At 42.1% G+C, this 122,703-nt stretch overlaps 7 protein-coding genes, 1 long non-coding RNA gene and 1 pseudogene across 10 annotated transcripts; 4 read left to right on the top strand and 5 right to left on the bottom strand.

The window, feature by feature from the left end:
• The first annotated feature begins 1,154 nt into the window (after positions 1 to 1,154).
• On the top strand, positions 1,155 to 15,461 carry dap (death-associated protein). The gene is made up of 4 exons (XM_061093648.1): positions 1,155 to 1,363; positions 2,995 to 3,106; positions 10,546 to 10,588; positions 13,891 to 15,461. The coding sequence occupies exons 1-4, from the start codon at positions 1,303 to 1,305 to the stop codon at positions 14,008 to 14,010; spliced, it is 336 nt and encodes a 111-aa protein (XP_060949631.1). The 5' UTR covers positions 1,155 to 1,302; the 3' UTR covers positions 14,011 to 15,461.
• Positions 15,462 to 20,936: 5,475 nt separating this feature from the next.
• ankrd33ba (ankyrin repeat domain 33ba) lies at positions 20,937 to 34,659 on the bottom strand. Its single transcript, XM_061094097.1, has 6 exons — positions 34,231 to 34,659; positions 24,672 to 24,801; positions 24,252 to 24,392; positions 23,425 to 23,566; positions 23,117 to 23,315; positions 20,937 to 22,443 (listed from the first exon to the last, which is right to left on the bottom strand). Exons 1-6 carry the CDS (start codon positions 34,657 to 34,659, stop codon positions 21,898 to 21,900), a joined length of 1,587 nt encoding a protein of 528 aa, XP_060950080.1. The 3' UTR covers positions 20,937 to 21,897.
• A 6,533-nt stretch (positions 34,660 to 41,192) lies between these two features.
• LOC133027280 (ropporin-1-like protein) lies at positions 41,193 to 44,605 on the bottom strand (annotated as a pseudogene).
• Positions 44,606 to 47,025: 2,420 nt separating this feature from the next.
• LOC133027190 (ropporin-1-like protein) lies at positions 47,026 to 52,707 on the bottom strand. The gene is made up of 6 exons (XM_061094223.1): positions 52,695 to 52,707; positions 51,901 to 52,033; positions 51,152 to 51,272; positions 50,627 to 50,788; positions 49,892 to 50,067; positions 47,026 to 47,086 (listed from the first exon to the last, which is right to left on the bottom strand). Exons 2-6 carry the CDS (start codon positions 52,029 to 52,031, stop codon positions 47,026 to 47,028), a joined length of 651 nt encoding a protein of 216 aa, XP_060950206.1. The 5' UTR covers positions 52,032 to 52,033; positions 52,695 to 52,707.
• Positions 52,708 to 54,495: 1,788 nt separating this feature from the next.
• nup58 (nucleoporin 58) lies at positions 54,496 to 66,855 on the bottom strand. Of its 3 annotated transcripts, XM_061093489.1 has the most exons (14): positions 66,485 to 66,855; positions 65,903 to 66,099; positions 64,866 to 64,898; positions 64,498 to 64,773; positions 64,221 to 64,383; positions 64,026 to 64,091; positions 63,622 to 63,796; positions 63,387 to 63,466; positions 63,114 to 63,232; positions 62,794 to 62,876; positions 62,342 to 62,543; positions 56,702 to 56,785; positions 55,955 to 56,053; positions 54,496 to 55,507 (listed from the first exon to the last, which is right to left on the bottom strand). In XM_061093489.1, the coding sequence occupies exons 1-14, from the start codon at positions 66,562 to 66,564 to the stop codon at positions 55,338 to 55,340; spliced, it is 1,827 nt and encodes a 608-aa protein (XP_060949472.1). In that variant the 5' UTR covers positions 66,565 to 66,855; the 3' UTR covers positions 54,496 to 55,337. The 3 variants fall into 3 exon arrangements, with proteins under 3 accessions (XP_060949472.1, XP_060949473.1, XP_060949474.1); XM_061093490.1 differs by lacking the exon at positions 56,702 to 56,785; XM_061093491.1 differs by lacking the exons at positions 55,955 to 56,053; positions 56,702 to 56,785.
• An 834-nt stretch (positions 66,856 to 67,689) lies between these two features.
• On the top strand, positions 67,690 to 78,297 carry mtmr6 (myotubularin related protein 6). The gene is made up of 15 exons (XM_061093488.1): positions 67,690 to 67,870; positions 70,711 to 70,842; positions 71,656 to 71,818; positions 71,953 to 72,110; positions 72,806 to 72,934; positions 73,584 to 73,718; positions 73,913 to 74,045; positions 74,127 to 74,236; positions 74,369 to 74,494; positions 75,182 to 75,231; positions 75,551 to 75,644; positions 75,759 to 75,865; positions 76,524 to 76,658; positions 76,781 to 76,907; positions 77,644 to 78,297. The coding sequence occupies exons 1-15, from the start codon at positions 67,847 to 67,849 to the stop codon at positions 78,001 to 78,003; spliced, it is 1,983 nt and encodes a 660-aa protein (XP_060949471.1). The 5' UTR covers positions 67,690 to 67,846; the 3' UTR covers positions 78,004 to 78,297.
• Positions 78,298 to 84,861: 6,564 nt separating this feature from the next.
• Positions 84,862 to 86,940, top strand: amer2 (APC membrane recruitment protein 2). Its single transcript, XM_061094234.1, has one exon. The coding sequence runs from the start codon at positions 84,862 to 84,864 to the stop codon at positions 86,938 to 86,940; it is 2,079 nt and encodes a 692-aa protein (XP_060950217.1).
• A 4,160-nt stretch (positions 86,941 to 91,100) lies between these two features.
• On the bottom strand, positions 91,101 to 96,581 carry LOC133026808 (beta-1,4-galactosyltransferase 1-like). The gene is made up of 2 exons (XM_061093776.1): positions 96,124 to 96,581; positions 91,101 to 94,726 (listed from the first exon to the last, which is right to left on the bottom strand). The coding sequence occupies exons 1-2, from the start codon at positions 96,577 to 96,579 to the stop codon at positions 94,058 to 94,060; spliced, it is 1,125 nt and encodes a 374-aa protein (XP_060949759.1). The 5' UTR covers positions 96,580 to 96,581; the 3' UTR covers positions 91,101 to 94,057.
• LOC133026809 (uncharacterized) lies at positions 96,102 to 102,080 on the top strand. Its single transcript, XR_009683231.1, has 2 exons — positions 96,102 to 96,496; positions 100,856 to 102,080. It is a non-coding gene; the product is annotated as an uncharacterized LOC133026809 (long non-coding RNA).
• The last annotated feature ends 20,623 nt before the right edge of the window (positions 102,081 to 122,703 follow it).

Here is a 122,703-nt window from a genome sequence, read left to right as displayed (position 1 = left end):
ACTAGTTTCTCTTTCTCTGTGTTTGAATGTTGCATTTTGGTGTTCTTCCTGTTTCTGCTGCTGTTAAAGCACAGGAGCTGGCTCCCACACAGCAGGTGAGGGGTGGAAACAGGCTTCTTCATTAGAAGAGCTCTCCTCTTGATAAATGCTTCAGGTTCAGAGGCTGTGTAGCTGGACAGCCACTTAAATGTGTTGTGCCACGTCTGCAGAGGGTGATCTCAGTGATATTTAAATGGTTTATGGAATGGATGACACCTTACATAATAATTTAGTTTGACATTTTAGCATAAGCTCAGTGAGAGCTTTAAATTGTTCTTTTTCTGTCATTAAACACTTAAGGTGATGCATCGATACTTAACTCATCCGTCGCTGCAGATCCTTTGGGGACACAGTCACATTTCTTGCATTCATGATTTAGTGTAAAGTGATTTCAATGGTATGGGAACCACTGGGAGAATTCAAATGGCAAGAAAATCAGACAAGAATAGCATTCAAAATAATGTCATAAATATTGGCAATACACTCAATAATAATTGAATGTCAGATTTATTTCTAAGAAACTGTGCATGCTGCTGTATCTTTATGTTCCCCTTAATGCTTGATGTGTGTGTGTGTGTGTGTGTGTGTGTACATTGTATTTGCCTTTTGCTTTGCTGTCAAAGCCCTTTGTAAACTCTGTTTTTAAAGGTGCTTTATATTTATATATACAAACACACTATAATATAATAATAATAATAATAACAATAATTTTTATTATATTCATGTATGTAAAACTTCTTAAAACAAAGTTACTTAATAAAAGTGCTTCTTAAATATAGACGTAAAAATACATGAAAATAACATTAAAAACAAATAAAAACCGTCATAAAAGACAAAAAACTAATATTCTGGCAAAACCTCCCATTACAAAAATAAACCTCTAATTTGGTGAAAAACAGTGGATGCAATATAACAACAGTTCATTTAAAGCTTTGATTCAAAGGAAGCGGACTCAGTCTGCACATCATGTTTACATGTATATAATAGTTCGATATATGCGCGTTGAAATATTAAACTCATAGCAACTCCCTTATTGTGACATCACCTCGGACATCACGCATATGAGAACCAACGTCAGCGCGCTCCCTGCGTCCCGACGGGTGGCGCCTGACGTCATCACGCACCGTTTCCAAACAATGCTGGAGGAAAAGCCACGTTGACGGTCCAGATTGAAGTGAGCTCCAGAAGAACACTGCAACAAGGTTCGAGTCCCCACGCTCCGGCTCCATCGCACCTCGCCTCAGAGTCCCGCTCGCAGCAGACATGTCCTCCCCGCCGAAGGACAAGGACAAGGTGGAGACCAAGGGAGGACACCCTCCCGCAGGTAGAGATCCACTGCTGCTCACAGCCTCGCTCCCACTCGAAGGCCTTTTCTTTCTGCAGGAGCTCGCTGCTAAAAAACCACACATCACATGACGGTGACTAACACTGAGCTGCTGACAACGTGGCTGCGCATGCACGTACGCGCACACTGGGATCTGCTTCGGTCGTGCATTTCGTGCATTTCGTGCATTTCCTCACTTCCTGATCCAAAGGGAGCTAGAGCTCTGCAGCGCCAGTAAAAAAACACGGTGTTCCTGTGCTCTTATATAAGGGTTTTATATGTGTAATGGTCTCTGCATGCTGCATGACGTGGAGGTCATGGCGAAGGGGGGGGGTCCTAAGGTGTACGTGGACATGAGCAGTGTGGCACTGGGCCCCAGCTGCTGCAGGCCTGATAGTGAGATAACCAGTGGGACCTCGCTCCCAGTCTGTGATTCCAGAGGAGGCCCGGAGCAGCAGTCTAACCGGAGCAGCTGTCTAACCAGGCCTGCAGGTGTGCTGCTGTGTGTGTGTGGCCACTGACATTATTACTGCTATTAACTGTGGAGACGACAGAAGTCCTGCAGCTGCTCAGAGTTCTGTCTCCTGCTCAAGGGCACAAGTCTTCTAGATGAGGGACTCGCTTCAAACTAGCTTGGCCTCCCTGTTGTACTATTTACCATGAAATTATATCTGGATAACACAACAAGAAATAAATCACTGCTTGCCTCATAGTATGATATCCTCTTTCTTTAACCCTCAATAAGAGAATAAGCCTCAGACAGAGCCTCTAGTGAGGGATCCCTCTCCCTTGAAGGAGGCGCCTCGTGTAACAGACCACACCAACAAAATACCTGTCTTTACATGATTCTCTGTGAAGACGGAGTCCAACATGCATGGAGAGATGTCTTTAATTCATCAGTCGTAATCATAATCCAGGATCAGCTGCCACCACGATCCACAAAATATGGATTATATTTAAGTAAGAATAAATGGTAATCTTATGTTACTTATCAAGTTCTAATGTTCCCTTGACAAGGAAAGTACAAAATGCTATGTTCTGTTTTCATCTCCAAACTCAACATGGTTTAAGTAGAAACCTATGGAATCACAAATGTTATAGTCTTGTATCTTTATAAAAGGAGATTTGGACAAACAAACTGTTTTGCGTGGCGGGGGGGCTCAGTGACTTTGATTGGTCATATCTTCTTTGATGTAGGTCACAGAGAAATGGTTAGCTGATTTGGTCATATGAGAAACCTCTCACAATGTTGTAATGTTTAATATTGTGGAGAGCATATAATGTTCAGATGAATATGCAGCTGGACGAGATTATTATTGTTTTTTTCAGATCCATTTATCTGTGACCTACATTAAGGGAGATATGACCGGTCAAAGTCCCAGAGTCCCTCCAGAGAGTTTCTTAGCCCATGTCTCCATTGATTAGGATCACTGACTCATGACCTGTTGCTTCCATAGGTTTCTCATGTGACCAAATCAACAAGTCAAATGTCATTAAGATCCATGTGTCTGTTTAATATCAATATCTTTGTATTTCCTAATTTGTCTACATTTCAAATGAATTACACTTATGAGCTCTTGAGGTACTGGCCTTTCTTGATGGTATTTCCCTTCTTTGCTGGTGTGTTGCAGTGAAGGCAGGAGGGATGAGGATAGTGCAGAAGCACCAGCCAACTGCCATCCCAGAACCACCGCCCAAAGTAGAAGAAGAAGATGACGACGATGAGGAGTACGTCAGCACCAGGTAACAAACCCACGCCGTCCTGCAGAATGACCACGTTACACGACCAAACACAAAACCAACCACTAAGAGCTAAAGCTACTATAAGAGATGTCAAACAATCCGAGAAGAGACTTGAAATGGCCACAATGATTTGGAACAATTGCCAAAAGAGAGAAATGACCACAGATAGACACAAAATAACCATAGAGAGATGTAAACCAGTTTGACTTATCACAAAGACTTAAAACGATGGCAAAGAGACACAAAACAGCTGCAGATATTTGCAAAATGTTTCCAAAAAGACCACAAATAGACTCTGTGACTACATAGGGAAAGATACTAGAAACGCACAATGACTGTGAAGAGACAAGAAAAACAACTGCAGGAAGACGCTTAATGACCACAAATCACGGCCATGTCACCGTCAAGTTTGAGTGTCTCGATCTCAGGAGACGTGTCCACATTGAGCACATTGTGTCCCTATCCCCACAAGTAAAACTGAGAGACCATCGAGTGCAAGACTTTACGATTCCATGGGTTGTTAGTAAGATAGAACTCCCACACATATAATAAACAACACACCACGGCTGCTCTCACGTTTCAGTAGAGCTGCACTGTGTGGCATCCTGCTGCAGACCCCTTGTGTGCTGTTGCCACAGCATAGACGTCTAATTGAGTACACAACATAATTGGTGCATAATTAGAGCACTAACGTCTACAACCCATTTAGCAGTTGCTATTGTTTCCTACAAGCAGCCTCGCTTTGCAGATTTTGTTCCGTTTCCATATTAGCATGTTAGCTCGAATCCATTGTTTGTAACGTGGTAGAACCACTGTGCGATTTGGGTGGAGCACGTTCATGCTTATTTTCAGTGTGTGTGGGTGTTTTTCCTCTCGTAACAGATATGAAGAAGAAAACGCAAGTCTTTTTGTTTTTTAAGATGAAGAATTCATATTTTATATAACACATAATATTGGAAGACAGAAATGGAAAAAGGGGTCACATATTTATATTCTAATTCAAGTGTCCGTCAAGTAGGGCTGCAACTCACGACTATTCTGATAGTCGATTAGTCACCGATTATTGAAACGATTAATCGACTAATCGGATTATGAATGACACAAATTCTCAATTGCTCTTATTTAGCAAACAGCTTTTAAATTTTGCTTGAGGTTGTTCGAGGCATGTGATGACTAAAAAAACAGGCAATAAAGATTGTTACTTCATTAAAAAAAATGTCTTTTAATAAACTTTGCTGCATATAAGGGTACTGTGACACAAAAGCAAAGACAAATCAAGTTTTTGACCATTTAAAACCAAGGACAGGCAAAGTTCTAATAAAAAAGATAAATTAAAAATCAAGTATCCATTTTTCCTGTTAACAAAAATAACAGGGAAAGTAACAGCAATAAAAACATCAACAAACGAAATTACAGTCTTCTTCTGACTAAATAATTGTGATTAAAAAAAGACGTTTGTCAGGCAATAGGATAACTTTTCGCTTTTAAACTCGTTAATAAAAAGTTTAAACCATATTTTTGTAATGGATGCTAGAATCCTGCGCGCAGGTATATACGTTTATATATAACATCTGACAGAGGCGAGTCCGCATCGTCTCCGTTACGATGTCACACGTGCCTCTTCCTAACATGCGCGTGTCCTGCTTCCATGGAGAACAGGTCCGCTGTGCAGATACTGCAGGTAGTTTTTTTCGGGCTGTTACGGGTGAAGTTCTCCCGAACTTTTTACTTTCTGGTGCGCGATGCTGCTGCAGCGGAAGCCGGCAATGCTCCGTGTTTTGACGCTATTGCACATGCGCGACTTTCAGAGATAGGAAGGAAGCGAGATGGCTCACTCCTCAGCTGCTTTCATCAGCACCTCCGGTAAAACGCCGTTTAGTTCCGCTGCGCGGCACGAAAAACACGTGCTGTGACGTAACCAACGAATCATCGACGAGTAAATTCGTCAGCGACTATTCTTGTCATCGATTTGTCGACGACGTCGATTAATCGTTGCACCCCTACCGTCAAGTAGAAACTTCTGGAAATTGTAATGACTTTTAATTTTCTATTTAATTCAATGCCTTTATCATCATTGCACAGTGGAATGGGAAATTACGTGTCCCAATAGTACAGATGGCAACATAACTCACAGACAGTTTGTAGTCTAATAAATCAATATGAAAACAAACAATTAACAGTATAAAAACTTGCACCACAAACAACACCTAGTAAACTACTTCAGGAAGAGCAAAGCGGCGGCATCTGGTCACACCATTACTTTTTGTATTAAATTATTAAGTCATTTAAAATGTTTATTTATGGAGCTTATCGTTTGAGGCTTTATGACAATCCAAGCTCACAGTCTAAAGCACATGGAGCATTTAGGACGTGTGCAAATTCAATTTTGCTACTTTAACCGTGGAAACGTCTTTTGACTCTAAAAAGGAAAAACACCCTTTTATGTTAATTCACATATTTGTCATTTTAAATGAAAATCAAATAACCAATGTGTTTTTTATAGAATGGTGATTACGCCCACATACGTCTACTCAATATTCATGAAGGCCCGTCGGCCGTGTGCATATTGGTACAGGTGGCATGTTCACACCACATATCAGTTGGTGTGTGTATTAATGAGAGGTGATAAACGGGAACTGACAAGCAGTGCAGCCAGCAGGGTTCAAGAACATTGCCAACTGTCAAGAATTTTCCTGTGCATGTACTTCATGCGTGCAACCTCACACACAGATTAGATTATTTATTGTATGTTATGCTCCCCTTCTCTTTGGCCCAAGATGATCGACACACATATAAATAGCATTTACAAGTACCAGTTGAAAGTTTGAGGAGGAACTTGTTTTGTCCCAGTAACAGTCCAAAAACCCAAAAATATTCAGTTAACAGTGAAATAAAGCAAAGCAAGGCAGCAAATACTCACATTTAAGAAGCTGGAAAACACTAAATCAGTCATTAAAGTTAAATTAAATATAACTTTATTATTTGTGAGTAGGAAGACATTCCAAAGGGCAGAAACTTCATGAATCAGTATTCAGATTTCAAAGAAATGGCTCCCTACTGTTTTTATAATTGTATTATCTCCTTTATTCCTTGCTTTGCTTCTCACTTAAAGATGCAACGATAGAGCAGCCAGCGAAATGCCTGATGTAAAAAATCAATATAGAATATTGTGGGTGGAAAAAAACGGTTCTGTAAACTGGCTACAGAGCCGTACAGTGTTTAATAGCAGCCTGACTATTTATTCTGCCAAACATTTCCTCTTTATAAGTTGCAGTCAGAGAAGAGGAATCATGACTGAGGCTGTGAAAATAAATTATATAAATATTGCGTTTTAATCACGGAGGAACCCCATTTAAAATCGGCCTTCACCTTGATTAACTCCCTTTGGCCCGGCTAGTTTACCTTTTCCCCGTGAAATGCTCATCTTGAGCTAAAAATTATGTCTTGGCCCCTCCAAAATAATATGCAGAGCACCTGCACCGCATTAATAAATGCAGTCGGTGAAACTCTCACACACACACACACTCTCTGTCTCTCTCTGTGTCACAGTGATGGACGTCTAGCAGGTGGCTGCTGGGTAAATTTCACATTAGTAGCAGCCAGTGAAGCGTTGTAGTCAGGGGAAAACCTGCCGCACCCAATCTAGCTGAGATGGACAGATGGGGCAAAGAGGGAGAGATAGGTGGCTGGATATGCCAAGGAGGAGAGGGAAGGATTATTTTGGTATGGGGGCCGTGGAGATTGAGATGCAAAGAGGCATTCCTCAGTAAGAGAGGGGGTAATAGAAGAAGGGAACGGTTGGCTGGGGGGGGCTTGAGATAAGGGCAAGAAAGCACATATGGAAGCAAGGTGGTGCCCCAGCAGATGCTTCTTGCTCACCAAGCCCCCTTTTCCATTGGTCGAAAAAACCTACTGAAACGCACTATCAATAGGAATAGATTAAATCAGCATTCCCAACCTGGTCACATGACAGGTGTAAATGGGATCCAGTTCCGATCGGCAGGGATGGAAACATGACACCCAGGTGAACATGCTAATTGGCGTTCATGACAACGGAAATTACAAATCAGGGGAAAGAACAGAAACTCTCCTACTGGCAATAGGAAAGAAGACAATTGGCTTTTTTTGTGGTTTTTACCTGGATTTGTGTTACATAGTGTTGTTACAGTGAGTGTTTGAGAAGGAGATGGTAAAGGAGCTAAATAGATTGAATGTGCTCGTTTCATCACTTCAGTGTGTGATGAGACTATCTGTGCAATGTGTAAAGACAACATGATCATGGGCCACATGATCTGTTTGCGCTGTCACCTCTCCTACATGTTTGGTCGGGAGGTGAATGTGTCCCGACGCTCAGAAAAAGACAGGCTGGTGCCGCGTGTGTACGCTTTTCACAATTACTAACCGTAGTCGAGTGTGCAGGAAGCAGACGGCTCATGGTTAAAAAAGAAAGTTGAGAGGAGACAGGCAACAGGCGTAAGTTTCTATGGCAACCACCACCTCGCCCACGACGGCAAGATTCCTGCTCTGCTGAGGCGGACAGAGAGAGACGGGTGGGGCAGTGTTGGTGGTGAAGCTAAATATAGACACAGTGAAACCTGGAAAAAAAAGCATTCATGTACATTTTATTCTTTTTGAGTTATTTGTTCCGATTTGCATCTTGTGCTGTATCTCCCTCGCTCTTTCTTTTTCTCCCTCGTTGGCCTCCTTTCCTCCAACTCTTCTCCTCCTTTGGCACAAAGCAAACTCCTCACCAGGATTCCCCACAGATCTCTACTGCCCCCTGCCGGCCCCCCTCTGTCTCCTGATGTAGCCACACAACCACAGCAGAGATCTGTCACTTTTGCTTTGTCTCGTGTTCCCTTTTCGAAGTAAGGCTTTCTTTTTCACCACAGAGGTAGAGAGGTGTTGGTTGCATATTTCTTATAGCAAATGCTTTTGTGTTGGGTCTAGATTCAGGTATTCAGACATTTTCTTAATCTGTGATTAAAAACTCTTCAAACTGATTGTCTGCTCTCTGTTTGATAAACATCAAACAGAAATATCTAATGTGTCTTAACAGTATCTCTATATATATTTAACCACCAGTCAAGTGTAAGAGTCTGTCTGACTTTAAATAAAGTGTTTCATACTTTTGACGGAGTCTCTCTGACAAGCTGACACATCACTCATGTTTTGTCTCTCGAGACACATCTGACTGCTCCATCTCTCAGGCCTTAAAAACACTCTGACAAAAAGCTAAGTTTGACACTAACAAGATTCAAATGCAGTCGTTTAACACCTCCCCTTCCTTTGCAGTCAGTATTGCAGGATTTATCCTCAGATTGATCATGGTGCCAGATCTTCATCTCAACAGAGACATGTGAAGGCCCAGCATGCAACCCATGTGAATGTCATACCTCACTTTAGATACTGCTACTGTACATATGTACAACACGATGTACAAGTTTTTTGTCATTCGTAGAAAAAAACAGCTGACTGGGCTGTTTTAATCGTTGAAGGAGCTGAATGTTTACAAGCTAGTTTACAGCTAGAAGAGCTTGTTGGATTAAATGAGGAAATCTGGGATCTCGTAATGCCAGCATGCCATTTTTCTCAACCACCATGGGTGTAATAAAAGCAGAAACTCCTATGCAGCAGAATCCTCCACCAGATGACAGTTTTTCTACATAAATGTACATGATGAATCTCTGTCTTCATCTGACTTCATCTATTCTCCAGCTCTGTAGCTCCTATATATTTTTTTAGATTTAAGATTTGACTTTGTAGCCAAATGTTCGCTAGATGCATCAGAATTCAAATGAATGAGAAGTACACTTGCTTATACAGTATTTGCTCTGGTTTAGTTAATTGAATTGCTAAGAGGAGGAAACCATAGTATACACACAGCACTTCTTAACAAATTAAGGGTGTGAAGATTCAACAGGTCTCTTTGACGTGCTCTCAGAGGATCCCACAATAAGATCCCACAACATGTTTTGAATTTACAACTTTTAAAAAAAAATGAATATACTGAGCCTTATAATGAATCTCAAGGCCAAGGGCCCCCATTGGCTTCAGGGTGAGGAGCCCGTGCCAACTTTGCCAATGTACTGATCCACCATTGGATGGGTTGATGAGATGATTCTGATTGCGATCTGTCAGAATCGATTTTACGCCCGTGATTTGATAGTAAGTAGATTTTGTAGATACCAAAGGTAACCGCTTATGTGTCCATGTGTTACTGTCTGTGCATCTTAGCTAAAAAGGTAGAAGCATTAGTTCGTCCAACTTAAAGGCCTTATACCAAACCATATGTTAAAGTGTGTGTGTGTGTGCAGGCAGCAATAAGACCTGTCGAAATTGATATCAGGCACTCGATTTGATAAGATGTGGTGTGTATATTTCTGTAAAACCCAAACCCCACACTTTACAAGTGGTTATTGAGGAATTCAACATATCCGAGCCTTAATCTAACAGCAAGGTAAATACTCTGATTGAGATAAGCAGCAGAGGAAACTCAGTGCCAAGATGTTGATTGAAGAAATCCATTTCTAAGTGATTCGCAGATGTTTTGGAACCCGAAGTTTTGTTGATTCTGACGGCTGAGGTTGCACTTTGTCGTCCGTGTCCGAAACTTTTAATCTTTTCACCATTTTTAGGTTGTTAATGGGGTAAGCTCGGAGCTGGACACGCTTGCTGTTATAACTAATGTCTTTGACTGGAGTTTTGAAGGTGGCTACCACAACTGTACTCTTTTGCCCGCAGGGGGGGGTGACGATGTCATAAATTTGGATGCCGCTCGTTTGTCATGTCAAGGTCGATACTTACCTCGGGTTCCACATTTCTCCTTCTCGAATTTTCCCTCCCTCCATCCCTTCTTCTACGTCTGAGTGAGCGCTCGCCTCCCTCTCTCCCCCCTATCGTTTCCCCCATCCTCTTTCTTTTTGCTCCCATGTCCCTGTGCCCTCTCGTCTCTCCTTGCCACTTTCCCCCCTCCTCTCTCCACCCTGACCTGCCTTCAGCCTTTATCTCCCTTCCTCTACTTTTCCCTTCTCCTTCCCAAATCCTTTCTTTGTCATCACCTCCGTCCTTTCCCTCTCCCCCCTACTCTCCTCCTGTCAAGCTTTCATCCAGAGGCAGTGAGCCCCGGTGTTTGGCCAGGATGATTTGGAGCTATTTAAGCTACTGGCAGGTCCATCCGAGGGTGTGTGTGTGTGTGTATGTGTGAGAAACACTGTGGGTGTTATTTGTGAGGACAGGTGTGGATGTTCGTGCTTTGGTGTTGGGCGACTTCTTGGGGTGGGGGGGGGGGGCTTGTCGTAGCCAGATGGGTAACCTTTCAAAAGCACACAATCACCAGAGAGAAAAAGCCCAAGATACACACTCTGCTCAATGTCCACCATGTTGTTATACTGATATGTAATTTTCATTCTCTCTCTTTATCTCTCTTTCTTCTTTAGTCCACCAAAGGTTCCTGTTATCGTGTCTGGAGTGGTTACAAAGGTAAGAGACACACACACACACCACCAGTAATGTTGAAGTAAGCAATATGAGCCGGTTTATATCTGGGGCATGAGCTCTACAGGGAGAGGTAGAGGCTCAGTGCTGTGATAATATGAGAGAACGGTAAAATAAAAAGGAAGAGAAGGGACCTTTTTTCTCTCCACTGACGTCAAGTGCATGATCACTGTGTGGGAACGGTTTGGTTTCACTCTATAACATTATCATAATAATAATGGCTATTTTATTATATGTAACAATAGCTGTTGTGGTCTGTAGTGTGTGTAGTCTCCTAAGACCTAACACCATACAAAGTTACCACCACCTCATTTTGCAACTTCAAAAATGATTTAACCGACACAGCGTTAACAAATTGTATATGTTACAATGGTACAGCCACACTTTGCAAAGTGGGTTAAAGTCTGTGGAGAGCTTCAGCCATTTTGCACAGTCACATATTGACGGCTTGTCGTCCTTATCGCAGCAAAAAGCTGTAAATCAATACGTATTTTAAGATCATGTTGGGGTTAAAACGCAGCACTCTGGAGGAGTGATATAAGGGGCATGTGCATGTTGATAAACACTTTGAAAATCCCTCATTAAAACCATAATTGATTGGTAAGAATCCCACCATTGAAAGAATAAATGAATAAAAGAAAGTTTTAAAGACCACAGACACAAGTCGGTCTAGAGAAAATAAATGTTGTTTTTATGACAATTTGTGATAAATAATAATAATAAAAGCAATATTAAATAATTGTCTTAATAGGAGAGATATATTGATATCAAACCAATTTAGTTTTACAGATTTTGTTCGTGTGGTGGAATTAATTTGATAAATTATCTTAAATACCCATCATTTGATTGATAAAATATATTTAGAACAGAGTTAATTGAGAATTTATTTCAGTTGACATGGTTCAATGTTTTAAGATGTAGGGTTGGGCAAGTAGGAGTCATGGTTAAAGTAGAACGAGGAAATCAAGGTAACGGCAATGTATTGTCTTTCCTCTGAAGTCACGTGCTTGTGTGTTTAGAAAAGTGTCTGACTGGCTGAATGGCCCTGTGTCCTGCCCTGTGTGTCTGTCTGAGTGTGTGTCTGTCTGTCTGTCCGTCTTTGTGTGTGTGTGTGTGACTGTGTGTGCTTGCAGAAGATAGCGTTGATATCAGCAAGGTGGCAGGCATCCCATTTATCCCCCTGATCCTCCTCTTGCCTTCCCATTTGCCCCCCTATCACTGCCATCAAACCCAGAGGCAAGCAGTGCACAAAGCCTCAGAAAAGCCTCGTAGGAGCTAAGTGAAACCCTTGTGTGTGTGTGTGTCCCCTGGGACTTTACAAAAATAAAAATATTAAACATTTCCTGGCTATGTATTGTCTGTTTTTCTGGTAGAGCGAGTCACTAGAGCTCTGGAGTCTAATAAACCTTATGGGATGAGTCTGGTCTAAGTTTAGACCTAGAAGCTGGTAGTGCTGCTGGGACCTAAAAATAGAATTTTCATTCTTTAATTTTTTTCCCATTTAATGATTTTAATGGACTTTAAGAAAATAGATTGTATAAAAAAAACAGCAAATATGCTATTACTTCTCCAGATAGATGGAAAAAGTGAAAATGAGGTATGACACCAGGAATCGTAGTGTGCCGCAGTAATGGAGTTAATTTGCTGCATTCCCTCCTGTACGTCTGCATCAGTGGGATGGAGATAAAGAGGAGGTTGAAGCTTCAGAAGAGAGAGGAGGGCCCTAATGGAGGTCAGATGCTTCCACGTCCCCATACAGTTAGCTGTGGAATTGGCTTTAAATCAAAGGAACACACATGTGCACACTGTGAAGGTTTTCTGCCCACCTACACATAATGTGCAGACATGCAGGGGGAAAAAACGAGCGCACAGCCGCCCATTGAGAACACAACCGTGCAGAGGGAGGATTAGGGTCAAGCAAGGATAGGGTGGGCGAGTAAAGTTCAGTGAAAGGCTTAGAGACGCAGCCGATGCACGTGTCTGTAAGTGGAGAGCATCGATTTAAATTGGCTATATAACTTTATCCAAGCGGAAATCCGAAGAACTCAGAATATGAAGGAACGGCGTGTCAGGTTATATTAATGCTGGAGTAGTGACCTTCACATATGGCAACATCTGTACAGATGAACTGTAGTCCAGTATTATAAATTATGGAATTAAAACCATCAATAATAATCTTAATTCTGTATGTAGCAAACAAATGTGTTTATTATGTGAGCATGCTGTGCCACAGCTGTAAACTATATCCACATAAAGGAATGTTTCTGAGAGGAGCAGATATAAGAAAGGGAAAATCCCAAAGAAAGCTGGTATGTAGAGATAAAAAAAAGAAGTAAGGATAACTAGGAAACAAGAGGAGCTGAGTCATAATCGTTGAAAGTCCCTGAATAAAAAAAAATGTAATGAATGAGCAAATTCCTGCTTTGAACTGTTTTCGAAGCAGAGCTGTTTACGAGCCTTTTTCTCTGAATGAGAGGTTGAGTTTGCAGAGCAGATGAGCAAGGCATTTCCTCATTGTTAATATGATTATCAGAGGAATAATATTTGTATTATATTACTTCATATTCATTTCACACGTAAGTTTTTACAGACAAAAGAAAACAAATGTATTAGGAAATTGGTGTTTCTTCCGTTTATCAAATCCCAGATGTTTTGCCTATGTTTGATGCTCTTAGTGTAACAACCACATCTCTACTCTACTGTTTAGTAGTAAAGTGGATGAATATTAATAGAGCCATATGTTGTTGCAGTGGCAGATTCTTAGCAGTCGAGTTGCAGCGAAGCTCGTGGGTGGTGTCAAGAGAAAGTTCAGCTGACAAATGTATGATCAACGGAAGTGAGGCGACTGTTTTCCCTCGAGGTTTGAGCGCCGAGTCGCACCACAATGAAAATAATCTAAAATATGAAGCTCTTCATGTGCAGTTAGTTTAGCCGTTGTTTCTTTACGCTTCATGTGATGGGAAACGGCTTCAAAACTGCAAAACTGATGTGGTCTTGTTTGACGTTTCAGCGTTATACTTCTGGTCATTTTGGGAGCAGCTTCATCTTGTTTAGTGAACACAATATGCTTGAACTAATAATAAGGCTAGGGCCTGGGAGGATTAGCGTCTAAGCCTTTTATACCTTGGCCCTGAGAGCTCAAATAAAACACAACACATTCACAAGGAGAAAATATCTGGAGGGCTTTGAGCTCTTAGTGCCCACCGTACCTTTTGTGTTGAAATTCAAAGCTTCAAACCCAGGTGATTCTCCTCTAATGCCCTGACAACTGACTTTATTCTGTGCAGGGTGACAAGGACTTCACCCCAGTTGCTGCCCAGGTGGCCCACCAGAAGCCCCAGCCTGGTGTCCCCAAGCTGCCCACTATCCAGCAATGTAACCAGCACATCCACCAGCCCCGCAAGTGAGCCAGGCACCAGGCTACAATGGCTCCGCTAACTCCACCAGCCGGCCTTCCCCAAGGGAACACAAAGGACGAAGAGGTTTCCCCACTTGGCACAGATCTCCCCCTAAATAATTGAAGAATAATGTTTTGCGAGCCTTTTGTCAGCAACAGGCGCCTGATGCTTATATAGCCATTTTAGAAGTCCCACTCTTTACACCCTTGCTGCAGTGGTGCAACTAAGTTCTGCAATTCTGGATCCACTCCTTAAGAGAGGTTGTTATAACAGTTGTACAGTCTTAATATGGTATAAATGGGCCATGGGTCTTCTAAAATGGCTATTTTACTTGTATTCAATTGCTGAGAAATTGGTCTTATATCTGAGTCTCTGGGGGCAACTCTCACTCCACCGATGTGCTGACAAATACCACGTCACCCCAACCAGCCAATTACAACAAATCTGTCAATCAGGCCAACTAACCAACCAATCACCTCTCACAGCTCAGGCTCCAGCCTTCTACCTACGAGCTTCACAGACCAAAAGAACCAATCGTCGTATCCAAGAATTGGAGAGAGGTCTTACACGATCGCCACAAACCAAAACCATAGAGAGCATCTATCTAAATTGCAAGAATCAGTTCGATGCGGGTGTATCACTGAGACCGTTGCCAAAGTGCATGTGCACAGCCTGGACCAGAGGAAGTAGAAGTAGAGCGTTGTATGAGAGCACTAACCCGTCATTAGCCCAAATGCTGAGGTTACCAGCGACTGACAAGCATTCCTTATGATACCTTCCCCCATATTCCCAACAGAAATATCCATCAAAATATAGATGTGACTCATCAGTAATCAGAGTTTAGAAATATATCCACACTAGAGAAGCACCTGATTTAATAAATGTCCAGTAAGAATAAAAGAGACGACCCATTTTTCTGTAATGATGGCCGTCATTACCCAAGTAGTTACCTGATGCATGTCCTTAATGTTGTGACTCAATATGGCTACTTACAATTATAGCAGAAGTAAACAATGCTACTCCCCTCTTGCTACATGTTCTTACCTTTAGCACAGGAGAGCCTCTCTCTCCTCTGATCCGCTCTCCTAGCAATGTCAAATAATATTAATGCAAACCTGCTTTGTCGCCAAAAATGTCCACGCTGTGCAGCGTACGCAAACACGCACCTTCCCTTTTCCTTAAGCACCCATCCCCTTACACTCAAGTGTCATTTGTTGCAACAACAAAAAATGTTCAGGTTTCCAAGAAGGAAAGAAAGAAAAGAAATTTACCTTACCAAGAATGAATGATTTCGTATGTTAATTTAATTCAGTTTAAAAGAGTTTTATTTTTGTTTTGTTTTCTGTTCTTTTTTTTAATTATGAGTAAATTGTTCAAATTGTATAAATCTTTAGTCGACGAGTGGACTTGGGTAGTAGGTGTGGTTGTCATAGTAAATAAAGATATTGACTATCTTGAAATGTCTTTTTAAGCTTGTCTTTGGTTGAAAGGGGCGACGACTGAACAGAAATCTTGTGTTGTCACATTAAAAAAATGTTTAATAGCTCACTACTAGATAAGGGAATTACAAAGCTGGGACATTTTAAAGAAAGAAATTGTTATTATAACTTTCAAACTCGTCCTCTTGAGAATTTGAGCGTCCTGTGGTGAATTAGCACCCTGCTCCAAGGGATGAGGGCTCAGCTGGTGTTTTCAAATGAAACGGGAGCATCTCTCCAAGAGCTGTGTGTTTCCTTTCAACACACACACACACACACTGTGCACCAGGTGTTAGCGCATGTAATCCATTTTTACGCGAGCATCTGTACCAAGGTGTTCTGTCAGCTTGTGTTAGCCCAATAAACCAGCCAGCGCTGGCTCAGTTGGTGCGAGTAGACACAATCTCCTTGACTCTCCGTGTTTGTATGTACTTCTCTCAATGTGGCAGACCTCTCATCCCCTGCCGTGCCCTATTAGACCGACTGGAGGAACACAACAAGAGTATTACTGCTAGAATATGTTGTACGGTCCTTGTGCAGAAATGTCTGGTTCTATGAATTCCACAACAAAGTAAAAAATTGGATCCACATGTCGTCTAAATTACCTGGCTTTCATAGCTAGTCTCGTCCATGACACTGAGAATTAGGATCACCCTTAATTTCAGTATCTGCCCATGAGCAAGGCACTGCCATGAAATGTAGGTATAATTGGGTACGTTTATCCAAATACTCCTTGTAACCATGACTCCGCAGGTAAAAGAGATTATCTATCCATGGCGTCAGTCTGACTCCAAAACAAGTTTTTTTTGCTGCTCGTCTTCCACCACCATAAAAACAATCATGGTTATATCACTTCACTCTCAGCACTGAGCCATTCTCCTTTAGCTGCACTTTATTACATTAGCCTTGAGTACACACCACTAGCTGCCGCCGGCCTTGTGGACCTCGGGAACATTAAAACCAGCTTTGACTAGTTGGGACTGAAGATCGTCCATCCATGCCTCGGTTTGCTCAGGCAACAGCAGCAGCAGGAGGAAGTGTTTCAGGCAGGTCAGGACCACCTGGGATGTGCACATATTTGTGTTGATAAGGCAGCAGGGCTTACATCACAAAGTTACTGTGACATTTCGGCTACAGTGTTACAAAAAACAAAAAATTCTCCTCCTACTTCTGAATATTTTTAAATCAATGTTCCAAGCATCACACAAAACCGTGGGTGGCACCCATCAAACAGCATATTTTATGTCACTCTAACCCATTTGCTGTCATGTTACTGTTTACAATATAGATGGGAGACGACTACTATTTTCATCCTGGGAGACGTTTTTATGTTTTTGCATAAGAAAAATATTCTCTAAGTTTTCCCAACTTTTTATCGATAAGGGCACCACCACTTTAATATCATTTTCAGTTTGTACGTTGCTGAGTTATGTTCAGGACGTGATCATTTATTCATACTTTTCAGCCTTGTCACAAATGGAATTCATTATTAAGGACCTACTTTATCCTTGATTGCATCAGAGTATAATTTCAATACTGACGGGGGGGAAAAATGTAATTATTTTGCACCCACATCTTGAAGAATGTGACGGATTACATTTGAGGTTTGATAAATCAGATAAAATACAGAGAAACTCATTGTGACTATAAGAATAAGAAGTCTGACTATAAGAAAATGGCTCGGGTCATTTATCCCACTTTCAACAAGCCAACTATTATACATCTACCATCTAATGTATGTATTGGACCTTATATGCTGTTTGTGCCAATCACGTTACTTGTTTCACACAAAGTCACATTACTTTTGTTCATTGGCGTTAGAGATCACATTCAATTGGAAATCTTACTATAGCCCTCTCATGTTTACCAGGATCTGTACTCCTGCTCATTCATGTAATCAACCAATCACAGGGCAGCAGTGCGGTGCAGAAACCAGTGCTGACACAGGTCAGGAGCTTTAGGCAATGATGTGATTGTCTGTGCCAAACAGGTTGTTCTGAGTATCTGAAACTGCTGATGTGGATTTGAGACTAGTCTAGAGCTGCGGTGACTCACATAACCACTCTTTACAACAGTGGGGGGGGGGGGGGGGGCAGAGCAGCCACTCAAGAATGCGCTACGTGTCCAACCTCGGGGCAGATGGGCCGCAACAGCAGCAGAGGATGTTGGGTTCCACTCGGCTGCCGGCCAAGAGCATGTGTCTGAGGCAGCCGTGTGGCCCTGGCTCTCCGACACCTACCGGACACTTCAAGACGTTTAGCCTGGTCTGCTGAGTCTTGATTCCTGCTGAGGCGCACAGATGGTGGGGGGGGGGGGAATGTGGTGTCGACAGCATGAATCGATAAACCTCACCCGCCTTGCATCTTAACTAAGTTGTATACTTGTTTTTTGGACCTATGTTTCAGCTGTTGTATATACTGTAGTATCCATGGATTACATATTCCTACTTGATATAATGCATATATCTCTGCGTACCACATGTATCTTATTACCTTTCACCAAGGAGGATACATGTGTTTCCGTCTGCGTTTGTTTCTCTGTCCGTCTGTCTGTCTTACAGTTAGCAGGTTTACGCAAAAACTACCACGAGTGGGCTGGTTCAGAAAAGAACGCATTAAATTTTGGCGGAGAACACCAAAATTGTATTTAGTGGGTGCAATTTTAGAAAGTTTTAATATGGCTTCTGAGTGTCATTCTAGTTTATATTTTATACTTCAATTAAGATCTCAATATATATTTCTATTTTTGGTGGGAGCAAGTGTAATGAAACCTGATTTCCCCTGATTATCGATAAAGCATTTCTGGTTTTGATTCTGTGAGTGGTGTCATGGTGCAGAAAATGTTTTCTTGGAAAATAATGAAATACAGTCCATTTACCAAGTGTTAGTATGGTGTTCCTAATAAAGTGGTCAGTAAGTGTGGTGTAGCCTCTGTATCTGCTGTAGTCTGTGATGCAGAAGTTAGACAGAGATTTTTTTCATGTGCACGATCTGGGCGGATCCAGGGGAGGGGCCAGGTGAAATCTGGTTGTGCCTAACCGAATATTGTCCTGTCAGTAACAATACTAATAGTGAATATGACAATTTTTTAAGAACTTTTATTTTCTAAGTTTTGGCATTACAGCATATTTTTTGACAAGAAACAATATCTAAGTAAATATTCGATGATGTGTTGCTCTGTTCAAAGCTATAGAGGGAACTGTAAACAAGTATTAACTTAAACATGCACATTACTGAATCAGGAATTGTGCATGGATGTCCTTTATAAGGATTATCATCAATACCACTTACATGTACTGAATGTAACATGCAGAAATCCTCATATGAAGTTCCAAAACCAAACCAGCAGGGGGCCCCTGCCAAGGATTCCCCTTCTCCAGGTTTGAGAGAAGCATCCAGTGCTGATATGTAGATTCAGGTCATCCTGTCTAAACGTCAGCCAGCAGCGTCACAGCACAATGACATAATAGACATTGTGTCAGTGGGTGGTGCCCTGCTCACTTGGCCACTTCTGGATTTCCTGTGAGGGGGGGATTGGGGTCAGGGCGGCGGGGAGGAGGAGGAGAGGTGGGTGGGAGGTGGAACTGCTGAGCAAGGCTGCGGCGCTTCATAATCTCAGGTTACAATCTGAGCCAACAGCTGTTTAGCTACAACGATGACCTAAATATCATCCAATGCATTCAGGGGTAATAGCTTTTCTCTCTCTCTCTCTCTCTCTCTCTCTCTCTCTCTCTCTCTCTCTCTCTCTCTCTCTCTCTCTCTCTCTTTCAATTAACATATTATGCACAAATAACATTATTCTAATAACTTTCCATAAATAAAACCATGGGATATTTCTTCAGGTAGTGCTTCAACTGCATTCTGAACTTAACCCGTTCACAGAAGTACCGTAGAAGCATTATGGAAATGCTGAAAACTCACTGACAAAACCTTTAACGAGTAAAACATTTTATATAAATAAAGCTCTTCGTGGTGAGAAAACCTAAGATGTTTGTCAACGTTAAATATGTTAATCCCGCAATCACTTGTTCAGTTCGACTTCAGCAAATGTGCCATTCCCTCATCTTCTGTCGTGTTCGAATGACTTCCTCTAAGCAGAGTGCCACTCTGAAGTCAATGAAGTTTATTTGAGGAAACAATTTTGGGGACACTATTGACCTTAAAACCCCTTAAGCAGCTCATCACCATTTATATTAGACGCACACTCTTGGATGGTACTTAAAGTGCAATCACCACAAGGAGTCAGGACCGTGAAATTGTGCTCTCGAAAAATCCAGACAATGTCACATCATCTGCTTTTCCCCCATTCTGGTTCCGTGTGTTTAAACTTACAGCTGCATTATTTTCACTCTTCTAATGTTGAAACAGGGAGACAAGCTCTATAATAGGTGGGCTGTTCTTATCAAAGGGTCCATGTGCTAGTGATTATTTCTTCAGCTCTACTGCCACACTGACTCTGGTTCAGCAGTTTCTCAAACTCTTAACTGGATTTTTCTCATTAATTAGTAAATGCTGACACAGCAGTCACAGCATCGTTTTACTCTTTCTTTATTATTCTGCAATTTTGGGGTTTTGGACGCCAGGGAGGGCTGCATGCTTCACCTGGTTTCAACCATCGTCCGTGTATAAAGATGGATGACACGACTCCACCATCCAGAAATGAAGCCATTAGAAGCCAGAGTCTGCACAGCAGAGATTCGAGGTAGAGCCGCGATAGACAGGTCCCGTCAATACATGTGCTCAACCAATCAGGAGTCAGTCTCAGCTGTCAATCATGATGTTTCACCTTGTTTTAATCCACTTTCAAATTAACATTTGATTAAAGTACCTAGAATAAAATAAATCATCTCTGACAAAAATGTATTTAACAAGGACTTTTACTTTTTAGTTTGGTCCATGTCCCATCTATTAATATGGAGGAGGTGGGATTTATAACGTAAAGTGCAGGCAGCCACTAGATGGATGTCGTCCATCTTTATATCCTGTTTATGATTCAGATATCGAACCGTTCTGGATATGGAGGCTCATTTTACAAATCTTTATTCTTTTTGAATTATTCGATTCTATACTTCTCCTAAAATGTTTGGTCTTTGATCCCCAACAACTATCGCAAACTTAAAAAAATATTGCATATTTAGGACATCAGTGCTTAAGTTTTCCTTTTTTCAACTCTTAAATACTGCAATTTCTGGATTTATAATGGCTGTCTACTAGAGTGGTGACATTACGCATGCACGTGGTGACATCACCACAGGCCTTCATGTCACATCGTGTGTTTCCATCTTGATTCAAGCAAAGTGTTTCAGTAACCCAGCATTCACACACACACATGCATTTTCAGCTGGATAAACATCATCTCGTCGTTTTCCAGGATTTTCTGAAGCATTTGAAATCATGATATTATTACAACACATCCAGAGTTACTGTCAGCAGAGGTGTTTTATTTCATTCACCTCCTCCTCATAAGTCTCTACACCGAATGCACACATCTTGGAGTCGTCGTTGCATGATGCTCGAAGAGTCACTGATATAACCAGTATTAATGTTGTTTTTGCAATGTAAACAGTTCATGGGAGAGAATTTTGAAACTTTCTTCCCACCTGGTGAGATGCAACATCACAGCAGTGCTCTACATGTCAGTCTTGGTCCAAAAAGTTAAGACTAGAAAACACAACTCTTTACACGTCAGTAGGTGAAAAAAGTTCATGTTGAATACAAAATAAAGTTCTCTAATCTCTAATATAAAATATCTATAGTATCAGTATCATTAAAATGTATCATAAAGCTAAACAAAAAATATTAAATATTGCTGTACAATTACATTACATTCAATAAAAGCTAAAGTTCCGCATTCGCAGCCTATATGAAATACCCCTGTCAGTATTCTCCACTGTATATTGTAAAGACATTATTCCATAACATCTTCAATGAATTGCTTCCATTCGTTTAAGAAGACAGATGAACACATTCCTGCTGTGGATACAGTCTGAGTGAGTGTGTTTGTGTATTGATCTTCTGCTTTACAAAAACACTGGTGTATCAAGCATCCAAAGAGTAACAAAAAATAGATTTGACCGTCCATTACAAAGCAATAAATATGAAAAATAAGTTACCTAAAACATTTCAAGTATCAAATCCCCTGGGTGTCACTGAGCTTAGTTTACAATCTAGTGTAAAATCCTTTTTGAAGAGGCCAACCTGCATCTCTGTGTAGAACATTTCAGGATGCAACACAGAGCAGACTACTGCCACCTTCAGTCTACCGGCCCCTTCAGGAACACTGCTGGTAATTCCAGTCTCCTCCTGAGCGTGTTGCAAACACCTTGAGACCAAACAGTTTAATTTCATGGCTTGTCCAGTATTAAACTCTATTAAGTTTAGGTTTACTGAACATCATCACATCGTTTGAGGCTATGATATTATTTCCTTTTCCCTGCAGCGAGGTGTCTCTTGGTTACGGCCTCCAGCCTCCTCCTCTCTGCCTCTTCTGCTCTCTTCCTCTCTTCTTTTAGCTCCTTGTACCTCCACTTCGGGATCTGCAGCAGGTGCCCGCTTCCATCTTTGGCGCTGCTCTTCCTCCGGACCTTTTCCGGTTCGTAAGTGGGTGCGGGGGCCTTGGAGACCCTCAGTTTGGGGATGCTGAAGCCGGGCCTGACGCTGCTCCTCCTCAGCACCATGTGCACAGGCAGAAGGCTGGTTCTCCGCAGCTCCAGGGCATCATTGTAAGCCCCAAAGCCCAGGCTGGAGCTCCTTTGTCGGGGCACCAGGCTCTGGGGTTGGAGGCTGGCTCGGCGGTCTGCAGAGTTCTTGGCCACGAGTGTGATCCGGGAGTTCTGGAAGAGTTTGAGGTGTCCATCTACCCTGTCAGGGTTGACGGAGCGGAGCTCTTTGGCGCGCTGCTGGCGAATGATCTCCGGAACTGCATAGTGCCGTTTTCCCACACTTGGGGGACTGTCAGGACACACCTGAAATAAAAATCAGTCGCTCAGTGGTTTGACTTACTCACTATAATCTGGTTGTATAATATCAATGGCACTGCAGCAGCAATAGCAGAATTCCTTTTTGATTAATGAAAAAAACAGAGGTAATCGCATAAATAACCTGCTTATCGGAAAAAGACTGCCGTTAATTATATCCTTTAATTAGTATCAACTAATCCCATGAAAGAGCTGATTTTTGGAATTAAACAAAATATTGATTAATGCCTTGTAATAGCTTTATTACCACAGTAGTATCAGTTAATTTGCACATCACTTCTCTGACACAGCCGTGACAGACCCACATTATCCTACATTTGCACATGAATGCTAAACACACAAACATAAACTGTCAAATTTCAAGCCTGTGGAAAGGGATTTTCATACCGTACAAGATTGTCTGGCTGCTTTATAAAGGCAAATGAGCATTTATAGGAAATGAGCAGGCATCTCCAACTGTGTATATCTGCAGATGCCACCATGAATAATGCAGAGGGAGACCTATTCTGCCTTATCCCACACAGTAGTGTTACTCATTGGTTCACTCTATCTCAGCCTTTGTTTCAAATGTGCTTGTTGTTGTGAGGCATTAAGCAACAAACATGTGGGATTCTGTCAACGCTGATAATTAAAGGAAGGGATCTGGTGCTCCGTAACTCACTGTATGGCACGCCACAGCTATGGCGGGGCTCCTCATTGCCGTCGTGATAGAAACCATGTGGTCGATGACGCCCTCCTCTTCAGGGTTGGTGAAATTGGCGATGCTGAAGACGCTCCGGAAGCTGTCGGACAGGCGCTGCAGACAGCCCCGGGGCTCCTGGGATTTGGTCACCAGTGACGTCAGCGGGGGCCACTCTAGACTGAGGGGGAGCAAGTTTAGACATAAATCCGCTGCACAGAGACACTGAGGGTAAGTGACTCTCGCATGCTTAGCTTATGCTGTTGCTCCCAGCTGACTAACCCTTTTACCTGTATGATTCACAGAATTGGTTGGGAAAAGGCCGCTCCATCAGACGTGTCATCACCCAGGCGGTTTCGTAACGGCCCGTAAATAAGGCCCAGTCCCTGGCAGTGAAGTGGCGGCCAAAGTCTTTGGCAGTCAGGGCTGCCCCTGGTGGACGCAACAAATACGATAGAAAATGTCAAGGAGAGCGAATGGCAGAGGGTGGATACACAAATATACAGGTTAAAAAGGATAACAAGGAAGACGTTGTGTTGGTTGTGCTTAGAAGTGATGACGAGGGGAAGAGATTGAAGATTCAAAGGTTTGTGTCCAAATATTCAGGAGAACTTGCACACACCATCATGCAAATCCCACAGGGCCAAAATACCCAAAATATTTGTGTTGCACATTTAATCTAATCTCAATCTTTATCTTGATGTCAACACTTGCAATTTAATATATTATGATGAATCCATGACAGCTGAAGAGACAAGTTAAAAGCCAAACTGAATAAAACTGATAAATGAATCTGAAGGTGTTGTGCCCATCGTCAGAGTTAAACTGAAATCCTGTTTATTAAACACCTTGGCCTCTTATTATGCCATTTGTTCGAAAGGAGAGTTCTCATCTTATAACTGCCAAAACATTTTCAAATTGTCAATCTGTCCATCTGAAAATCTGTTTACTGAGCTGCTGAGAATGATAAAGCAAATACTTCTCTCAAAATCTGGCCAGAGAATCTAGGCAATGGGTTAAATTTAGAATCTGACAGTGCAACAGATTAGATTCCGACACCCAGTTTGTTTTTGTGTTTATGAAATCCGACAGCTACAGTTTTGCTCATTTGCCTCACCTGCCATCATGAGCGAGCGCACACATTCCACTCTGCCCTGCATGGCAGCTTTCATCAGAGCGGTGAAGCCGTGGCAGTTCCTCCTCTCGATGTCCAACCCGGAGAAGTAGTTCAGCAAATAGTTGGTGATGGTTATGTGGCCTTGAAGAAGAACACGACAGAGAGAGATATTAACTGTGGGTCACATTTCCACATAGTCCACCATATTTTAGACAAAACCACATTCACAGCAGTACCAACGTGTTTTTTATGCTCGTCTGTGACTGTGAGTCATCACCTGTGTCAGCATTAGTCAGCATGTGGTGTGTATTTGTATCTGCGTGTGCATGTGTTCACGCAGTACTGTAAATGCCTGTGTGACTGTGTATCTAAGCCTGATATATTACTGTGTCCGTCTGTGTGCGTACGCGTGCAACTTACCTGCTTGAGCAGCAGTTATGAGAGCCGTGTTCCCCTCGCTGTCCTGCCAGTTGACATCCAGATACGGACACTGACACAGCGCTATGACAACATCCACGTAACCCTGGTAGCACGCGACCAATAGCCCTATCTGTGATGAATAGAAAAGTGACAGGACACAAAATAGAGATGCAGGAGTTAATATACAAGGCAAAGGGTGAAAGGCTTATATTAAGATTCAGCTAAAACAAATCGGAGACAAACAAAAAAAATTGCCATAGGAGATAAAGCCAAACTGCAGTAAAAATGCTGACGTATAGAAGTTACAGGAAATAAAATGTGATCAAGGCTGTGCATCTTTTAAAAGTATGACATCTGTTGTGTTTTCACTGAGAACCTGAACTCGGTGGAAAAATAAGCTGTCTCTGCTTCTGCTGCTGTCTTTTCAGTGAGCGTATGTATGTGTTTGTTTACCTGCGTGTGTTCCTACCAGAATAGGAACCCTTTCATGTGTTGTGTGTGGCAGGATGTGTAAATGTTAGTCCGTGAATGTGAGGGTGTTTGAGTCCTGGAAAATGTGTGTAAAAGTTGAGTACCTTCCAGAGGGTGCACACAGTTTCATCGGCCAAAACAAACAAGTTTACCACCAGAGAGTGAAGAGAGATGGGGGGGGGGCTGCATGTAGGATTTTGGAACACAGAGTTCTAAATAGATATGTCATGTAGAATGTATTTCTACATACACAGAAAGAAATGTCTTTCATTATAAATGGGTCATAGCATTAATGGAATCTGGAATACATGTTTTCATACAAGGAATCAGTTCCCAATTGATGAATATATGTCAATAATAAGAGTAAGAGAACAAGAATAGAGTATGAATAACTAGAGGGGGTCTTCAGAGAGAGCGTAGCTGCGCCAAGGATAATGCCCAATCTCGCCATGTCAAAGAATCAAATCCACTTCAAAAGTTATTGCTTGAAATAAGTTAAGTTTCTCCTTTTCTTCTTATGTGTGATTTTTTTTAATGTTTATAAATGTGGGTTTGTAAATGAGTGGTAGCGGCATTCACTTTTGGAATCAGTCCGGTATATCGCCTCTGCCAGAAGCCACGACGTGACACGGCAGTGGCTACAATGCATTCTCATGGGGCAAAACGTTCACTAAAAGTGCTTTTTTCACCAATAAAAATTGTTATTTTGGCTCTTTGCTAACAGTATGGAAACATTTCACATGTCTCGCTCAATGAGCAGTCTCACTTTCAAGTCTCCTGATGTTTGAGTTGATCCAGGTAGATGGTGGTGGAAAGGAGAGTGAAAGATAAAGAGAGGAGTTTGGATTTTATTCAGAGAAACTCAGAAAGTTTTTTTCTGATTCAATGAGCTTCTTGTTTGAGCTGGGGTACATGGACCAGGAGCTCTTACTAACTGAAAAGCAAACAAAAAGAGAGAGAGAGGCACCAAGCAGAACTTGCTGCTGCTTAGTGGCAAAGCTCAGAATCTCATACACTGTTTCCAGACTGTTAGCAACAACCTATACTAACAATTTGTATTTCTAGCTACTGTCTCACATTCCAAAAGTATTTTATCAGGGCCAACAAATCTCCACACCCACATTTATAAACACAGGGCCCAGGTTGAAAAATATGAGAATTCCCCTTTAAGAGGCAGCAGGTATACAGGAGCCTGCAGCCCTGCTCACTCATGTGTACACATCACCGCAAGCCACTGCAGTGGAGCACTGAACATATGTTACACAGCACTATGTGAATATGTGTGCGAAGAATATTTTACCATGACTAGTTAAAAACTTTTAATTTGTTCCACATTTAATGATCCTTCAACAGACTTGATTTGTGAACCTACTCCAGTCACACGATGTTCTCTTCATTAATTTGTAACCTCCTTCAAGAATTTGTATTCTTGGTGTCTTAGCAGCACACTGTGTATCTCCACTGAATTATTTTTCCAAATTCTGGTATGAATGTGATGAAACGTTCTGTCTCACTGAGAAGAATAAAAAAACAAATTAACAGGATCGGCACGGAGAGGGCCTGAAGGTGAAAACCAGTTTACAAAGTTTGTGCCAGCCTCTCCGTGTCTTACTACGACTCCTACACACACACACAAGTTTGCAGAGCTATCCTTATTAGGGCTTTGCATTCATGGTGAACGGCCAAACCAAAATCTCATCCCTAACCTAACCACTAACCAACATCTTACCACTCCCCTTAACTAGGATCTCAGAAATTAAATTTCTCCTGATTTGTACCAGGCTTCGGTCCCCATGAGGTCCACTGGTCCTGACAAGATCAATTATTATCATGGAGACCGTCCTGAGGGGGTAACAAGAACGAGTACACACGTAAACACTGAAAGTATGTGAAACAAGATTGTATGTCTGCATCATGTCACATCAACGTGTGACCAATCTAAAGCAAATTTTTTAAGACAATAAAATATCCCCATAACATGTGATGGTCTGATAAATCCTATTACCACAGCTTCTTGTCCTGTTGCTTCACCACTGTCTTTATTTGTTCTGTTAATCTGTATCATACTGAAAACAGTGTTTCTTATTACAAGCTTTTACTTTGCTCTGCGGCACAGGCTTAGTTAAATAAGATACAGGATAGAGCTGAATTCTGATAGGGCCCTGCAGTGGACCTGTCATGTCAATAGACGTAAAAGTAAAAGTCAGTAACTCATAATACGAACAAAAATTGTGTGTCACATTTTTGTTTTGCTTTTGTGAAGTCAAGTGTGTTGTTTCCCATTATTTTTTCCCATCATTTTTTTTACACTTCTCTTAGCGAGATCTCTAACTGTACCACATGCTTGTGGTCCGTAAAGTCTTCACCATACACGCAGACTGTCAGCTGCAGTTTTGGAACTCTCTTACGCAAGAGTTTGTATCACGCTCTTTTATCTGAATACCTGTCACTCGTAATCTGTTGAGCCTGAAGGTGGCATTCATGCTTGTGCATCCCAGTTATCGCAATAGATTGAATTAATTCTGTGGGTAATGCTGACAATGTGCTCGAACAAGGCACAATTTTCTAAATATATTAAATGATATTTTAATTTTGCTTATCTTAAAGCTATAAAGTTAACAGTACACAACTGAATCAGGAACTGTGCATTGGTTTCATGTACACATATAACATACAATTGGCCCCCTGTGTCACTTTTGCCGTATTTATGGTCCCTGATTTAGATAATCCTCAAACTATTTACCTGTAAAATAAAATTACAGATGTAAAACGTGCCTGGCTGTCATCCATCTCCTGATGCAGTCACGTTAAGTGTTTTCAGCCCTGAGAGTTTTAAGGTGGAGAGAGGTCCTGTGGAGTAACTGGCGGATTGTCTGGGAGAAATTCACTTACAGTGGCACCGCGCCAGAGAACTCTATCTGGTTGAACCTAGACAAACACATCAAGACCTCGTCTGTCTCTCGCTCACTGTCTCACATGCACGCACACACATACTTGGCAGCCCTCCAGCCTGGCAGTGTTCTTTAGAAACATGCCCTGCAGCTCGTCTGGAGCAATTTCATCGCACAACGTCCCATTTTCTCTGTGACACAAACATACACGCACACACAGGCCCTTTTCTGTAGTTTTTCACTTTGCACACCTTAATCACACAATAAACGCACAAACTACAACAGAATTGGTCATCATGTTTGGCTGCAGAGGGCGCTGTTCCTCAGTAAAAGTTACATAGTGTTGCTTTAAAGCTGCTGTAAAAAAAGTAGTTAAATATTTTGGAACACTATCCTGAACTCTCATTCAATCTGAACACAGATACATACACACACGAATTCTACACAACCTCTTATTATTAGACCATGTAGACACATTAACACAGGGAAAGACACTAACATACATACACAAACACACCCTCAGTAATCTGGGGATATCAGGGCTAAGAATAGAAAGGCTTAGCCTTATCGGTGAGCCAGACACAAAGAGAGGGGGAGGGACTGAGACATAACTGAGTATTTACTGTTAATGTGAGAAGGCTGTAATGATAATTGGCTTCAACAACAGTGACACACTGCATCCCATATATATTATAACTGATAATCAATTTAACGTTTCTTCTAATGGGTTTTAAATTGCAGATAATCACATACTTGCCCAGAAAAATAATTTTTTACGAACAATTTGCAGTATTATCCAAGACAGCATCTCGAACAGCGAGAAGCCTGTTCCATCTCCACAAAATGTCTAATATTGCTCTTTCACCATGTAACCAAGATGCTCCCATGTTTGTTTCCTGAACCAGGAAATAAAACAATCTAGCTTTCTTTTTGTTTCCTAAATAAAGACTGACTAACTTTTTCTTTTTCAAGTAAGTACTTGTCTAAGCAATAGACTATATAAAGATGGAAGATATCTCTATCGCCACCTGGTGGCTGGCTGCAGCATAGATAATGAGTCCTGCTTCCTCCATGTCAGTGGGTTGGACACGAACTGAACAAAGTAAATGGTTTCTGTCATTTAAGGTTGTTCTTAAGTCAATGGTCTCAGCTAACTCCTGCAAGTCATACGAGCGACCAACAAACTCTCCCTCTGTATAAACCGAATACAAACATTAGCATCCCTTTTACAATCTATAGCACATCTTTGTCTTCAAATACAGGCATCACACACACACACACACACACACACACACACACACCCTCTAGACCGCCCTCAATCACACACACACTAAAAGTGTCACAGACACACTAGGCCGTGTTTCTGTCAATAGCCTCCCTGTTATGTTGTCTTTCTGTCTGCAGCTGGGCGTTCACACGGCTGTATCAAATCAAATGTGTATGACTGGCGCTTTGATTTTTCCACTTATCTATATTGGCTAGCAGCACCATGCTCGCCACCCCTCTGTGGTGCCAAATTTCTTTCTTTCCCCCACGTGTCCCTTCATTCAGTCTGTCTGCCTGTTGACGTGATGGTCGATCCGAGCTGGTCGGCGCTCTCTTTGTGCATCAGACACTCTGTGGCCGACTCTGTCACATGCTGTCTTAACAGGCAGGGCTGCAGTGTACTGTATCTGTAATGGCTTGTCACTGTATGTCGGCCTATTTGGAGAATCTGGTTAGTGTGTGCACGTGTGATTCAGAGACAGAAAGAGAGAGAGAGAGAAAGAGAGAGAGAGAGAGAGAGAGAGAGGGTGGGGGGGAGGGAGAGAGAGAGAGAGAGAGAGAGGTATCAGCCCGGCAGGGTGGCCTCATTCAAGTTGATTGGATTCTGTGTGTGTCCCTGTGCCTGTGTGTGCGTGTGTGTTTATGTGTGTGTACGTTTATATTGAGTTTTGTGCTTATGCACTCTACGAGGGACACAAACTGTCCTGAACAGGGTCAGAGGTGCCAGTGGACACCAGTATTCATCTGATACGTCACATTTACTGTCAACTCACACACGCACACACAAACATGTTGCATAAAAGTCCTACTCTCATCAGGGATAACCCCTCATGTTGAGTGACTTGTTCTCTTTTTTAATTCTGACGAGACATTGCCAGTAGATGTTGAAATGCCATGCATCACGGCAGTCACAACACTGAGAATTCAGGGATTCTGAAGCAGAACTAAATTCCCATACCTCCATACGAATTCACATTATGTATATATTGTCAGGTTTCCTGTTAAATTTAGTATTAATGCTTCGCTTAGTGGAAACTTCCTGTCCTCTAATACTACAGGAGACATATTAGTAAATTAAAGTCTGGCTTGTTTGGTTGGCTTGTTTGGATCGGGATTCCAGTGAACACGGTTTCAACAGGTACTAAAAAGATTCTCAAATTAAGATTAGAATGACACTCAGAAGAGCACATATCCCTCTGCCAAGGCCCCAAGTTCCCTAAATATGCCAGATTTTTTTATTCAAGATCCATGAATTATTCCCTGTGAAAACCATGAAAATTATTTTAAAAAATCTTAAAGATTATTTTACTAAAGATTCAAGGCTGCATTTGTTTTAGCATAACCTTTGACCTCCCTGCTGGTATGGAACAGTGAACAGGGATTACACATAATTATGCATATCAGATATAATAGATTAGCCAGGCTATTACACTAAATATAATTTGACAAAAACTCATAGTTTCTTTCTCATGCAAGATTAACAGATCATTATACTGAAACACTCCCTATAAACTGCTGACCAGAGGAAAGGGAAATGGAGCACATGCTGTAAATGAGCGCCTCTCTTTGTCTTACACACATCACATTGTCGACCTGTCTGCTATATTAGGATGTTTCAGGATGTGAAACACACACACACACACACGCACGGACACTAATGAGCTCTGCAGATTCATATCGGTGTGTTTACAATAGATGTGTTGCTTAATCTTATTGTGTCTGTTTTTGTGTGCACACACCCTGAGGTCAGTAAGTGTAGAGTACACTATGGCAGACATCCTGGTTATCTGTGCAAACATGGAACCTTCTTGCTCCGCCTCTCAAACTGAGACACACATTGTATGCAACCATTTGTTGTGGGGGGGCTTGCCAAATTAATCCTCGTGCCTGTAGGACCCTTGACCTTTCTCTGTTGGGCTGTGCATTATGTGCATCGTTTATATTCTAAATAAACACTAATATATCTGCACACTGTCTGTACTACATACAATCGCTAGGAATGAAAATGATTAAGAATCAGGGGGATTTCAACAGGAGAGATTTTTGGGCATTCCAGTGATGTCATGCTACTCTATCCGCCCATGAGCTCATCGGTGATTACACCCAGTACAGTCAGGGAAGAGGTCAGTTTGTAGAGAAGAGGAGGTGAAATGGAAGAAGAGACAAAGACACATGGGGGGGGGGGGGTAGCCTCCAGGTTATAGGCTCAGATTAGTGCTGTAAGGTCAGGACTGTGAAAACAGCTCAGCTTCACTGAAGAGCTGATGTTCCGGTACCGACACAGCATTGGACAACTGCACCAAAACAGCATCAACACTGTACTGCCCCTCAAGATATTTCCAGTAGCATAGCTTTAGTCACAACTAGTTAAGATGTCAGCAGTTAATATTCCATGCGGAGTGTGCACTTTAACAGCTTTTAAAAGAAGTACTTGTTTAGTGTTCCTACATTTATTTATATGTGTTATTTTTCAGTTATGACTGTCAAACTAGATTTTACGAGAAGTTCCACGGCATTCATTCTTTGTGTATATTTGTTTTTCAAAGGGATTAACATAAGTTAGGTCAGACAACAATGAAAATAATTGTGACTTCCATACAGGGTTAGTAGCACACAGCTGTTACAATATAACAACATTGTATAAGTTCATATTTTTTAAATGCTCTGGTATTTTTTGATTTACTGGTATACATGCAAAGTGCAGGTATCTGAATCTGTAAGAGAATAAAAGTAGCAGGAAGCTAAGCTATGTAAAGTCAAGTGTGCACGTTGATGGTGAATCTTGCTCTCTCAGCTTTCCCTGGATAAATAGGAGCCCAACGCTATAGTATAATAACACAAATACACTGAGTCACAACAATGCACATTAATATGAGATTCAGCACAGGCCCCAGTGCCAACTAATTCAATTACTATTAGCAAAATGTCCAGATGAATGAAAGCTGGTCTGGCAGTCCATAATTATGGATTTATCTCTTCGCCCTGGGCTGCAGTTCTTTGGCTGGAGTGACCTTTTTCTACAAGGTGCAAATGGAAACATGCTTTACATATATTGATGTTTTTTAAGAAAGCAGTAATTAATAAATTGATGAATTACCTTCAGTGAAAAATATAAGATATTCAGTCATTGAGGGAAAAAAACAGCAGAGGCATAGGATTGTTGAAATCATGAAAAATGGCAGATTATCAAGATTATCCCCTTTTCCCAGACAGCGACTAAACTAATGTATGATATTGGGAAAATTGTAAATGGGAAAAAAATTCCCTCCGGGCTGTATACCTAAAGTTATTAGAGAAAAGTGCAATTATATTATTATAAACTTTTAAGTAATTGTCTTTAAACTGTAAACTCTCCTGTTCATGAACACAGACATATAGGCTACATTATGCACATACAGTATAATATATATAAATATAAATGTACTCTATATACACTATGAGCTATTTCTGCGGATATCATCAGCATGGATGATGGAATACACCTTTTTTTTCTTTCTTCTCTTTTTTGGAAGTGAGTGTGTTTCTTATCCACAACCATATATCCTAAATGTCCACATTCAGACTTTAGGGAATGTGGAAAATGTGAGCTGCTACTATTATTACTGTGGTTTGTGAATATGTAAGGTGGCAGCTGTGACCCAACTCTCATGTACTTTAACAAATAAAACAAAAAAATCCCTGGATAGCCCGAGATTAGTGTAACAGAAAATGCTTCATCCCTTTTGTGGAGTTCAAGCTTTTACAAAATGTTTTTATCCTGCTCTTAATGACATTTTGTTCGTATATTACACAAATTGAGTCCAAATATAGAATATGAAAATAAAGTCTTACAAACACACACACACACATATACACACACACAGAGAGTTAGAGTACGCACACTTTCACACACACAGAGGAGATTGTGTTCTCCTGACCTTCAGAGACTTCAGGTTGTTTTTTTAAGCGCTTGAGGTTTCTCGCTCTCTGAAAACCGAGGTGGGTCTTTGCAGAAACATACAAAGAAAACACTGATATTGAGCAGAAAATTATAAGCAAGCATGTACAAGTTGAAAAATGTAGCATTTTCAAGCCAACTGGCAGATGAGATATAGAATTATTAAGATGTAAATAACTTTAATTTGTCTTTGAGGCTGAGCATAATCACGACCTTAAACCTGTGACATACATTAGGGTTTTAAATAGAGGTCAAACCAGATCCTCTCCCAAGGCCTGGGAATAGGTGAGTAAGTCACTGCTGCAGGCTCAGGCTTAATTATTCCACTGCAGACTGACTGTGAAGCTTCTTGTCTGAACCTGTTGCACCGGGTGGCAGAGGCTTCAGTTTGATAAACAGATACAGTGTGACACATTTAGTGTCCAGCCGAGGAAGAACACTTTATAACCTCACATGCTCCATAGTCGATCAGTTATGAGATTAAATACGCTATGATATGTAACTGGAGCCAATTTAAATTTACCTTGTCCCTCACACTGTTCTTACAAGATAATAGATTCATGTAGTGAACAATTGTGGTGTGTGTCTGTGTTGTGTATGTGTATGTGTACTCGTTTTTGTTGCCTATTTAGGAGCTTTTCTGCTGTAAATACCGACCTTGTTCTGACCAGTAGACCATGGGGACCAAAGCCTGGTCATAATGAGGCCCAAAATGTATATCTGAGGTCAGGGTTAGTGGTGAGATGTGGAATTTGATTAGGTTAAGTTTAGTTATTGATTGGACATGGTTGAGATTAGGGATAAATTGTGAACTGGGGTGACGTTAAGGTTAGAGTTAGGTAGAAATTGGTGATGGTTGAACTTAGGGATGCCGTTTTGGTTAAGTAGTCCACAATGATTGGAAGTTAATGCCAACTTATAATAAGTGTATCTGCACCAACCTGTATCTGCACCAACCTGTCAAGATGTGTGTTATACATTAAGTTCCTCATACCCTGTTGTTCTTGTCCGCCTCCTTGACCTGCTCCTCCTTCACTCCGTGTCGGATCATGATCCGGACGATGGCCGGGTTGTTGGAGCAGCACGCCTGCAGGAGGGACAGGGGCTCCGGGCTCTCCGGGGACGGGGTCCGCTCCGAGTCCGCGAACGCATCGTCCGGCGGGTAGAAGGAGTCGTCGGACATGACGCTGCGACCATCATCCAAGTCCTCGAAGTCCACTTCTTCGAATTCATCCTCCTCTTCATCATAGTCCCCATCCTCGCTCGGGTAGTCCTCCTCCTCGGAGTTGGACGGCGGCTCTAACTCTATGGTCGGGTGGACCTGAGAGACGTTTCCCCCGACCTTCTGCTGCTGGTGCTGCTGGAGCTGGAGCTGCTTGACCCGGACGCCTCCTCCATCCCTGTCGTCGGTAATCAGAACCATCTAACCCCCGGGTCTAGGGCACCGTCCTCGGGGTGGAGCGCAGCCGGGCGCATGGGACGAGCTGCTCCTCCAAGACCAGACTCCGGTGAAACAATCACATCGTCTGCGGGAGCTTTAATCACACAAACCCCTTAATCTGCTGAACCATGTGCCGTCAGAGCGAGTTCCAGGTCATCCTCACAGAGCCGCTGTCACCTGAGATCTGAAGCTCCCGGAGAAGTGAGATCTTTGCGCCGGGCGGTGTTGTGTCCGGAGGAGACAGGCATGGAAGTGAAGCCTCTGGAAAGTGGAGCCAAAGCCGAAAATCAAGCGCAGGACACACGACCGTCCCAGGAGAGAGGCAGTTCTGTGTTAACCTAGAGTCGTGTAAGCCGATTAGATGCGCCTGGGACCTCTGTCTCTCTCCCACCCTCCCTCTCTCTCTCTCTCTCTCTCTCTCTCTCTCTCTCTCTCTCTCTCTCTCTCTCTCTCTCTCTCTCTCTCTCTCTCTCTCTCTCTCTCTCTCTCTCTCTCTCTCTCTCTCTCTCTCTCTCTCTCTCTCTCTCTATCTGTCTCTCTGATAAGGGATTACTCTCTCTAGAAGCACCAGTGAAACTTTAATATTTATATATGTGCCTGACTTACTTTAGTGTGTATTTATAAGTATGTCCTGAACATGTGCAGTATCAGAAGTTAAAACATACATGCTCTTTCTCAATAGTCATGCAAGTCTGTATAATGCATTTGGCCCATGACATAATTCATAAATACAAAAAAAACCTTAGCCTGTCCTCCAGGGAGATCTCTTCTGGCTGTATGCCTGTGAGGTCACAGTAAGGGTCAATGAAACTTTATCAAGTTATATCTTTCCTCCTGAACCCAACATGGAGCTGGTTCCACAGGAGTCAGGAGAGGAGCCCGGCTCGGTTCTATCTCCCATTCTACTCTTGTAGAAACGCCAAGCCCACATTCAGAGAGAGGAGTGCTCATTTGGGATGATATGGGGTCTAAAAAATATGATGGAGCTTGGTCATTAATGGCTTAGTATATGGAGAATAATTTTTTTTCTGGTTTTACTGGAGCCAGTGCCGAGAAGTTAACATAGCATTAATATAATAATTTTCTAATTTCTGTCACTGCGCTGATTTTTGGAACATCCATATAATAAGTCGTCCACTCTAGAGGTAACAAATACGTGGATTGTAACATACACAAAACATTTACAAGTGATGATACATTTTTTTCTCTCTGTAATTAATACATTCACTTTGCTGACATCAGCTGTTATGGAAAGAAAACAATTGCATAATAGTCCCAGTGTGTGTAGCCTTATTATAACTTCATCTACCCCCTGCTGAGAGCTCTACTCTCGTGTGACTGGTCCATCTCCATGGTATCGTTCTGCTGCCGTGTGGCTGACAGCCAGTTTCCAATCCTACAGATATATAATTATCCGTGGAAAGTTTCAACTGTCTGGTCGAGCCACACCACACACATAATCAACAGAGCAAAGATAAATTGTAAATCTCCAGTATTAGATTTAGTTGAAAGGTTCAATCCACAGTTTCACAAATACATCTCTCATTGACACTGCAAGTATGGAGATGTAATATTGTGTTTTACACTGTAATGCAGGGTGGGTCCTTAAAGCTGCACTGTAATGTTATCACAGAAAATGTGCTCATGCAAGTGAAATATTAATATCAGGAGAGACCATGAAGTAAAAGGGGCTCCACCTCTAGACTATGGACTGTATCTAAAGATGGATGACATGTCACCACTTCCTTCCACTATCCAGAAATGATTCTAAAAATATCTTGAATAGGAACGCTGACATCTTGAAATTAGCGATCAGGGGATGGAACCACAGTAGCGGTAAATGTGTTTGACATCAAAATAAGATAAAACCACAACTGTGTATAAATGGATAAAAGCATCAAAAGTGCAAGATGGCCGCAACTGTATCAAGACTATTTACGCTTCATTTATGAAAAACAGGAAGGAGTGAAGATGTTCCATCCATCTTTATAAAGACTCTAAAAAGAGTAGAATCAGCCTGTTTTCAAATAACAAATTACTAGGGATTACTGTTGGGCTTTTGAATTCGACTACATGTCTTTTAGCTAAACTACATATTGGAGACGGCGGACGAAGAGATCCTCCAATGACGTTGGAGATGGATAGGCCATACTCTCCGTAAACCAGCCACAAACACCACAAGACAGTCCCTCAAGTGGAATCCCCAAGGGAAAAGAAAGAGAGATCGGCCGCGAAACACCTGGCGTAGAGACCTGGAGGCAGACACCAAGAAAATGGGCTACACCTGGGGACAGCTTGAGATGTTGGCCCAGGACCGGGATGCATGGAGAACTCTTGTTTGCGGCCTAAGCCCCAGAAGGGGTAGTAGGCGATGATGATGATGATGATGACATATTGGAGAAACATTGGAGATCCACATGTGTCTAACATGTCCTAAGCAGTATGCAGTCCAGACAACGCCCTTCATTTTGAGCACTAATATTTTCTGCTACCAAAGCCGATCCGTGTTCCAGTTTCCAGCAGTGCTGCTCAGTGAAATGTTCAGTGGGATAAAGCTGCCGTGAAGCCAACAATTAGCTGTCTTAGTAAAAAGGAAATATGGCATTAACTGGTATTTTCGGAGGGAAACAAGGGAGTCACTAGAGTCAATTACATTGTAGAAATCCATCAACATTTTAATATAAAACCCTGCGAGCAGCCCGGAAAGCACTTAACAGTTTCCATAAAAGCCGAGCATGTTTGGCTTTCACGTTAGTCAGTCGTGTTTTTATTTTCTTTCTTGTTGAGGAGACGTGTGCAGACAGCTGTGTTGTGAAATAAAAATCAACCATTAGCGTTTGCAGTGGTTTATTTGACACCGTAAACTGGCATCAGTGGCTCCTATTTAGCCCCAGAAAAATTGGAGGAAATAATTAATACTTATTAAGGAGACAGGCGGTTGATTTTAAAATGAGAACTCCTCAGTTCAACAAGACCTCTCACATGTTCGCGTTTGCTCTGAGGTCTGTTCAGAAACACAGCTGCTGGGGTGTTTGTAGTTCATTCAAGGACTTCCAACGTGTAGATTTAATCCCCCCTCTCATATGTCCTAAACAAAATATCCCTCAATGCGCATGCTGTTGCATAACAATCTACTGTACATCATAGAGAAGTACAGCCAATTGAAAAAAAAAAACGATTTGTCCATTCACCTTGATGTAGGTGGATTCATATTCTGTGCTTTGAGTATGAATTCACGTGAGACTGAGACACAATGTAAATAGCAGAACATCTGCAACACCCTCACTTGCAGAGCCAATTGCATCAGCTCCACCCGGCACTCAGAACAAGATCTAAATTCCGTGGACAGATTACCACAGGGAGCTGACTGGAGCCCTTCTGTGAATGTGTGTCGCGCAAAAGTGATGAGATTTCTGTCATTTTATTCTATATTCACAGCTCTTTCAGACAACTATACTTACCGAGAGTATGCCACTCCAAACCGTAAGGACTATTTTTAACCCAAACCCTTTGTGGCTGATAGAGCAGCAAAAACAGGACTGTGTAATTTCTATGATTGTTGTCATCTTGTCTGTCTCATTTGGGCTGGGAAGAAGTATTGTTCAACAGTCATCACAGACATGATGATTTCTTACAAATCCAGCTGTCACCCAAGGCCACACAGGTTTAAGCCGAAAAAGCAGTCCGTTTGTTGTTGAAATGTCCACGCAGTCACTACAATAACCCTGAATTTATAGAGTGCTTTTACGGTTAAATCGACCAATCAAAAACGCTTTTACAGTACAAGTCACCAATTTCCCCGCTAACAAATGAACAATGCTTCTATACGTAGCACTTTTTCGATCAGGGGAAATTTGGGGTTTAGTCTCTTGCCCGAGGATTGTTCTTGTGGAGGAGCCAGGAATCAAACCAACGACCTTCTGGTGAGTGGACGACCCTCTCTACTTTCAGAGCTACAGCCCCCGTTACACTAGAAGAATTTCGAAGAACTTCTAAGACATTATCCTGGTTGTTGTAAATATGTCTTTGACCATAAGCATTAGCCGTTTTAGAAGAAAAAATGACTAGTTTGTGAAAGGTGGGGTTTTAAATTGAACTTCCTCAGGTCTTATTTAGGCCACATGTGCCTCACGAGCACAGCATGGTGGGTTTAGACCGGCTCCTGTATGGCTTCCCTCATTCAGTCATTCATGTATTTGCCCTAAAACCACAAACATCCACCACACTCCAACACACCATGGTCTCTTCTGTGGCATACCTGGAGCAGGGCGCTGCACAAAGATCTGTCTATGAGTCTCCTCTATGACACAAGCGCCAAACTGTTAGCAACTGAATAAGTGACCAAAATCAAGTGTTTATGTCTGGGTTCTGAGGGGTGTCTGTTTGTTTCTGAGAGGATTTGCTCGAAAATGTTCTCCTCTAATATCCCCTCTATTAATTTGAACTGATTAGAAAGTCTCCACATCACAACTTAATCAATTAAGACATCAAATTGGCCAATGCGCGAGTTAACGACGACAATTAAATTCAGGGACAGACAAATCATTAGCTCTCAAGTTAAATGTGAGAAATTGAATAATCCACAAGTGTTAATTAATCCATTTTCATCAGCCTGCAACGTCCCCTTAATTATGTGCCGTCTGAGATGCGTGCTCACGTATGAGCACAAGAACTTTATTTTTTGTTGGAATATTTTGTAAATGCTCATAGATAAAATAAGTATTAAATAATGTCACAAAATGTATTAGATAAGATTAAACAATATACTGTAAACTTTTACGCTAATGACACAAAACAATTGTGGTTTGAAGGCAAAGAATTTCATGAAACGATAAAAGTGTAAGGCACTTTGCAGAAGAACTAAAGTCCACACGCCCACACAACCTTGCTGGAACGCTGGTAAAGCCAGTGTGTAGGTGTCTTAAAATGTAACAGCTGCAGGATAGTGCCTTGGAATCCACAGACTTCTCTTGAAAACACACTTATTATCCTGTATATTCCTTTTCATAAGGAGTTAAGGACTCAATAATTCATTTCGAAATTTGGAATTACAAGGTTTATTTTTCCATTAAGAAGATGATGAGAATTAAAAGAAAAGCAAATGCTTTGGAGGTGATTGATTGATTGACAAGTGCCTGTCATGTTAGGCATTAGGGTGATACTGAGTGTTGAACATAAAATCCTCAGTTTAAAATGCATTTTGGACAAATATAGGTTGTGCCAATCGCAATACAATCCATACTTCGCTGTTCACTGTTAGACAAGCCACTTTAATTTTGAAATTCACTTTCACTGTTCTTGTTCAGGCCTCAATGTGGCTCTGGCGAGGTCTGATGAGTCAGGAGGTTTCGTCCATGTGGTCCTGATGGATGAAGTCCAGAGGTTTTATCATCCCAGTTTGGAGCTCCCTGGAACATTGACAACACAATATATATCATAAGTAAACAGATGAATAATTCAAGTAAAATTAGTCAACACAAACACCTCTCAATACAACATATGTGACGCATGAATAGTTAGAGAGAAAAGAGGCTCGTTAAGAGGCAAGGACACTAACAGTCCATCACGTCAACACATCTGTGTTCTGCAACTGCACAATACGCCATGAATCATGTTTCCCCTGGTCCTTCCCCTTGAATCTGTTACGCAACAGCTTCAGGGAGGAACGCTAAAGGGGAACCTCTGTGTCCACTCTCTCTTCTCCCATCTCTTTCGCACTGCCCCGCTACATTCATCGTGTCCCTGGGGAAGTGACGTTACGTGCCAAACTCAGAGAAACTGTAAAGGTTGTGCAACGAGCTCCACCCCGGAGCTGAGACTCCTTAACCACTAACACCTTTGCAGTGACATCATGTTTCCTCCTCATACATCCTACAACAATGGAGCTCTAAGAAAAACATGACCCTGCTTCTCACTGTTCGCTGGACGGTGTCAGAACAGAAAGGAACAGATTGGGGATTCACTTTATCTCCTGGTCTTGTAAAGTTGTGCTTTCTGGATGACTTACACATGGATAAGAACTAGAATTGACTCTATTAGATTTATCTACCAGGACAGATGTAACTCATAGACTGTAAATAAAGATGGATGACAATAAATTGCTATTTATTATCTTATAAGAACCTAATCTTGTATTTTTATTTGTTTTCATTTATTGTAGAGAACTCTAATTGCACTTTATAAACAAAGTTGACTTGACTATCAAAACGGGGCTAAACGTCATGATTGACAGCTGAGACTGACTCGTTATTGGTCGAGGGTGTGTGTCGATGGGTCCTTTAAAGCAATACAGAGTTCTTTGAAGATATTGTGGGGCTTTGATGTTTAAAATTATGTTTGTCATCCCGAGCTATGGAGGGATATGAACTAAGTCCAAAAAGGCACAAGTGAGGAACTGTAGGAGACGTAACTTGCCACCGCCTACATCCACTCTGTTTTTCGCAAGATACATGTAGACATCTCAGGAAAATACACACACACACACACACACACACACACACACACACAAATGACACCTACACTTGTGGCTGCAGGCTGCTGAGGAAGTCGTCAACGTCATCCTGTGGCATGTACCCGTCCAGGCGAGCCAGATAAGTGTGCCGTCCTCCTCATCCTCTGTCAGGATCTCACAGGCGAACTTCAGAGAACTCCTGAGGGTCTAAGAAAGAGAACCAGACATTCAAAAAAGTGACACACAATCAGCATTTAAGGATGAGCACAGGCCCACTCTACAAATACACTTACATGAAACTAGCTCACTGACAACAACCTTGTTATTACAGAACATGACTGCCCTCATGTGGTGAAAGAGTTCAATGACCCTATTCACAGCAGCAAAATGTTCCTCCCTCCTCACAGCGAGCACATGAAGTTGTTAATGCTGATCTGCATTTGCTTTTGCAGAATCTAAGTCATTATCCGCAAAGTTCTTGAAGGTATTTTCTTTGATCCATTGCTGCTGTTCTATCTGCATATTCTGACCAATCCTGGGCTCAATAGAATTGCAAAGACTCACCTAGTCAGAGACTCACATAGTCAGAGAAGGATTTATTCTTTCTTTCTAGAGTCTGGGGACCCCGATAGAGAAGTCTGGATCACACACGACCGGAGCTAGTTTAAACACTAGAAGACAAGATGACTGCAAAAACGCAGCTGTTCTTGGTACACTTGACTTTGAGGCTCAAAGGAAGCGGTATAAAGTGGTATTAGCATTTCTTTCTGGCCTTATATAACATCTCACCCCTCCCAGAGCGCTGCAGCCCAGAGCGAGAAACTCCATCCAGTCAATTTCAGAGCTGAAGCTGCCCAGCGACAGCAGGGTCTCCATCTGATCCGATGGTAAACACAGACCCTCCCATTTCTTCTGCAGCTCCTCCTTGCTGCAAGTTGTCTTCTGGGAGAGCTGTGGATGTAGTAAGTAGCGATTAGAGGAGTTGAGGAGAAAGAAATCAATCAGTTATTGGTTTAAACAAGCAGCAGTATTGGTTCTGGGGACTCTGGCAGCCAGTGATAATGACTTTTATACTGAGCTATGTAATAAGACACAGCAAGGATTCATACAGCAGAAGAGGAGTTGATTCTTGCTCCAAGCTGGACTATTTCTGAGCACTGTCTCAAATCCACAGGACAATTTCTTAAAATAAACATAATTTTAAGAACTACAAAGTTAGTAAGTCTTAGAGTTAAATCGCTTTCGTGAAGAGAGGCATCCTCACAAAGTTAAGACTGGTGCCTAGGTGTTGACCTTTAAGGAAATATTAATTATTCATTTATTTTAATGGATCCACCACAACAAGATTCCCCAGGTGAAGGGAAATGGAACAACAATAATGTAAAACTTTAATGAGTCAAAGGGAGAGGGGGCGACAACAATGCAACAATATACAAATGCAGGAAAGATTGTGTAAGCAAATGTGGATATTAAACATACATAACCGATAATAACACACAGCTCTGGAAAATATGCAGTGCACTAAATCCATTGCTTCTCTTCCAGCAGCAGCAGCGTGAGGTGAACGATCATGTGATCAGTTCAATGAGGTTTGGTTCTGCTGTAGAGAAAGTACCTGTTTGTGAAGAGGCATCAAGCAGACCTGGAGTCAGCCCAGTGTCTGTCTTCTCGGTGGCAAGGTTCATCTCAGAACGTTCTTCAACAGGCCAGCGCTCTCCGTTACACAGTCCATTGAAGTATCTGGAAAAACAAACACACAGCATGCAGTGCCTGTATAGTATCTTAACTCAACTTCACCCAATCTGTCTGTCATTTAAATTCATCCCTAAACATGCCAATCCATTGTAGGCCTATGTTGCTATTTTAACAGTATCTCATGATTAAGAAAAATGTATTCATCGTGCGTTGTATTTCTTTGTGTTGTTTACTATCATTCTCTAAAATGCTAAAGGAGAAAACAGTTGTCTATTGTACTTCACAGTGAACTCGTGAGAGGCAGCAATGTATTTAGTGGTTTTGAGCAGCTAAAGAAGCTGTGATTACTTTAAGGGCATCCACACACGATGTAACCAAGGAGACATTTTAATTGTTTCTGTGCCTCCATGTGACTCACTTAATTGTCTTTTATGGTAAACACTACCAAGCTATAACAGCCAATAAAAAAGCAGAGGACAGAAAAGTCCTATATATTAAATTTAAAATATATTCTTGATATATCTTAATATCACCCTCTACTTTTAAAGTTGTTGTCTTTGTTAGAAAGTTGTCTAACCGCTACAGTAGCATAGAGGCTCACGGGATCCAATTACAGCAAGTCAGTGCCAAGATGAGGGATTAAAAGGTGAAAAGGGCAGGCCTCTTTGTACAGTGATGCTTCCCATTGACACTGTTTATGGTGTTGTTTAAGAGATAAAGATCATAATAAACACAAATCACACTTGCCCCTTTGCCTAAATCACTGCTGAGAGAAGCTGAGGCTTACGTTGAAGACCACAGCAGCAAGTCCTCGGGCTGTGTTTGGATGGCTGCCTTGGTGAAGTACTGGAGGATGATGGGCAGCTCGGACGGGACGCTGATTTGCTGGGAACAGTACATGGTGTCTGTCTTCTGGGGTGCCTTCATCTCAAAACGCTCATTGACGGGCAAAGGCTCTCCTCTATACAATGCATGGAAGTATCTGGAAAAAAGCAGTCACTTACATGTAGTGTCTTAATCTGTCTGTGATTTAAATTCATTCCTAAACATGCCAATCAAATAGGCCGAAATGTAGAATGGACCACAAGTTGCTACTTGAACAATATCCCAGGACTAGGACCAATTAAATCATCATGTGTAGTATTTTTCTTTGTGTTGTTTACCATCATTCTCTAAATTGCTAAAGGGAAGACACTGGTCTATCGTTCTTCACAATTTATATTACCTTGACAGTGAAGTGAGAGGCAGCATTGCATTTAGTGTTTTTGAGCAACAAAATAAGCTGGTGTTACTTTAAAGGGATAGTTCACCCAGAAAGGAAATTTCACTCATTATCTACCCACCACTATGCTGATGGAGAGGTGGGTGAAGTGTTTGAGTCTACACAATACTGTAGGATGCTCAGGGGTAAAAAGTGTTGCAGCAGAATCCAATACAATTTAAGAAATTAGTGACCTAAGCTTCAGCCGTAATAAAACAGCATTTTTGTGCCAAGATGAGAGATTCCCAGGTGAAAAGGGCCGACCTCTTTGTACAGTGATGCTGCCCGGAGACACTGTTTATGGTGTTGTTTGAGAGATCAAGATCATAATGAACACAAATCAAACGTCCCCCTCTGCCTGAATCACTGCTGACAGACACTAAGGCTTACGTTGAAGACCACTGCACCAAGTCCTTGGGCTGCGTTCGGATGGCTGCCTTGGTGAAGTCCCTGAGGAGGTTGGGCAGCTCGGGTGGGATAATGATTTGCTGGGCACAGAACATGGTGTCTGGAGGCGGCATGTCTGCAAGATGGAACAAAGCAGTGGAGCACTTTGAGATCCAGCCAATATCAGGTCTGAAAGGACATTTTCGAGAAAGTGCCTGGCCACGTAAATCGACCCACACTGCCAATAGCAAACCATTAACATAAAAATGACTAGGATTCTTTAGACTTCGCTATGGATTGAGGCTGTTACACTGGGGGAGTTCAGGAATATGGATGTAAACAACATGAACGCATGTTTCACAGAGATACAAGCTCAAACAGCCACACACACACATATATATTTATATGTTTATATCCTGGTATCAGTCTCTTTCTACAATAATGTTTTTGTAGATGTATTCATTTAACTAAACATTACTATGGAAAACACGATATAACAAAGTCGTCAGAATTTCTGCATTAATGTACTAAACGTTCTTTAACTTACGACCTCAGACTAACTTCAGAGTTAAAAAGGCATTTTTTTCTGACGGAAATACTACAAAATAAAATAAACACAATAATGTTACCTGTACGGTTTAGTGGTGAAATTACACCTTTTCGTGAAAATATGTGATGAAATTAGCTTGTCTGGTTTAATAAAGGATATTTATACACTTATGGGTGTAATATCAGCATTAAGGGCAAGCTTAAATAGTGGCAGCGGCAGCTCTAGAGACACTTCCAGTGGCAACAGCTGCCTGATATGTAAAGACAGCTGCCTTTGATGCCAAACAGTTTAGAGCCAAGAGCCTTTGATGAGGTTAGGGACTGTGCTATAATCATTTGTAAAACACTTCTTTGCAATATTAATCGTTATGTGCAATCCATTTACTGTACATATTCTGACACATAATATATTTCTTTACAATGTGTATCCCGGTTAATCACTTTTTCTATATATTGTTGTTTATTTCTATTTCTTCATATTCCTTCACCTAAGCACTGCATGCTCCTTACTCTATGTGATATATTCTGCTGCTGTAACATTGCAGATTTCCCCATTATGGGACTAATAAAGGATTTCTTATCTTCTCTTATCTTAATATGTGAGCTGGGGGTTAGGTTAAGGTCAAGGTGAGGCATGAAGTGGTTTAAGTTAGGGACACGGTGTTGGTAAAGTTGTGAATGTGAATAATTAGAAGTCAATGCAACACCTGATAAGTGTATCTGCACCAACCTGTCAAGATGTGTGTTACATATTAAGTTCATCATACCCTAATGTTCTTGTCCGACTCCTTGACCTGCTCCTCCTTCACTCCATGCCGGACGATGGACGCGTTGTTGCTGCAGCACGCCTGGAGGAGGGACTGTCCGGGGACCGGGACGATGCGTCCGGCGGGTAGAAGGAGTCGTCGGACATGACGCTGCGACCGTCATCCAGGTTCTCTAAGTCCACTTCTTCGAATTCGTTCTCCTGTTCATCATACTCCTCTTTCTAGCTCGGGTAGTCCTCCTCGGAGTTGGACGGCGGCTCTTCCTCTATGGTGTCGGTAATCAGAACCATCTAACCCCCGGGTCTAGGGCACCGTCCTCTGGTGGAGCGCAGCCGGGGGCATGGGACGAGCTGCTCCTCTAAGACCAGACTCGTGAAACAATTACCCAATGGTCATCCTCAAAGAGCATTCTCTCTCTCTCTCTCTCTCTCTCTCTCTCTCTCTCTCTCTCTCTCTCTCTCTCTCTCTCTCTCTCTCTCTCTCTCTCTCTCTCTCTCTCTCTCTCTCTCTCTCTCTCTTTAAAGAGGATTTCTGGGAGATCCACAATTTATATGTAGCCCATGATGTCAACAAAAACGGCCAAATCTCTGTTGTTATATTTATTGTTTCACCAAGTATTTTTTCAGTTGCTCTTATGATCACATTGTCTCATTGGCAGATAGCTCAGTGTTTGCCCTTATTGGGATATTTCACCCAAAAATGAAAAATTAATTTGATCCTTCCTTCCATCCTTCCACGTTTTTACGTAATCTGAGTAAAAAAAATCTAACAAAAATAGCTCTGGTCGAAGCACATGCTTGACAAATCACAGGTCAGTCTCAGCTGTCAATCACATCAAACTTATCACAAACATGAGCACTTGAACAAACACTGATATAAAGAAGCAAAGTGGTAAAAACCACCAACCATAGATTTGTGTATAAAGGAAGAAAAGCATCAAAAGCGCAAGATGGCAGCAACTGTATCATTTATGAAAAACAGGAAGGACTGAAGATGTGTTGTCCGTCTTTATAAAATATCAGCATGTTTTTAAAATGGAGAAGTGAACTGTCATGAAACTAGGAATTATTACTGGGCTTTTGAATTAGACCTAAATGTCAGAGAAACAATTCCACGTCAAAAGTTTCCAACTGCATGAATATAGGGTTTGAATATATCGGATGTGTTGGAATGTACACTGGAGATACGCGTACATGTGTCTTTCCCTGTTCTTGTTCAGTTCTGATGAGTCAGGAGGTTCAGTCCATGTTGTCCTGGTGGATGAAGTCCAGAGGTTTTATCATCCCATGTTGGAGCTCTCTGGAACATTTACAACACAATATATATCGTAAATAAACAGATGAATAATTACAGTAAATTAGTCAACACAAACACCTCAATACAACACATGTGACACATGAATAGTTAGAAAGAAAAGAAGCAGGTGCTGACCAATGCATAATGACACGGTTTAGGATTTACTGATGGTTGTTCAAGGGTTCATTTTCCAGCTGGTTTGTTTATAATTAACTTTTAGTTCACTAGTTATTTTATGCTATTTATTATCTTATAAGTACTGCACTAAACTCAATCCCAAAAGTTACTGGGCAACTGGAAAGTACCAGCTGATGACTTTTTTAGGGATAAAAAAACTTTGGGTTTAGTTTTCAAACAACCAACTCAGCCTCTATAATTCTGTTTGGATAATTAATGTTTAATTAATTTTGTTTAAAACTTCTTTGAAAATCACGTGAGTAAAGTTTCTGTCGAACTTTGCGCTAAAAACTGGGTCATTCACATCCTCATGCATGATCTTTGAATAATAGCTTGTGGTTGTGTGGTGTTATATAATACACTAAAAACATCATTAATAAATTAATAACTGCACACAGCAGTTTTGATGGCTGTGATGCCAAATCTTTGATACCCAATGTCTCGATTTTCAAACGCCGCCTGAAAAGAGAACTATCTATCATTATCTGAAAGTATTCTGAACAGATTAAAATGAACGCCGAGATATTTTCAACACACTGTTCGACTCGACTGTCACATTCACAGGAAGATCTGTTTAAGCCCTGACAACGTTCATTCTTTGCTGTGTCATATGGGTGGAGAGGGTGCAGTCATCAGGTTATCAGGGATTCTGTCTGTCCTCTGATCCGCTTCGACTCGACAACAGCTGCAATCCTTTGGGGTAAGCTTCTCCGTTTGTGTATTTGTGTGTATGTGTGAGGGAAAAACAAGTTCATGATAAAATATGAACATCACATTGTGCCCATTTACAGTATTGCATGGAGGAGTGAACAAAAAAACACAGGAGGTTTTGGGCCTTTCACAGCGATTGAAAATCACATTCTCGTGCCCCTGGAGCTTATCTCTTTACCTCTCCTCCTTTTTCGTCTGCTGAGTGAAATGAATTCGCCGGCGGAGGAGAGGCCAACTGCTGCGAGTCTGCAGGCTGAGAGGTGGTGCTTATGATAAATGAACTTCGGCTAATCCCAGCACAAGGGAACAGGCGATAAAAGAGCATACACACAGTCCACCTGACAGCCTGTGTCGGGCAGCTTTGTGCCTCTCTCGCTGCTCATTATAAATATTCTACACTGACTCAAAAATAGCAGCGTCGTTCAGCGGGACAGTGATGAATAACAACCCACTGTGCCTGATGCTAACAATTGATGGAACCAATTTCCAGGTAATGGGACAACAGCTGTGCTCGAAGGAGCATTAGCGGGCCCATTTATTAATTGAACACTATCATTTCGACTCCTTCCTTCCTGTCTTTCGCTGCTTTCCGTCTCTCTTCCTAAAAATATAGCTAAATACAGCATATCGTATACCTATAGCAAGGATTAGTAACATCTTCCAAGAAGGTTAGGGTTTTCATCAGCGTTTGTTTGTTTCTGTGTCCGTTATTTAGCAGCATTAAAAAACGATAAGACTGATTACAATGAAACTAGGTGGAATGATGCACTCTGGGTAATGGAAGAACTTGTAGGGACTTATCATTATAGCAAAATGCCTTGAATTGTCCCATACTTGTGGTTAGGGATATACAATACGTGGGACACTTGTAGGCACCTAACATTATAGCAAAAATGCCTAGAAATGTCCTGACCAATCAGAATGAGCCGGACACTTCTAGGCACTTATCATTGAGGCAAAATGTCTAGAAATGTCTCACTCGTGTGGTTAGGGATGTACAATACATGGGACACTTGTAGGCACTTAACATTATAGCAAAAATGCCTAGAAATGTTCCAACCAATCAGAATGAGCCGGACACTTCTAGGCACTTATCATTGAGGCAAAATGCCTAGAAATGTCCGACACTAGTAGTTACGGAATTGCAATATGTGGGACACTTGTAGGCACTTAACATTATTGGAAAAATGCCTAGAAATGTCCCGACCAATCAGAATGAGCCAGACACTTCTAGGCACCTATCATCAAGGATGCAAAATGCCTAGAAATGTCCCACTTTTGTGGTTAGGGATCTGCAATACTTGGGATACCTGTAGGAACTTATCATTATAGCAAAATGCCTTGAATTTGTAGTAATTATTTTTCATTTCCTTTAACGTTCAGAGATAAGTTGATTTCCAGGGAATTATTCATTGATCTTGGGGAATTTAAATATGTGAGTGGATACAATTTGTTGGGCCTGAGAGGAGGTGTGGGCTTTATTGAGAGATATTCCAGTGTTATTATTCATTAAATATATTCCTTGCCAATCAAATCGAATGTTGACCGAATCACACCCCAGGATAAATTCAAGAATAAAATATCCAGTAGTAAAATAAAGGGCAGTAATTCTTATTTGAGGTCCAAAAATATCATGTGGTCTTGGTTAATACTTGAAGACATCATATGACCGTGATTACTGAAGCTAAGGAGAATTTATAAGAATTGTAAGCAGCTTAATCCAAGAGGAACTGATTTGAATGTGAAAAATAATTAAGACCAATTAAAAAAAGAGAGTGATAGAAGTGGGAAGCATTTCCATAGGAGACGTTTAGGAAAAAGCCTAATTTGCCACCGCCTACATCCACTCTGTTTATTGCAAGATGGACAGCTAGACATCTGAGGAGAATAGACACGCACACACACACAAGGGACACCTACACTTGTGGCTGCAGGCTGCTGAGGAAGTCGTCAATGTGGTCCTGGGGCACGTCCCCATCCAGGCGAGCCAGATAAGTGTACATTTTCCTAAAGGTGTCGAACGGGATCCTCGCGGTGCCGTCCTCCTCATCCTCTGTCAGGATCTCACAGGCGAACTTCAGAGAACTCCTGAGGGTCTAAGAAAGACAACCAGACATTCAAAAAAAAAGTGACAAACAAATATGCAATCAGCTTTTAAGGATGAGCACAGCCACACACTGAAAATACAACGACCTTGTCATTACAGAACATGACTGCCCTCATGTGGTGAAAGAGTTCAATTGCCCTATTCACAGCAGCAAAATGTTCCTAACTCCTCACACTGAGCACATGAAGTTGTTAATTCTGATCTGCATTTGCTGTTGCAGAATCTAAGTCATTATCTGCAAAGTTCTTAAATATATTTCCTTCGATCCATTGCTGCTGCTCTATCTGCATCTTCTGACCAATCCTGGGCTTAATAGAATTGCAAAGACTCATATAGTCAGAGAAGGATTTATTCTTTCTTTCTTTCTAGAGTCTGGGGAACCCGATAGAGAAGTCTGGATCAGAGACGCCCGGAGCTAGTTTAAACACTAGAAAACAAGATGACTGCAACAACGAAGCTGTTCTTGGTCTTACATTTGGCTTTGAGGCTCAAAGGAAGCGGTATAAAGTGGTATTAGCATTTCTTTCTGGCCTTATAAAACATCTCACCCCTCCCAGAGCGCTGCAGCCCAGGGCGAAAAACTCCATCCAGTCAATTTCATAGCTGAAGCTGCCCAGCGACAGCAGGGTCTCCATCTGATCCGATGGTAAACTCAGACCCTCCCATTTCTTCTGCAGCTCCTCCTTGCTGCAAGTTGTCTTCTGGGAGAGCTGTGGATGTAGTAAGTAGCGGTCAGGGGAGTTGAAGAACTCATTCAGTTATTGGTTTAAATAAACAGCAGTATTGGTTCTGGGGACTCTGGCAGCCAGTGATAATTACTTTAATATTGTTTATGGGGAGCTGAGTAATTAAGACATAATAAGTGGAATGACAACAATTCAACAATATGCAAATAGAGAGAAAATTGTGTACGCAAATGTGGATATTAAAAATACACAACCGATTATTACTCACAGCTCTGTAAAATATCTAGTGCACTAAAACCATTGTTTATCCCCTCCAGCAGCAGCAGTGTGAGGTAAATGATCATGCGATCAGCTCCATGAGGTTTGGCTCTGCAGTAGAGAAATTACCTGTTTGTGAAGAGTCTTAAGCAGACCTGGAGTCAGCCCAGTGTCTGTCTTCTGGGTGGCAACGATCTCCAAACGGTCTTTCACAGGCAAACTCTCTCCTTTACACAATGCATGGAAGTATCTGGAAAAACAAACACTAACAGCATCCAGTGCCTGAATATTATCTTAACTTAACTTCACCCAATATGTCTGTCATTTAAATTAATTCCTAAACATGCCAATCCAATAGGCCAAAATGTAGAATGGAACACAAGTTGCTATTTGAACAATATCCCAGGAGAAGACCAATTAAATCATCATGTGCTGTATTTCTTTGTGTTGTTTACCATCTTCTCTAAAAGGCTAAAGGGAAGACACTGGTCTATTGTACTTCACATTTTAAATTACTTTTACTGTGAACAGAGTATTTTTGGGCAGCAAAAGAAGCTTTCGTTATTTGGGGATCTACACATTTTTTTAATTGTTTCTGTTCCTCCGTGTGACTCACCTAATTGTCTTTTGTGATAAACACTACCAAGCCACAACAGCCAATCAAATGGCAGAGGATAGACAAGTCCTAAGGTGGACATAAAAAAAAATCTTGATATATCTAAATATCATCCTCTACTTTAAAAGTATTTTTTCTTTGTTAGAAAGTCAGTGCCAAGATGAGAGATGTTTATGGTGTTGTTTAAGAGATCAAGATCATAATGAACACAAATCACACGTCCCCTCTGCCTGAATCATTGCTGACAGACACTGAGGCTTACGTTGAAGACCACTGCAGCAAGTCCTTGGGCTGCGTTCGGATGGCTGCCTTGGTGAAGTTCTTGAGGAGGTTGGGCAGCTCGGGTGGGATAATGATTTGCTGGGAACAGTACATCGTGTCTGGAGGCGGCATGGCTGCAACATGGAACAAAGCAGTGGAGCACTTTGAGATCGAACCAATATCAAGGCTGAAAGGAAATTTTGAGAAAGTGCCTGGCCAAATAAATCTACCCACACTGCCAAAAGCAAACCATTAACATTAAAAGCACATTAGGATTCTTTAGACTTCGCAATGGATTGATGCTGTTACTCTCGGGGAGTTCAGGAATATGGATGTAAACAACATGAAAGCATGTTTCACAGAGATACAAGCTCAAACATCCACACACACATAGTGGTAGCAGTCTGTTTCTAGAATAAAAAAGAAAATCCCCCTTTCCCCAGTTTCCCTGCATAACAAATACAGCAGGAAGTTAAAACAATATAATATTGTCCTTGAATATAACATTAGCTGCTGCAGAGGTGGTGTGTTTACAGTGACAGCTGCTGAATCCACTGGGGAGACGGTGAATAAAGAAACTTATTGACACCAGTGCAGCATAAAAGTAATTAGCTTGTTTAGCTTACGATCAAAGACGTGGTAAATAACTGTGCATAACAATTCTATTCTGCATTCATGTACTAAACGTTATTTAACTTACAACCTCTAACTTTGTCAAACGTTTGCATTAGAGTTAATAATACATTGGTTTCTGACTGAAAAACTACAAACACGAAATAAACACACTAACGTTACCTGTACGGTTCAAGTGGTGAATTGTGTTCGTCAAGGTCGCAGAAACATGTGCTGGAATATGCGTGGCTGGTCCAAATAAAGGGGATTTATACTCCGTGGATGTGATGTCAGATCTGTGTGCTTGTGTAGGGCAGCATGGTCGCCTAGCAACGGCGCTCTCTTCTTCCTGTCTATTTAAACAAGTCCTGGAGGCCGCTTGAAGCCGAACACCGCCCCCTACAGTTAGGAGCACGTTACAGCAGATATTTTGGCTTGACACGTCAGGAAAGGGACAGATGAATGGATACCGTAGTTTGTGCTTCTTATTTTTTTATACCTACTGTCATTACCACCCTCAAGAGCCTACGTGTTACAGGAAGCTGTGGCTGAGGGGGTAGAGCAGTTCAGTTCTCCAATCAGGTCAGCGGCTCAAATCCCAGCCCTTGCCGAAGTGTCCTTTGGCAACATGCTGAACCCCCAAAAATGGCCTAATTGTAAGTCACTTACAAAAAAAAGCATCAGCTAAATGACATGTCATTTAATTTAATATGTTCGCCCTTCTCCATTTGTTAACAGGATTACACAAAAAAACACTCAGATATCCACGAACTTGGTGAAAGTACGTGGGTCGAGAATGAGCACATTCGATGTTTGAAGGGATTCAAATTTTTATAAAACTGTCTTTAACACTGCGTTTTACATTTTCGCCAATTTTCCAGTGGAATAATCCACAGATCTAGATTAAATCTATGAGTGTCGGTAATGGGGTGAAACTTGATTGAATTTAAGGGGACGTTTGGGCCTTGAAATGTATACACTCTACTGAATGCTATTCTAGTTATTCTGAAAACCAGTCTGGAAGTTCCTGAGTAGACCAGTACATATAGCTGTTCCTGGTCCCTCTCCCCACTCTTACCCAACCATTTTAAACGGACGTCTGTGTAGCCAGAGTCCAGGTCTGTCTAAGGTTTCCTGTTCTGTAATGTGCCTCGAGATCATGCTATAATTGTCTCTATAAACAAGACCGAACTGAATTTAACTTTAAAAAATTGTTGCGCTGGAATAGACACTCTGTAGCCATACATTGAGTTTATGAAACATTCTCTATATCTATCTTTGTGCGATGCAAAGGAAAATAAAGTAGATGCAGGCAAAGGCAACGTTGACATTGTTCATTATCTGTTATAATGAGTCTTTATTGTCAAATTAAAGTTGAACCTGTTGGGAACCCAGAGACACACATTTGGACAAACACATCGAAATTCTGCGTCCACACATTTATTGAAGTGATGCCGTAAACAGGCAAGACGTCATTTTGAAGATTTTATTATTAAACAGCTTCTTGAAAATACAGGTTTACACAGACTGTGATTAGAAAATAATAGTACAACTACCAGTATTTGGTATCAGAAAAGACTTGGACAGTTTAAAAAAAGCAGATTAACCGCCACACAACCACAACAGAAGTCGAGCAGCCATGATGGACACACATGCACATTCACACAATCACTGTCAGGTCACATACACCGGCAAGTGCAAACTTGATCTAGCACGTCTATAAACTTAGTCGCTTGGGTAGAATCTGCTCGTGAATATCCCTTTTAGATTCAGCTGACTTAACATCTTCCGGGAGCCATGTTATACAAACAGTGTAGTTTCCTCTCCCGACTTCTTACAGTAGTACACGGGGAAAACAGAATGTGTCTCAAAAGTAATTAAACAATTATAAGGATGGAGTCTAGAGAAAAACAAACAACACAGGTTATGTGGACTTCATCTCGAGGTGGTAGCCCCCCCCCCCCCCCTTTTTTTTTTACCCCTCTCCAATGTCTCTTTCTCAACCTGGTACAAAAATAAAACTGTGCTTCCCCCAAAAAACCCACCCTGGACTTTCTCCCGTGGCTAAAAAAACTATCCAGAATCAGATAATAACTCCCACTGACACCAGCTCTGCTGTTCTCAACCAATACCCCAAGACCTTCTTCTCCTCACACCTTATCTTACCCTTCCTTGGACAAGACTTGGGCCGAGTCGTCATTTGAGAGGCGTTTCAGTGCAGGTTTCCAGTTGATAGAATGTTTTAGCACTGTCCCTCTCGAAGCGCAAAAAGCTTATCCATCCTTGTATAATGTTGAGCCTAAAGCAATTCCTCACAGAGCTGATATGACGTGTATTTGACCCAACTCTGTCCGTGGCTGGCAACCCAAAAAGCATAGCAGCGTTCCAGATCATTAAGTTTTGAGGTGATGCAATTCTGTAACTCATATTTGCATTCATGCAGTCGCTATTCTTAAGCCAGAGTAACTGAATATAAAGGCCAAAGTAACTGACACAAAACTGAGAGGAAAAGGTTAATATGGGCAACTTTTTGTATGAATACTGAAATTTGGAATAATACTCAATTAAATTAAATCAATGTAGAACAGTGGGCAATACATAACTGTGTGAGAGCGAAAGCTGGTCAATGTGATTCTATGATCGAGTGTTGCTGTTCGATGCTATATTCATTCAAGTCCCTGATGATTTCATCAGATTTACATGTTCTTTGACTGCTGTTTCCATGAGGACTATTGTATGCTTGTATGCTTTTTGAGAGACCAGGCTTTACCCTGTGCAAACCCCAAGCTGGTCAGTTGCAGGGCTTCTCTCTGTCTTTCTCTGCTCCTATCTCTTGCCTCTTTTATTACCAGCAGGGGGCTTCTTGAGCTGGAGAAGCGGCCCTCCCGTGCCGAATCCTGCAGCCGGCGGGTTTGACACGCCGAAGGTCAGGCCGGCCGAGGGGTTGAGGCCGGGGTTACTGAAGTTGAAGCCTGAGGTGCTGCTGCTGCCAAAGCCTAGGAAAGCAAAGACACACATCAGAGGACAGATACAATGTCAGAGAAGTTAAAACAATGGAGCAAGCAAATGATAATAAAGAATACCCAGGGGTGCTACAGAGATTCTAGTACTTTTGCTAAGTTGTGAAAAGATTTTGTCCATTTGGTGTAAAACCCCCTATCATAACCTGTCAACTAGGAAACTGCCAGCACACTAAAGGGATGGTGTTGCTGGCTTCTCACAGCAGAGAGGGAAGCAGAAAAACTATAAATAGTACAGTGGTAGTACATTGTTTTTTAGCTGATGATTAATTTAGTTTATATTGGAAGCATGTCCAATTTCTTCTAAGTGACATATGCTTAGAGAAATATAACAATTTAGGAGGTAGACTAGTGAAGTCTGTTTTCCGACTGTCATTTCTGCGGGTCTGGGTATGAAGGGGGGTAGATACAGTATGTATGTACCTGCACTCAGACTGCCTCCTGTGGGCTTACTGGTGGAGGAGAAGGCAAAAGAAGAACCCCCAGTCCCCACCCCACCAAATCCTGGCCCACCACCAAAACCTGTGGGGAAAAGTAATACGGGTGTAAGTTGTGCGGGCCTGATACACTGGAAACGAACACAAGCAGCAGCGCCTCAGAGGGGGAACACAGGCAGGTAGTAGCACACACACGTACGCAAAAACAAATGCCACAGCCTGATCAATAACAGCACCATTCACACAGCCGGACTTCTGACAGGGACACTGCAGTGTGACCCACAGAGCACTGCATGGCAAAGCAAAGGTCAGAAGGTGAGGGAAAAACAGGGTTTTCATACCAGCCACAAGAGAACACACCAACTATTGTGTGCGTTCAGACCACTTGTTCCAACACTGTCAAGTGGATTTGCCAGATGTTTGAGTAGCGTATACACATATTTGTTTTAGAATAACTCGGCGGGTGATTAATTTTCAGCCAAATGGATCTACCATCCAATTAGTCACATGTCAATGTAAACAGTGACAAGTGGCATGGGTTTGTTTAGTTTTCTTGTGGTGTGAACGCACTTGGCTATTGATTGTAAAACACACACACACGCACGCACACACCTTACAAAAGAACACAAAGGCTCTATCAATAATAGCCGTCGGACATTGGATGGGAGGGTGTGTAAGGAAAGGGCAAAGTCAAAGGGAACATTCATTGAAACATAAATAACTGAGGTAATACCTCCAAGGGTAGAAGAGCCCAAGCTACTGCCCACTGTCGAGGCAAAGGGGTTTCCAAACCCCGCCCCCAAGGGTGCCTGGGTCCCTAAGGCACGGAGAGAGAGCAAATCCTTTACTCCTCTGAATGTGTTGTGTGTGAGGTCAATTGTGTTCCTCCTCTCCTCTGACACAAAATATTTGGCAGGAACGATCACGATGGCAAAAAAAACCACATTTTGTAACTTGAACTACTGTCTCTTGAAACTGACTTCTTTTTTCACTTAGTCAAAATCCTTGCCTTTATATAAAAAAAATTAAGGAATCCCAATCAAGCAGGTTTTTAAGAATAAGTTTAAGTTATTTTACTAAGTACCTCAAAGAAACTATTTGCAGTAGATGGTAAAACATTTAGCCACCGCAACTACTCTGTAATCCCATATATGCATTATTACCACATTGTATCTGCAGAATCAGGCAATGCACAATGCTTTCACAAATATATGCCCTTTAGATAATTGTTTTAGTCTACTATCCCTGGTATTGCAGTGCAGTTACTATTGCTGACAGACTGTGGAAATAAAAAGTTGCTGCTAGTTCTTTCACTCAGAAACTTGTCTTTTTCCTCTTGGCAATTACTTTTTCTTTTTGTACAATCAAATGTCCAATTAGTCTGCATTCTTACATCAACTTCAGTCGAAAAAGAAACAAGGACAAACGTTTCTTTGTTTAAAAATGGATTTATTGTCAATTTAATAGTCAAGTCCACTTACATTAAAACACAAACAAACAGTTTTGAACAGGATTGATTGTTAATTGCTAACTGCTACTGCATTGGACAAGTTTCAAAAATTGTAAGAATTTCTGAGTGAATGAACTAGCATACACCAAAAAAAAGAAAGAATCACACAACTGTTGAATATAGTTTGAAAAGGCACACCATATTATATATTAACTATACTGCATCAACAGGCATTGGTTATATAGGTTCAAACACATTCATCTACAAGTAAAAGCACTCAAGAGTTAAATAAGAACTGTGGATTTGGCATCTGTACCTGCCTCTCTGTGAAATCATCAAAATAAATTAAACTTATTGATATGTTAGTTTGCCTGTGGAGGTTAATATGGGTCATTCGTCCAACAGGATCACATCAATCTTTGTGGTTTGTGTTTGTTTAAATACTTTCAGTGTATTCATAGACATTCTTTGAGGTTTAGAAAAAGACCAAGATAACACCTTGGATAAATGCACACATGCTTACAGGCTGCATATTAGATTAAGTCGGACGTAGGTGAAGTGACTGTTTAACAAAGTAGTGTCGTCTTCAGGTAAACATCAATTAAGGTGTAGCTTGGCACACAAGACGTCACAAGAGACTGACGCACTTCCCGACTGACCCTACGCAACAATGAAAACCTGTAACAGGAGTCGTAGCTCCACATGTAGAAAAACCACTGCAAAAAAGGCATAATGTAAGCATATGATCGTCAAAAAGGAAAGAAACATTCCAAACAGTAACAGCCAACCATTCAAAAGACCAGACCGTCTGGCTCTTATCGACTCATTGAGCCCATTTTGGTGAACTGCTCTGCTGAAGCTCAACACAAACACACACACACACTAAAAAAAGAAGAAAAATACCCTATAAGCCATTAATGATTCTCTGGTTTCAGAATAACTCACGTTTAGTTGAGCACTGTAGGCAAATTGTGGTGCTAGTACTCAAAAAAGTAATAAAATCACATTTTAATTCCTTCATTTACCAAAAAAAGGAGGTAAATGGGATCATCCCCTGCTGTTGTAATGGCATTCGAGAAAATACAACAGTCAGCATTGGTATACTGTACATGTTACTGAAAGAGACATGTACAGTATTCATACCTTAAAGGCCCAACCAGCTTTGACAGACCAATAACTAGATCACATAAATCATTACTATTATCGTTGTAGTGTCAAGTATGAATGTAAAGATTTGGAAGACAACACGTTAAAGTCCACGCTAAACCACGAAAGTAAAAGTTTCTGGGCAACTCTGCAATTCAGCTTACAGATATCCAGCTCAGTCGGAAACTGTTTCTCAATCCCACATAACTTGTTTAACAGAGGACTGGAATGTCCAAAGCAGCTGTTTTATCAGAAGAGTATCACCAGGTGACATACAGCAGAACACAGACGAGTGAACGTGAGCTGTCACTTTTTATTCAAAATCATATTTGAACTGCAGGAGGGTGCATTGTGATCCAGCAGAGGGCGCTCACTATCAGCCTGACAGGTTACATGCGCCCTTGATCTCTTGATTAGTAGAGTAGGGCAGTCCTGTTGCATTGTTTTGTTTACGAAAATGGAGGACGCTAGCCAGCAAAGCCGTCCTGAGGGGAAACAATTATGAAGTTATCGTGATATTGATTTGAAGTCCCATCGCCCAGCCCTGCATCCGAATCTGACGTCTAGTTTTAATGAGCCTCAACTGTTCACCGACAACTAGTCTGCATCCTCTCCTGTTCGCTCTCTATCAAATGGGGAAGTGGAGGAGGCACGACAGACAAGTGGAACAATGTTTTCAACTTTATCTGACTGCGTGTGCGAGGGAGAATTTGAATACATTCAAATTAATTGTGTGTCCAATTTATTCTAACTCAATTTAAAAACTAAATAAAAAAGTGACAGCCCTAGAGAGAAATGAACAAATGTTGATGAACAACATTTCTCTTTCCTCGATCCTGTGTTGCAAAAACTCTTATCAGAACAATCAACATGAAGGAATGCTGTGACCTTTCAACATCAAACAGTGCGACAATAAAGAGATTAGGACATTCAATGTGACCACAACCCGGTCTGTTTCATTTGGCACGAATGGATCTCACTGGCAGTGACGGACCAGTGTGAGCAGCAAGCACCTCTCTCTGAAAACTACCACACTGCCTCAGCTCAACTACAAACATTTCCTATCTCGCCATAGTCCGTACAAAGAACCTCCACCTTGGATAAAATACCTGAAATTACACCTTGTGAACAGCACTTTGAGCCTTTTCATTGAACTTATTGGAAATATAAAACGAACCAGCCCGGTTACACTTGACAGTAGCCCTTATGTGAAACAGCTTAAATCAAGTAACAGTGGACAAGCAAACCAACACAAAAGTGAGATAATACAGATTCTTCATATTGTACATGAAGCTTAAATGATCAACTTCTGATCTTTGTTCACAACACTTGATTGTATAAAAAAAAAAAATGTGTATCCAGTGACAAAGAACTGGGCTAATCTTTAAAATGTTATCAGTCTCACTTCCACGAGATTAAGTATGTGTGCAGGAATGGAAAAACATTTGTTTAAATTTTGATTTCAGGCAATTAAATAGTTTCAGTCCTGAGTCTTTTGGCACCTTTCAGCTTATGTCTGATGAGGGACAGACTTGAAACAAGCTTTTGGCTGCACAATCACCAACCGCGCTGACTAATACAAGGGCCACACGAGAAAAACAGCTTGAAGTAAAGCTGCGTGGTTAGTGTTTTATGTGCTTTGATACTTGCAGCTCTGCCGTTCCAAGTATAAGCTACAGAAATTTACAAAAAAAAAACGAGCAATAAATAGGTAATAAATACTGAAGAGACTAAGACATCCACGTGTGATCAGTACAGATGTGCTGTTACCAGCACATCTGTACTCCATCCTTATCGGATGCCTCCGATACTGCAGAACAATCTATGTACTCATCCGATACCATCTCCTTAAAGTAGAATAGTTTTGCCCAGATAATACTGCAATTTTCTTTCATTGGAAATCTGAAATTTGTACTTGGCATCAGCTCTCAGCAAAGGTGTCATTATCCAGGTATCAAAATCAGTATCAGAGAAAAAAATGGCATGGGAATATCTCTTGTGATCATTCTTTTATGAGTCAAATATTAGAGAATAAAACACTCTTTGGCAATAGGGATGATAACTTATGCTAAATATTGACATTGAATCTGGATTTTCTTTGTGAAGAGCGTTGTGTGTGTGCAATCTGTGGTTAAGCAATGGTTGAAAGAATATTCCCATTCCTACTCAGCACTTGATTATATCACCAAAATGCTAATTCAGAATAGCGTCTGAATGCCCTACTACATGATCAAAATGTATTTCAATGTTGTAATGCTATTACACTGAAAATAATTTGTCACATTTTTTCCGTGGGGGAAACTGTTTTTGCATCTGAGCAAATTTTCGAATGAAGGAGAAATTAGCAGTTTATGCGAAAATTATTAAACTATGCTGCCTTTGCAACCTGAACCAAGTACAATATTGCTTTCAAAGTTTTACCACACATCATTCAAAGTTAACCAAAAAAACATCAGAAACATGCTAATATACAGAGTCGCTTCATTTTGTTGATCAACAGTGGGTGCCCTGATATGCCAGTGAAATGGCATTCAAATCAAAGCCTACAAAAAAGGCTGAAAATGTGTTCAGCACATCAAAGATGTGGGCAACAAGTTACAACCATACTTGGACACTACTTTACTTAACCAAGTCATTTGTTAAATGTTTAGGTAAAAGTGTATTTGTGTACCACTGCGTGCTGATGTGGCGGAAACTATAAGGTTATAACGTTAGTGTGTAGGGCTCATCTACATACTCTGTGGGATTGTACCCATCCCCAAACAAACCTGTAAAACACAGGAGGCAGCGAATCATACTGCTCAGTCGTCTTCTTTATGCTTATGCTGGATATTAATACTGCTTTGAATATACTATTCATATAGATTTTATTTGAGCCTGGACCCACATGGTAAGAATAAGAGAAGCTTTAGCTTCTCTGAGCAGTGGCATCACAATATTTATATTAGCTCTTTATTAGAAATATGTTTGGGAGTCAGTGAAGAAAATTGATGCCACTTGGCAACAATCAATTGGAGACTCCTTACTTAAGAGCCACATTATAATAAATTGATCATTTAAACATTAACTGATCACCCGACATGTTCTTTTTCAAAGAAACTGTCCAATTCAACTACATATATTCCTTCACTGATTCGGCTCATTTCAAGCAAAACACAAACATCCCAACTCAATGAGATACAGAAGATCTAATAATAACTTAGATTCAAGTTGATAAAATAGAGATAGTTAGACTCTCTTGTACTGTACAATTTCTTCAATAAGATCAGCCTCATATCTGACATCCCATTAGAGAGTGCACAGAGACAAAGGGAGGAAACAGGTGAAGGGATTTGCTGTATTCTGAGTATATGTATGACATTCGTTGTCTTTAAGTTCAGGTTTCGTACCAACACTGCCAGACTCTGGTATTGAATTAACAGTGTGGCCATCTATAAAAGGTCAATGTGTTACTGTAAGGTGCGCTACACAGACATGCCTAACTCAACAGTCGGAGACAAGATGGTAAGGCAGCACAAAGGTTTCCTGTCGGAGTTTAACGACAGATTTATCTCATCTCTCCCTCTTTTCTTTCACTGGAGAAAGTACACTATCTTTGTACCAGCTAAGGCTTTTTTGTTTTTAATTTCCTGTTATCATTTGTCTGTGCCCTTCTGGCTTGTTTGTTCCCAAAATAATCTGTCCTCTCCAATAATTGTTTCTTTTCCTCCTCTCCCTCCTTCATACTTCTTTACAAGGTGAAGCTGAGAACTTTCTAGAACTTGAAGGCAGTCAGACCTGTAGTTGGCTGCTGTTGCTGGGTCAACGTGGCTGCCATGGCAACTGCTGCGGCGTTGGGCACACTGGAGAATGGGGCGGGCCCGGTTGTGACTCGCGGCGTGCTCTGCCACTTCCTGTTGGAGGCCCGTTTGGACTCGAAGACGTCTGTGGAGTCCTCCAGGAAGGCCCGGCGGAAGGAGAGGTACTGATGCTTCAAGATCTACAATGTGAAATATGACAGAGGATAAAAGAAAAAAGTAAATTACACGACATTATACTACCATGACACTGGGTTTGGAATCTGGACAACTTAACAGAATTGTGTACAAGATAATCAGATTTTACTTAACTTAAAGCTGATGAACATGAAGGCCTTTGCACTCTGCCTTAGTAAACTAATTTTAAAATTATTCCAAAATCCAAACAATTTTAAAAACAATTTGAGACAAAGCTGGGGGTAAAGAACTGACCTTGACATTTTCATGAACTGACTGGAGCTGGGCGGCCTGAGCAACAAATGTCTGGTACAGCTTCTGCATGGCCAAGGTCAAGTCTGGAAAGAAAACATCACAAAATATCATTATCTGTGGGCACATTAGTTTGAAATTGTGCAAACTCGGCTTGTTTTGATTTAGAGTTTGATCAGAGTTTAACTTGGAAATTAAACATAAATTAACATTAATACAAATGTCCTCTCATCACTCTTTTCCTTTTTGTTATGAGACTTAATTGCAGCACCTAATGTTGGCTGCCATTCAACCCCCCTAGGCCTTGAGAAAACCCTGCTTACCCTGAGGGGTGATGTGGGAGCCACTGCTCTGCGTCGTCAGGTGGTTTTCCAGCTCCTCTATCTGCTGGCGGTACTGTTGCAACTGCACCTCGAACTGTTCAACCAGACTGCGGAAATAACTACACACAGAAAGATGTGAAATTAACGCACATTAAATTTGGACAAATCCAAAAGTTTTCATTTAATACAGAGTCAAATGTTAAAAAGTTTGGATAAATTAACCATTTGATGGCACTATTCCTAAACCCCTTTTGATTTGCTTGGTTTACTCACTCAGACGGTGCAGTATTCTCATGTTGAAGTCCAGGGGGAGTCTTTTGTGTCCGCAGTGCTATGTCAGCATTTTTCAGCTCCTTAAGAAGAAGGAGAAGAGCAAATTTCTGTAAGGATGGACTCTGTATAACCTCAGGATTTATTCTAGATCCCTTTCTACATGTCAGGTCATGGTGTGAAAACAGCACACAGTTGACCACCTAAACAATTCTAAATTGACATGTACTGTTTGTACCTGCGCCGTCTCCAGCTTCAACTTGTCGATGGCCAGAGCTTGGCGCTGCAGACCACTGGCGTTGACAGAGAGAAGCTGTTTGAGACTCTTGATGTCATCCTGGACTTTCGAGATGCCCTTAGATGACATCCTGCTGATGTCCTCCTGAACCTGTTTCTGCTCTTTCACAAATTTTCTATAGAAAGAAATATAAAGACCATTAGAAAAATACTAAGACAACAGAAAAACTAGTATCCAGTTATACATCACCAGGGCACTGCCAGCAAATGTTTATAATTTAATCAAATGTGAATGATGGGTTTTGCAAATCCATGTGCCAGCACTTGGAAAAACACATGGGCACAGGAAGAAGTCATCAACCATGTCTGCATTGAAGAAATAAATGCACACGCAGCAACACTTACTGGAAATTGTCCACATCCTGACAAATGACTGGGGGCAAATTTTCATCTTTTAGAGCTTTACTGTCCCTGAGGGAGAGAGGAAATGTTTTTCAGGATAGGAAGCAATTCAATGCCTCTCAGAAACAAAACAGCTGTTAACATTTTTTTTATACTACTGTACAGTCGATCAAGCATTTCTATTATAATAATGCTCACTGTGCGTTGGCTCCAGACGATGAGTCACTTTTATTCTCTGATGAAGTGCTGAAGTCGACTCCTCCCAGGCCAAGGCTGGGGGCAGGGGCCACTGCTGCAGCTGTGGAGGTTGCTAACAGAGAACCTAGCATCAAGCTGCCTCCTCCAAGTGTCTGACCCAAACCTACAAAACCAAGCAAAAACCTTATATTAAAGACAGACTTAAGATAAAGACAGATGAGTTATTATCATTTACATTATATGCATTTTCTCATTTTGCCAGCTGTCTGCATCTCACCCATAGAGCCTGTGTTGGAGAAGAGCCCCCCGCCCAGTGATGGGCCTGTTAAGGCTGCAGTGGTGGTTGTTGTTGCGGCGCCAAGACCGAGGGTGAAGGCCGTGGCTGCAGGCTGCTGCGGAGCCATGGATGTCAGGACTGACCCAAACGTTAAACCTGCCCCAGCAGGGGCTGACGAGGGGGCGGAGGCGGTGAGGGAGAATGGTGTTGCTGAGGCGGTGGGCTTGTTGAAAGCTAGGCTAAAGCCTGTGGGGGCAACCGAGGTGGCTGGAGCGCCTAGGAGAAGTGTAGAGGAACAAATTAAGTAAAACCTAGTTAACTTTCAAATATCCAACTGCTCAAACTCAATCTCAGAAACACAAACTTACCTAATGTAAGGCCTGTGTTGGGTGCAGCAGGGCCTGAAGGGGAACAAGAACACATTATAGATAAGGCTGCAGATTGATCTGGGGTCAGCGCTAAGTAATGGTCTGACCACAGCCAAATGCGTCTTCAATGTGTCCATGTGACCGCATTCGGAGGTGGTCTTTGATGCTCATGGTCACATCAGCTGACATCCTCCGAGCTGTAGTGTCACGATGAACCAAAACAAGTTTTTTTTTCAATGGCTATGGCTCAGGATGTCAAGCATGTCACACCCCAGTGTGTAAGTGGTGTGATTAGGAAAGTGCTGCACATGGATACACTGTGTGAATGGCAAAACTGTAGTGTAAAGGGCTTTGAGGGGTCATTATAACAATAAAAGCTCTATAAACACAGGCCATTTATTTTTAAAACACATGGAAGTGCCTAGTCGCTTCAGAGCAACGAGTGTGGAGGTCGGAGAGGATCGTCTGGTTAACATAAACAAAAGTGCATACATTGTTTATTCGCTGTGGAGTCTCCCTGGAGATGTGGCCTTGGCGTATGCCTGACTGACCGACTTGATCGGTACCGTGAGTGGCCTGAACATGTTGTATATGTGAACACTGTTATAGAAGCGACACCGACACTTCTCTCTGTTTACTTTCCTGAGTTGATGGTTGATGAAGATCTGCGTAAAACCCGAAAGCATTATTATGTTCTGGATTGAATTGAACAATGTTGGTCTTGTAGTAGAGACTGAAACTGATTTTGCAAATATACAGATTGAACTCAGGACGTTGAGACTGTGGGAGACAAACATACACAGACACTACAACCTCCCCTCAGAAATGAATTAGGTGTGAACCTATTGATTTGGATAATCGCTACACCCCAAGTTACTATACATTGATTTGTTTGAGGCCCATAAACTCAATATCTCTCTTCATCAACACGTAAACATCATCAAACATATCCAAATTCTCAGATTGGATTGGTTTGGTCTTTGGGAACACAAAGGACAGGTCTGACTATTTGTGACAGGACATGTATATTGTCATACCAGGTGCGAACTGGGCCTGTTGGAGGGTGTTAGTCTGGGCAGGCGAGTTGAACGACAGCCCTCCAGCGGGCTTCTGAGCGAAGAGGCCTCCGCCCAGGCCCAGAGACGGGGTGGTGTTGGCTGCTGCGGCCTGGGGGGCTGCCGCTGCTCCGAGGGCAGACCCGAAGGAGAAGCCCCCGGTGCTGGCTGCAGGTGCACTGGACCGGAAGAGAGACAGGGAACTTAGTTGCAGGGTGTCAGAATAAAACACAGGAAGGGAGGAACCATCTATCAATTGGATTGATGCCACAAAGATAAATACATACTATTGACAAACTACTTATGTGATGGAGCTTTTTTTTAAGTTATAACATGAGGATTTGAGCTTAAAAGACATTTGGAAATTCAGAACCGGTGATTTTAAGAGCACATGCCCTCCTACTCTGTGCATTGTAATTGAAATATAATAAATGAAATGATAATCGGTGACGTGTTATGCAACAAAACGTCACGCAACTTGAAGGGAAACAAGACTTCACACACCGGTTTGCTCCGGCTATGGGCAGTGCTAGCTAACTATGCTAACTGGCAACATGTCATCACCTGGTCGCTGCTCCGAAGGCGAAGCCCCCGCCCGCGGTGGCTGGGGCAAGGGTCCCCGATGCAAAGTTGAAGCCGGACATTGTTTATTTCACATTAATCACCGGGCAGCTTATCTGGACTTCAGCCTTTAGCCGAGGGGATCCAGCATCACAGCTAACACGCTAGTTAGCCATGAGTGACACCGGCGTGAGAGACGAATCTGCGGATTAATCTAGACCCGGAACATCACAGCACAGACGCGGAGGGGTTTCAAACTGAAGTCCGCTGTGTTTCCGCTCTTATTTTCTTCTTCTTTAGTTCTGTTTATGTGCCAAACGTCACAGTTCGAATCCTCGCATGCTGCTTCTTTTCCTATTGCCCGCCCGGTGGTATTTCCCCCTGTGCTGTTGCATTTCGGGTAATCTGTTCTCCAACTACATTACCCGTCGTCCCTATCACTTGTTTCCGCGTCGCGTGATTTATATCCAATCTCCGGTACTTCCGGATGTTCCCACAGCAATTTACTCATAGAGGCACACAAATTGCTTCCGGTATTACTTTCAAATTAAAATGAATACAAATGTGAGACATACGGCGATATGGTAGATACATGTATTGGAGTAATTTCAAGATTGGTATTGTTTTTAACTCAGAATCTTTAAGTCTTTAGTTTTTGTGCTCACTGGTTTTTAAAAAAAAATGTCCACTCCTTATGCTGCTTACTATCCATTTTAATTTCTACAAATGTATTATATCTTTATTATAAACGTTCAAACTGAACTAAATGTTTTCTTGAAATACTTGATTGCTATGTGTCTTCTTTAAATAATAATAATATGAAGAATAAACCTCATTTATATAGCCCCTTTCACAGTTACAAGGTGCTTTACAAGAAAAAAAATTATAAATTCAAAGCAAACAATAAGAAACTATTTCATTTAATTGTCATTATTGTTTTTTTTTATTTTATCCTACATTATGCAAGACTGGATACCAAACAAAATAGGGCCTCAGGCAACACATGTATTATTTACTACTTATTAAGTACCTTACCACTTACATATCATGACATTTCCTGCTATTTAATCAAGCCAATGCAAGGTTATTAATATGTACCTATACAAAACGGTTTATGTATTTGGAACATTTTTTTCTTAGTCATCTAACTACGCCAACTTTTATTTTTGAAACCCCACACCGCAGGCGCTGACGTGAGCACCGGTAGCTTTACGCGGATGGAGGAGTGACAATACTTGACAGAATAAACACAGAACCGTGTGTCTGCGGAAAAGTCCGGGCGGTCTCGGTTCCCAAATGAACGGCTCGGCACCGGAGGTCGTCGCCTGAAGCTGTCGTTGTTTCTCACTCGGGGGGGGGAAAGAAATGGAGCACATCCGGACGCCGAAGGTAGCTAACGTCTCCGGCTAATGGCGAATGGACGGGAATACAGTCAGCTGCTCGGCCTTATCTGCTTAACGCGGGGAGGGAGGATGTTTGCGATGTGTGTCGTGTTGGTGACGTTTGCCTGATATCACTGTTCAGACGACATGTGTGTGTGTGAGTGTGTGTGTGAGTTAGCCTGGTAGCTAGCAGGTGTCGCCAGCAGCTCAGACGTGACGTGCATGGATGAGCTGTTTGTTTGTCCTCTGCAGCGCTTCCTGTTAGTCAGTCAGTGCATCCAGAGTGAGGAAACACCACCATGCAAGCTTAATGTCACATGCATTCATAATGTTACTATCTGTTGTTATCCTAGACATAATCCAAACAACCAGGGGCTATGGTTCTTCTTCTTCTTCCGCTTCCTCTTCCTCTTCCTCTCCCTCTCCCTCTCCCTCTCCCTCTCCCTCTCCCTCTTCCTCTTCCTCTCAGTTTTGTGACAGATCACAAACAAGTTAAGGCGTAAACTGATTATTCACCCTTTTTATTTGACTGGCTCAGCCTAATCACATGAGCTCTGCATCACTTCCTGGACTCCAAAGTGAGATCAAACAAGCTCCAGAACAAACAGGAGGCCTCGCTGAGCATCCCCAGAGAAGTTCCTGATCATAAAGTTGAAGCCGGACTTTCTTATCTCAGGAGGCGCACATCTATCAGCCAGCAGCTTATTTGGACTTCACCTACCCAGCCTTGAGTGGGCATCTTAAAATGACGCGTAATCGCATATTCAATTTATAAAATCAGACATTAAGTCTTTAAAGTTGAATGTATTGAAGAGCAAAACAGTTTGTGTGCTGTTCACCGAATGAGAGATGTGGCCCATACCATTTCTTGTGTTTCCCAATACGTCCCTTGACTTTGCAAAACGGCTGGTAACGAGTAGAGTTTGAAAATGCTCCCAATCATTGCGAAAACGCCCACAATGCAACACTGTTCATCTCCATTTAAAAAGAAAATCTTATGTGATGACCACGTATTTTGTCAAATATAGGACAACAATTTCTCCCAAACGTAATCTCGACAAAAATATCTGAGATGTCCCGACACAATTTCTCCCTTATTGCTTCAGATGCCTGGACTTTGCGTATTGGCTTATACAAAGTACCAATCCGTTACCAGTGCATTTACAAATATTAACTTGTGTGACATATGTTAACAGCTGTTTGCAGTGATCCTGTGTAAAAGGGATTATTGATTTATGACCTGGCTCGGGTTAAACCCTGTTAAACAAATACAATCCGATAAAGATTGACGTAGAACTTCTTTTGTTACATAGTTTTACCGTTTAACTGCAAGAGAACACATATGGAATTCACAATAGTGAGTTTGATGCTTCACTTACTCGGAATAGACAGAATGATGTCGCTTTATTTCCCATTCTTCACCCTGATGTCTGTTCTTACTCCATATGAAACGTCAGTGTGCGAGTACGATCAGTGTGGAACTGACACAGCATAAATTGCCAGAATCAGACCCAGTAAAGCTGGACTGTAGATCAGTTAAAAAGAGTTGGAAGTCGTTAAAAACCAGTGTTCATATCCAATGTTCAGCAAGAAAAACTTTTAAAATATCAAGAATTCAGAGTTTTGTGTTACAGTGGCCTCTCCTCTGCTTCCAAAATCAGGGGATCATGGGTAATATGGGCTTATCTGCAGGAAAACCCCTTTATCGCTCAAAACAGAGAGCCCAATAGAAATGATCACCACATGTGACTGCAGAGGGAGCTATTGCTTAGTGTTGCTTTATAAAGAGAGATACACATAGTAAACAAGCATAGTGTCCCTCTGATTCAGTCAAACTCGCTCTTCAACTTCCTTCCGATAAGAGCCCACTCTCAAGCATTTCGTCATATCTAAGAGGAGCCGGGAAATGGAAACCAAGGAGAGGATGTATGACTCACAATTGAACTCTCCCCTGTGATGAATCATGCATTTGGACTGTTTGCAGCCACGGCTACAAACAGTTCAAATCCCTCCGTCCAATGTTTTTTCAGAGCGAGGGTTACTTGTAACAACCAGAGTATTCAATGAGAAAACTTGTTCTGATAGCTTTGAGAGGCGGAAATGGACTGCACATGTCCATGAAGAGTACTTTCCAACAGTTTCTCAGAGTATATTTCATGTTGGGATCTTGTTAAGGCCTATGATATTGATCTAGGAGTTTAGTTCAACACAGAGGCTTTCCTTACTCTTCAGCCCACGACCCCAACAACAGTGCCACAGACTTGGCAATTATCCCAGAGGGCTGATGACAATTGGAACGCTTTCTCTTTAAATGTAACTTGTGTATTTTAACTTTTAAAACAATTATGGCTAAAGTATGATGTTGAAAACTACCAGAACTGTAATTTTTCTGCCTTGTTTAAGGAAGTTATAAATGGGTGTTCTGACAACCAGGAAATATAAAGCATTTTGTTCATTACAGCTGCTGCACCACAACCCTCTTCCTGTGTCAAACGTTTAGTAACTGTTTATCAGAACTGATGGGTTGAGGTAATGGATGAGGGCACATTCTGAATAACCGGTAGTTGGTAAGGACCGGTTTAGTTAAAGAGCAGCAGGTTTATTCATTATGGCTGCTGCATTACTCAGTGACCAAAATCATTAAGCCTTTTTATTGTATGTGCCAAAATAATTGTCCACTCCTATTATAATCAGACTGGCAGCTAATACCGAGGAGCAGGTGGTGCTCCAGTTGAAACCAGTGCCAAGTGCCACCCTTTCATTTTGTAACTGGTGTCATTCCAGTTAGCAAGATCCTTTTTTCACTGGGCACCGCTGATTGTTAATGGTTTCCGGTTGTGCTTGCAGGTGGAGCACGTGCGGTTGTTGGAGCGTTTCAGCAACAAATCCACGAGCGGCACACTGTACCTCACAGCTACTCATCTCATCTTCGTGGAGAGCAGCGCTAACAACTCAACCTCGGCCGGACAGGAGATCTGGGTGAGTAGATCTCAACATATCATTTGTGCAAACCTACATTAGCAGGATTTCTGCCGTTTAATGCTGCCAGTAGTTTCCCAGAAACATGCATCTTTTTTTTTACCTCAATCTGCAGCCACTTTAATCTGTTTCTGACCTCATGAAGCACACTGTGTATAACACTGAAGTACATGCAAGTCTGTGTCGGTGTGTTGAGCAAACAGGTGGAAGTATGCAACACTGTCTGTGGTAAGAGCAAGTGGGGTAAGGGTTCAAAACCTCATTATTAGGGATGGGTATCGTTTGGTCTTTTTCCAATACCGGTTCCTAACCGATACTTTTAAAACGATACCGGTGACTAAACGGTGCCTGAACCGATACTTAAAAAAAAAAAAAAGATGATCAAAATGACGCTTGACGACATTTAAGAAAGGCTTATTTTATTGCCAAATATACAAACTGTTTAAAGTAGATTATAAATATAAATAAATACAAAACACGTTTTAACTTAAAACTATGAATAATATATGAACTGTTAACAAAAGTTTACACTATAATTAAATAAATAAAAATAAATACAAATCGGAGCCTGAGCCAATTGAAGACTGAGGGTCGCTTTTCCATCACTCGGAGACCCCCGTGTCTCCTCGGCTGTCGCAGGCAGGCTTCGGCCCGCATTCGTCCCCCCAAAATGCAGACGCTTTTGTGAAACCTTTTGGCCGTGGTCTTCGTTCCTTCTGCCCCCAGCCTTTCCAAGCCGACCCAGAGCCGCATTTGGTTTGCACCAGAAATCCACTGAAAATAATGAAGTCTCTCTCTCTGTCTTCCCTGTAGGTTTTGCATCACCATATTGCCTCTGTGGAGAAGCTGTCCCTCACCACCACAGGCTGCCCTCTGGTCATCCAGTGTCGTAACTTCCGATTGGTGCATTTCGTGATACAGAGAGAACGAGACTGCCACGATGTCTACAGCTCGCTCCTGCGTCTTCTACGGCCTGGTGCGTGTCTGCGTGTCTGTCTCTGTTCCAGTGTTTGTTGCTGTCCTTGCCCCCTCCTGTCTTATAATGTTTAATATGTCAACACACTACATTATCAACACACTTATCTTCTGGTTGTCTTCTCCTCCACACAGTATGCTATCCGGAGCTCTACGCTTTCTCCTACAACCCAAAACAGAATGACCAACAGAGAGAAGAGGGATGGCAGCTCATCGACCTGAGGGCAGAGTATGAGAGGATGGGTGTCCCCTGTGACCAGTGGCAGCTCACCGACGTCAACAGAGACTACAAGGTTGGCAGTCGGCTATAAGTTGTAAACCATCAAGTTAGTAGTAATAGGTTAAGTAATAATTAACATTTTATTAGCTTTAGAAAGAAAGAATTAAGGAATTATTGACTTTCTTCATCCCCACAGGGAAATTCAGTTTTCCCCTCGCAATCTGTTTTAGCAGCAGTGACTGAGACCCCGTTTAGACCTGGAATACATCGTGGATGGACAGATCCACAAGTGGTCAGCGCTAAGAGTTTCACAGCATGAAATGTGGCCTGTCATTTAAGGGGGTTCGGGCTACACTCTTGAAAATCACCTCTTCTTTGCCGCTTTAAAAACAGTGCTCCCCAGTATCGGCGGCATTTCTGATGCTGGTGGTCTGTAGTCTGCTGGGGTGGAATGGCAACCCATCAAAGTGCACATGTTACATATAGAGCGGGGAAGTGAGGTCCAATCCCATGCAGTCATATGAGATGCAGCTTGAGTGTGTGAACAGACGATCTCGGCGCTGTCCACTTGTGATCAGATCAGACAGTGACCCACGTCCTTCCTAATCAGAACAAAACAGATACGCACCATAGACCTACATAAGTAGGAACTAACAAAGTAAGAGTGACAAAGCTGGCCAACCAGGAGATGTCAGTCAACATCTTTTTGTGTCCCTGTGTGTGATTGTATTTGTGATGTTTGCATGGTTTCGTGTCTGGTTATTCCAGGTGTGTGAGACGTATCCACGAGACCTGTATGTTCCCATCGCAGCCAGTAAGCCTATCATTGTGGGGAGTTCCAAGTTCAGGAGCAAAGGACGATTTCCTGTACTCACATACTTCTACCAGGAGAAAAAGGTACTACTATTTTTTAATTATATGTTTGCTTGTTGTCGTAGTTTAGAGAGAATGTAAAAACTGCTGCTAAAGGTGTAGCAAGTAGGGTATAATTTTGCTTTGCATGCCCAAAATTAATTTTAATCTCTATTTGAAACTGATGGAAATTCCGGGAAATTATCTTATAAAAAAAGTGCCTGAGGGAACTGATGAACCCACAACAAGGCTAATGTTGAGCCTTGCATGAGCAAAACCTGTTCAAACACATTTTCCAGCACTTAACCACAACATTCTCAACTTTGTGCCACGATCGCACGCAGCCACATTATGATTCCTGGTATTAAAGGTTTCTGTCCTGTCCATATTATGTGTGACTTTCTTTCATGTATCAACTTTGTCTGCACTTAATCACTCTGGTTTATAAAGACTGAGTACAAGCACAGCCTTTGTACTGTTCCTGAAACACGACAAAAAAAGTGGCTGTTAAGTTGCTGTTGACGTTTGGATTCCTTTTCAATTTTGTTAACACAAGCTCAAGTTGTTTAATTTTAGATGATACATAAAGGGGGGTAATGAATGTGGTCAAATGATCCGTGCTGGCTTATAATTTAGCTGCAGTATTTTGTACAATCCCTGGTTCTGATCGGTATGGACTTGTTCACACTGACAGGCAGCAGTGTGTCGATGCAGCCAGCCTCTCTCTGGCTTCAGTGCTCGATGCTTAGAGGACGAGAGCCTGCTGCAGGTCATCAGCAAAGCCAACCACAACAGCCGATTCGTCTACGTCATGGATACCAGGCCGAAGGTATGGTGTTGACATCAAACAAGGACCTCGGATAACGTGTCCAAGGTTCATAAAACCGCAGGTTCATAAAACAACCACATCCTGGTTTCGTTGTTGTTCTGTCGGTACAAGTATGAACAAATAAATATGTGTTCACAGGAGTCTTGCGATTATTATTATAATTTTTTTTTTTATCTGTTCATTCTGTCCTGCAGTTGAATGCGCTCGCTAACCGAGCAGCTGGTAAAGGCTACGAGAACGAGGACAACTACTCCAACATCCGCTTCCAGTTTGTTGGCATCGAAAACATCCATGTCATGAGAACCAGTCTGCAGAAACTGATAGAAGGTTGAACACGTTACCAAACAGACAGTGCAAATAATAGGTCAATGGTTAATCTGACAGTTTCTTTCTGTGTGTGCCTCTCAGTGATTGGGAATCGCTCTCTCTCCATGAGTGACTACTTGGTTGGCCTGGAAAGTTGCGGCTGGCTGCGGCACATCAAGGCCATTGTAGACGCCGCCATTTTTCTTACCAAGGTAACTTTCACCGGCCCATTTCCACTTGTCCATCCTAGTCATTTACAGCCAAAGATTGCTTCCTGTTCCTTTTTTTTAAATGAAAAATCGCCATCAGAATATTTAACTGTCTGTCTTCACTGTTGATCCCAGGCGGTGACGGTGGAAGGAGCCAGTATATTGGTTCATTGTTCAGACGGGTGGGACAGAACAGCCCAAGTCTGCTCCTTGGGAGCATTGCTCATGGACCCTTACTACCGTACCATCAAGGGCTTCATGGTACAACACAAACACACACATTTCGTTTCATGAAAATAAGACCTAATTTGTTATTTATTATTCATGACCTTATACTGAAACGATCATCTTAACTCTGATCAATCACTTTGTTGGGGGGGAAACACTTGATACAAATCAATGCCCCCCTGCCCCTCCTGAGTAATAGCTAATTACTTTTTTAGTTTTGACATTGCTCAAATTTAAACCTCTTAATTGACCAGTTAGCTTTATGAGAAATCATTGTACGGTATTTTTATATGCATTTCCTTGAGCGCCAGTGCCCTTCGTAGCACTCTGACATGTACAATGAGCAGAGGAGAAATCAGTATACGGGGAGGGGCCGTGTCCCTACCCTGATAAAACATCATACGATGCTTTATCAGGGTGGGGTCATCATGGCTTTATTTACAGAACAAAGGCCCCTGGAATCTGCTCAGAGGCACTCGAGCTTCTTGAGACCATGAATTTTGAGTGCCCGAGCAATATTCGTAAAATCCTAAGTTAACTCACAGCTGATCTTTAAGATGAACACATCTGTTAATCCAATCTTCTACATACATGTCTGCTCATCCATTAATCATAACGCAAATGCAGAATTTCCATTACAAATTGAAGAGCGTAATTGAAATGTCTGCTAGATGTACATTTTTTGCGCCATACTTGATCTTCCTTTGCATGTGTTTGCAGGTTCTGATAGAGAAAGACTGGATCTCCTTTGGTCACAAGTTTGCAGACAGGTGAGCTTTGAACTGGTTCACCGTAGAGATGTAATCAGTGTTCAGATCTAGAGCAAACTCAAGCAGGATTATAATCATAGTCACCCCATTTTATTTTCATTATATATTCCACTAATCTTGCTTCTCGCTTCCCAAACACTTGCCTCTTCTCCGAGAAGACTGCTCAAAACAGCTAATACTCAAAATAGTAATAGTTCAATATTTTTTTTACTGCTGTAGTGCTACAGAAATATGAATAAGATCTTTGCAAAATGAATGTTGAAGTTAATCATCTTTGATGTGTTGTCCTTATATTTATTGATTATTATTGCTATTGTAGGTGTGATCAGTTGGATGGCGATCCAAAGGAGGTTTCTCCGATTTTCACTCAGTTCCTTGAATGTGTCTGGCAGCTAATGGAACAGGTCCCACAGGTTTGTGCTTTGAATGAGGTGTATTGCATTGTATTGTAAGGTCCTAGGCACTGTCCAGTATGTGCTTAATGCATCATGCTGTATGTAACATGTTTGTACAACATATGTACTCAGGCATTCGAATTTAGCGAGTGGTTCCTGCTGCAGATCCATGAACACGTCCATTCCTGTCAATATGGAAACTTCCTTGGAAACAATCAGAGGCAGAGGGAGGAGCTGAAGTGAGTCAGACACGCACACATTTGTTTCATGCGTTGATTGGTTATTTCGCATACACCAATATAATCTACAGTTATAAAAGGGCGAGAATATTTACGATCTTCGCTGTGCTTTAAAGTGTAGATCTACAGACCGATCCAGGAATATGATCTTAAGCAAACATAAGCAGAAATTCCAAGTTGATCTTGTGTTTTTACAAGGGTGCCACCTACAAAACCAAGCACCGATCAAACATTTAAAATAGATCAAACAACCATTTTGACATAGGACAATCATTGTCCTATGTCGGTAGCATCCTAATGTTGTGCCAGCCTTAAACAAACATTCTTCCTGGTTTTGTTGGTGGATTGAAAGTGTGACAGATGATATGTCCACATTCCAATCCTCTAACCACGTCATCTAATCTGCTGCATGTTATCAGGCTATCAAAAAATATGAATGTAACAAATTATGGTTTTAAATCCACATAAGGGAGATTTTATGAGAAAAGTTTTTATATTCACTCACCTATATATATATATATATATATTATATATATATATATATATATACTCTCTGTGTGTGATCTCATATTTTACCTCAGTTTTATGGATCTAAACATTCACTTTTCTTGATGATGCTCAAATGTGTTGTTTGTCTCTTAAATGTTTTGTGCTCAAGGCTCAGAGAGCGGACGCACTCGCTGTGGGCATTCCTAATGAGCGAGAAACAGAACTACTTGAATCCGTTCTACAGCCCTGCATACTCTGAGCTGCACCCTGTGCTGGAGCCTTCGACCCTGCCTTACCATTTCAAGTCAGTGCGGCCCTCCTCACCTTCCCAGCTGTTACATATTAATAGTCCTGCACTTTGATTATCCCCTTTAATGCTATGAATGGAGTCTTATCTATATGTTTGTGTGCGCCTGCGTTTCCAAGGTTCTGGAGGAACATGTACCACCAGTTCGATCGCTCCATGCACCCACGTCAGTCTATCCTCAAAACCATTCTGACTCTGAGGGAGAACAGTCGCAAAGCCGAGAGCACAATGCAAGCACTGGAGAGCGTGAGTTCACAAAAAATGTTGTTCTCTGAAGCCCGTATTCAGATTTTATCATTTTGCATGATCACTGTTGATAAATAGGCAACTGTATATACCTCCGGCAGGGCGGTCTCCTTGTGAAGCCACAGTCAAATTCACTAGGTCCAGTTATTTGGATCTGCACTAAATTTCTTACACACAATTTCAGTCCCCTGAACATAATGGTTTTGCAGCATCCAATAATTTTTCTCAAAAAATCTATGAAAATGTAGGAAAACATCTCACAGAGCCAAAGAAAGTGTGGACTAAACATATATGGATCCATCCGCACTGAGGTGTACTGGGTTCTTTCTTGACTCCAATCTTGACGTATAATTGCTCACAAACAAATGGACAGGGGTGAACACATGGCCTTGGCAGAGTTAAAAAGCTCAAGCCTAGAATCCTTTCGTTATCCATATCTCATTAGGAGTTAATTATCTTGTGTGGTCCACCATTATTCTGAAACAATTAGATGTTGTCCTGAGATAGAATAAATACTTAGTTACCACACATCATGTTTACTTTCCAGAAGCATTTTTAGTTCAGGTTCATTCGAATGAAAAACCATCTGCATTACCATCACAACATTTATATTTAATTTTGAAACATGTTTAAATATTTCAACTGTTAATGTTCATCTGAAATATGCTGTAATATTCTTAGAATGTGTTGTTTTACTCACATGCATTTGTTTTTCTACTCCTCTGTCTCTCTTCAGAGGCTTCAACAGCTCGGCGTGACCCCAGTCGCGACCTCTGAGCCCCCCGTGGCTCCCCCCACCAGAGACCAGCACTCCAACTCCCTCCCTCCGCGTCCAGACTCCCTCATCCTGGGGGCGCCCATCAACCACAAAGAGGTGCAGCGGCGGGCCGAGGAGGACGAGCAGCAGGAGGAGGAAGAGGTGGGCGAGGAGGCCACGGAGAGCACCAACACAGAGCGGACTGTTGAGGGCAGCAGTGGCAACGATAGCAGGAAGCACAGCTACGGGGAGCTGGAAGGGACATTCAACAGCGAGCTGTCCAAGGAAGAGCCGGCCATTGTCAGTCTGGAGTTTGGTGTGGCGCGCATGACCTGCTGAGAGGGAACGGGGGGCTGCTGTGGGATACTGAGGGACAGGCGTGGCTTGGCGAAAGTGTGTGCATGTCAAGGTGAAGCTGTTGCTCTGTATGTGATTATGTGCTGATTATGCAGGGGTCCTGAATGGGACGAGTGGATGAAGTCGTACGTCTTTGTAGTCTAAATCTCTGCGGAAAGCCTCATCATTGTCATATATTGCACCTATTGGAAAAAAGGCTTCTTTTTTTTTATTAATGTTTAAAAGCACTATGAGGAGGAAATGAATAGAGAGGAGAATAAATTCATCTGAAAAATGGTGTGTCTTCTAGTTTGTTTTAATAATCCAAATTATATTCCTATCAATGTGTCACAATACTCAAGTCCACACAGACACTTTTTTGGCACCAGAAATATTTCATTTCATTTCATCCCAAAGGCTTGAGTCCAAACTAATCTGGATGTTGCTCATGACCTGAGCTCATCTGGCTCAGATTGGACAAAAAATTTAAAATAATCTAGTAAATTATGCTAAACCAAAATTGTGTCTCCACTGCTGTATCTGCATCCGGCAAAACTGGAGTGTGATTTGTGTTTTAATTAGTCAGCTGCCATTTCGCTTAATTGAGTTAATTTTTTACAATGGACCAGGGTCCAGCTGCTATCTGTCGCCCTCATTGATCATTTAATCCGATTGTACCTCTCGCATTGATCAGATAATCTCTCTTCCTAATGCACATTGATCCCAAAATCTTATCGGTCACCCTCTCTGCTATGTCGTTGATTTATACTTAATGGCGGCTGACCGTGATCGGGGGGGGGGGCACTGTCTCTCACACACACACACAAACACAACAGACGAGGCCTTAGGTCATGAGTTGGCCTGTCAAATAAAATACATGATTTGCTGGACTGTTTTTAAGTTCTCCAATACGTTTTTGGAAGCTCAGCAATAACCCCACACAGCAAATATATCACACTAAGTATATCTGCATAAACTATAATCTATAGTTTTTGCCATTTCTTGGAGCATTACATCATGTTAACATGTATTGCCCAGGGGATGTAGCATGTGAATTTGGGCCATAAATTCATATTAATTTTTTAGCTAAAATGTATTTTGGCTTAAATTTGTTGATACAGTAATTCTGTGTTAATTCCAGACTGCAGTTGTAAGTTTTGCGTCATGTCAAAGCTCAGAAGTGATTTATTTAATGTACTGTGCGAGCAAACATGCTCCTCAACCGGTCTAGCTAGCTTCAGAGGCACGTTTGATGTTTAAGCTGGATGACATAAGGAAAGTCAGTCAAACTTATAATTTGCAAATATCAATAGCTAACCACGGAAAGCAAACAATTTCCCTGTTTTAATTACCAAATGGAATTGTGGGACAAACTTTTGCCTCAGACAACTCAGTGTCTGAGTAACTAAATGTGTCGTTCTTCAGCTTCACCAGCTTTCAGTACAGATGCAGCCTGACAGTACAGTGTTATGTATGTACGCCTTGTGTCAGCTTTATTTCAAAGCTCTGTCAATTGAAAGAAAAAGGGGCCCAGTGTTTGGTGCAATAAGTACCCACACGTAGAAGAAATATAAAGAGGAGGGTTTACAGCAAAGATTTGTTTCTACCCTTCCTTTTTACCCCCATTTGCAAAATTGTTTTGTAGTTCCATTTCTTCCACCAACTTCCAGATCAGTAATTTGTATTCATTGTTAATTTGTCAATTTAATTTATCATGGAAATCCTTCAGGGTCATATTTGCTCTATTTTCTCCAGCATTCATAAAGCCACTCTGGAGTCCCTAATGTCATTACTTTGTTATGTGGAGAACCCACGAGGGGTGAATCCACAGGTTCTGTTCTGATCTGCCTCTTCCATACTCTCTCTCCCACTTCCACAATCACACGAAAAAGATGCCTGGATCTGCACCAAACTTTAGCCGGCTCTTTCCTGACCCACAGCATCCTTCCACCAAGTTTCAGGGTAAGCCGATCAGTAGCTTTTGCATCATCCTGCTAAAAGACAAACAAACTGGGTGAGGAAACAAATAGCAACCAACTCATTTCAGTGTGTTGAATCACCGCTGAGTTTGATCGATAACTCCACCCAAGTGCTTTTGTTCTTGGAATTGACCTTTCACTGGCCAGCTCGGGTTCTCTGGTGGGCTGGAGGGTTCCCCACCCCTGCTTCATGATAATCCGGTGTTCGTGACAAGGTTGGAATGCTGACCAAATGCTTAGTCTTAGTAAACGCACCTCGAGCACCGTGGCCGCCGGCTCACTGCGCTCAGGCAGGCGTCCTCATGTAGCTTACTTGTGCATTTTATCTCACATTAAACATTGAGAACAAGCTGCTGTTGGGCTCCCTCAGGGTTCTGAATCATTCAGATGTGCAGAACATGCCATGCTGGTAGAACACTGAAGACAAGGGGGAAACACTACTGTACTTACACTCAACATAAACACAGACTCATGCAAGACAGGCAGACACAGTCCACATACAGTGCATCCGGAAAGTATTCACAGCGCTTCACTTTTTCCACATTTTGTTATGTTACAGCCTTATTCCAAAATGGATTCAATTAATTTTTTCCATGTTATATTTCCGTCCTTTATTTGTTATAAATTTGCAAAAAATTTTCAACAACCTTTATCACTTTGTCATTATGGGGTATTGTGTGTAGAATCTTGAGGGAAAAAATTAATTTAATTCATTTTGGAATAAGGCTGTCACATAACAAAATGTGGAAAAAGTGAGGCGCTGTGAATACTTTCTGGATGGACTGTACACACACACAGTGTATACACACACAGGTGGTGTCCACGCCTATTGTCCGTGTGTGGGTCTTTGTGTGTGTCTCTCTCTCTCTTGTTATAACATTTGACTAAAATCCCCCACCTAATGATATTTCACCTATTTACACAAAGTGTTTCAAATTGATAAGATGCCATAGGTCTGCAATGTTTTGGACAATTAGGCAACTGCACTCCTCCTATTCAATCCCTTGTACAATGAATGTATCACATCTTTTTGCCTGTTTTTAAATTTACAAAGTATTGTGTTTTATAATTTGTTGAGTATACCTTTGGGGAGCTCCAACCCAAATGGTATATTCCTTAAAGTTTGATGCTGTGGGCTCTGCTGTGTGTGTGTGTGTGTGTGTGTGTGTGTGTGTGTGTGTGTGTGTGTGTGTGTGTGTGTGTGTGTGTGTGTGTGTGTGTGTGTGTGTGTGTGTGTGTGTGTGTGTGTGTGTGTGTGTGTGTGTGTGTGTGTGTGTGTGTGTGTGTGTGTGTGTGTGTGTGGTGTGTGCACGGTTTTTGGAAGTGTTTGCAGAGTTTGTGCTAAGAAGGATTAACAACAGTTAGTACCCCTCCCTGTTGATTACTAACAGTAACAAAAGGGCCGAGAGGGTAATCCCAGGGGCTTTACTTACTTCTGTACATATGCACAAACATGGCGCACACACACACACATACAATATAGCTTAGTTTAATCGGTAGCTGGAAGACGATGATGAAGTAATGACTCACAATATAACACTATAATATCCCGGATATTAAACATGATGTTAAAGGTTGCACATCAAACATCAATGTATTTACCTAGTGGGAACATTGGGTATCATAAATTGGATGATAACACAAAGTTTAATAAGGCAGGCCAATTAAATTATGTTCAGAGGAGGCTTTACAAGAGGAGACTCTTTCGTATTTCCAGGGAAAAACAAACACATGCATCACCTCGTAATAATTTGCATCTCTGGAAGATTTTGCATTAGAGGATGTGACTACTTTATTTTAAATGCAAATAGTGAAACACTCACAGAAACAGGAAGGTTTCTGTTTTTCCCTGAACTCGGAACGGCAAAGCCCAACCCCACACACATAGTTATTGCTCTTACTCAAGTAAAGAGAGTAATGTAGTAGGCTACTTTTAAAGATAAGATAATCCTGTATTGGTCCTACAAAAGGGACATTTGCAGTGTTACAGCAAGTAAGGGGGCAGTCAAAATGTAATAATAAGCAAACATGCTATATATTATAAATATTTGGAATAAAAACTAATACATAGAGTGTGAACAGAATATACACAGTGAAATGGACTGCACGCATAAGCCATTGAATTGCACAGGCAGGAGAGTATTCCCTCCACCACTGGATTGTGGATGAAATTCAGTGTACAGTGTGCATGACTACATGTCAGGTCCAGTTCCTTTGAACTCATTGTATCACTAATCTGCGTTCTCTCTGTCACACACAAACACCCAAGTGCTTTTAAATACAACATCAATAATCATATCCATTGTGCAAAATTAGTGCACCATTGTTGCACAGGCTGCATTGCACACCCACACACACAAGCAGCTATATCATTAGAAAAACACAGCACAGAGGCAAAGAGAAATGTCCTCTAACTGTCCCACTTAGTGCTGGGATTCCCTCAAGGGGCTGAAATGGGAACCCTATTTAGACAAAAAAAAAGAGGGGGGTGGGGGGTGGGGGGGCTTCTTCTATTGCATGTGTGCACTTTGTCTTCTCTCTTACAGCTGAAAAGACACATAATCATTAGGGTTGGGAACAATGCACATGTTGCATTTTGCAACCGCTGTATTTTCTTTTCGTGTCTCGGTATCTTCCTCTAAACCTATTTACGATAACGCATGCTTTACTGTCGTCGGAAGGTTTTAAACAAGCATGACGATGTGGGTTTCCACCCCTAGAACTCTGCAAATATCCTTTGTCTCACCATGTGATAACTGAACCCACTCCTCAATCCACCAGCCATCTGCTGCTCAGTGTCAACTTCACGTCCACCCATCAGCCAGCTGACCTGCTGTAGCAGCCTGTAGCTGTGGCGCATTCTGCTTGAGTATCTGATATACCTGAAAGACTGCATTCTGGGTGACTGACACTCTGGAAAGCGGGAGGGCTGAGGGGACTGACTCTGGGGCAGATTATCTTTCTCATTGGCGGGAGAGCATAAGGAAGATACTACGCTCCAGCGCTTCACTCTGGGGAAGCCCACAGACTGTGCTTGTGTGGGTGTGAGGACGTCTGTGGATCTGTGTGTGTGTTGTTGCCTTGGGGGGATGAATGCAGACATTGTTTGATAGCAGTGGGCTGGAAGAAGAGAGTCTGTATGCCCACAGCGACTAAGGAGTAGAAGGAGGAGGAGGAGGAGAGCGAGAGAAAAGGAGCAGGGGAGGAAGGGAAGGTGGGGAGCGGAGGCTTGTAAGTGGGTCGGGGTATCTGGGAGATTCATGGGGGTTGGGAGGATAGAATAGGCAGTGAAAAGAGCACCCATGGTGGATCACTCTCAGCACCAACAACTGGAGAACTCGGAGATGTACCTTCCAAAATAAGTGGCTCAAGGGAAGCTGCCAAGCACCAACTCCAAAATATTCTCTTTTATATAAATCTCTGTAATATATAATGTCAAAAGAAAGGTTGTTCTCTTGGCCGCACGTCACAAGCAAACCAATCTCAGAGCCCATCAGCTAAAGTCTGAGGACAAATTAGCCTCTAGGGGCAATGGCCAATGTTTTGGTGCATCCAGAGTAGACAGCTGGTATCTGTTCGCCGTAAACTATTTACAATCAGACGAGTCCATGCAATCAAACATTTCTCCACACAGAACACAAACAGTGAGACTTTTGTAAGTGTTTTAGATCCAGACACCGTTGGCTAATTTCTACAGAGAAATTAAGGTAAACAAGCCTGGTCAAACATAACTGGTAAAACTGGAAACAAACAGCCTCATGGCTTTGGTTTATTGTTGCTACAAAGACACAGACACAGGATGACAATTAAATACAATGTCATCACCAATCAGACACCTGGCCCTTTGTGTCAATATGGAAGAGGGCCCAATGCCAGATGGCCTATATTGTGTGTCTTGCCCAAACTATGTTGGAGGCTTGTCTGAGGTATATATTAGTGTGTGTGTAACAACACTGAAATATAATTGTTTTCCTTTTCTAAATCCATATCCCGGCTTAAGCCCACTCATTCTGTTGATCAGCAGGTCTTGTATTTCAATCCTCTAATTCAGGATTGTGACGCGCTTATTTAGTTTACTTTGAGCTTTTCTGCTCTCTCTCACACACAGACGCACACATGCACAGGGCGAGATGAAGTGTGTGACGTGAAGAATTTGTAATGTCATGCGCCAGTTATTATTCATATATGTAAAACTTGCTGCTATTACATAGTTTGCTTTCATTTGTTTTTTACATTTCCATATAGATAAACAGCATCAAAGTCAAACAAACATAAGAAAAGCGCAACGATTTGCCATTCCAATCGCATGACTCACTGAGAGAGTTTGCATAAATATATTAAACTCATGTTTAATCTTTCATATTGCATCTGTCTCCCATTTGCCAAATGCACTAAGACGTGTGCAGAGGGAAACCTGTGCAGAACCAAAGGGATGGATGTAACGAGGTCCGGCCTCGTAGATTGATGAACGGTTAAATGAAATGAGCAAACGGTGCATTGGATGGAGGATGAGGGGAGGACAAGGATGGGGGGAGGGTGGGGAGGAAAGACACTGGCACCCCGCCAACGTTGACGAAAGCTGCTTAGCCCACCCAGTTGCCATGGATACAGTAAGGAGCAGCACCCGGAGAGAGAGCGCGAGAGAGAGAGAGAGAGAGAGAGAGGGAGGGAGGGATGGAGACAGGGAGAGAAAACCAGCAGGCATGCGTTAGAGTAAGTCAGAGTGGGAGTGAGAGGACCAGACAGCAGGGTGGAGAGAGAGGGTGAGTGTATGTGTTGCCAGAGAGAGAAAGAGAGAGAGAGAAGGAGAGAGAGAGGATAGCAAGGCAGCTAGAGAGCTCGCGGGAGACGATAGAGGGGGAGTGATAGCGAGAGCTAGATAATGGAGGTGCAGTCTGAGTGCGTGGAGCCTCCTGTGGCCCCTCAGTGTGACCCCCAGCCCACTGGGAAGATCAACAAAGCTGCCTTCAAACTCTTCGGAAAGCGACGCACCGGCTCTGGAATGGCCAGCTTCTTCTCCTTCAGGAACAAAGGGGCCACAAACAGCGGGAGCAACGGGAATTCTGACAATGGGAATTCTTTGAATGGGAATGGCTCGGCGGTGGAGCTGGTTCGGAGTAAAACCCACGATGGACTAATAGGCTCAACCAACGACACTGATGGACAGAGAGGGGACGGGCTCGCCAGCCTGGAAGCAGGACCGGTGAGGTCTCTCAGCAAATCCCTGAGTTTCTTCTCTCTCCTCCGACGTGGGAGTTTTAGGTCGAGTGAAAATGGGGGGTCGGGACTTGTTAGAAGAGGGAGGGGCCTAAAGGGCTTCTTCAGCAGCATGCGATGGAGACGAAAGGAAAAAACTAACGAGGGAGATGGGGTCGAGGTGGAAGGTCCCAAGGAGAAGGATGGGGATAGTACCGACTCTGAGAAGGTAAAGGATATTACTCTCACCCTTGAACCACCTCCGCATCATCACCAAGAGGATTGTGGGAATGAAGAGGCAGAGCCCAACCTCCAAGCAGCAGAGACTCCCATTACTACTGTTACCATGACACCACCACACTGTGTTGCCATGACAGGGCCATCTGTTGAACCAGACTCCCCCGTTCCTTACACACCCACTGACTCGCCGCTGCGGCCGACCATTCAAAAAGCCAAAGCCTCAATTTCCAGCCTCACCCCCTCACTTGCTTCGCCCCCCTTGGACCGCTGCAGCACGGGGGACCCACCCTCGGAACCTTCGGTGGACAGACTCTGCTCTCTTCTCTTCAATGACGTCACATCTCTTAAGAGCTTTGATTCACTGACAGGCTGTGGGGACATTACTGCCGATGCAGACGATGAGGGTCCGGCGGGTAATGGGGGCAGTGGCACGAGCAGCAGCAGTAGTGGCGGAGGAGGGGGGCCTGTGGCAGCAAGTGTTGGGAGAGCTGTTGGTGTCGCTAGTGCCACATCCCGCGGATCCCCGTCCAAACCCCCTCTACCTTCCCAGCTCAGCCAGCCCATCTACTCTGTTTCCTTAAGCTCAGGGCATGCCTCCCTCCCAGCCAGGGCTCGGGCTCCACCTCCACCTCAGCAGCACCCAGCTGGTAGTGGTGTGGTGGCTTACATGGGTGGAGGGGAAGAAATGGCAAGTCCAGAAGGCGTGGACGATGCAGACATGCAAGGGCTCTGGCACATGCTGCCCTCCACGGGGGACAACTCTCCGGCTTTGCCCAGATTGCACCAACCTCCCTCCACCACCCCTACTTCCACGTATCCCCCTCGCTCCAACCCCTCTAGCAGCCACCTTTCTCTAGCCTCCAGGATTTCGGAACGGAAGGTACCCCAGGTGAAGGCATTGGGGCTCAGCAAAATTCCAGTAGTCGGTGGAGCTGCAGTCCGGGCAGCTAAAAGCTCCCTCCCTCACACACATGGCCGCCATCCAACATCACCTGGGGAGAAGGAGCCACTCAGTGATGAGGGCTACTGGGACACACCCTCAGCAACACCCACAGCGACGCCTGATGAGAGCAGGCTGCAGCGTAACCAGAGGATGGCCCTATCACGCGACAGCTACTCTGGAGACCAACTGTATGACCTTTACGATGACCCTGAAGAGCGTCAATATGATGAAGAACAGGAAGGCGATGACGATCTAAACAGTACCCCTTCTCCATCTACTGAGTACAAACTGAGCCCCACATCCCAGACAACTCCTCCTTCCTCCTCCTCCTCTTCTTCATTTCGATCGATGAAAGGCAGCGCCAGCCTTCCACGGGACTCCAAAATCCCAGTAAGCAACAAACAGTCGTCACCACCCCACTCTGTGAGCCAGTCAGCCCTGTCGTCCGTGGTGGAGGCTGAATCCCAACCACCAAAGACCGAAGCGCCTCCCCCAGTTCGCACCAGAATCCCTGTATCCAAGGTGCCTGTCCGTCGATCTGGAAACCAACCCGGCAGCAGAGGAACTGCCCACAAGAAGTAATTTCTATCAAACAGGTTGTTCTCCCCCACTAATGTCTGGGTTTGAGTTTGTACCTTTCTACAGTGCGGTTTATGCATAGCTAAAAGTTTTCCCAGACACAGAAAAATGTAGAGCTGTGGAGTTAACAGCCTATAAATTCCTCTGAAATCCTAAAAGCACTCACTCCTCTAGTGTTTTGGCTTACGACGACTAGAATGAGTGGGTTTGTTCACTTGAGAAAGTCACGAGGAGACTCCAAAGAGCTGTGTTCACACTTCATGGCCCCTCGCAGGAACATTGGAGGTTGACTCTTGACAATCCATGGCCATGCAATAGACACATTTGCCTTGTAGCTTCCTGGAAAAGCTCCTGACCTACTGATACTTGGATTCAGCTCAAGACTGCACACTGCGATAAAGAGGGAAAAAAACAGCAGAGCACCTTTTTTTATATCTCCTGTTTTCTTATGGAATTCCAAATCGCATAACTCAATTTGCTGAGAAGGACCTAATCTAAAAGTTTTTCTATTTGTTTTGAGTTTGTCATCTTGTCTAATCAGTAACAAAGTACCTCCTAATCCGCTGAATTTAGCGCCAAAGTTTGAAAGAACAATCTTCAATCTAATAGTCTGGAATAAACTCAACAACATCCACAGCCTGGGATGACCCACATTTTTTTGTTTCGCTGTTGTATGTGTGTTTTATTTTTAGCTCTTCTTGTGACTGCACAGTTTATTCAACCTAATATGCATATTTCCAAATGAATTCTGAGGTCTGAACTGGTTGTAAAACTTTGTAGTTACAAATACAGGAACGCTTCTCTGCAAAAGGCTCCAGTTTATTGACTGGTAAATAATATTATTTTGGAAGTTTGGATTAAGCCTGTGACATTTGGATCTGCATCACAACATCACTGGAAGTACATCCATCCATCAACCTCGGGGATTTACAAGTGTTAAGCTACAGAAGGAAACCTGGAAATCGCAATATTCTAACTGGAGGGATCCCTTGCACTGACATAACACACGGACACACACACAAAACCTTTTTTCTCCATCTCTGCATGTAGTGCCACACACACTCACCCGGCACAAAGGTCAGGAACATCATCTAACACTGAAGGATCTAAGACACACACTGTTCAGCCTTTGGCACTTTCTTCGTAGCTACACTGGATGACTATCTTCTCTAAAGACACATGCACTAACAACTATTTTTTTCTAGTTAGTACTTTCTCCTTCACTGGATTTCATACTGTTTTGTAAGCCCCGTTGTCCTAGGTCACATGGCACAGATCTTAAACTGTGATTGCACCAGCTTGTCTATAGTCTGCCCTCTATCCGTAAAATCTGGGGACTGATGCTAACTCAGAGCAGAGTCCTTCACCCCCATTTCCTGGCTTTCTAGGAACCGCTGTCAGCTGTGTGTGAATCAGAATGTAGCCTTGACATCATTGTAGATCATTGGTCAGCATATATTTCCCCCTGTGTTGGTGTGTTTCCCTCTTTGTCCCTCCTTCTGTGGGGGCAAGACAATGGGCGGAATCCACTGTTTTCTAAGTCCCCCAGTGTTTTGTAAAACGGAGACAAGCTACTGCACAGTGTGTGTACTGGTATTAAGAATGAGTAGTGTGTGTTGCAGTCCTAAAGGGCCTTTGTCAGTGACTGAGTGAGGCAAGTTACTGGGGGCAGAGTGTTCTCCATCCATTAGATGAAAGAGAGGGGTTTTCATTGGAAAAGGCGAGTTTTCTCTAATCCGAGCCACAAGGGGTTCCAATGACATTCGAGGGTCGTTCTAGTTCATGGTAGCTTTCCATCTGGTTTAGGAGCCGATGATTGATCCAAAACGCCGCTCCAGGTTCAGGTATCTTTTCAGCCTCCTGATGGTGTAGCAGAGAACAGGCCCCGGAGTAACCTGATCCCAGGTCTGCGGCGAGAGTATTTCTCACCCAGAGGAAAGAGCAGAGTAAAGGTCACTTGGAAAGCCGAGGATGATCACGTCCGTTCCTGTCTCTTTGAATTTACAGTAGCATGCAATCAATCTCATTCACCCTCCCTCTGAGTTGAGGAAGGGATTGAAAGAAATCAGGTGGAAAAATGGATGGAGTCATTTACAGGGTGAACAACAATACAAGCCATCGCACCTGGTAAAAATGTGTTAATACTTTTGGACTGCTGACGAAAACAGTTGGCTCAGTGGTACAAAAATCACAACTGTGAATGGGAAACCACACAATCAAATGGTTGAACTAGACAAGTATTTCTAGTGACATTTTATATATTTAACAGGTTTTGTTCAAATCCTCCTGGGTTAATGCATTTGTTGACTGTGATGTGTTGCGCCACTGCACAGGGATGACATCAAACATGGAGGCCAGCATATTGCCATGTTGCTCAGCTCCCTCTGTTTTTGTTTTCTCTCCTTCCTCTCCTACAAACTGAGCCTCCATGTGATCACTGCATTGCAAACAAAGTCATGTTTTTTATTTGTTATCTTTATTTAACCATCTGTTCACAGTGTGAAATCCTTTCACGTTTCTTATTTAATGAATAAAACTGTGTTTGCGCTGACAAACAAGCTCATGACTCTTTGTAACCGCGTTTACGGATTCCATTAATGCCGGCAGCTTCATGTGCTTAATCATGTACTTATAGACAGAGAGAAACTAGACTAAGCCCTTCTCTCCTTCACTCCCCCTCCTCCATCCTTCACACCAACACATCCTGGGGGCTCTGATCCCCCAAGGGGCACAGGCTATGGTTGGTTGGGAGAAACAGAGAAACAGAGATGCTTTTTGTTGATGTGTGGCGTGTTGCATTTTTTTGGTTGTGGAGCCACACTTGCAAAGAGCACCGCTTGGCTTGGGCGTGATAGGTTATCGATACATTTTATTGATTGCTGGGATGAAAGCCTGATGGATGTGTCATTGTCTGCTGTTGGACTCCAGAGGGGCAAAAGGAAAAATATATGCGGGGACGGGGACAGACGAGCAACATGACAACAAAGAAGCAGCTGACACACAGCTGATTCATGTGGAAACGGAACCTGTGCATCTGTGTGTGTGTGTGTGTGTGTGTGTTTAATAAACATGAAATCGAAGGTCTCATCATTTCAAGAAGACACATGTTGCTGGAAACAGGTCACATGCTGTTGTGTTGTGGGTGCAGCACATGAAGTGTATTAGGAGGAGGATTTGGTGCAGTGCGAATCCCCTTTGTAATGGTGCAGCAACACCCCCCCTCCTCTCTTTCTACTCAGCTTCCTCTCTGTGTTCCTGCACCCTGAGGTCTGTGTAAAAGCCCTTACGTAAGACCATAACACTCACTTTTTACCAGCCCACCACATCAAAGCTGTAGCCATGCTGACAGGGAGGATGGTGCACGCTGGTGTGCGCATGTGTGTTTGGCTGATCTCATCATTTAATCCGCTGCTGCTTTGGTGCTGCGTGCGGACATCGTTCTCATTGTGTGTGTTTGTGCATTCGTTTTTGTACATAAATCTGATGTGCGTGCACAACTGGGAGGATTTACTTTGTGCTCCAACATAGGAAATGTTGTGTAAAGCACTGAAGAAGGGAACAACAGGTTTGTTCAGTTGCAAGTAGGCATCAGCGGATAAACATACACTCTTAAAGCAGATGTGTTCATATCAACACAATTTGTGCCAAATTACAACACACTAATGTGCTTCAAGTAGGACCCCACATTCTGTGTTACTTCTGACGCAACATGATTTCCATTGAATTTTCTAACTTTGACACATTGTTGCGTTAAAAATGTGTTAATTCTGTTGCAAATGATTTGGATTTAAATAAACAAACTCTCAACTGTAGAACAACATTTATTGCACAAGTTATTTTAACAATCATACTTGAGATGTATCTCTGACTTGAGTTTGATCGGTAAACTGTTTCGAGGTTTTTCTTGTTTGTGGCTTCTTTTTGCTGGAAAAGAGGAAAGGAGTTTTAAATTGTTATTCGCTTTATCAGTTACTAAAAAGCTATAAAAAATCAATTATTTATAAATTTATATTTACTACTGAGTACATATGTATTAGGATATTATAATTAATATTATTTAAAAAACTTTATTGTAATAGCATTAAACTAGAGCAGTGGTCACCATCCCGTCGAAAAGGCTGGTTACCATTGAACTTGAGCCTATAAGAAAACTTCACAGCATAACAAATTACAGGATATTTATATTTTACAATAGCCCGCGAGAAGTCATCATACATAAGGTAATTTAAAATAAAAACCACAGGAACACATTTAAGTTTAGTTTGTGTGTGTGTGTGAGATGGAGCCTTGAGCACCATTCAAAAAAGCTGTACCCCATATTCTGCATGGCAGCCTCTCTCCAGTCGTTCCCATAGTTACTCCACTAGGTCAACCAATGAAAAGAGGGGGCTGGGCAGGAAGGCGGATGGGAGAGTACTGGGTCTCTGTCAACTGCCAGAGACGTGACTGGAGCTGAACTGGTGCAGCTTATTTCTACAAATAAACACACACAAACATGGCGTTGCCGATGCTGCACCGCCATGTTTTACCTGTAGGATATTTGTGTGACCTAAAGGAAACTGTAGGTTAATATACATATTTGGAAGCTGGGGGGTGATGGGAGTCATTGGATGTAGTGTGCAACTTCACCACTAGATGCAACTAGACCTTACACCGGTTCTTTAATAATCCATCAACAGAATCTTTTAGTAAATGAGTAATGGAATAATTCAGATGTCATCCTTTCAACAGGGTTCAGACCTTTACCACACATCCTCCACATTCATCAATTGCGCCACCAACATTTCATATTCTGTCCATTCTCTCTCTCTCTCTCTGTTGGTTTTGTTTTGTTTTCATCCCGTTTCCTGCCTCTCCTCTGTCGCTCGCCCCTCCATGCTGCTGCATGGTCCCTCTCAGAGGCTGTGTTGTGTAATCCTCCCACTTGTCAATAATTCATCAGCATACAAGCTTTTGGACTGTACACACACTGTGATAGAACTGAGCATGCAGCAGAATGCGATGCTGGGCAAAGGTTTCCTTCTACAGTGGGGAATACAGGTAAAGCTGGTTTAGACAGGTGCACAAGGGCGGTTAAAATCACACGAGACCAGTTTCACTTGGCTCTTAGTGCATCTCTATAGTGAAAGATTTTCTGTTTTAAAAAAGATGAATGATGGACATTTTACAATTTGAGGACAAAGAGTTAATGTTCTGATACGTAACTGACTTTGTGCTGAAACATTTGTGAGATGCAGAAATGGCCTGTTTATTTTTATATTAATCCCCAGTACTGAACCTTGTAACAACATTTCACTATTGCAACACAATTGAAAGGGTTCACGTTACAGGAAACAGAATCATCTTTTCAAAGAACCCTCTTCCAAAGAATCCTGAGACGTCATCTGTACATACACAGAAACAAAGCAGACGAGGGGGAACAACGTGAAGCTTGAAAAAACAGTTTTACTCCAAACTGGTCACTCCGGTTCTCTTTGACCGCTGTGAAAATCCCAAGGCAACCGTGAAGGAGGTGTTGATTTCTTTTGCTCTCTCTATATCTCATCCTCAGGTGCGCTCGTTCTCAAAGCAGGTTAGATTCTAGGATGCATGCACATTCCATTCTGTAGCACGCAACATGAAGACACTTTATCCAACTTCACTTCTCCTAGCCAAGTTTTGAGTGTATTCTTACGGTCAAACTGTTGGCAGACTGTGAGAATAGATCTAGATATAATTTTTGAAAAATCTGCTCAGTTTTTCCTGAATTTACTTCATATTTATCTCAGAATTCTGAGAAAAGATTTCACGAGAAAATAAGAGCCTCTCTTGGGATTTTGAAATAGGCTATCTCGGATATTATGAAAAACTCCATGTGCATTTTTTTTCTCTCCAATGAGAAAATACTCCGTTCTTGATACTTATTGTTCTTGGTTTGTACCCTCATGGTTGAATGCACTTATTGTAAGTCGCAACATGCTTCCATGCCTGGTTTCAGTTAAGTTGCAAATATAAGTTATCTGATGCAGACAATCATAACTGCAGTCTTCAGTGAACTTTCCCCCAGTAAAAGATCAAAACTCACCCAGAAGACATTTGTCATTGTTGATAAGATGATGAAACACTTCCTTTCTACACCAGTGATGTTCCAGTTTGCAAGACCAAAATGTAACTATTTAAATAGTTTTTCACTCAAGTTTAATTGCTGTAGGTTCCAAATTTTAGCTTTGGTGTTCACCGGTAATCCCAGTGCTGGACCGTACAGGGGTCATACCTTTCCAGATCGGTTTGCAGCGTGCAGGACATGACTTCATAGAAAAAGGCCAGAAAAAATGTCGAAACAGAAAAAAACAAGCTGTCGTAAAAACAAAAAACAATAGCCATTCAAATTATATTTTTGATCATTTTGTACCCAGAAAATTATAACAAGGGCCCCTACAGCCCATTCAAGCATACAAAATAAAACTTCTTATCACATGGATTTTGGGATGTCATCATTGTATAAATGAGAAATAAAACATAAAAGCCCTCTACCACCTTACTGACCATCCCATAACCTACTTAGGAGCCGCCTCACATCAAGTTTGACTTGTGGTATAGATCAAACAACGGACTTCTCGGAAAGACGTCTCAATACATCAGTTGCAGGGTGATTTACTTCATTAGTTAGGTCTAATTTGCAGTGGATTATGGGTAAAATTGGCTCTTAGCTGTGCATTAAAATAACTTAAACTTGAGTTTTGATGAGCAATGTGTGATATTTTATGGATTCAAGGACAAATTGACCCTTGTTCCACTCTACACACTTATGGAACACATGAGAATAGTCTTTTAATCCTCTGCCGTTGTGCAACCGTCCATAGAAAGTTCCAGCCATGACAGCACAGCCTCTGCCTAAACCAAACAAGTATCCACCTTGTTCAGGTTTGAGCACCAAGTTATTTCATGAGCAAGAACAAGAGATGTGAGACAGTAAGACATTGATGGATGAGGTCTTATCAAATCTAAGTAAAATAAAATAAACTCTACACGTCATCGTGTTTTTCAGTAACTGTTTGCCCTCTTGAACACACACAGTGGTTTATTAAGACGCTTGTGAGGGATAGTGGTTCATTCCAGAATCGACAGGTTCCCCTTTCATTCAGCTTGGCGGAGCTTGAATATCCACAGTGATATAAGTGTACATTATATCCTTCACAATCTCCTTGACTGTGTAGTTGAGGCTGTTCAACCCATCTGTATCTATGGTCCCCCAGATATGGCGTAATTTGCCGGGGTTCCCTGGATTTGCCTCATTGTGCAAGTCTCTGTTGTGTTTGACCATCATGTACTTTCCCGTCTGAAGGTCGGGGCGAGAAATTTTCATCCCGCGAATGCCGACCCGCCCGTGGATATCGTCGTCCTCGCCGCCCCAGCCCCAGTAAGTGTTCGGGAAGCCGTTGATCTTTACGTACTGGTCTTTAGACAGCGAGGAAACCCCACCAAAGAAGGTGTTGTACGGTAGCTGGAAATTAAATTTGTCCATCGCCACAGCCAGGTGTCTGGGATTGTCGAAACACCTGTAAAGGTTGTGGTCGTTCATGGGAACCAGGTCTATGTCCGAGAAGACGAAGCAATTATAATCGTATTCCTTAAGGGCTTCCACATAGCCCACATTCATCAGTTTAGCCCGGTTAAACACTCCTTCCCCATCCTGGTTGATGACATACACGCCATAATCCAACTGCTGCCTCAGCAAGATAGGATGGAGGTAGTAGAGCCAGTAAACCAGGTGCTCGTGTCGGTTTCGGAATGGAATGATAACGGCAACCTACACACAGGAAATAACTTAGTTAGCAGGGCAAAGAATGTGGATGGATGCGCCCTATCCACAAAATGTATACAACTTATTATACAAAGTATAAAGTATTATAGAAATATGTCATATAGCAGTAAATTGCAGAAGTTATTTTGTAGGTAGTAAGAATCAAAGCACAAATTTTTTTTCTGCGAGTTTTGGTTAGTCAGTTTTTTTTTATCCAACCTGGGACAGCTAATACAAATAAAATAAATACATTCAACATAAACCTGACGTGACACACCCAATTTAACTTCACAGTTTTGAATGAAAAACTAAATCTAAATCTAGTTATCTGTCTGTGTGTGTGTGTGTAGAGGTTAGAAGTTATCGAGCACAAAAGTTTTCTATGTGATTTCCTTCTTTAGAAACACTGTTCTCGTGACATGACATCCACTGCTGATTTGCTCATGACGATCGCAGATGAGTGATTTCACAAATAAACATAAAATCAAAAAGCGATCACCTTAGTTTTGACAACTGTTCGTAGAACTACTCCTCCAGAATATGGAATATGGGTAGTTGACATAAGGGTGAAACAGTATTTTTTTAATAAAGTTCCAATGAGGATTACAGTTGTATGCAATTATAATGTTCAAATGCTGAATTTTTTTAAACTGCTAGTGTTCCGTGGATTTTTTGTAAAATTTCATTGTGGTGTGACTGGCCGTCACACCGCAGGACAGTTTCATCCTTGTGAGTCATTGCTATACAAGACTGACCTTAGCTATTATGCTAACTGAATAATAACTCAGTTTAACCTTAATATGTTTAATTAAATTTAAAAAAAAAAAAAATTGAATTTTTTTTTTTTTTACACTACAGCCGTCACACTACAGGACTCTCAAAAAAATCACACATTCATTGTCTGACAGAAAGAGTGAAATTTATGAAATTAATCAGAGGTTAACAGTCACCTTTCAATATACACAGTACATTCCAACATCTGGGGGGCTTGGAATAAACTAAGGGCTATAGTTGTCCATGTAACTGCCGTTTCAAAAATGTGATTTTCCATGTCACGCCACAGGACAGCATTTGTGTTACGAAAGTTATTTTTGTCATTGTATACAATATAATGCCAAGGCAGTTATTACCTGCTCCAGATATTTCTAGTTTATTTTATTAATATGTAAGTTTAATGCTTCACCTATGTTACGGTCACACCGCAGGACATTTTGCGTATTCACCTTAAAATATAATCAAAACATAACAGATATTTCATACAAAATCATAAGTTTAAAACATAGTACCATAATATGCATCACATCCATGTGTTGTTTAAGTGGTTAAATGCATCTAAATAAACATTCACACTTAATTACAGAAAAATCATGCGTCATGTCATCCACCCATATGTCTTCACCTACCCTGTGTTTGGAGACACAGTCCGGGGGCTGGGAACGGCCTCCCTCCCGCAGAGAGGGGCTCACCTTCCGCCTCACTTCATCCAGAGTCAGCTTGAGACTGAAGTCCACCTTGAGGGGACCGACGAGATTCGGGGGGTCATCGGGGCACGGCCGGGTCCTGTTCAACGGCGTGGTCCCCTCCTCCTTCTCCGGGGGGACACTCGGTTCTTGGGGCAACATGTTCCGCTGCACCTGTTGAACACCTGCCTGTGTCCCCAGCTTGTCGGTCCCAGTGGACCCCCTGTACTGAAGCCGGGCCTGGGGGTTGGACGTGCCGGTCTCTTTGTACAGCAGCACCGCTCCAAAGTACGACGCACTGAGGAAACCAAAGAGGGTGAGGATTTTAACCAATTGTTTAATCGTCGTTGCGGCACGTACTCCATCTCGAAGACGACAAAGGAAACTTGATAGCTGCATTCTCTTTGCAAGTCAAACACAATGTCCCGAGACACCTGGCAGGTAGGTGTCTTTTATACTCACCTGCTTCCTGGTTCAGGAACTTCACATTCTTCACAATTCTACAAGTATTTTTAGAACCAGAGACTGGTTTAGCAAGAAAAAATACCTCAGTGTTTCTGAATGAATAGTATATATATATATATATATAAAAAAATAAATGTAATCCATTTCTACATATTCTCCAAGTACTTTTAATATCTACTTTAAACTTTTTGATATCTATTTTATTTAGCAAAAACAAAACAGAAACATAATGTAGCCCATGAACAGCCTGATTTGGTTATGGTTGACACATTTTTAAATTTTCACAGTAAAGTCAACTAAGAGGAAAATATTGAAAATATTGGTGAAATGATCCATGTAGTACAAAGCAGTGTGAGGATTGATGCTGTGAATTCGAGTGCTATGTGAATAGTCCCTGTGTGTAGGCAAACTGCGCCCTCTACTGGTGTGAGATTGATTGTGCTGCTTTTCATTGGGAACTTCTGTTCCAGTTGAAGGACAAGGAAGATCTTTTAAAAAGTTCAAATAGACAATTAAAAAAAAAGAAAAACATTAAAAGATTATTATTTTACTGCACAGCAAACAACAGTTTACTCGGGTCATGAATAAAGGTAAAAAGGAAATTGAAAAAGCTAATTCAATATGTGAAGACATTGTTCGAAAAAGTAAAGTGAAATATTCAATTAGGTAAAATTTGAAATTGTCAAACTGAAAGATGAAATTGTACAGATGAAATAGAAATGGAAATAAGAAAAGGGAAACATCTAAAATGAAACTCACTTTACTGATCGACATTTCACATTTTAAACGACATCTTTATAATTTTCCACCAGGCATTTTCTATTTGGCTTTTCAATCCGTGTGTAAATCAAGAGATGTGGTCCAAAGGCTGGTTGGAGGGTTATTGACTTAATTCTGAGTCAATAATCTCCTGAATACAGTAGAACAGAGCAGATTCTTTTCTCAAGTGAATGCAATACACTTCCGTCCACACGTATCCAGTCTCACTATTAAGTAGCAAGTTCCAAACATATTGTAATTCAAACTAATTCAAACAAACTTTATACGTTAAAATACTAGTTTGATACGGTGAAATCGAGATCACTGTAATCATGTTAACACTGTGAATACTTTAAGATCATATCTAGTTACCTTATTGAATATGGACTTAATCACTGTCTCCTATCAAAAGTTACATATAATCTTTTAGGCTGTATTATAAACCCCTTTTTTATGCTATTTGCTGGGTATCAACAAGAGGTGAACATCATATGCTGGGGTCTTACAGTTTGGGGCCACTACCCCCTGATTGGACAGTTAGAGTAAAGATGTGTCGGTCAACCAATAACAAATTCCGTTGGAGGCCTTCGCTCACACTCATGGTGCTGGAGTTACATCCAATAACTACTATTTCTTATGACTTGACATCCTGTCCATTCCAGGGTTCACTGATGCTAAGTGAGGCCTGCAGTGTATTCCCATGCTCCATATTCTATCTGCTGATTATATGTACGTAAGCCATAGCATTAAGTAATAAGTAGTGTTACTGACACTAGTAAAATAAGCAAACGTTCCCACATTCCCTGACATTTTCCCAGGACTTTGATGGAATAATGCTTTCTGTCACCGTGGGGATTCCGCTTTGTTTTCATTACTGCCTCAGTTATGTGATATGCAGTACACGGTTAATATGTTGACATTAGACTCGAATTAACTCGGGTTCTCAGGGGTGGAACAGCCTGAAGAGCTGAGCCAAGATGTTACGAGACGCTGTTTGCTCAAAAACGCAGTCCTGTGTAACAGTTTTCTTACAGCAACTGTAAAAGCTGAACTATTTAACCCCTTAGAAACTAGAATAAACGGGCGCTTTTCCAACCTTGTAAATTGTATCATCTGCTTGTGGTCGATGTTCGAGGCGTTAGTGAGGAGGAATTTCATTTCTTTAAAAGCAGGTGTTTAAATTAACTTATTTTAGTTCTAAGGAAGTTTTGCTGCAAACAGATGTGTATTTACAATAAGAAAGGGTAAATTCACCAGACACCTAGGGGAACACGTGGGCTTATTTCGTGGGGGGCCGCAAGTGATTCTGCTGCCAAACTTTGAATGGACAACATGTGCAAGTCTACCTACGAGTGCAGTTTTGCATATAACCACTAGAGGGTAGTCCTGTATCATCAATAAACAATTGACATGTAAGCCTCGACGTGGTGAAAGGGAATTAGAGCATCCAAAATACACAAACACATATATTTATATACACATACACATAACTTGCACACCCATTTATGTGAGTGTTCCTGTACACACACACACACACATATATATATATATATATATATATACACATCTCTTTTTGCAAGAATCCTTCTTTCCCTTCTTAACCACACACTTTTGGGAGAAATGTGCCACTGTTTGCAGAGAAACCTGATCCCAACGCCTCTATAAAAGGAATCCAGCGTTGGTATGAATTTAATCGAATTTCTTTCTTTCTCTTCCACCTCCACCCACTTCTGTCTTTAGCTTATTTTTGCTGCTCCCACCGATTTAAGATTTAAGAAGGAGGAGATACCTACGGAGAGACGTTCACATGCAGAGTAGAAGCTCGATGGACGGACTTCCAACCAAAATGGAGCTACGCAAGCTTTTTTGGGACGTTTTTCTTGGCGTGCATGCTTGTGGTGTCAGAGTGACATCTGGGCCTGTGTCATTTCTTAATTAAATAGATGAGACAGAATTGTATAACAAGTGCTTTGACTCTTACATGCAACCATTGATTTTCTGTTTCAGGCTAAGTCAAAAAGTAGTTTTTTTGAGATAATAATCTGTACACCACTGACATGCAGATGCTGTTTATTTATGCAAATACCAGGACTTTCTCACACTCATGTGGACTTATTTTCAAATGGGTCACACTCTATTTGATACTGAAACAATTGTGAATAGCATGGCAGAGATGGCAGTGGTGCCAAGAATAGAATAAAAGCACTCGGGCTGTGGTGCAGAGGACACAAAGCATTGTTTTAAAATATATATACTGTGTATGTATCATGCTTTTGTACATTTTCTTATTTTAAATGTCAAAAGTATCAGTTGCCGTTTTAGTCGAGAGTCGACACTCAAAATATCACAAATATCCAGAGCAAGAGCCAGGCCAACACATCTATTCTCCCTCTCCATTCACAATGTGGATAAATTGCATACATTCAGTGTATTATTATTTGCAGTCATATCGACAGACATGAACACACACACACACGCAGACACACACACGCATGAACATTTATACTCAACCACAGCTCTTAAAACAGCCCTTACAGCCGAGAGAACTCAGCAGTTTAGTGAAACATGATGCCCAGACCATAAAAGTGTGTATGTGTTTGTCTGTGTGTGTGTATGCATGCATGCATGCATGCATATGTGTGTGTGTGTGTGTGTGTGTGTGTGTGTGTGTGTGTGTGTGTGTGTGTGTGTGTGTGTGTGTGTGTGTGTGTGTGTGTGTGTGTGTGTGTGTGTGTGTGTGTGTGTGTGTGTGTGTGTGTGTGAGTGTGTGTGCGAGTGCGAGTGCGTGTGTGTGTGTGTTTGCTTGGTTTTGAGTGGTCTCAGCTGTGTGGGACGCACCGCAATGACAGCCAATCACAGCTAATTCAGAATCAGAGTGGTTTTGATGGCTCCACGTTCTATACGAGGGAACAAAGTAGTGTGTGTGTTTGTGTGTGCGTGTGCATGCGTGTGCATTCGTGCACACCTCTCAACCTTCCTCTGTACTCCACCTGCTTCTCATTGCCCAAATGGTCTGGCAAAATCGGCTTTTTGAAATATTAGCATTTGTATACCACGGCTTTTATTTCACAGGCCCCAAACGGTGGAAATAAAGTTGAATTTGAATAGAAAATAATCAAATAAAATACATTTAAAAGCTCTTTTTCTCTCCTTGTTTGCGAGGACTGGATGTTTCTCACTTTTCTTTTTCAAGTTTAATATTCAAGGCACGGTTGTCAGCTGTCAGTTAAAATGTGAAGTGTCCTCCTCGGTGACAAATTAAACGGCAAAAAAGCACATAGTCATGGTGACGTATTTTGCCGCAGAACAACCTCACTGGGCCTCGTCCTTGAGCTGGAGGTGATGGAACACCATTCTTCCTAAATATATTCTTATATGTAGTGTTTTAATGATGGATTTGGAGATCACCACCTAAACTCTGTCTAAAATCTCCCATGGGTTTTTCTTTCAGATCAGTTCAAGTGCAGATGTTGTGACTGTGAAGGCCATTTCAAACTTTGTCATCTCTCTCTGGATGAGGACCCGGTCATCCTGTTTCTCCACTCAGTTTTTCCTTTGTTCCTTTAATTTTTTTTCACCTCTCTTTGTATTGATTATGATCAGTTAAGTGTTATTTCAATAACCCCTGACTCACAACTCTTTCTCATGTCCTTCCTCTCCTTTTATGAGATATTTGAACTGTGCGTCACACTACGCAGCTCTATTCAGACCCTGTGTAGAAGATAGATGACATGACTGCTCCCCAAAGGTGAAGCCAAAGCGCCGCGACTGCCCCTTTGTGGCTGGTGCGGTAAGGTCATAAATCCTCCTCCTCCTTAAAAGTCAAAAGTACATGTGAAACGAATATTTCTCAAAGATGGCTTCTGTCATCTTAGGCAGATATTATCACACTAATGTTTGTTCAAGTGTTTATTTTCATTTTATTTACGTTTGGTTGTAATTAGTTAGTTTGATTATATAAAAAAAGGGTGAACTGTTATGATTCTGAATCGATAATTTGAAGGAATATTGAATTAATTGAATATTTGAATTTATTTGATTTAGACCCTGCTCTTTTGATTCTGTACCTTTGCTTGAACTTTGACTCATCTGCATCCACAAGATGGCTGATGGATAATTTGGCTTCATTTCTGGATAGTTGGATGAAGTGGAGACGTGTTGACCATCTTTATAAACAGTCAAGAGTCAAACCTTCTAAAATTTAGTACATAGAGTAAATTACACACACCTTTTGGGGCAATGCAGCACCAGCGAAATTCGGGATTAACTACACCCAAGGGTAAAAAGACAATGGATTTTTATGTTATATTTTACCATTACTGTCTGGGATATTTGTACCAACTAAGGTATATAATATAAGGTTGTGAACAATTTTTATTTACTCTAACTCCTTGTAAACATTGTGTACATGTAACTATGTCTTACTGGTGTTACTGATTGTTTTTAATATGCGAGTCCTGTGCAGGTTTGAATGTCCTACCCCTTGTTTTGTAGCACAATGTTTTAAAGTAAACTTGTGCATGAACTGTCCTGTCAATAAGTGAACCAAGCATAGAACATTAAGACATATCAGCTGAGAGTGAGTGTGACTGTTTGGAAGACATGTCATCCTGCATTGTTAGCGCTGCACCGACATTAATGACAAGGAAAATCAAAATAAAGTCTATTTTTGTTGACCAACGAGTCATGGTGCATTACTGTCCCCAAAGGCTGTATTTATCTCCAGTGGTCTGAGCCGCCAAGACCCTAACAATGAAATATTTGGACAGGAACAGGAGACCTCATCCTTCATGGTTACAGAAATGGCTTCTTGAAAGAGCAGGAGGAGAAGCTGGAGACCAGAGCTGATGAAATGACAAATGCTCTTAGAGGGAGAATCAGGGAAATGGGTCCATTTGAGGTTTTAAATTCATACAGGTAGCACACGTTTGTATAAATGAACCTAGAACGTGAAGTAGAGCATATTTGTCCGCCCAGGCCCAACAGTCCCCTGGAGTTCAATCAACCTGCACCAGATCACACCCCCTCACACACCAGTCCTCGAGATGGGCCTCATGGTTCTTTGAGCAGATCCATGAATTATTCTCTGGGAAATCTGATAACACATAAATCTCTCTCTTACATCACCCAAAAGAAACAAATAAATATAAATACATAATTTTTCCTTTCTCCACCTTTTAACCTATTACTCAAAGCAATTCATTCATCTATTTATTTATGTAGTTCTTTCCCCCTTTTTCCTTTGTTATCTGTCTTTCTGATTTAGTATTGCTTGGTGTGATTTTTGTGTTGGATTTCGTGTTGTTTTGTGCGGTTTTTACTATGCAAAGTCTCTTTTGTGAACGGAGGAAAGCAGGAGCAGGTGTAGTAACACCAGAGGAGGATAGAGACAAACAGGAGGAAACCAGCCGAACCCAAGAGGAGGAAACTTTATTTTCACTCCCGCGAACCAGAAGCAAAACTTACTCCAAGTGTTGTGACTCAGCTGTTGTGACACGATCACTTAAAACCCGCGTGTGAGTTTTTGTTTAAGTTAACGTTTTAGTTAACGAGGCAGCGTTTCATTCACTGTGTGGAAACAACGAGGTGCAGGTGGATGTGTGTGTGCGCTCGTGGTGGGTGTAGTCTAGTGTTGTAGTTGTCTTGTTTGGTTTGTTTACTTATCCTCTTACTTCTTCTGTCTTCATGTAAACACACGGAAGACCATTTGATTACATTTGCATTCTTGTTGGGTTTCTTATTTCAAATTGTTTGTCTACGACTTGTTGACCTCTCTCTCTCTCTCTCTCTCTCTCCCTCTCTCTCTTTTGTCTATAGTGTGCACAGAAGCTTTTGCTACTAAGCTCAGCTTTTCAATGATTTTCTCGATATCTGTTTTTTATTTCATCCTGTTTTTTGTCAGATAACTATACTGTTGCCATGTTGCCAAGTATTTGCTTATAGTCTGATGTTTAAACTTCCCACACAACACAGCTGTAGGTATGTTAAGTTTAACAAAGGTAATATAGTCTACACATAGGGCTGTCAGGTTTTACAGAAATCAAGTTCAAACTAATTTCATATGAAGCACAATTTATGCGACTTTATTTTTGATTAACCCCCCAGCTGATAGTAGGCGCCCTCTGGTGGATCCCGAGGTAAACTAACTCAGACACCAAGGAGGACATTTCACATTTAAACCGACAGCTGACAACTGTGCTGTGAATTTTAAACATGAAAAAGGAAAGTGAGAAACAAACGTTATTACAGTGAGAATATGATCTCGCCCCTATTTTCGACTGGATTTTGAATGAAAAGGTCCAATATGGCGGAGGTGCAGGTGCATAGCTCTGTGGTAAAAATAAAGCCTGCACCACAGTTAAGTGTGTCCTAGTGTTTTACCTCATTGTTTAGTTGGACTTTGTGCAACATCTTTAAAGACAGGAGCGTTAGTGCTATGGATATATCGAAAAATATTTTCTTCATGAACACTGAACTGGAAACATATTTTTTTGTGTTTCAACAAAAATGTGGGTTCGGTCATGTTGGCTGATTCACCCTTTCGATTTTTTTCATGCTGCGGGGAAAACAGTGGGTTCTGGTCGGGTTCGGACACAAAAAACAAAATGGCTTTCAGGTTCAGGTCAGGCGCGGCTGGTTTTCTCTCTGGCTCGGTTGGGTTCTAGAAGGGGTCGTTCCTTCCTTCCTGAAGTGGCCACGCTCTAAATGCTCTCGTCTTTCAACAACTCGCTCACATTGTTAAAATGGAGCCCGTGAAGTTCATGTCACGAGACGTTGGGCCGGGTTCAGTCTTTGCTGCCTGTGATGTGTTGCAGTAACTCTTCAAGAACACTTGTAATGCATCTCCCAGGACCTGGGTATCTGTCTTCCTTTTGTGTATTACTGCGCTGAATTAATTTCTAATAAATAAATGGGAAGTGTTCCGCGCGGTTAGAATCTCTGACAATCTTTGAATCGTGAAGCAAGAAACACTTCTATTACTGCTCCTCTTCTTCCCCCACTTGTTCTTCTTCCCCCGTTCTCCCTCCTTCCTCTTGACATGTGTCACATTTTGGGCTCCTGCTCTCGAGGGATAAATGCCAGATTACATGGTGTAGTATTTTTATCCGTAGTACATTAACCGGCGGAGCTTACAGCATCAAAGCCTTGAGGAGATCAGCACACAGGCGCGTGCACGGAAACGCACACACACACACACACTCACACACACTCACACTAACACTCACATGCAGATCCACACTCGTATCAGAACTGAAACAGAGTGTAAAGTGCTTTCTTTGATCTCTCCCACCCTCCTGTTCCTAATTACCCTAGTGACACACATACATGTCAACACACATGCACACACACACACGCACACACACACACACACACACAAAGAAATGAATACATCCTGTGAAACCACAAAATCTAAATCATTGAAAAAGTGATGAATTAGACGTCCTATATTCCAAACTTTGCAGGGTGCGTGATTGCACATTACTCATTCCGAAAATTAAGGAGACATTACATGTGTGAGGCAACGATTTGCTTGTTAGACTCCTTTTATAGATTTTCGAGTCTGAACCGTAAACCAGCCATACTGGATAAGTATGTTGTATGGGTTTTGACGCTATATTCTATTCTAGAGGAGGCAAGACAAACTGTGGAGTCATTTTCATAGCATGTCCTGTCGTGTTTAGTGATACATCTTAGTAGATTCAGTGGGTTTACCTGCTTGTGACATGTGTGGAATAAACATGGTTTGTGTTTCGAACTGTACAATGGAAGCAAAGGGGATTTTTTATTTACATCAGCGGGACACTTGTGAGCCGTGACGTGGGCACTCATTTTTCTGAAGGATATTTATAGCCTCTTGATTGGACATCTTTATATTTTTCACACAAACTCAACAATGCCTGTAGGCGACATTTTGTTAATGACCCAAACACTAATGATTTGGCATTTTGAAATGATCCACTATGTTATATTACCCACTGCTAAAGCTCATACACAGTGATAAGCCATCAGATATTTCCCCCAGTTTGAATCCGATTTACTTTAATTATTCCTTTTAAAGCTTTTCTTAGTGCTTTTTTCATGCAGTCTGAAAAGGAAGGATATCTCATTAAAGTTCCAAGCCAAATAACAAAATAGCAAAGCATTGACTATGGAATACAATCCAGAGAAATTATAAAATGGCAGCATCATTCCGCTGCCTAAACCAATTATTATTTATAGATGGTAAACTCTGAGGTTATTGCTCTTACAATATCGATGCCCAACGGCTATCGTCTAACGATGAATTAGTCTGGGGGCAGCAGACAATATTTTGAGACTTCCTTGTGTAAAGCGGATATCCGGGGTCGAGATTTACATTTACAACAACTTTCTTTTATCACACAAGTGCAAAGTTTCACCAAAGAAAACTCCAACAGTGATACTTTTAGATGATGTTTTAGGTCTAGGTGTCATTTTGGCTAATCTATATTACATACTATCTGCATATGAATGTAGCTCTATTAAAAAGCTCTAAGCTGATGCATTTCAGTCGATGTATTCCTCCTCCTCTGCTCTCCACCCGGACTGTTTACCTGCAGGCATCCCAAAGCCCGCTCCAACGTGATTGGTCAAACTAGATCTGGACACCAGAAGGCTTCCTCCCTCGCCGACAGTCTCTGCAATTGCACGAGGAGTATATTGCTTCTATGCTTAAATTCATTAAGTCACATTAAGGTTATTTTAGGTGAATACTGAATACATTCTGTATAAATCGGATCAATAGCTGAATAAAACATAGACCAAAGAAAAGTAAAATGTATTGAATAAAAAACAAATCTGTTACCTAAAATCACCAAAGGCAAAATACCATTCCAGGAAATAAGAAAAACACTCTTGTTCTTAAAAATTGCTAATTGGCTTCTCGTCCATTTAGTTCAAATGCTGAGAATTTCTCACGAGCTCACTGGTCGACGGCAGGACTGGACGTGGGCCGCTCACCTCGTCCAGAGCACTGCCTGCTTGAATTTGGGGCCTGTCAGCTGATCAATAAGGGCATTTTATTTTAGCTTTGTTTCCACCACCGTACCTTGATGCGTGTAGAGCCTTGCCCGATTTTCACGAGGTCACTCAGAGCTCGGAGCAGTGTGGAGAAGAGGGGTTTTCTCTGGCTGCGTGTGGTATGTTGTAGATTGAAACTGTGTATCTGTGAGTGTGTGTGTGTGTGTGTGTGTGTGTGTGTGTTTGGTTGGGGATAGCTGCTTGTGGGGGCGATGCAGCATCAGTGAGTGGTTGAGGGGCTGGGTTTGCCCTCCGGTACATGGTGTCTGGTGAAATCATTAAGGATCTACTCAATGAGGGCCTCAGGCTTGTTTCCATATCGATCAGCAGGTGGAGAAAGGTGCTGTTGGTTTGTGTGTGTGTGTGTGTGTGTGTTTATCTCTGCTTAAAGGTAGGAAAGTGTGTATGTGATCACCTTATAACCCTTTGAGGCAAACTTTGACCCTTTTAGTTTGACCTTCACCCTCTGAGGTCAACGGCTGTATTTCTCCAGGCCTCACTCGTTGGCTCCAATAAATCACACGGCCTTTAAAAATAAAAACCTAAAGTGGTTTATCATTTTATTTATCGTTAAAATGTATATGCTGTTTGATGTGCTCCCAGTCAGGTAAAATTAATTAGTTGCCTACACCAAGAAGGTTATGTTTCCATGAATGTACTTTTGTTTGTTATAGTAAGATTCTGCAAAAGCTAGTGGACAGATTGCCACACAATTTGGTGGAAGCCTGTGATATGTGTCAGGGAAGAACCCTTTCAATTTTGATGCAGAATGCCCATAACATTTTGTGGAGAGGAGAGGCTTTACATTTTGGAACTGATTCAGAGAAAATACCTGATCCAGGAATTTCTGATAACTTCCTCTAACAGTCGAGATTGGGGGCATTTGCCTTGCTCTCTCTCAGTGGCCATTGAGTCATTTTTTTAATTTCTTGTTGAATAAGTCAGAAAGTTCCTAGAGCCCAAGCCGATGTCTTCAGGTTGCTTATTTGGTCAACCCAGACGCAAAGATATTTAATTTTAAACTAGAAAGCGTGTACTTACACCATTGCCCAAAAGTCACACCAAATCTCACACACTCGTAGATATAAGTTCCCTTAAAATGTCTGACTTTTTATTAAGATAAAGAGTCCCTTTGTCCAGATCCATGCCACAATTTAATGGGATCTTTCTTGGCTGATGTCGCAATCCTTTCACCAAGTTTCATGGAAATCCTTCGTAACCCATTAAACAACAAACAAACAGACAAGGGTGAAAACATGACCTCTTTGGTGGAGATAACTGGAAGGGCACTCGGAGAGTACTCACCTCTTCAAAGGCATATTAATGTGCAAGAAAAAAAAAGAAGACGGAGCAAATTAATTGATGATGAAAACGGTTAAGTAAAGTTTAATCATCTATTTTGCTTCACCTATATTGGATAGGGTCTCTTGCTGTTGTCCAGTTTCTTTGTGCTGCTTGCTCTTTGGGTAGATGAGAGTCATCTGAGGTGGAGCGGCGTGTCAATGTCTGTCTCTGGTTCTCTGTGTGGGGTACGTGCTCCCACCGGGGGTAGCTGACAGGAGATGTCTGTGGCTTACCACACACTGAGAGTGCCGCTCTTCTTTAATCTCCCTCCCTCTCGTTTGCTCTGTGTTTCTCTCTCCCCATCTTAATTTCTCTCAACTCTGACACGCAAAAGCCTTCCCTCCCATCTTAAACACTGAGCTAATCCTTCAGCAGGTTTTCGGGGGGGTATCACGCTGTTTTGGGACTCTTCGACTGACTCAACGGTTTAGTATCATAATGGCTGGTAAACACCTGTCCAATTAGGCTGATTGTGATGCACCTCAAACTGCCAGACAGATCCTGTGGTACGGCACCGAGATTTAGCAAAACATATAAGTACCTCTGCTCGAGTGGGGGTGTTTTTTCTTTTTTTGCAGTTTCGTGACAAACGTCTTTCTGTAAATCCAGGTTTAGTGAAGGATAATTGAGGGGACTTCAAGAGTCAGTTGTCAGAGAAGGACAAAAGCCCTTCCACTAGAATTAAGTCCCGACGTCAGTTTGCTCCGTGTCACAAAAGTGAAAAAAAAATTGAGTTGTCCAAGGTTTATGAGGAGTTTTTTTCTTTCTTCTTTTTTTTTTTTAAATTCAAACACGTCTCAACTTAAAAGTAGTTCACTGGCTTTAAGATTTTTATGTTTTTCATTAAAAAAAAGTAGCTGACGAAGAGGTGACAAGATAAGAAGAGACATTTTAGACGGAGTATATTTGGTAACAGAAGATCACTCGGTTGAAGAATTCATACGCAGGGTTTTTTGACAACTCAGTCGCAACGTTTTGTGGCATATTGTAGCACTGCTCTTTGAACCACACAATACAATTATAAAAACCACGCTTTCTGTCACTATCACCTTATTCATATTTTTCCTCCCTCGTCTCGTCGGCAGGCAAACGTACAAAAGGGTTTTGTATTTGATCAGTGCCAAGTTGTCATGGCTCACGTGTGCACAGGAATGGGACGTCTGGGGAATGGAAAGGGCTGAGCGACGTGGACCGAACATCAAGTCTCTGTATGTTTGTGGTGATAGACAATATATAACGTCCTAATGTCTGCGAATTGGACTTAATGTTCAGTTGTAAATCTGTGAAGCTGTAGGTGTGAATGGTTGTTTGTGTATGTTGGCCCTGTCCAGAGTGTACGCCCCCCTCACCCTATGCCAGCTGGGAGTGGCTCCAGCTCGGTCATCCTATAACTCTTAAAGAATTAACTCTAGGATATCTTAATAGTCTTTTCCCCTGTGTCCAATACAATATTAAAACGGCCATACATTTGTGCTTTATCAAACATGGCTGCCCTCGATCGCATCCCTGGTATATTTGATGATATCTGTTCACTGCAAGTTTAAACATATTCCAGTTGCAGAAGCTGTGCTGTGCAACTGATGCTTCCCTGTTTAGTTTAACATTTCAAATTGATTTTCTTTTGGTCGTTAGGCATAATACTGTAAACGGTTCATACGGCAAACAAATCGTTTTGGATGATCTATTTTTTCCGTAATCAATTTCTAAAAGGCCATATTGTAGATAGTGGGATGTCTATGTATTGTTTGATTATAATAAAGCAGTTGTAGGTATTAAATAAGTAATAATGAAAATGTTTAATCCAATGATTCACACAATCAGTATTCAGAAACTGCAGCTCAAAACGAGCTGCAAGGACTTTGTGTGTCACAACAAAACCCCAAATTGTTGCCCTCGGCTATGCCCCCTGCAGGGCCCTCCAGGACCCCCCCACCAACCTTTCAGCAGGGTGTTTACCTGAACGCTCCTATTAGTGTTTTGCTCGGCCTCTGCAATGATTCCTACAGTTTTGAATGTGATATCTCTGGTCCCCGTAAGGAAATCATTTCTCATTTGGTCGAAATATTCCTTTGGACTCAAGGATTTACTGATCATTTTTTGGTAGCCAAAGGTCAAGATGACTGTGACCTCACTAAGTATGGGTGTTATTTTCACATATTTTCTGATATCTTAAAATCAGCCTGAGGAAATATCTTCACGTTTAGTAGAAACATTCACTTGGAGTCCAAAATGAACTGATTGGATTTTGATGGTCAAAGGTCAAGATTATTGTGACCTCACAAAGCACATGTTTTACCTAGTTAATTGATTTTTCTTCCTACAGATCATTAGATTACATTTATTTTTCTGTTCTGAATTTCCTGTTTTATCAATTGTGTTTTATGAGTTAGACTTCGACTGAAAACCAGCCTTTATTGTGACTGAGTGTGAGTGGACTGCAGACTTGTTTACTTCCAGTTAAGGGATCATATCCACGGCTCGTTGACTGGAAATAGAATAGGTTGCTTGATGGCTTTATCTCGGTAGCTGCTATCCACAGAAAGCATATTCCTGCCATAATTTCTCCAAATAAGATGCTGTTGAAGTGATGTAAAGCCAATGTTATTGGGTTTTGCATTTATTTTTATTCCTGGTGTATATTTTGTTTCATTTATTTAATATTATTGAATTTAACCATTTTTATGTTTGACATTGGCCATGGCTATTTTAGACTGTACAATTCGTTTCTAGTTACCAACCGCTTCTGGTGATCCTTTTGGCCCGAGGCACACGTGATCACTATAATTGGTTTTCACTGTCCAATAAAAATCCAAACAACTGAACCACAGATGTAGTCGTTTTTACAAACCAGTTGTTTTTCAGCAGCATGGAACGGCACCGCGTCTAAGAGAGGACAAATGTAATGAAACAACACAATATCTTAATATAATGGTTTTGTGTCAGCCTATATTTTATGAAAACATTAAAAAAGTGTATCTACTGGCTCAGGATGCAATTACATTTAAGGACAAAATGTATAATTTTCTTTTTTCCTGTGTGCATCCAGAAGCTCTGACAATTTGAATTGTGTGTGAGTGTGCATAATTATGATTAATGTAATAAATTATTCAGCTGACCTGTGTATGCTGCAATAGGAGTGAAGGTGGTGGCGGCCGGCCTGCAGGCACTGGTGCTGCTTTAGGAAGACATCACTCTCCGGGCCAGGCTCATAACATGCACAGTGCACAGACGGACAAGATAAGATGGCAGAGTTATGAACATTTCTCTCTCTCTCTCTCCCACACACACACACATTTTCTCCCCTCTCTCTCTCATTTGGTCACCCTCCCATCACACACACACATACCGTTAATGCAATCTGTTTCTTCCTTCCAGCCAAACACACTCTTTTCGAGAATGATTAGACAAAAATAGTGGAGAGAGAGAGAGAGAGACGGAGGGCGAGAGAGAGATGAATGGAGACATGAAGGGACATGTCACACCATGCACGGAGCACTAGGTCTGACAGGAACCCTCAGGACATGGCACTCGTTTCAAGTGGGGTCTGAATGGAGGTGGCACAAGGCTGTCATTGCTCTCTATTTAATTAGGAGACATTGTCGTTGTGGCTCGGAGAGGGCAGTTGGAAATCACAGTCAATTACATCCAGGCTACAACCCGAGTTTGGCACCGCGAGTCAGCTTGTCACTGCTTGTCACAGCTTATCTGATGCTGACCGTAATGGCTTCATACTATATATTTACTACAGTCAATGATGGCAAATGGAGTGAGGGGATGTTGCTTTTTTTTCAAAATAAAAATGAACGGATGTTGTTTAAAGCCAATTGATTTGATTTTGAAATGAGAAAGAAATAATGACATGTCGATATTTTGTTTACGATCTTTTTTTAAAGAAACTGCATCGTCAATAAACATTTTTTCCCTCATACTGACGTGTTTTTATATGTACTCTCCTGTTCAATATACAGAAGAATATACCCAACCAACAAAACAAGAAATGCACAAAAAAGAAGTATGAGAAGCACATCAGTCGTCCTTTGTATTACCTTTGTTTGTCCAGATGGGAAGCTGCGCTTGAAGTCTCACTACATTTGGCCTTTTCCAACAAGTTCAGGGAAAATGTTTCTACTCTGTATGCAGAATCTTTCAACAACACCCATCACCTGCGAACCACTCAGTGCCTGATCCCCATCTCTAAACACAAAGGAAAACGCCTGTCAAATCTTGAAAGAAATTGCGCACCTGCATTTGAAAATCCATTAGGCAAGGCGAGGAAGCTGGAGCAGTGGAAGGAGATGAAAGGGTGACTCACTCCACGGTGCTGCCGTGTGATTTGAAGATGGAACTCTAACTTGGCCGCATGGGTGAAAATAGAAAAGTTTATGGACACATGCGGTCACGCTCCTGTGTAAAGATACACCAGCACGGGTGCATGCATATGCTCTCCGTTGTGGATGGGGACACGCGCCTACACGGAGCAATGGGCAATGTCCTCTGCCACTTAGACCCCCTGGTGTTAAAACCCCCCCAAAGCTACAGGAATGCACACAAATCACTGGTCATAGCCAGAGAGAGCGATGGAGGAGGGCAGGAGGGGTAATCAAACAAGAGAGCACTTGAGGGGGAAACGGCGGGCTGTTGTTCTAGTGCCGCCATCCCCATCCTCTCTAAAATGAAAGCCTGTTCTTCCCTTTCCATCATCTTTTGTCGTGTTGCTCAATCTCGCCGTCCTTTTAGGCAAAATCGTCCACCAGAAAACCGCTCTAACGCTACCACAGATTGAAAGTAAAATGCCTGTTGTTTTCATGTACAGCATTTGCTACCCTGCCCGTCTGTTTCTTTTTTTTTTTTACAACAGAAATGTTCGCCCCAGCTTTGTTCCCTTGAGGAGAGCCTTGCTTTGTTGAGATCACTACACTTATATCCATATGGACAGGGAGTTCGGAGCCATTTGGGTTTGGCCTCATCTCGGGTTATTCTCTTCTTAAAACCACTAAAAGCCAAATGATGTCAGTCAGGGAAAGAGAAGCGAGGCTTGCAACAGACCCTTTATCCACTTGATTTTAGCCGAAACGAGACATAGGAATGAACAGAATAAGTCATTAACACTAACAACCCGCAAACCCGTTCAAATTGTGTACTTGTTTTCCATCTTTTTCTACCAATGTGGGTGTCAAGTGTACCATCACAGTTCTGGTATGGGTCCTCTACTTACAAAAACTGGATTCAGACCAGTGGATCTCCTGCACCGGCAGCTGCTAAACGGTGGCAGTGGCTACAATGTACTCTGATGGGGCAACTGCAACAGTCCACCAAATGTCCAAAAAGGGCTTTTTTACACCAATAAAAGGCTCAACTGAAATGGTTATTCCGTCCCTTTGCTAAGATACACATGACTTGCTCAAGGAGAAGTCTCACTTGCAACCTGCAGTAACCAGCCGTTGTCCAGGCCTGACTCTTGACTCTTGAACGGTGTGGATAGCCACTTGTTTGCTACGTGTTATGTCTCCTCAAAGTACCGATACAAGGATATAAACCACAGGTCTCTATGGCGATGATCAGGCAAACTTCACCCCCGCACCACCTGTGTATCCCACTGAAGCCGGGTGATCCCACATTCAGGTGTCGGAGGGTTGTGTCCTTCGGAAGGCTAATGTGGTACCTGACATTTACATGCACCGATTTGATCTGAAAGAACATTTTATTATTAATGCACAGGTAACCCTCTTGACTTTGTTTTCCTGCTTGAGTGCGTGTGTCATCTAGAATGTCACTTGTGTTCAGGGATGCACTGATCCGACGTGTTCGATACTGATCCGTTACCAGTGTTTAACTAATGACTAAAGAATTTACTCCCGTAAAACAAAATGTAACAAATAACCACGTGAATATCTATAAATTCATAAATTGTATTTTGTTATTATCCCATAGCAGTTGTAGTCACAGAACTGTTGGACCTAGAAATAAATCCAAACTTTCCCCACCCATTAGATTTACCTCCCTCATTGCTAAGATTATTTTTATCGAGAGAATTGGTATATTAATGGTGACTACAGCTTGTATTCAGTATCGAATATAAAAAGTATTCAGTTCCATATTTAACATGAGAGCAACATAATATGCTGCACCTTGGTTGGAATGTTTGAAATTTTGCTTCTCACATGACCTTGGATGTAAACATAGACTAGCACAGAATTTAATTACATAGAACCAGTTGTCACTGATATCTGTATCCATACTGGGATCCTTGCAACCTAACACACACATTGCTTGTAAGGCATTAAAGCTTTTCTCACAAATTATTTGTAGTTCTAAAATGTATATTATATATATATAGATATATATAGATGATATTTTTGTTGAAGACAGAATGTTTTATTGTTGGTTCAGGAGGAGAAAATATTATACGAAATATCATGACTTTTTAAATCACTTTCTAAAATATGGTGTTTTATTTACATTTTTACAGATTTCCTAGGAAATAATTGGCGGATCTCGATGAAAAAACTCTTTTATAGACTCTATTATTCTGTGCAATTTGACCGGATTGTTAGAATTCAAAGGGACTGTTGGGTCTTGGCAGAGATATGTGTTCTACCTCTGCCATCTCTGGCTATTTGTTGTTACTTCATCATATGCATTAAGAAACCCATATTTGTCCACTATTCAATTATCTATTATAAATCTGGTTTTGCCAGCTGGTAGGGATTTGTTGGTTTTTCCAAAGAGCACATTACAGTGGTGTAGATACATGAGGTCGGGTCGTCCTCCTCATGCTCAGGTCTTGCGCACCTCTCTATTACTGCCTTAGGGTGAGATTTGTTTATTCCCTTTGGCAGTCCATGAAAGATGCTCTGAAAACACCCTTGTGTGTATCTTCCTCTCATTTCATGGTATTATTTGGAACTTCCCTCTTTAGTGGTTGAACGATCTGCAGGATGGTCTGCTGGCAAAGTAAACACACATACGCAGATCATAATTGTACGTCTGTCCTCGTTTCAAACACTCAGCAGCATTTACATTTTGCCCCGACCGCATCCACCGCAGATCTGAAACATCAATTATTCCAGACATGTTTTGAGTTACCTTCTGATTGCAGATGTCTTGTGACTTGTTCGGCGTAATCTATACACGACTGTAATTGAGCAAGACCTAAGAGACGAAGAGGAGAAATGGTAATCATCAAATATATACAGTATCAAAGATGCACGATAAGGCTTAAAATAACATTAAAAAATAATATTTATGGACATATTCAGGCCACATGAACTGCCTACGCAGCAGCACTCTCCAATGTAAATGCACATTAGCATATATTATGACTTGGTGAGCTATGCAAATACACTGCTTTAATTAGGGATAAAAAAGTAATCTTTGCCTCTCAAGGAAGTTTTCTCCAGGCAAGCCGGGCACTTGGCTGTCAACGGGGAATTAACTAAACAAAAGCTCTGTGGAAAAGCACAACTTTCCCCTCATCGGACTAATTCCCTGTGTTTTCTTAGTTAATGGCGTCATGATACGTGCCTCACTCAGTCGGTCTCAAAGCTCCTCAGCTCGACTCGGCTTTGAGTGGCTTCAAAACCGCAGCTGAAACACTAAATGTGATCGGACGTTTCTGGGTTGGCGAGATGGCACGTTGGATTAGTCGCTGTATTAATTATGCTCTTAAACAATCAACGGCTAAGACTAAGGTTCCACTTTGATACCGAGCTCGGTTTCGCAGAAGTGAAGTCCTGCCTCGCTGATACACGCTGAACCAGAAACATTAAGTGTTTTTAAATATAGCACGTCGTTTGCATACCAAAGGCCCTCATGAAACTTGTCAAATTAGCAGGAGTGGCTTATATGACTTATTTCAGTTTAGTTTTCTGGAAACACACACACACACACACACACACACACACACACACACACACACACACACACACACACACACACACACACACACACACACACACACACACACACAACTACATCATCTTGCAGAGACAGTTTGTTTTTTAGGTCACAGCTAGTGGAGCAATCAAGAGGATTGCATTTATGATTCTATATCATTTAACCTTTTGAAATGTTCTGCACGTCAAACTAACAGATTTATGTAATTACCTATTGCATAAAAATACTGATTAGTGCCAATCTCATGTTGAATGTGTGGTAAGTGAGTGACGCTGGCTGAGCTTTCAAAAAGCTTCAACCCTAACTTTGAATTGGTAACATGATTTGAACTAATGGTACGGAGCCAGTTTTGTATATGTGGATGCAGATTGTCTATCAATGCATGTACATCATTTTACCCTCATTTTACACTCATTCCAAATATAGGAGATTTTGTTTTTTTAACACGTAAACACCATTGTCACTTAGTCAGCATTAAACCAGGACTATCATTAAAAAAAAAAAAAAAAAAGAGAACAAATTTCCCTACAGATTTACATACGTCTCCCAGGCTTCCAAACAATGAGCCATTAACTCCCACACTTCTCATTTACAAATTAAATTAAATTAAAATCAAATCACCACAATACACAGACTGAGCAACTAATATATTTTGAGGAAATGGAGTCAAACTGGATCTGATCGTGCATTCTGTCTGATTATAAACTAGTAGTATAGACTTATTGTAAAGATGGGTAAAAAAAAAAGTGTTCCGTCTGCATCCCCCGATCACATGCAACATGGTGGCGTTTGTTTGATGATTTCAGATAATTTCTAGTTAGTGGGAAGAAGTGGAGACGTGTCTTCCATCTTGTCTGCGACTGAAACAAAGAGATAAGCTGCAGGACAGATATGTTCCTCAAGCTGAATTTCCGTTACTGGTCCCTATATTCCCTTCCAGCAGCTGCAAACATGACGATGAGCAGGAACATTCAAATAATGAATAATATCGTCAAATTTTCATTAATTTTATCCCTTGTAATAATCTTTTAATCAGAAATAAAAGCAGTCGTTTAATCAGATTTCTCCGAATAGTTTGGATTTTAGGGAAATAAACTCACTTTGGTACAAAATCCTATGGTCACATATTTCTATTAGGTTTCTCCTGCCACTTGGCCTTTTGGTTCAAGCGTCTCCTGCTTAGGTGACGAGGCAGTTATTGATTTTTTTTTTTTATGCCACTGGCTATTGTGCATCACCTGGAAATAAGGAGTTGTGTGTTTGATTTCATGGAGTTATTATATAGACACAGGGGGGCTCTGGGTAGTTTGAGGGGCCTATAGCAAGCACGCAAACACAAACACACACACGCGCGCACACACATCTGCTTGGTAGGGGCCGATTGTTTCAGATGATGGATGTCACACTCTCACCCGTCAACACAGTGCCCCTGCTGCTTTTAATTGCCCAATCAGAAAGGTGGAACATTTGTTATTGTGGGGCGGTTAGGGCCAGATGGCAAGCTATGCACACGCATGCGCACACAGACACACACATAAACAAGTGCACGCACACACACACACACACACAAATGCATCATCTACCTGTCTTTAATCACTTTGACTGGGGAGGTGAACAGTGCTCAAAACAGAACAAGGTGTCTGTATCCGTATTGATGACAGTGCCTCGCTGTTGTCACGACACATTAAAACGCTGTGACACCTGTAAGTGCATCCTCTCTTTGTAACAGTCCACTTTAATCTCAGGAACAACAAACACAATCTCCGCAATGAAACCTAACAGCGGGGTTGTCGCTGCTGACGTGAATTCACGACAAACTCCGCGTTTTCAGACACATAAAAAGGAGGGAAAAAATGAAATCGAATCAATTTCTGCTTCAGCGTCACACGTTTCCTCCTCGGCGATGACTCTCTTGTCTTTGTTGTTGAGCGCCCTTTCCCCCTGGAGAGTCAATAAACTCAACCAAATCTAGTTTACACTGTCAAACTATGACCTCGAATCAAAGTTATACATGTCATCTCGATGCCGTGTGCGTGTTCGGCCCGTGTGAATCCTGCTCTCTGAAGGATGTGGGACAGGAGGTCTCTTAGCACACACGCACGCACGCACGCACGCACACACACACACACACACACACACACACACACACACACACACACACACACACACAGGCTCAGCTGAGTGATAGGCAAATGCTGTTCTGTGCACGAACAGAAGGAGGCAGTGCAATACCAGAGAAAAGTAGATTCAACCCCTTCTCTCTGTCTGTCTCTCATTTTATCCTCCACCTCAGTCCTGTATTGATATCACTATTTTTCACCACATTCTGCTCCATCTTTTCCTTTTTTGCACGTCTGTCTTTCTCTGACTCACTCCTTTGTTCACACACAATCATATATATATATATACATACACACACAGACACACACGCTGAAAGACCCATGCAAAAGTGTAGAGTAATCTCAAGTCTGATACACCCCGCTCAATTATGAGCTACAATGCGTGTAATTAGAAAAGAATAAAATGCATTTCAGTTTTCATTAATGAATTTCATTGATTGGCTCTGTCTCTTTGTTCCTGGTGTTTTGATGAAGTTAACTTCGAGGGGGAATAGACACAACCCATCCAGTGCAATCACACCAGCCGCGGACGTGCATGTGCGCTCATGTGTGCGACATCGGGCCCCGCGTGCGTGCGTGTCTGTGTTGTCGTTGGCCATTTTTTTTGACGGCGTGTCTTTTTAATCTGGCCAACAGGAGAAAATAGAAAATAGGCCCCACCACTAGAGAAGGAGAATTAAAATCGGAAGAAAGAAGTAATAAATCACGGGATGAGATGGGGAGGGAATGAAAGAGAGCGTTAAAAAAAGGAACGAGTGGTGGAGAGCAGGCCAGAATAGATGAGGTGAGGGGAAAAGACATAATTGGTAGTGTGTTTGGGGACATCTTGCTGAAACACAGTAAAATAAACCACAGCTGGAATAAGAGAGGAGGAGCTGAACTGAGAGCACTCATATATATATATATTTCGGACTACACAGAACACTGTGTGTGTGCATCAGTGACTTACAAGTGTGTTTGTTGGCCGGAGTGCATGCCAGCTCTTCTGCGTTCTTCTTATGCCAGTGGCCGAGCCTAGATGGACGGGTACACTTAATGCCCACACCTTTTGTTTCCATGCATTTTGTGCGTATGTTTGCTCCGAGCTCGTGTTTGTGTGTTTGTGTGTCTGCCTCCCAAGCTCTCCCTAGTGTGTGGGTGTGTGTGTGCGCGGTGGAACAGAGGCTCTGTGTCAGCAGCGGTGTGCCCTCAGTGAGCCTGTCTCTAATTACAGTCTAGGGTTTCAGCGTTTCAGCCCGTCCATCTCCCTGTTTAAACCCGGCTAAGGCTGCCAGGCCCCACTGAGCCAAGGTAAACCATACAGCTAATTAGACAGACCGGCTTCCATCTCTGTACCAACCAGGGAGGTGGGTGGGAGGTGGCGGCGGCGGCGGCGGTGGAGGGAGGGGCATAAATGGAGAGAGGGACGTGGGGAGTAAGAGGGCTGAAAGGAATAAAGGAAGTATGGGTGGAGGATGCAAAGGCTGGAGAAGGAAGGAAGGATTACAAATTTAAATTTTGTTCCTCTTTTGCATTTTGCTGTGTAAACTCAGTGTCAGGAGTTAAAGGTCGAGTGTGTGAGACTTGGGTGAAAGGGATCTGTTGGCAGAAATTGAATATAAAATAATCCTAGTCATGATTTCACAAGTGTGTTTCATCTAAATTGTACAAATTGTTGTTTTCCCTACTGCAGAATGGACCCTTTATATTTAAATACTTTATATTTACATCGGGAGTGGGTCCTCTCTACGGAGGCCGCTATCTTCTTTTTACAGTAGCCCAGACTGGACAAACTAGACGCCTTGTGAGTTTTTTTTATGACGACTGTAGGCTTCCACAGGTTCTTGTTTACGTTTGGAAGGGGAGGGGAGGGTGAGGTGAGGGGTGTTCAGCTGCCACATGCAACTACACCACTAGATGCCACTAAATTCTACACACCCGACCTTTAAGAGCGACACCCTGTCATTGTCGTCGCACAAACCCCCCCCCCAAACACTTCAACGCGTGCATCAAACGACGTCTCCTACCAAGTCGTTTGTCTCATTTGCATATGTTGACTCGCATGCATGAGTGTGGGGAGGGGCGCTGGCAGGGGGGGTGGGGGGGGCACGACAGATTTTGTGTCATTACAGTGTTTAGTCTAAAGATGTTTTGACACCCACTAGTGCGTTTTTGAACCTGGAGGAAATTTGCATATTGTAAACAAATGTAAACGGGGGGGAGAAGGTCATTGGTCAACCTGGGGCAAGCTAATCTGCATAATTGGCTCCGGTGGTTCAAATTATATCCCCGCTGCTGCTCTGCTGAGAGAGGGAAACAGACGGGGAGCAAAAGGGAGGGGTGCAATTACAGTCGTATGCAGCCAATGAAAAAAAAAAAAAAAAATGGCATTTCTATTTTTTCCTTTTCTCCGGCCTTTGCCTCTCCTCCCTGGCTCCTCCTGACCAATGAGAGCGCGCCGTGCTGCCCGACAGCAATCAGAAATTCATCTCGCTCCACGACAGCTAAAACCCCACCCCCCTCACCGAAGAGAGAGAGAGAGAGGGCGAGGGAGACAGGAAACGAATGAATGAGAGAGCAAAAAGAGAAAAGAAGAAGGAAAGAGGGAAAGAGAGAGAGAGAGGGGGGGGGGAGTGAGAGCGGGAGATGGCATCTAGACTCGCCAGTCTGGGCGGTGCAAAATGTGAAAGTGCAAGGCGCAGGGAGGGCTAGGACGGGCGAACGAGGGTGTGAGGCAGACATTGGCTCTGGGAAAAGGAGCTAAAAGGAGAAGAGGACAGCGAGCAGAGAAATGGAGGGGGGATGGGGGGGGGAATAAGATGCTACTGCTTTGTGAGATAGGGTGACAGATCTGTTCTGCTCGCCCCAAACACCATTTTCTCCTGCCCGTCCTGTCCCGAGTGGGGAAAAAAGCCACATTTGTAGATCCTACACCTTATCACTGAAATACTAGAAATCATGTGTTTGTCCGTGTGTATGTGTGTGCGTGCGTGCGTGTGTGTGTGTGTGTGTGTGTGTGTGTGTGTGTGTGTGTGTGTGTGCAGGGAGAGGTTGGATAAGGGCACAGTAAATAAATCATGTGGGGCTCATTGGAAGAAGGTCACCGGCTGGACCCTGCCTGCCTGCCTACACACACACACATATACACACACACACACACACACACACTCACACACACACACACACACACACATCTACACGTGCTGACAGGCCCCTGCCCCTCATTTCGGGGTGCTCTTGGTGATTCTCCCAGCGTAATGGCTTCTACCCCATTTCCAGTCTCCTGTCTGAAAGAAATCAGACACAGACCCTCCAACAGTAGCTCTCACACACACACACACCGACACACACCGACACACACACACCTGGCCAGTTGGGCATTGGGGAAAGGGAAACGGATGGAGACAGTCGGGTAAATATGTTCTTTCGTAGATATTTGGTGTTTGTCTGGCGTCGGCATTCTGTATGTACCATGTGGCCTTATCTCTTATTATTTTTTTTCACACTGCCTTGTCCACAGCGTTGTGTGTGTCCGGTCTTGGCCGTGTGTGTGTGTGTGTTTTTTTCGTGTCAGCTTCTGATTGTAAACACCCTCTCATTCTTATGCATGTTTAAAGAGGCCAGTGCTCGAGTTTGGCCTCCCTCTTCAGCGGGGGGGTGGGGGGGAGTCTCGTCTCTTCACCGGCGCGTTGCTTTGTCAGGGAAAAGAGCGGCGGCGGCGGCGGCGGCGTGAGTGCACGCACAGGTGTGCCGCCGAGCCGCAGTCAGATTTATTGCACTGAGCACCGAGGTGAGTTGCGCTGTCAATCGGGATGTTGCAGAACCAGTTAGATGGATTTTTTCCAGCAGTTACTTGTCACACGCTCCGGCTCGAGGTGGAGGAAAGTTGACACCTTGAGGGATTTAAAATGGCTGCAGTGACTTATTGAAAACTCTCACGGTCCATTGAATTGATTTATTCATACCGCCCGTGTCCTGTAGTCCACAGAGTTGACGCTCAACTTCTCCGAGAGCTGCTTGTCAAAATATTTTTGCTCTTTCTGGCACTTTGGGTCATAAATTAGGGCAGGAAATATATTATGATGATATTCGGATTTTTAGCAAACATGGTGGTGGTGTTTGAGGCTGGCTGAGGCCTCCTGTGCATGAGATCTAAACATGGGGTTGATGTTGTGGCATTGACTGGTTCTCCCGGCTCACAATGCTGAATTAAAGCCCCATTCACTGGTTTATAACTTGTTGACAATCGGCACGTTTTTTATGTGTCGAAACTGTGTGACGGACCGGATTTTAGCGGGCGAGAGAGGGAGAGACGTGCAGCGAGGGAGAGGGAGAGATGCATATGTCTGGATTTCTATCTGTCTGCGGAGGGCGGCGAGTGGGAGGGTCTATCAATCATTCCCAATCATTTATATTCAGCGGCTCATATCACTTTGCCACGATTGAGAGTGGGAGCGAGTCATTTGCATAAGGAAGAGTAACCGTTGAAGAGCTGTCAGAGTAAACAAAATGTATGGCTTTATTGATGTATACCGTTGGTGTCTTTTGTTCGGTGTGAAGAGCTGAGGATAAAATGTGTGCGAGTGTGTGTGTCTGTGCGGTGACGGATACAATCGCTGCCGTGCCTGAAAAACTGGGCCTTTTTTGACAACTTCCGCTTCGCTTTTGTTCCGTTTCTTCATTTTCCTTCCCGTGCCTCAGTCAAGACAGTAATAACAGTAATGGCAGTAATGTATGAACGGTTTTTACAACAGACGTCTGAAACCCCCCCCCATAAAAATCCGAATAAGAAATTGCTCTTTTTGGACTGTTGTGGGAAATTATGCTTTGGGGAGGGAAAAAAAGGGTGTAGTTTCAAGTCCACAAAGTAATGATGGGAAAATTGAACAAAAGAGGAGAAAGTGTTTTGTGGAAAGGCTGC

The sequence above is a fragment of the Limanda limanda genome, chromosome 20, assembly GCF_963576545.1.
Source record: "Limanda limanda chromosome 20, fLimLim1.1, whole genome shotgun sequence".
Taxonomy (NCBI): Eukaryota; Metazoa; Chordata; class Actinopteri; order Pleuronectiformes; family Pleuronectidae; genus Limanda; species Limanda limanda.
The sequence above is the reverse complement of the archived record's forward strand: the minus strand, read 5'-3'. Positions and strand labels throughout refer to the sequence as shown.

Bases quoted from the DNA above. Each gene is read 5' to 3' on its own strand.
- LOC133027190 (XM_061094223.1), bottom strand. From the start codon at position 52,031: ATGCCGCCTCCAGACACGATGTACTGTTCCCAGCAAATCATTATCCCA. The intron at 50,789-51,151 runs GTAATTTCTCTA...CTACATCCACAG, and splicing joins TTAAGACTCTTCACAAACAG to CTCTCCCAGAAGACAACTTG. The intron at 50,068-50,626 runs GTGAGATGTTTT...TGTCTTTCTTAG, and splicing joins GCTGCAGCGCTCTGGGAGGG to ACCCTCAGGAGTTCTCTGAA.
- dap (XM_061093648.1), top strand. From the start codon at position 1,303: ATGTCCTCCCCGCCGAAGGACAAGGACAAGGTGGAGACCAAGGGAGGA. The intron at 3,107-10,545 runs GTAACAAACCCA...TTTCTTCTTTAG, and splicing joins GAGGAGTACGTCAGCACCAG to TCCACCAAAGGTTCCTGTTA. The intron at 10,589-13,890 runs GTAAGAGACACA...TATTCTGTGCAG, and splicing joins TGTCTGGAGTGGTTACAAAG to GGTGACAAGGACTTCACCCC.
- LOC133026808 (XM_061093776.1), bottom strand. From the start codon at position 96,579: ATGCAGCTATCAAGTTTCCTTTGTCGTCTTCGAGATGGAGTACGTGCC. The intron at 94,727-96,123 runs GTAGGTGAAGAC...TCCTGTGTGTAG, and splicing joins ACTGTGTCTCCAAACACAGG to GTTGCCGTTATCATTCCATT.
- nup58 (XM_061093489.1), bottom strand. From the start codon at position 66,564: ATGTCCGGCTTCAACTTTGCATCGGGGACCCTTGCCCCAGCCACCGCG. The intron at 62,877-63,113 runs GTAAGCAGGGTT...TTTTCTTTCCAG, and splicing joins CTCCCACATCACCCCTCAGG to ACTTGACCTTGGCCATGCAG. The intron at 62,544-62,793 runs GTCAGTTCTTTA...TTCACATTGTAG, and splicing joins CAGTTCATGAAAATGTCAAG to ATCTTGAAGCATCAGTACCT.
- mtmr6 (XM_061093488.1), top strand. From the start codon at position 67,847: ATGGAGCACATCCGGACGCCGAAG. The intron at 72,935-73,583 runs GTACTACTATTT...TCACACTGACAG, and splicing joins ACTTCTACCAGGAGAAAAAG to GCAGCAGTGTGTCGATGCAG. The intron at 73,719-73,912 runs GTATGGTGTTGA...TCTGTCCTGCAG, and splicing joins TCATGGATACCAGGCCGAAG to TTGAATGCGCTCGCTAACCG.
- amer2 (XM_061094234.1), top strand. From the start codon at position 84,862: ATGGAGGTGCAGTCTGAGTGCGTGGAGCCTCCTGTGGCCCCTCAGTGT.
- ankrd33ba (XM_061094097.1), bottom strand. From the start codon at position 34,659: ATGGTTCTGATTACCGACGACAGGGATGGAGGAGGCGTCCGGGTCAAG. The intron at 24,802-34,230 runs GTATGAGGAACT...TATTCATCACAG, and splicing joins AGGCGGACAAGAACAACAGG to ATAGGGCTATTGGTCGCGTG. The intron at 24,393-24,671 runs GTAAGTTGCACG...TTCTTCTTCAAG, and splicing joins CATAACTGCTGCTCAAGCAG to GCCACATAACCATCACCAAC.